At 44.6% G+C, this 124,059-nt stretch overlaps 7 protein-coding genes across 15 annotated transcripts; 5 read left to right on the forward strand and 2 right to left on the reverse strand.

Annotated features, from left to right (window-relative positions):
• Positions 1-11,836: 11,836 nt before the first annotated feature.
• Positions 11,837-19,740, reverse strand: lipg (lipase, endothelial). Its single transcript, XM_061260014.1, has 10 exons — positions 19,482-19,740; positions 17,956-18,152; positions 17,271-17,450; positions 16,802-16,913; positions 16,301-16,525; positions 15,723-15,965; positions 15,240-15,360; positions 13,555-13,776; positions 12,846-12,950; positions 11,837-12,478 (listed from the first exon to the last, which is right to left on the reverse strand). Exons 1-10 carry the CDS (start codon positions 19,564-19,566, stop codon positions 12,466-12,468), a joined length of 1,503 nt encoding a protein of 500 aa, XP_061115998.1. The 5' UTR covers positions 19,567-19,740; the 3' UTR covers positions 11,837-12,465.
• A 4,660-nt stretch (positions 19,741-24,400) lies between these two features.
• Positions 24,401-36,433, forward strand: kcmf1 (potassium channel modulatory factor 1). The gene is made up of 7 exons (XM_061260864.1): positions 24,401-24,638; positions 30,206-30,373; positions 31,028-31,167; positions 31,388-31,489; positions 32,638-32,815; positions 34,058-34,334; positions 34,842-36,433. Exons 1-7 carry the CDS (start codon positions 24,620-24,622, stop codon positions 35,098-35,100), a joined length of 1,143 nt encoding a protein of 380 aa, XP_061116848.1. The 5' UTR covers positions 24,401-24,619; the 3' UTR covers positions 35,101-36,433.
• A 3,854-nt stretch (positions 36,434-40,287) lies between these two features.
• Positions 40,288-77,671, reverse strand: slc20a2 (solute carrier family 20 member 2). Of its 9 annotated transcripts, XR_009710027.1 has the most exons (12): positions 77,211-77,670; positions 57,565-58,148; positions 55,267-55,407; positions 54,807-54,892; positions 54,493-54,589; positions 54,064-54,183; positions 50,064-50,279; positions 48,900-49,485; positions 48,388-48,573; positions 47,054-47,138; positions 46,545-46,629; positions 44,393-44,511 (listed from the first exon to the last, which is right to left on the reverse strand). XR_009710027.1 is itself a non-coding variant. In XM_061260856.1 (11 exons), exons 2-11 carry the CDS (start codon positions 57,851-57,853, stop codon positions 44,347-44,349), a joined length of 1,971 nt encoding a protein of 656 aa, XP_061116840.1. In that variant the 5' UTR covers positions 57,854-58,148; positions 77,211-77,671; the 3' UTR covers positions 40,288-44,346. The 9 variants fall into 9 exon arrangements, 8 of the variants coding, with proteins under 8 accessions (XP_061116840.1, XP_061116841.1, XP_061116839.1 ...); XM_061260856.1 differs by lacking the exon at positions 47,054-47,138 and having other exon boundaries at positions 40,288-44,511; positions 77,211-77,671; XM_061260857.1 differs by lacking the exon at positions 46,545-46,629 and having other exon boundaries at positions 40,288-44,511; positions 77,270-77,670.
• A 4,856-nt stretch (positions 77,672-82,527) lies between these two features.
• LOC133140376 (bifunctional methylenetetrahydrofolate dehydrogenase/cyclohydrolase, mitochondrial-like) lies at positions 82,528-94,082 on the forward strand. Its single transcript, XM_061260286.1, has 8 exons — positions 82,528-83,905; positions 84,390-84,574; positions 85,785-85,907; positions 86,398-86,550; positions 87,836-87,943; positions 91,585-91,677; positions 92,467-92,589; positions 93,181-94,082. The coding sequence occupies exons 1-8, from the start codon at positions 83,748-83,750 to the stop codon at positions 93,294-93,296; spliced, it is 1,059 nt and encodes a 352-aa protein (XP_061116270.1). The 5' UTR covers positions 82,528-83,747; the 3' UTR covers positions 93,297-94,082.
• A 4,215-nt stretch (positions 94,083-98,297) lies between these two features.
• Positions 98,298-101,423, forward strand: epgn (epithelial mitogen homolog (mouse)). The gene is made up of 5 exons (XM_061261399.1): positions 98,298-98,398; positions 99,312-99,428; positions 100,250-100,367; positions 100,509-100,661; positions 100,994-101,423. The coding sequence occupies exons 1-5, from the start codon at positions 98,380-98,382 to the stop codon at positions 101,043-101,045; spliced, it is 459 nt and encodes a 152-aa protein (XP_061117383.1). The 5' UTR covers positions 98,298-98,379; the 3' UTR covers positions 101,046-101,423.
• A 3,614-nt stretch (positions 101,424-105,037) lies between these two features.
• On the forward strand, positions 105,038-111,544 carry LOC133140953 (proepiregulin-like). Its single transcript, XM_061261273.1, has 5 exons — positions 105,038-105,168; positions 108,076-108,153; positions 108,246-108,381; positions 109,975-110,121; positions 110,265-111,544. Exons 1-5 carry the CDS (start codon positions 105,129-105,131, stop codon positions 110,323-110,325), a joined length of 462 nt encoding a protein of 153 aa, XP_061117257.1. The 5' UTR covers positions 105,038-105,128; the 3' UTR covers positions 110,326-111,544.
• A 7,165-nt stretch (positions 111,545-118,709) lies between these two features.
• On the forward strand, positions 118,710-123,620 carry areg (amphiregulin). Its single transcript, XM_061261605.1, has 6 exons — positions 118,710-118,767; positions 119,531-119,683; positions 120,962-121,184; positions 121,457-121,615; positions 122,370-122,475; positions 123,138-123,620. Exons 1-5 carry the CDS (start codon positions 118,731-118,733, stop codon positions 122,461-122,463), a joined length of 666 nt encoding a protein of 221 aa, XP_061117589.1. The 5' UTR covers positions 118,710-118,730; the 3' UTR covers positions 122,464-122,475; positions 123,138-123,620.
• The last annotated feature ends 439 nt before the right edge of the window (positions 123,621-124,059 follow it).

Consider the following 124,059-nt stretch of genomic DNA (forward strand, 5'->3'; position numbering starts at 1 on the left):
TCCTCGATGATGCTTCGTCCTACAGCAATACGCTGATCTGAAACATACTGCTGAAGCAACAGATTCGTTTTTCCAACCCAGAAACTGGAAAATTAGTGATGGGCCAAGTCGTTCACATATGCTGAAGAGAAATCTCAAGGCTACTATTCCCCAGAACAAGCAGGAGCTGAAGATGGCTGCAGTACAGGATATGTGACAAAGTACTAAACATTCATTTACATAACATTAATGCTGTATGTCTGTAATCTCTACGTGGTGAAACCAAAGTGAACAAAAATACCCTTTAATAAAAGCCGAGGATGCGCACTTTAACCATTAGAAATCTAAAATTGCGTACAGAACCAAATTAAGAAATAAATTTAAATTTAAACACTATGGAGCTCACAGTATGTGGCAAGAATAAATTGCAGGAACTCTTATGCTGAACATAATATCCTGTTTTCCTTGATCCCCTCACATGGCAGTATATATTTATTGAGAAATCTACACACTAACACCTTTTAGTGAGGATATGGCTAATCATATCGCCACGTGATAACTAAGTCTCAAGATCAGCATTTTCTGTAACTACTGTACTACTTTCTCACATTCCTTCTGTCTGAGTTTCCCATGAGAAAGTCTCACATTCTGAAAATGGTTTGAATTGAAAATGGTTTCCGTAGGTCAGCATGTAGACTCTGAGTGTCTGCCATTGTTCTGCTGGACGCACACACACAAGTGCTTCTCTGTGTGAAGCACATTGTCCTGTTCCATCTGGACTCAGGCAGACTGCTTTACAAAATGGCGACGGAGCTTGTACATGCCCAGACCCACACTGCTCCATATTGACCTCTTTAAAAGCATATTTCTGAAATAGCTGTGATTTAAATGCGACTGTAATCGCTGTGTGGAGTCTTATCTAGAGCTGCTTTTTTCTGACAGCTTTCGCTATAATTGACGTGGAGATTCAGCTTATGAGCCTGGTGCAATCGGCAATAGAATAAAAATCTAGGTTACATGGTTATAGTTTAGGGTTAAGGTTAGGAGTAGAGGTTATAGTTATAGTTTAGGGTTAAGGTTAGGAGCAGAGGTTATGGCTATAGTTTAGGGTTAAGGTTAGGAGTAGAGGTTATGGTTATAGTTTAGGGTTAGGAGTAGAGGTTATGGTTATAGTTCATGGTTAGGAGTAGAGGTTATGGTTATAGTTCATGGTTAGGAGTAGAGGTTATGGTTATAGTTTATGGTTGGGAGTAGAGGTTATGGTTATAGTTTATGGTTAGGAGTAGAGGTTATGGTTATAGTTTATGGTTAGGAGTAGAGGTTATGGTTATAGTTTATGGTTAGGAGTAGAGGTTATGGTTATAGTTTATGGTTAGGAGTAGAGGTTATGGTTATAGTTTATGGTTAGGAGTAGAGGTTATGGTTATAGTTTATGGTTAGGAGTAGAGGTTATGGTTATAGTTTAGGGTTAGGAGTAGAGGTTATGGTTATAGTTTAGGGTTAGGAGTAGAGGTTATGGTTATAGTTTATGGTTAGGAGTAGAGGTTATGGTTATAGTTTATGGTTAGGGGTAGAGGTTATGGTTATAGTTTAGGGTCAGAAGTTGAGGTTATGGTTATAGTTTATGGTTAGGAGTAGAGGTTATGGTTATAGTTTATGGTTAGGAGTAGAGATTATGGTTATAGTTTATGGTTAGGAGTAGAGGTTATGGTTATAGTTTAGGGTTAGGAGTAGAGGTTATGGTTATAGTTTAGGGTTAGGAGTAGAGGTTGTGGGTATAGTTTATGGTTTGGAGTAGAGGTTATGGTTATAGTTTATGGTTAGGAGTAGAGGTTATGGTTATAGTTTATGGTTAGGAGTAGAGGTTATGGTTATAGTTTATGGTTAGGAGTAGAGGTTATGGTTATAGTTTATGGTTAGGAGTAGAGGTTATGGTTATAGTTTATGGTTAGGAGTAAAGGCTATGGTTATAGTTTATGGTTAGGAGTAGAGGTTATGGTTATAGTTTAGGGTTAGGAGTAGAGGTTATGGTTATAGTTTATGGTTAGGAGTAGAGGTTATGGTTATAGTTTAGGGTTAGGAGTAGAGGTTATGGTTATAGTTCACTGTTTATCCCTCCTCCTCCTCTGCGAACGCGCTGACGTGGAAATCCCTCCTAAACCTTGGCTGTGCCAATTAGAACCAATGTAATATTGTAACAATGTTTTAACACAAAAATCTTACCAATTGTACCTTTAAGTCCCATTTGTGTGGAATAGTTCAGTGGTACGCAGTCATACCAGCAGTGCCATGGTGTGTGATACCTGCCCCTTTGGCCTGAATGGGTAGGGCTTCATACACAGGCGTCACATGCTACAGGATTAGCGTCACACCGCATTTGGGTTTTTCCACTGGATAGCAGCAGTTCCCACACTAAAGCCGCATTACTGGTAGTATTCCTTTTCTGAAATGCCAGCCGTTGTTATGGTTAGGGTTGAACTTGATGTTTGAAGCTGTATTGAGGTCATTATGCAGGCTGTCCCAAGTAAGCCGGCTCACACTACACAATGCGTGTACACAACACTGGTGCACGCGTTTAACGGTTTGGCAACAACTGGGATCTCATGCTATTTCATCAGAATACTTCCGTTAAAACGTATTCGTTAAATTCCCAGACGTCTCAACACCCACGTCAGGAAGCTCCAGATTTTATCGTTGAACAACTCACACCACTCGATCAAGCTTTCGACTAGCGATTTTCCAATCAGAAAAATGTGTTGGCGACGGCTATATCGTGGCTAGAATCATGTAGTGTGAGCTTAAGAGGGAATGCTGGGAAAGCTTAGAGCATGTCGTAGTCTGCACACTGACACCAGCCTGCACACTGACTCTGTCCTGCACACTGACACCAGCCTGCACACTTACTCCTGCACTTGCACAGGATCCAAAACATATATGCTATACATTTACCTCCTGTAAATGCCAATGAAACGAAACACAAACAAAAATTCAACCATTCAGGAGAAAATACACACAAGTGCTCTCTGATTCTCTGCGACTGTCTGGTATTTATTGTGTGTTCATCATGGCATTGCAGATTCAAATCTCATTTTGAGTCTAATTATTTAGTTGTAATAGTCATAATTAGATAGTTTAGGGCGTGCATTTAATTATGCAAATGAAATCCCCAATTTTTTATATGGCCATATTGGATCCTGTCTGTCTCAAATTTAGACTGTGGAGAGAAGGTACCAAATGTCGCCTTCGGCCAATGGTACACAACGTTCCTTCAAACTAATGTTATAATCTCAGAAGCAAAGTAAGTTATACTCCGTAGAAGCTTGGGAGGTACAGATGGGTGCTGATCACGGCAGTTTAACTGCTCGTTCATTTACGGCTGAATGCTTCTCATATGACAGCAGCCGTCTTGTATATTCCCCTAACTGCAATAACCATTTTACTGTAAGACATGTGTTGATGTGTGTTGACCATTCTTGCGCAAAATGGCTGCCGTTGCATCACCCAGGTGGGTGCTATACATTGGTGGTTGCGGCGGGTTTCCCCCTCATCACTGTAAAGCGCTATATAAATGCAATTATCTATCTATCTAAAATATACAAGGAAGGGCTCTGTGCACACTGTATGACAAACAACCTACACTAAGTGGTTATCATTGCAATTTGTCATTCACAGTCACTTATTTTTGTCACCAAAAAAATCTTAGTAAAAATACCTCTATTGATACTTTTCCAGTACAGTTAAGCTGCGTAGATGTAAATATCTACCCTGGGGAGTTTTCCATTAGCTGGTACTTCTTAGTATACCGGTACTAAAATATACATAGTTACATGGAAACTATGATTTTACATGTTATACCCAAAATAAATATTGCACACATAGTTATTCCAGAACCATTAACGGTCAGAGTGTCTGACCACTTCCCTGAAAGAAAGATTCTTGCAGGCATACATTGGGACCCTAAAATTTGTGTACCACTGGTTTAAATGTATCTTCTGAATCTGTATGTGATCCAAAGCAAACCCCAACGCTTAATGGTATATGATACCTTTCTGCGAATTTTAGAGCTAGATTGTTTTTTTAGAGATTTTTTACTGTTTATGAATTATAAAAAAGGAAAAGGGGCCTGTGCAAAACTGTGGGAACTCTTAAAAAGATGATTACTAAGCCCCAGACCCAGGTGATTCACTTGTTAGGGCTTCAGTGAGTCAGGGGAGTATAATTTCAGGGCTGAATGTTTTATTCTGAAGTAACTCCAGTCCATCTAAAGTATCCAGCTGCAGTGGCTGGTCTGTCTGGTGTTAACAATCATAGGTTCCTCTAAACAGTTGTTCAAGTATTTCAGAATAAAGATGCTTCATTTCCACCAAGAAGGAGAAGGCTACAAAAACTCTCAACGTTTCACACTACCTATTTCCACTATCAGAAACATTATTACAAAATGGAAGATAAATGGAACAGATGAAATCAAGGCAAGGTCTGGAAGACCAAGAAAGATTTCAGATAGAATGGCCCGAGACCTGGTGAGAAATGCTCAGGAGAACCCACACATCACTGCAAAAGGGCAAAAAAGAGTAGCATGCACAGGTCTAGCTGTTCATAGGACAACAATACAACCTACTTTAAACAACAAAGACCTACATGGCAGAGTTACCAGAAATAACAACCTCTACACAAAATTAAGCTTCTGAAGTATGTATTGAAAAGCTTGAAGCCTTTTGTAACAATGTGTTATGGACTGACAAAATCTAAATTGAACTTTTTGGCCACCACCAAAGTAGGTATGTATGGAAATAAAATGGTGAAGGCTTTGTATAGAATAACATCTTGCCAACTGTGGAGCATGGAGGTGGATCCATTATGCCTTGGGGTTGGGTGGCGGCTGGGGGCAGAAGAAATATTGTGTACCTCAGGGAAAGACGGATGAAGGCTTTGGAATGGCAACTACAGTCCCTAGAGTTGAATATTATTGAAAATCTGTGGAAAGATCTCAAATGTGTGATACAAGCAAGGAGGCAGAAGAATGTTTCTGAGCTAGAGGTGGTCTGTCTGGAAGAATGGGAACAAATTCCAAAAGCGAGAATTGAAAGACTCTTAGCGTTTACAAGCTGTTATAGTTGCCCGGGGAGGAATTGCAAAGTACTAACTGACAGGACTCCCATGCAGGCACATTTGCATGCACACAAATATGCAGAATATACGCAATTATCAATTCACACATTTATAAACATAAATACACACTGATGTGCACATGCATACAACAAACATACAACATTGCATGTATACACAAACGCACATGTACAAATACAGTTCATGTTTACATGCGCTCAAAGCACACGTTTGTACGACCTTTCTTTGCCCCGATGAGGGTACTGTAAGAATGTGTGTGGGTGTGTGTGTGTGTGGCTATAAAAGAAAGTAGAGGAAAGTTTGGCAGTTATTTACCGACAGTGTAAGCCATGTGAGAGATTAACTGTATTTGTTTACCATCAGCTTGCACGCTGTAACCTTTATCACCCATTTGCGTCAGGCAGGGACCAACACCCCCACTACAACACTCACTGTACATGTGCGAAATAATCCTGATTTATTACACCCTTGACATTTTACATCCTCACAGAACAGTCAGTCAAACAACTTGTGCTTTGTAGAAAAATCTCTTGGGACAGAAACTCCCAACTATTCCTACGAACCATGGATATTTCAATCATGCAGAAACAGTACTCTGTACAATAACATAAAATAAATAACAAAACATTTTGAAGGTCTCGGTAGTAGGAAAGCTGTGATCGGTAGCATGAGAACCATTTTGTTAACGCTTGTAATGTGCGTTGAGCAAGATTCTGCAGCCACCAAACTGTTGCCAGTTGACATGTCAGTATATCTTACTGGCCATACGCCTGTCATTTGTCACATGATACTAGGTTATATAGACAAGGAACAAAAGGAACGCGTACAGTTATGCTGGGCATGACGTCAGACTGTGTCACTATTTCCATGGTTACAATGAGCCTAATTTTGTGACGGATAGTTTACTCACGATAGTTCACTATTCCACTGTCCACTTTTAGCTGTTAGAGGACTTCTGCTAGCATGTGACAGCACGTGTGGTAGTGTCTTTAGGTATGGATAACCTACAGGATTCTCAACAGCAGAATCACACTTTTTCAAAGTCAAACTCTGAACACTGCTTCAGAGAGAAACCCGTTAGCCTTTAGCATGTGGCTTTGAACCCTTGGCGAATGACAGCACAGCAAACACAAGCAACCTTTTGGCCCAAAATATGAATGACAAATACATATTACATATTAATTGCTTGTAATATTAATGATTAAACATGTGTACATATTTGTAAGCACATGGCAAACAACAAAGAACTTTGAACTCAAATCACAAGATTAGGCAGGTCATTAGTTTCAGCAGAAATGGCTCCATGCTGTATGTGCACCATTTTACATTTCACATTTAGCAGACACTTTTGTCTAGTTTGATTCACACAAATTACATTTTTACATAAAATCCATTCATTTTACTGAGCTAAATTAAGTACTAACAGATTAAGTATGCTCAAGAGCACAACTATTAATTGTTCTTTGTTAATTTGTTTCCTATAAGCAATGAACGGTGTATCTCTGTGTGTGTGGCCATATAATGAGATACAGCTTTGAACAGGCTGACTGCTTTGTAGACACGAAATACAAACAGAAAAAGAATGACCAGCAATTAGCGGCTGCAGGCTAAGAATTAACTAAGCAACAGTCGTTACAGTGCACAGCCTATTACTGTACAACGCTGGAATGCCACGTACCACAAGATAAAATTGCCCGCCCCTCTCCACCACCACACACGCACACATACACAACATAACACAACATGCATGTACACACACATGCATACACACACATACACAGCATAACACAACATGCATGTACACACACATGCATACACGCACATACACAGCATAACACAACATGCATGTACACACACATGCATACACACACATACACAGCATAACACAACATGCATGTACACACACACATGCATACATACACATACACAGACACTAACACACACACACACATGCACATGCACACACACACATAGACAGTCACACACCCTTCACACCCCAATGGAACTGAAACAATTCCTTTCATCATCCCAACCTCCCCTGGACAGTATGAAGTAGAGCACAGTCTGTTCATGTAAAATGCACAATTAACTAATTCCAGACATATTTCAGTCACATTGTGCGAGTTGACAGTAGCCACTCAGAGATAAAGGTTGGCTGGAGGTGGTGGGAGTTGTCAAGGAGTCACACTTTCTGCTGTGGGATGTTGCTCAACACTCAATGCTAATAGTTATGCAAGCACTCTCTGCACACAGAACATATTTCTGTATATAGTCATATGGTGCATATTTCAGCATATAGTCATACAGTATATATTTCTTCATACAGAATAGTATGCAGTATCATTTTCTAAAGGTGTTACAGCAAGCCAGACCATTACATTACATTAATGGCATTTGGCAGACGCTGTTACCCAGAGCGACGTTCAGTCAATTAGACTAAGCAGGAGACAAACTTCCCCTGGAGCAATGGAGGGTTAAGGGTCTTGCTCAAGGGCCCAACGGCTGTGCGGATCTTATTATGGCTACACCGGGGATCGAAGCATTGACCTTGCGGGTCCCAGTCCCAGAATTTCTATAAATTCCTTACAGCAAAAAGGTATATTGAAGAGACAATTTTCAAAGACTAAAGTTATAATAAAATTATTACTTATAGTCATGCAAAAAAACATTAATTAATTCATTATCCTCACCCGCTTATCCTGAACAGGGTCGCAGGGGGGCTGGAGCCTATCCCAGCATACATTGGGCGAAAGTCCATCACAGGTCACACACACCATTCACTCACACCCACGGGCAATTTAGACTCTCCAATCAGTCTAACCTGCATGTCTTTGGACTGTGGGAGGAAAGCAGAGAACCTGGAGGAAACCCACGCAAACACAGGGAGAACTCCGCACAGAGAGGATTCGAACCCAGGACCTCCTTGCTGTGAGGCAGCAGTGCTACCCACTGCGCCATCCGTGCCACCCTATGCAAAAATAGCATTTATATATTCTATTAAATATGCAGTATATGTTTATGGAGTGAATATTGCTAAGTAAGAATAGAATATATAGAAAGCAATGGCAGGCACCATTCTAACAGTAAAATGTAGATACAATATGCTGCATCAATAAAATATGCTCCTTCAAACTCGTGGTTAATCATTTGGCTGAGAAAGTAAAGTCAGAAATCTCCTAGCATCCCTTGCTGATTAAAATCTACTCACCAAACAAAATTACTGTTAATACAGTGGATTGGATGTATGCCCACGTGATGAAAAAGACTGTCCAAAGCATGATGGGAAATGTTGTTCGCTGGCTGACTTCTTAAAGTAAATTCAGCAATTATTTCATATGTCAGGATTTCAGACATTTTATGAACAAATGAACAGCTGCTTTAAGGTTATTTTACAGTTCAGCCATGTATGATTGCCCAACAATGGGTGATGTTTCATTATCACCAACATACTATCACTGCTGATCTTCGATATTGAACACAGTAGCTTATAAAATATATAAACACATAAAGATAATAGAACACATTGCCAAAGTGAGTCATTTACACTTACTGCTGAAACAAATTACTTAACTGGAGATGAAAACATTTCATAATATTGTCATGACTAAGCCAGTGTCAAAGGTCAAAGTTAAATACAATTAATTCTGGGGGATGGGCTCAACTATGATTGCAATAATAACAATTCATTAATCACTCAATTAATCGACAATCTTATATTGATGGTATTTTTTCAATGAATATTTCAAGTTTCTCTGGTGGAAAATGTTCTCAAGTTTCCATTTCATTGAACTTTTGAAACTTTGATTTTGACTTGGACTTAGACTACCGACACTGTGACATTTCATATTTTAAAGGACATTCCTCCTTGCTACCCTGCTCCACTTTGTGTCCGTAGAACAGGCAAACCGCTTTCAACCAAATATAGACAAAAGATCGAGGTTAGGGCGGGCTCTCACGTGATGAACGCTACCGTGCCAAACTGCTCCTACACAGAGAGGCTTAGACTCAGGGGTCAGAGGTCGAGGGGGAGGGGCCACATTGCTACTGGGTGCTAATTAGCATTACAAAACTGCACATGAGAAATATGTGGCCCAACACTCCGCTGTTGAGCACAGGCACGACCCAGAAAGCCTGAGGCCATTAAAGCTCTGTTTCTGCCGTCTAGCAGAGAGAATGTTAGGGTGCACTCATACGCGCAGTTTTACGGCAAAAAGATATGCTGTATTCTGTAAATACTCTGTACACATAATGTGCTTGCATACGATTGATAATTTAGGCCTGTTAGAAAAACATGTAACAAGATGCAAAGCTGGATAATCTGTATAACTATGAAACACAGTTTGAGCTGAACTGTTGACCCCTGACCAGTTTTATCCTGCTGAAGTGTTGTTGTTTGCATCCGCACTGGTGAGGGTGTTTTAATACTTAATATTCACATCACATTCACTCACGCAGCCACACTGCAGTTCAGGCAAGGACTAGAGGGGCAGAAATTTTTTAATTAAGCGTTTGGACCTCAGTATAACTTGTTTTTTTAGGCGCAAGGCAAGTTTGCACATTGCCACAATGTTCCTTTGCTTTGGATATTTCAGTACTGTTGTGTTTATCCACACCTACAACCTAAACCTGAAGTTTTAATTCATTTTCATTTCCACGTGCATGTCACAGTAAACTTGGAATCGAAACGGCATACATTTACACTACTGTAAATATAAACTGCTACCATTTTCGGATCTGCTAAATTGTACTGCCACTGTACTTTCTTAAGTCTTAAGTGCACGCCTTGAAACAGATTCCTTTTAATTTTACCCCTACTTTCTCTAAACATGGAACTCGTAATTTGTGTGTTCTTATGGCTGAATCTCCCTTCTATGGAAAATGGGAGAGAGGGCAGCTTTTTCCATGACCTGTAAAATGAGCTGTTTGATTTTCTCACCCAGCAAGGCACAGTTGGAGGATGGTTCATGTGCAGCCTGCACAGCGGCCTGTGAGCACGGGAGTGACAGAGGGGGGTCACTGGTCTCGGATGACTGAACCCCCCCCCCCCCCCATCACATGACATGCTTGCGCCAATCGTGGCCTGAGAGCAAAAGCAGGATGTGCCTTAACAGAACGAGCCATAGGCAACCCCGAACAAGTACTAGACACAGCCCAGGGGGGACAACGATGACTGTGTGAGACACAGCCCAGGGGCTGAAGATCAGTGAGGCACAGTTTTCCCAGCGGGTTTCCCACAGAAACACAACACTCATACCCCCTCCATGTACTGGCAAGCAAAAACCATTTCCAAGCACATTCCCTGAAGCTAACACACCCATGTTAGCATCACATCTACACCCCTGCACCAAGCCACAATGTTTCTTCTGGAATTTCCAGTTCTGTGTTCATATGGCGTTTACATTTTGTCCATTTACCTGCCATTTCCATGCCTTCGTTAACCAGGCAAAGGATGTGAATCTGCTGACAGGGGGCGGGGCGTCAGGGGGGCGAAGGAATGTCATGCCATTCCTGATCGGCCCCCTTGGATCATTCTGCCGATTGGCCAAGAAACCTTTCCGTTAATCCCAGGCTTTAGGCCAGGAAAGTTTTGCAAGTCTTCATTATGAGGGTGTCTGCCGTTCTAGCCCCCAGTGCCGAATGCAGGTGTAGCATAGGGTCCAAGGGGTAATATTGAGAAATGCGCAGACGGAAGCCAACAGCACCTGTACAGGAGGGCGTAATCTTTTAAAAGGGACAGGTTCGACATCAAACATGGATTTGAATGATTGCGTGTAGTGCCCTGGGGATGACGCAGAGGACAGGAATGCGGCGTGTTGAAACAGGATGGGCTGGGAAGGTGAGCGCGTGGGAGCGGAGAGTACACACCTTTCTCCACTTTACAAAAGGAGTTCCACCGTGGGGAGAGATAAAAATGTCAACATAAAAGGAGGCAGCGCTTTTAACTTCCTCCAAAACAAACCTCCACACCGGACTTGCAGCTGAGTCAGTGGCGGCCGGTTTAGGACATGCGGGAGAAAGCCAGCGGCTCTGCCAACTCAGCGGTGTCGGGTGGTGCGACGTTGATGGACAGCTCACTGAACTAATAGAAGCCAGGGTGTGTTCAGAGCATCCAGTATGCAATATATACTAGACAGCATAGATTGTATCGATACTCAGTTTTATCGCTCACGTTTTGTAAACTTTGTCTTTTTGATATCTCTTGGAGTACTTGACCTAAGCGAACAAAAAAATTATATATAAACATTTTATTTATTACAAGGAACCATCTCTTGCTGATTATCTTGACATGTTCCTTGACAGATCCATCCATTATCTGAACCCGCTTATCCTGATCAGGGTCGCAGAACCTGGAGCCTATCCCAGCATACATTGGGCGAAAGGCAGGAATACACCATGGACAGGTCGCCAGTCTATCTCAGGGCACACACACCATTCACTCACACACTCATACCTACGGGCAATTTAGACTCTCCAATCAGCCTAACGTGCATGTCTTTGGACTGTGGGAGGAAACCGGAGTACCCGGAGGAAACCCACGCAGACACGGGGAGAACATGCAAACTCTAGCATTCTGCATTCTAGATATTGGTTTTGACATTTTATTGGCAAAGAAAATGGTTAATATTCGAGAGATCCCCCCTCCCAGAGCTCATGCCTTAAGCCCCACCTGCCTCCCCTGTAGGTATTACCCCAATCTTCAGTCCCAAAGCAAAAGGCTGGAGAGAAGCACTTACAAACAGGTGAACAATTTAATTTTCAAAAAGAGGTATTTACATTATAAACAAACATACAACCACTCGTCATGGCACACAATAAATTATAGTACACTGAAAAATAGATCAACACATGAATCCTGTAGATTTACAATACACTTAATTTGTACAGTGTTTTTCACATTGAGCGACGTTCACAATACTCCCCCCCGAAATGTCAACAGGTCAGTCATATCCCGCACACGTATGCAGCATCTGCGACAAGCACGTGTGCATTTCCACATGGGTGTGCGTGTGCGCGTCTGGCCATTGGGGCCTCGTCAGTGTTGTCTCCAATCAGATCTTGCGCGGCCAAGACGGAGTGTAACAGTTGAGATGTTTCCGTAAGGTGCCTCCAGGCAGGAAATAGAACTTGGTCGAGCAGTGCTTCCTTCATCAATTATGTGACCATCTGCCCGTGGCCTGCCCCAGGGCAAACGTGTCCCATGCTATTGGACCGTGAGGTCCGTGTCATGAAGCAGCCAATCAGACAACACACCCCCCCCCCCCCCAGACTGTGCACTCAAAGTGCTTCTCTCCTGGTGCTGGCACAGGTCCCTTTCAGTAACAGTGGCTCCTGGCTGCTGGACAAGTACATGATCTAGACTCAATAGTGCAATCTGCAAAAGAGAGAGAGAACCAAGATTACACAGGGTATACCATTTTTTTAAATTTATAATCTATTATTTCTTTTATTTATCAGGGACAGTGCACATTAAGTCAACATTTTCAGTTTCCACACCAATGTGAATGTGCTCGGGCTAATTTAATCTGTAGTCCTTGACCGGCATGTCTTTGGATACAATTTCACAATTTCCTTTCAAACATTGTACACCACCCTAGTTTTTAGGTTCTGTATTTAAATAAGAAACCAAATCTTCTTCCTTTTTTTTCGCTTAATGTTGGCTCTCCCGTGTGTTGGGACCATAGACTGTATAAAGAGTAGAGGTTGGGACTGAAAGGCGATCGGGAGTCTGGAGCTCGCACCTTTTTCTGGGCTTCACTTCCCAGCCGTCTCGGCATTTCACGAACGTCAGATGACCCCCCTGGGCGATGTCAATGGCAGCAAGGTCTTCAGCACAGAACGTGAACCTGGGTTTGAAGAGAATTCAAAATCTGGATAAACACTCAAGTTTACTCATTACGTTCCGTCCTGTCCAAAGGAACACAAATTACTGGTATTTATACAGTAGGAAGGATCATGCAGAAAATACATACAGCCCTGCGGACAGAAAAATATCCACCACTCCCTCCTCCTCAAATGTGTTTTAGACCCAATGCCATGGACAAATTACTGACAGCGAACCCCATGGGCAAATTACTTAACGATACAAAATATTACCAGCAGATGCAAGACCATGGGCAAAACTACTGATAGAGCAAACACTACAACCAAATTACTGACACTGAGCCAAAATCATGGAACAATTACTGACAGAGTCAACACCATGGGTGATTTGCTGACAATAATCACACAGTGGGTGAGTGGTTGACACAGATCTGTTTGAAAGGGCCAGACATGTTAATTGATGTTGCACATTGAGACCAGTGAGGGAAAATGCACTGGATGGTGTGCATCACCATCTCCCCAACACCCAACACCCACAACATGCCCTCCCGTCCGTTAGCCTACGCTACATGCTACACGCCATTCTGACCGCACCCCTGAGGTTCCTCCGAATGGGCGAACACTCACTTCTTCTGGGTCTCTCCACACTTGACCCGGATTCGGCGGACCTGCAGCTCCTGCTTGCCGGTGGCGCTGGACCAGGACCACGCGCTCTTCAGAGACTTCCACATCGAGCCCCAGGACTGGGACGCCCCCTCCCAGGACAGCTTGATCTTGAGCAGGTCTCCGATCTCATTCTCCGTGAAGACCAGGAAGGTGTTCGTAAAGTTCAGTCCAACTCGGTCAAGCCTGGGGGGGTCAAACACAGGACAAGGAGGGATGCTTTAATTTGGAGAGGCCTGCCTGTGTCACCCTTGGGATAAATGTGCTTTCCCCATTAATACAGTTAAGAATGAAGTTTAACTTCATTTTAATTCCACGCAAATGTGGGGAGCATAAGGCTTAAAAGCCCAAGAAGGAGAAGCAGTGTTTATAAGCCAGTCTCGGTATTCAGAAAGCATTCACATTAGATCACATTTTTCATCATATAACATCAGGCAATGCTAGCATCTCAACCAGAATTGTACACATGTTAACCCCAGTCACAATGTGGGGTGAATCCATCATCTGATTGTCAAATTCAGTCAACATCCTGAGTGACCCATTTCACCCTACTTTTATGGAGTTTGTGTCGCTGGCAATATTTGAGACCCCGAGCATGCACTTAATGGTTGAAGGGATTCAACTCAAGCACATTTCCTAGGGCAAATACAAATGCAAAACAAAAATGCTATCTATATAGCAGACATTCTGAGAAATCTATTCAAAAGTTAGAAACCTTTGCATAGCAAAAATATTTGCATAGGAATTTGTTTGCCTTATATTGAAATGAGCCCCATTTAACGGTCTGTGCAATGATACCCCACATATGGGAATTACTGTACTTAGTTTATCAATCATGTTCAATGTACATCATTTACCAATGAGCAGGTCTCCATTTCATTCTACTGCATCTCCATCGAAAAATGATATGTTCCCTTCAAACAATGTGTGAAGAATTCAGAATGAATTATAAAAATAAAATGTAAACCCTGAATATTCATGAAGTTTAAAAAATTATGTTTTCACCCAAAATTTCCATTGGCTGTAGCACCTTTGTTTAACTTAACAAGCGACAAATCGATAGTTTTACAAAGAGCGAGGTTGCATCAGACTTCAACTGGATATGCTAATTTCATAAATATAACGAAGCATCAGCGGTGGTCAAAATTCTATATATATATATATATATATATATATATATATATATATATATATATATATATATATATATATATATATATATATATATATATATTTTTTTTTTTTTTTAATCATTAAAAAAATAAATAAACAGCTCAACAGGCTTCCAGGAAAAAGAAAAATCTGATAAACATTGCGAGTACAAACCACAGCCTACAGACGGAAACCACATTGTGGCTTATTGTCACTCGCTTCACCGCAGAACCGGCCAAGTGAAGGCAGTTCAGTGAGCGTTACGGAGCTTCAAAACAGTACTTTTCCATCCTCAGCACCTTGTTCCTCAGGCAGATTACGCTACTACGCTCCGGGCATCATGTCAAAATGCACAAAATGCCCCTAAATTTATTATCACATTTCTCAAGGTGCCATGGAAAACGAAGGCACCATCGCAGCATTCTCTACACAGGAGAAACCCTGCACAAGCATCCTCATTGCAGGACATGGGCCCCACAGAATTGCTTCATACTTACACTTCCACGCTGATGTCTCCGGTGTCATTGTGGGCCCCGTACAGTTGCACAGTAAAAGAGGGGTCCGCATCTTTAGCGTGTTTCCTGTCGAACACGTGCATCTTCATCTGGTAGTGGTAGCCTGCAAAGACCAACAGCAAGGCTGTGAACCAACAGTGCCCGGACTACCATACTCCATATCAAATGTGCGTCATGGGGGCTGATGGTTGTTCATGTGTCAAAAACTCTGTTACAGCGCATAGATGGGGCCCCATGGTTTGGCACCTGTTTTGTACCCACAAGCAGAAAACAGCAGTGCAACAGGATGTGGCAGCCAATGACAGGTATACGTTCACTCAAATTGAAAATAGAGGTCACAGCGTGATGATGGGGCCTTCCAAAATAGAGAGAAAGGGAAGGGGCATAAAAAAATAAATTAAATAAATAAATTTTAAAAACCTGCTCCAGGTCCGAAACAGCAGGGAGGGCCAGGCAGGCGCTTACCTGCGAAAGGTGTGTCGGCCCGAGTCTTCAGGTACATCCTGCTGTTCCTCCTCTTGCGCATCTTCTTGGCGTTGTAGCCCATGTTGTTGCAGCGGTTCTTCCGGCAGCTGAGGCAGATGCCCTTCTTGAAGCGGTCGGGCCCCGTGCACTGGTAGGCGAAGCTCAGGTGGTCCTTGTCGAGCAGAGAGTCGACGAACAGGTGCACCGCCCTCTCGTGCTCACACTTCATTACATCTACTAAGTCTTGAGAGGGAGAGGGAGAGAGAGGTTAGACTTCATTCCAAACATCTATATCAGGGGTGTCAAACTGAATTCCCAGGGGGCCGCAGTTTCTGCAGGTTTTTGTGGTTTCAATCAGCTGCCTTGAGAACCAGGTGTGGATTATTTAGCCAATCAATGACCTCAATGAATCAGCTTCTGAGAACAACCAAAAAAACAAGCAGACACCTGTGGTCTAGATCAAGTGCAGGTAATGGAGCGGTTAGGAGCGAGTTAAGGGAGTGTAGAGGGTGAGGAGGAGGTCAGCAGAAGTAAAGGCGGGATAAAAAAAAAAAAAGTAATTAGATAAAAAAACTCACTCCCTGCAGCCGCGGTGGACAGCACGTCTCCCAGCCTACAGCCGGGCTGCACGTCGCCGCCGTTGGGGTAGATATCGATGTCCCCGATTGGCTGCTTGATGCCGATGCTGAAGCCCAGGGTCTCCCGCGTGTATGTGTGGAGCACGTCGACGAAGTCCGCGTCGTCCGGGGACAGCCGCCGGTCCGACTCCACACCCTCAAACATGGGCCCGGCGGGGTCCAGTCCTGAAAAGCGCGGGAGGAATCCTTAAGCCCTTTGAAACGCCCTCCCTTTCTCCTCAAAGCCACATAGTCCTCTCCTCTACCCCAACACTAGCGAAACTAAGAAAACTGGAAACTGGAAACCCTCATAGCGGAGTGAGCAGTGGTTTGGGGAAAGGGGGTCAGGAGCAGCAGTCAGGGAGAGGGTAACAGTGTTGGCCAAGGGGGTGGAGGAACAGTGGCATGGGGGGGGGGGGGTGGAGTATGCAATGCGCGGCCAGAAATTGCAACATTTCTTACCAGTGATCCTGCCAACAGTCCCCCGCACAAAGGTCCCTGCGTATCCAGCCACGTGTGCGCCCAGACTGTACCCGATCATGTGAACCCTCTCCAGAGGCAGCTGGACCTCGTCCTGTACAAACACAGCCAGCTGAGTACCCACACTCACACTGACGTACAGCGGCTTCTGCCGACAACGCCAGGATAGACCCATGCTGAGGTCACACATTCCACCAACACCTGGCCGCCAGGAGGCCTGATATTACATGCAGGACCGACAGGAAATGGGGCCAACCTGTTCCAATAGAGCAGAGAATGTCTAACCTGATCCCTTACAAGATTACAGTCCCGAGCTGGACATACTACTCCTTAAAAAAGTTAAAACGCAATGTCGAAAAGGAGCGTAAAGTTCCAAAAACACCATGACTAGTGTGAAGAGACAAAAGCTCCTGGGTGTGAATGAGACTTGCGGATGGACGCGGTGACACACCTGGAGCCAGTCCAGGAGGAGCGCGATGTCGCGCCCCACCATCTGGGTGTTGTTCACGGCGTCGGGGTAGAGCTGGTGCGCCAGGAGGATCCAGTCCACCACCACCACGTTGGCCTCGGTCTCCCTCTGCTGCACAGCCGAAACCAGCTGGTGCATCCACCTCTCGAACATGCCGCTCATCTGGGAGTGGAGCGGAGACGGTCAATGGGCCTTTCAGCACCAGAGGCAGCGGCATACTGGCAATAACGTGACAAATTCCTCAACCCGCCGGCCACAGACGAGCCAGCTATATCGGCTTAAACCGCATTAGGCATCAAATTGGATCTTATGGGAATTTTGTAAGTATGGGAAAATACTACATTATGGGCCAGCTTCACAGACACAAAGCTAAACCTAGTCCTAGACCAAATTTAATTTTGAGCAGAGATTCTCTGTACAAAACTCATCTTAGTCCAGGACTAGGCTTAATCCGTGCCTACATTAACACCCCCCTCCACAACACAGAAGGCACCACACACACGATCATAACCACACCTTTTGTACATACGCAGAGAGGGCTTAGTTCATCCACACAAAAATGAAACATCCTTATCAAATATTGATGAATCTTACATTTCACTCCACCCTAAGGTCCAAAATTGCTAAGGAGACCGAGCGACCTTTCTTTCAGAGTTCAACCTCTCACCGTCCAGCCGTGGATGACCAGGATAGTCTTCGCTGTGGCGTTAAAGCCACACTCCTGCAGACACTCCCGTCGACCCGGCTGCAGGTAGCAGCCGTCCTCGTCCAGGTCCAGAGACTTCCGCATGTTGAACTTAACCAGGGAGAGTGAGCCGTCCGCCTCACTGGGCTCCGTCGTAGGAGGTTTTTCAGTGAAGTCATCTGTAACAGTGATGGGACACATTTAGATTTACAATTACAAATCAACATCAATAACATGTCTGGATAAAAATGAACTCAGTGGATTGTTCACCAACTAAGAAATTGAGAGTTTCTATGTCCGTTTTCATAAGTATAATTTACTGAGCAAAGCCACAGCACCCAGGCATACTATAAGGAAAGGTGCCCGACTGGTTCCACGTCCAGCAGAGGTGATAGGAAAGGTCAAGCTCGCGCCGACCTGTGCCGTTCCCGCGAGTTCACCTAGGGAGACGCGCTCCCGCGATCAGCCTCCGATATAATTGCAGCAGGGTGGCACACTCGAGCGGACCGCCTGCCAAGTGATGCGCTACCCTGAACCATAGAACTAACCAGCAAGGCACATGCACAGAAAAATATGATCAAGCTTACGGTGACGTGTTCCCAGACTGCATCAACGCTATGCATATAGAAAACCGGACCAGCAAATTATAGAGTACAACAACCGCGTAGGCTACGGTTTTGTCATTTGAATAAGGGAATACGGTGAGCAGAATCGATACGTAAAAGTCAAACAGAGAACAGTTATCCTGTTTTAGGCGTAGTACAGACCTCCCCGGAAGCCCATCTCCAATATTTTAAGAAAGTTTAGCCTTGATCACTTCCAAATGAGATCATTTTATAACTTTATTCCGCTTACAAGGTCACGGCCCGTAGATGGTAGCCTACTTAAACGAACATTTCCACATCTGCAACGTGGCTTTTCAAAAGGAACTGTGCCGGTTTAAGTTACTTGTGCACTCAGGGGGGAAGTTTCAAGCATGCTTTTAAAACGCCAATGCGTAGTCCAGTCTCCTTCGTGAAGATATTTGCCATCTCAAAAATGTTTTTTTCGCATAAGCCTTGTGTAAAAATCTAAAAGTATAATTTGCCGAAACTCAAAACTAAAGAAAATAATGAGTGCACATGGTAACTAGATTAGGAAGGAGAAGCGATCACGGTTCCTGAAATAGCAGACATGCTAGGTGGGAACTTCCAGCATTTAAATTCAATCTCAATTGCCCGTTCTCCAAACTCTCATAAATTAATGTGGACCACGAATGAAATTCGTACAATAAACTACTGACAACTTATTTTCATTCCACTGCAATACATTTCATTCATTCAAGGTCAATTGAGGCAGTAGAAATCGCATAAGCAATCATTAGACTGTGCATAAGTGGATCGTCTTAGTTGTGTAGTATATTGCGCGATCACTGGGTCACATCACGGTGTATGACAAGCGCTCTCTAAGAACCGGTAATACGTCTTAATCATACGCGTTCATGGTGAGCGTACATGGCAAAATCTTACCTTCAAGGATTCCGCTTCCTCCAACTCTAGAAGTTAAAATGACAAAGGACAAAATGACAGGAATCCACAATGTATTGTATTTCATTTCTTTCCTTACAGCACAGATGCGAACCCCCAGTCTCGTAATTAAAGTGCACTGCAATATTTAAAACAATCCAGAAAATGCAGGGAGGGCGTTCGTGCGTCGTTTGAGTGGAGCCGGTCTTCTCCTTTATGCGTTGCACGAAAGTAGTGCGTGGCCTGGGGCGCGCTGCTCATTAGAGTTTTAAATAGTTTTCTTTTGGTCATCTGATCATCGGCAGATCTTAACGACGGAATTCAACGTTTCCAATTGGCCAAGCCCCCGAATTTACGTTTAAAGGCGTGGCATAAGAACATTTGAATGAAATTTGTAGCTTAGTACTCATGTTCCCTCTTAACCCTTTAGGGGTTTGTTGAAAACAAACACTTTGCTGTCTCCGTGTTCCATTGCGCTATATGGACTAGTGCAATTTAACACGGAGCTGTAGTAAGGACACAGGTGACGTATAAACAAACGATTCAACTAATCAATGGGATGAAGAATACGTACTGTTTTCATAATGAAAGATAAGCTCAAATGTAGCTACTGATAAATTAACATCGGTTCAGTGATGTAGACAGACCAAAAATTATCTTGCGCCGTATATACAACATATATTTACAGTTTCGTGGATGCACTCCAAATATAACTTATCAGAAAAATGTTTCTCATCGTGTTCTGTTAACTACGATTTCCTGTTTTGCTTCATTCTCTATTTGGAAAATGACAATTCGTTCAATATGATAAGTACACAAAGCCGTGAGATCCCTTTTTGTTTGACTAATACTATTCTTACATGAGTGCAATAACTGCTGAGAACATGCAGTATAATTTGGTTGCTGTCATTTACTAATCTGCGTGTCCGTTAATTTCCACACATTCATATACAAGTCCTAATCAGTTTTTGAATTGTTCATTTATTGTATTCGTGTTATCTTTGTTTTAGCTGCTGTAGAATGTCATGACCTTCGCAGTGTATAGCTGGGGGGAAACATCAAAGACTGACGCCATGGGAAACTATGTCGGCTGTGTGCATGGGGGGTATTACCTCACTTTAACTCGGGATCTGGAAGCTAAAAGTTCCGAGCCAAGTTTGGCTCTGTGCCAGATTATTGGATCAGGCCATCGACTGTGAAAAGTGAACTCACGCAACAGCATCTTACAATGGATCCCCTGTTAGTTTACTGGGAATAAATTCTGTAAATGTCACTGCAAAAGCTACACCTTCAAGGTCATTCATTGGTGTTCAGAATCACCCCATCACGTGATATCCAAACAATAATCCCTCAAGGAATGCACAACACGAAAATGTCTGGTGTGTATATAATTACAATATCTTTCTCACAACAGAAGACACCTTGAACTCAAGTGAAAGCGTTGCCAAGTGCTTAAATGTATATTTACATACAGGTAATGAATGCATACCCAAATATCACCTTGCATAAATTAATTCAAATGATTAATTGTTTTAGAAATAAATTATTTTATTTTATTTTTCTTTGAGAGTTCATTGTTAATTCCATGAATGTCTAGCGTATTACACCAATTGCCTGCCCCCTGGTGGTCATATTATAGCAGCTTACAGCCTAAAAACTGTAAGTACTTGGACGTACCATTTGGATCCTTGCAAGATCCTGCACATTCATGGGCTTGAGCTTATTAACTGCCCTCTTTAGTTCAGCCCACAGGTTTTCGATTGGATTGAGGTCCATGGCCTGAGATGGCCACTGCAGAACATAGATTTTGTTCTGTGTGGATTTCTATGTGGATTTGGAGGTATTTGGGCCATTGTCTTGCTTGAAAGTCTACCTACAGCCAAGTCTCAGCCTTGTGGTAGAGGCAACCAGATTGTCAGGCAAAATTGCCTGATACTTTATATCCATTATATGGAATCCATTATACCATTGATTTTAACCAGTGCCCCTGAACCTCTGGAATTAAAACAGCCCCAAAACATGACTGACCAACCATCATATTTCACTCTGGGTATGAGGCACATGCGTTATGCATCTCTGTTTCAATGGTAAACATGCCAATGCTGTATCTGACATTCAATTTTGTCTCAGACACAAGTATAAGTACGTTCTCTGATTGATACCATGTGAAGTCATCTCTCATTGGCCAAAAGAATCTGTTGGGATCAATGAAGCTCATTTTCTTGATGACAGCACCATGCTCTGCATCAATATTATATATAATACCAGGGCCATCGTCATATTCAACAACCCACCACTTTCCAATAACTGGTGAGATAATTACCACCACACCCTCACATTACCATTGCAGCCAAATCAGTGTTGGGAATGACTGTTGTGGGAGTGACAATAGTACAATTCTTGGCTATTAATGGCAAGGTATTTAGCATGCTGAGGCATTTAATTCCAAAATTAAATCTTTTGGAAAATGAATATTTGGAAATCTCAAATGTGTTCTTTTATACTAACACACACAAGAAAATAAACATATATATAATAAAGTCTAGGGTGCCTAAGACTTCTGTATATTTTGTATAAAAGTATATATATATATATATATATATATATATATATATATATATATATACTTATCATACTTATATTATCATACTTACATTACTTGTATTTTGGAGTAAATTTAAGTATTAGATATTTTTTTAGTTAAATAGATTTGTTTGTTTTTTAATTATTTATGTTTTTCTTAAATTACATAGTGAAAGATCAACTCTGATCAACAACAAAAATATTAGATTAAGGGGCAAATTTTATTTTAAAAGGATGGAACATTCAAAATGGAATAAAAACCGGTCCACCATGGCATTGAGTTTGTGACTGCTGCTGGCGAATATTTTACACTGAGTTCAACGATCTTAGAGGGAAAAAGAGTGTGCGATCTTCCGTCACAATCCCAGTAGCAGGTCTTTGGCGCCCTCCAATGGCTACATTTATTAATGCAGGTTCTGCCGTATATCGCACAGGACAAATTCATGGTGGTCTCTCTCACAAGTATCGTTGAGAAAAAGCTAACTGACACACGTAGTAAAATCCATCCATCCATCATCTTAACCTGCTTATCCTGAACAGGGTCGCAGGGGGGGGTGGAGACCATCCCAGCATACATTGGCGAAAGGCAGGAATGCAGCCTGGACAGGTTGCCAGTCCATCACAGGGCACACATGGGCAATTTAGACTCTCTAATCAGCCTAACCTGCATGTCTTTGGTCTGAGGGAGGAAACCGGATTACCCAGAGGAAACCCACATGCACACGGGGAAACTCCACACTGAGAGGCCCCGGCCGACCAGGATTCAAACCCAGAACCTCCTTGCTTGCCGCCGCACGGAGTAAAATAACTAGACGATAATTTAGCTACATGGCAAAATAGAACTATTTCTAGTAGAGCATCTAGAATCAACTTTAGATTATTAATATTAATATGGATATTAAACTGTCATTCAACAGGAATGTAATATGTATTGTGGATGTAAGGAATTACATAACTTTTATACATAGTCCCCCATTTTAGGGGGACAAAAAACATTAGGACAAATTTGCACAAATAGTGTGCGTCATAGTTATACAGCAAGGTGAAGTGCCCTCAAATTGGGTTTTGAGGGATTTGTTTTCATTTGAGTAGAAATACCTCATGAATTCAGAATTTCAGAAATTCATCATAGTGTTTCTGTTTCTGTTCATCACAGCTGTCACATCATCAGTGAAGACAAATGAGCCAGTTCCAGTGTCCATCATACATGCCTAAATCATAACACCTCCACCATGTATCATAGACGAGGTGGTATGCTTTGGATCATGAGCAGTTACCTTCTTTTCCATCACTTTTGTACAGGTTAATACCAATCTCTTCTGTCCATAATACTTTGTTCCAGAACTCTATAGTTTTACTTACTTTGTTTTAGCAAACCTGGACATTCTGCTCTTGAGGCTTACCAGTTGCTTGCATCTTGAGGTGAACCCTAAGAGGTTATGTTGGTGCAGTCTCCTGGAAAGTATAGCTTCCTAACAATACACTAACCAGTTTTGACACACATAATGTTCTGATTATGTCTCTGATTGATTTCCTCTGATTTGTCAGCCTCACCATGGCCTACTTTACTGGCATTGACACTTCTTTGGTCCTCATATTGAGAAACTACAGCAAAAGACTCAAAATGCCAAACATATAATCAACTCTAGACTTTTTGTTAGATTTCTTGTGGATGAACTACTGATGCAACAACATAGAGCTGGGCAGGAAACAGCTATGCAGCCAATTGTCCAATTACTTTTGGTCCTGTGTATGTATTGTGTATAAAAATGACTAAAGTTCCTACATGGATCACCCAATATGGATATAAATACCCTCAAATTAATGTCTACACAGTCTACACTTTCCAATCATATTCATTTCAAATCTATCATGCCGGAGAACAGAGCCAACACAACAAAAATGTTGGCCAAATACTTATGGACCGCATCGTAGTTATATATCATGAATAATTATTTATTAGTAGTATACTGTTAAGTGTAATCTGTGCAAAAGAAGAAAAATAACATTCCTGGTCATAATTTTAAATGACTCGTCATTTATAATTAAATAACTTCCCAAGAGTATCAAGGGGATTCTGTCGGTTTGGCGAGTAGTCTGGTGTTCGGGTGGGTGTAGAAATAACCTCCCATTGGAGTGGATGGTGAGTAAACTGGTGTTGGTGTGGCTAGCGAGCAGTGAGGTTATTGAAGAATCCTTTGGAAAATCCTGCTTTATTAATGCTTGGTAGCTTCATTCAAAACACTTTTTGGAGTTTATTCCTAATTTTGAAAAATTACTTTATTATTCTTATTCTTGTTCTTTACACACAGTCAAGATAGCAGAGAACCGTTAAGCATGTTGCAAGCTACTCCCCCTGGTGGTTGGGTAGCGGTGCTGCAGCGCTCCATCTGTACAGCGGTGACAGACGGCGAGGGGGAGGTAAAGAGCTGGAAGCTCCGATCCTTCATGAGAAAAGAAGAAAAAGAGACCGAGTCACGGCTTCAGTTCTCAAAAGCGGTATCTTCTTGTGTGATCCGTGCCCGGGAGCCCGAGGAGGGGGCTGTGTCAGCGTCTGTATGATGTCCCGACATGAAGGTAGGAGAAGAAAACACAACTCGCTAACGTTACTGTGCCGGAGAAGCGGCCAGCGAGCTGTTAGCATGCTAGCTGCTAGTCAAGGGTTGCCATGTTTGTACTGAGATGCGCTGGATGAAGCTCATGATGGCCGCCGCCATGCAGTTTCCCTCAGGCCGCAGTTTCCCCCTTTGCCCAGGGTCCTTTACCGAGCGAGCTGCAGCTACCGAGCTGAGGTCTGCATGCGACGAATGAGCGCAGAGACGAGGCACAAACATAATGCTAACGTTTCGCGGAGAAACCGTGGCAGCTATCGCCCCAGTTATGGAGAGAGGACTCGGTTTGTATTCTCCGTGATCTCGACACAGGCCACTTTGGCTTGGTTGCTTGTTATTACCGGGTTGAAATCGTGGATCTGCTGCGGCCGTTCAGACCCTGGCCGCGGAGGTGGTGAATGCACTGTCATTAGGGGTGAGGCCTGACGGCGGCCTTCTCACGTAAGAGGCGAGTTAAGCTAGCCAGCTAACGTTAGGGAACTAGTTTAGATGCTAGGTAGTGTTAGGGAACTGGTTTAGCTGCTAGTTGAGGGTTGGAAACTGGTTTAGCTGCTAATTAACGGCAGGGAACTGGTTTAGTTGTTGGCTAACCTTAGGAAATCTGTTTAGCTCGCTAGTTTAACCGGCCATTTGGCGATTGGCTGCTTTACAGTCAGTAACTTAGTTTATTTTTTTTAAACAGAATATGTAATACATCGCGAACTGAAGTTAAATGGTTGTCGTCCGACAGTTTTTATGGCTAACCAGCTGTTTATGTTCGGCTTTATAATGTATTAATGATTCAGATCACCTGTTTCCGCCAGATGAATATCTTACTGGCTGTATAGCAGGCTAACTTACCAATGGCAACGGTGGTTATGTCGTAGCTAACGTTAGCTAGTCTACCAACTGAATGTAATTAGGCGAAGTTACCTGCCTAAATTAATGTGTAATCTGGGGAGACAGTCAAGTTAATCTGTGTGATTGTTCAATGGCTGGTGAAATCGATTATTATTTTTTAAACAATGAGTTCTTTCGGTTAGGCCTCGCCGGTTGCGCTAGCTAACAGTTAGCTCAGCAAACTGCACATAATCTAGTGCTTAGCAATATGCTTCTATAGCGCGTACCTTGCCAAATTAGTCCTGAATGGTTTAGACAGTTTTAACCAGTACTGCTACCTCAGTTAATTAATTGCTTACCCATGGCTGTAGTTTGTCATTTTAACATTTAAAAAAATATACAACCACATTTCTAGGTTGTCTCAACTTGTATATAAGTCCATGTGCTCTGTAGATGAGTGACAATGACTCAGTTGGACAAGCTAATCTGATGGAATCTTGTTTCTATCATTCTTGCACCTACTAGACGATGGGCACATGCAGACAAGGCTACTGGACATTTGAGGTGATGAACTAGCTACACAAGTTTTCAGATGGAGTATTGTGTAGTTCATGCCACCCCAGAACAATGTTTTTTTTTTTCATAACTAGACCTATCCAGTAGCGGAAAAACCCCACCCACAAATAAAGGTTGTAATGTAAAGAGTGTGCAAACTATTCCTTGTTGTGTTTTAATTTAAAATTTTAGTTCCTCTACTTACTTTCAAATGCTCATTTATGAGTCTGGCAGATCATGTGAAAGTGACATTAATGATTCTTTCCCATACTTTTCCAAACAATTTTTTCAAATAAGAGAAAAGTATTGGGCCAAAGTATAAAGTTGTCTTATTGTATGGACATTTGTCCACGCTATTCAAAGTGAGGTCTGTGTATCTGAAAAGGAGAGTAAACCTCATTAAAGATATGATTTTAAAAATGTTAGATACACAATAACAATGGCACAGTAAGTCAAAAGTACATACCAAAATAATCTACAGGAGCCAGAGGCAGACGCTCAATCCCTAGTGTCTGGGTGTAGCGAGTGGTGGGTGTTAAGGTACAGTTAGAGGCAGATGTTTTTACTTACAGGTAGGTGTTCAGGTACAGTGAAAGGTGGAGGCTCAGGCCCAGGGATTGTGGGACAGTTGGAGGCAGGTGTTTAAGCCCAGGTGTTGAGGTACAGATGGAGGTGGATGTTTTAGCCCAGGTGTTGAGGTAGAGATGGAGGTGTATAAGCCCAGGTGTTGAGGTAGAGATGGAGGTGTATAAACCCAGGTGTTGAGGTAGAGATGGAGGTGTTTAAGCCCAGGTGTTGAGGTAGAGATGGAGGTGTTTTAGCCCAGGGGTTGAGGTACAGATGGAGGTGTTTTAGCCCAGGTGTTGAGGTACAGATGGAGGTGGATGTTTTAGCCCAGGTGTTGAGGTAGAGTTGGAGGTGGATGTTTAGGCCTCCAAGTTGTAGCTCCTAGGATCCACTCCAATGAAAGCTAAATTGAGGGTTTTGTGAAAACTGGTTATTTTAGATATGAAAGCTCCATTGGCTCTTCCGGATAGAGTTTTCCTTTTCATTCTGAGTGTCTTGGTCATGGTCCTCACCTGGGTCTCACCCTGGTCACCTAATTAGTTGCATTAGTTAAATGATTTGCAAGCTCTACAGTAGGTGGTTAGTTGGCTCGTTAGAATTGGTATGCAATTGCTGTTTGAGCCATTCAGCATCATAATATGCCCTGAGGGTTTTTCGACACCAGCTTTGACCAGCAAGTGATTGACACCTGGAACAGCAGGAGATTCAGGTCCCCATCCAGATAGAGGCTTCAGTTAAGCCGTAATTAAGAAGGGATTAATTGCTTTGAGTATGAAAATCCTTTATTGGACGAATACAGTTGAACATAGATTGTTTTTCAGTGCACTAAGAAGGCGCAGGACTGCGGATATGCCCTAGGGAAATGTCTGTGAATAAGCCATACACTCAAAGAGGCTGTCATCTTCTGAACTTCCTGCAGTTGGCTAGTTTACAGACAACGTTTTTTGTCTTTGTTTAGTATATTTATTTATCCCTGGTCTGCCTCTATCGGAAAGTTCTCCCAGAAGGAAGATTGTCTGCAGCTCCTTCAGGGTAGACTGCGGATGGTGGGGAAGTTCACTAAACTAGTGGTTCTGAACTGGGGGGGGCACAAAAGGAGATCTCAGGGAGCTGCCAGGGTGGTCTTGAGCCTCAGTCAAAAAACATCAAGACATAGGTTAAGTAATTATTTGGCGAACTAAATGACAGAAATTAAGCGATTCAGCATATATAAAATGTAATTACATTTTAGTTTCTGTAGATATCACTTTCATTTTCTGTTTGCTGTGAAAATGGTAAGGGAAATCTTTTAAAATAACTTTTTATCGGGTTGAATTGATTAAGCTTGACTGTATTGGACTGTGTGCTGATGGAGTCGTGACGATGACACAAGACCGTGTGAAAACAATCATGTGTCCAAAATCACGTGTGAGGAGTACATATGTGAACACTCAATATGTGAACTATTCAAATTATTTCGCTTATAAGATGAGGGCATGAAAAGGTAATCTATGCAATGTTTTATTTTCATATGAAAATGGTAGTTCACATTTGGAAAAAGTCAAATTGTGATATGAAAGCGGGGGCACTGGTATATTTCCGTGCAAAACCACTCGCTGGAGACTCGCTGTGCTAAACCACTCGCTGTGCTAAACCGCTCGCTGTGCTAAACCGCTCGCTGTGCTAAACCACTCGCTGTGCTAAACCGCTCGCTGTGCTAAACCGCTCGCTGTGCTAAACCACTCGCTGTGCTAAACCGCTCGCTGTGCTAAACCTCTCGCTGTGCTAAACCACTCGCTGTGCTAAACCACTCGCTGTGCTAAACCACTCGCTGTGCTAAACCACTCGCTGTGCTAAACCACTCGCTGGAGACTCGCTGTGCTAAACCACTCGCTGTGCTAAACCGCTCGCTGTGCTAAACCACTCGCTGGAGACTCGCTGTGCTAAACCGCTCGCTGTGCTAAACCACTCGCTGTGCTAAACCTCTCGCTGTGCTAAACCACTCGCTGGTGACTCGCTGTGCTAAACCAATTGTGCCAGCAATGTTGGTGTCTCAGGATGGAGTATGCACGGAGCACACATTCAGTTTGTAAATTAATAACCATAATAAACTGCTTGGGCTGTGCTTACCCGTGACTCCATGTAAAACATGTTGTTGTTTTTTTAATAACATTATCTACAAAACGACAGCAGTTTTGCTCAGTATTATTTAAGTGTGAGCCTATGGTATTACTGTGTGATTAACTAGCGGTGATAATGTAAGTTTGCGGTGTTAGTGCGAGTTTACCGTGTTAATGTGAGTTTACATTGTTGAGGCTACTTTACAGTGCCAGTGTGAATTTACAGTATTTGTGTGAGCTTAGTGTCGGTGTGAGTTTACTGTGCTAATGTGAGTTTACAGTCTTAGTGTGAATTTACAGTGTTAATGAGTGAGTGTGAGAGGCCTACAGTTAGAGCTGAGATGTACCTTAAGCCGTAAGTCATACAGCAAAGCCCTTCTTAGAGTTAGGGTGACAGTAGTCCTCCAAAAGCTTCTAGTTCCACTATTTCCATGTTATAAAATGAGTGCTAGCTACCTAAAACAGGCATCACCTGTGCAAGGAAATGGGCTCAAAAAAATAATAATTTGCTCCATTTTTTCCCCAATTTGACGGACGTATACTTGCTGTTATAAAGCTTGTGTTAGAAAGGGGAGGCCCCTCTACTGCTGAGCAGTGCATAATTTAGGCTATTCCTGGTCACTCCGGAGTACAGCTATGGTTATATAGGAACATCCCCTTTAATCTGCAATACACAGTATAGACGGGGGACAGAATGTTCATTGTTCTGTTAAAGTAGCACGTTTAATAATAGTGTTGCCCCTAACAAGTTTTACAGTGCTGCAGGGTTGGCATTTGAATTGTAAATTAAGTTTGTTTGTAAAATTTCAGTGGGACTACAGTTCAGCATGTTGCATTATGGCCATCCATGTGTATGGTGCCAAACCTCATTGGAATTATGACTGGAAGAGAGTGCTATGGTCAGATGAGACCAAAATTGAATGTTTTGGCCATACACACCATGGACATGTTTGGCGGCAAATTGTAGGGGAAGCCCCTCATACGTACTGTCTAATATGGGTGGGTCAAAAATCCCTCCAAATGTCTTCTCTAACCTAATCACAAATTATATGAAGATTTGTGGCTGTCATTTTTTCCGGGGGTGTTTGCACAAAGTATTAAACCAGGGGTGCCAATAATTGTGGAACCTTTTTTCTGGGAAGTAATTCCTTAATTCATTAATAAACTGTTCTATTTTACGCATGTTGTAAAATAAAGTCAATAATTGTATTTTTTATTGTTATTATTATTATTATTATTATTATTTTATTTATAGCACTTTTTGTGAAGATTCATCAGGGGGACCAATAATTCTGGAGCCCAAAGTATATTTGTGTGTTATCTGCAGTTCTATTCTTGTTTGTGTTATCTGTGGGTGTGCGTGCGCGTGTGCGTCATTTGTCATCTTATGTTATTTGTGTATGTGTGTGCGCAACTATGCGTGTGTCTGTCTGTCTGTATATGTACGTGAATGGTGGGTTTCAGAAGCTGAATGGTATTCTCTGTCTTCCAGGTGTCAGCTGTGATGCATGTTTAAAAGGAAACTTCAGAGGGCGCAGATACAAGTGTTTAATTTGCTACGACTACGACCTGTGTGCTTCGTGCTACGAGAGTGGGGCCACCACAACCAGACACACAACAGAGCATCCCATGCAGTGTATATTAACCAGGGTAGATTTCGGTAAGTACCTGATGCACCTGTTCCATGGGGAGCAGTGGCTCATGGGTCGTTCCCGGGGTAAATGGACCCTTTTTAACGTAGACCTCTCAGAACTTTCTGATATTTGATGCTCGTAATGTAACCCTGAAGGAATGACCATTGGTATGCTTTTGTGTGGGGGGGAACACAAACCATCATTAAGAAAATTAGGGACACAGTGTCCATTTTGACAGATTGGATATTTTTTTTTACGTTGAAGGTATACCTATGGTCATTGCTCCAAGGTTACATATGGGTGTCAAATTGTTTAACACACATTAATGTGGTAAATTCACAGACACTGTAAACGTACATTAACACGGTAAACTCGCACTGACACTGTAAACTTACACTAATGCCTTAAACTTGCACTGCCGCCCTAAACTCACATTATCACCGTGAACTCGCATTAATAGCGTAAACTCAGACTTAAATTATCACTGCAACACTGCTATTGTTTTGTGGATGATGTTATTTGCGGAAAAAAGAACATCCATGCACCCCTGGAATGATCTTCATGGAAGAATTATACTGGGCTGCCCGGGTTACCCTCCGCCTTATGAAAGGAGGGCATACTGTCCAAAAACATGGAATGCGATTGGCTGTTTGATGGCACATGGTTTTCTGTTGCCGCAGACTTGTATTACGGCGGGGAGGCCTTCTCAGTGGAGCAACCTCAGTCCTTCACCTGCCCTTACTGCGGGAGAATGGGCTACACAGAAACATCTCTACAGGAACACGTCTCTTCAGAGCACGCCGAGACCTCCACGGAAGTGGTGAGTCCCCATCGGGCTTACGGAACCGCCCGGAACCGCACCCCCACCCCCCCCCCATGATGGTTTCCTCGTCGCTGTCTGGGCATCCGTGTTGGGATAAAACTGATAAATACACCGTGACTTATAGTGCTTGTCATAAATGATTTGTGGTGGTTTGCAGAAATGTAAGATGCGGTGTTCAGAGCTGGGTCACTGTTTAGACTACATGTCTCTGTTTCAGATCTGTCCCATCTGTGCAGCACTACCAGGAGGTGACCCCAATCATGTAACAGATGACTTTGCTGCACATCTCACACTCGAACACAGAGCACCTAGAGATTTAATATCCTTTTAATTCATTTGCGGTTTGCTTGGGTTCTGCTCTCGCAGCTGTGTTTGGAAGTCCACTGGGGTGTTTGTGTGAGTCTAGTTTGTGTGTGGCATATGCAGTGTGTGTGTGCGTGCAGTGTATGCCTTACATGTATAATGTGTGCAGTGTGTGTGGTCTATGCAGTGTGTATGCAGTGTGTGTAGTGTATTCGGTTGTATACAGTGCATGTGTCGTCTATGCAGTGTGTTTGCAGTTTAGCAGTGTGTAGTGTATATCATGCAGTGTATGTGGGCACTGTAGTAGAGAGTATGAAGTGTGTGAATGTGTACGTGTATGCATGTACAGTGAATTCCATAAGTATTAGGACAGTGGTACTATTTCTGTTGTTTTGGCTCTGTACTCCAGCATGTTGGATTTGAAATGAAACCATGAAAATTAGGTTACAGTGCAGACTGTCACCTTTACTGTGAGGGTATTTACAGCCATATTTGGTGATCTGTGTAGGAATTGCACACTTTTTTTATACATTGTCCCCTAATTTTTGGGAAACAGAAGTAATTGGGCAGCTGGCTTCTCAGCTGTTTCTAATTAGTCAGGTAGGCTACATTCCGAAGAAAGTTTTCAGTATCTTGCCTTGATTGGGACTGTAGTTGTGCCAATGAAAGTCAAGGAAGCCATTATGAGACTGAGAAATGGAGGGGGGGCTGTCAGAGACATTGGCAAACAATAGGCCTACTGCAACAGACTGCACTGTATGTAGCTTACTGCAGTGGGTATTGTGTACAGCAGTGGGTATAGTGTACAGCAATAGGTATTGTACTGCAGTGGGTATAGTGTACAGCAATGGGTATTGTGTACTGCAGTGGGTATTGTGTACTGCAGTGGGTATTGTGTACTGCAGTGGGTATTGTGTACTGCAGTGGGTATAGTGTACAGCAATGGGTATAGTGTACAGCAATGGGTATAGTGTACTGCAGTGGGTATAGTGTACAGCAGTGGGTATTGTGTACTGCAGTGGGTATTGGGTATTGTGTACTGCAGTGGGTATTGGGTATTGTGTACTGCAGTGGGTATAGTGTACAGCAGTGGGTATTGTGTACTGCAGTGGGTATTGGGTATTGTGTACTGCAGTGGGTATTGTCCTTGACCTGGCTGCTCAGGATGAATCGAGCGGAGTTCGGCATGTGCGCAGGATGTTTCACCCTGGCCGGGGCCTGGGGGGGCCGCGGGCACGCCGATCCAACATGCACTTTACCAGCAGCTCCACCGGGGGGCTGTCCACCTCCCAGAGCTCGTCCTACTCCCCCAGCAACAGGGAAGCCATGGACCCCATCGCAGGTAAGCAAGGAGGACGCCCTCCCGTGCGAAGTACGCATACCCGCGGCCGCACAAACACACCCTCGCCGTCGTAGGTCCGTCACGACCTCTCTCAGCTCTTTCGCTGCCATGTTGAAATGGCCTGCGGAGCTCATTCTTAGGCCCAGTTAAGCACAATGTGTGCAGTGTTCCAGTCTCTCATTCCCAAAGTGTGTGTGTGCTTTACTGCCATTCTGGAATGTCATCCTTTTAGTTTACTGCCAGGGCCCAGGTCTGACAGTATTTCTCCAGCAGAACCAGATTTTCCTCCCACAGCCATTGTGCTGTGAGCGACAGCAGAACCAGGTCATCTGCAAGCAGATTTCATTTTGTTCCTCCTTCTCATGGTTGAAGCCAGAGGATGCAGATTGCTCCTACGTGATCATAGTGATTTATGTTGATGTTGAACAATGTTGGACACAAGCTGTGGGAAACGCGTTCTTTTGGGTAACTAACTGTACAGGTGGGCTGGTGTGCCAGGACCGTTGGGACAGCGGGTTTGGGTTCCTCCCAGGCTGCATCTGGGCAGCAGAATGGAGATGAGTCTTCGGGCTCAATCGCTTATTTTCGACAAGGTCCGACATCTGTAAGGGCATTCCAACCCATTAAATGTTCCTTCCAGGAGCTAGAAGTAGAAGCTAGGAACTTCCAATCCTTCCTTAGAGCAAGAAAACATCAGCGCAGAAGTATTTTTCTGGAAAGCCTGATGTATAAGTGATCAACCTGTGGATCCGCCTCTCTCCATCTGCCACGTCTATAACTGATGTGCCTTTGAGCTGACTTTTGAAGGAGCCTAATTTGCCTGATTCACGTTTTTCTTGATTTCCCCATCTTTGTTTCTTTTTCTTGCCACTTCTCGTAGCCTGTCCCGATGGGTGGAGCTGGGAGTAGATAAAAGAGAAATGAGAGATTGGAATGATGCCTTCTAGGCATCAGGGTCATTCTTTCCTGGGCGAGGCGATTAATGCTGCATAATTTTCCCTGTCTCTCTTTCCCTCTCTCTCTCTCCCCTCTCTCTCTCTCTCTCCGCCCCCCCTCTCCCCATCCCTCTTTCCCCCTCTCCCTCTCTCTCTCTCTCTCCGCCCCACCTCTCCCCATCCCTCTTTCCCTCTCTCTCCCTCTCTCTCTCCCTCTCTCTCTCCCTCCCTCCCTCCCTCTCTCCCTCCCTCTCTCTCCCTCTCTCCCTCCCTCCCTCTCTCTCACTCCCTCTCTCTCTCTGTGCAGAGCTGTTGTCTCAGCTGTCGGGCGTGCGGCGCTCTGCGCAGCTGAACTCGGCCGGTCCGTCTGCGTCTCAGCTGCAGCAGTTGCAGATGCAGCTGCAGCTGGAGCGGCAGCAGGCCCAGGCAGCGCGGCAGCAGCTGGAGACGGCCCGGAACGCCACGCGCCGCGGTAACCCCGGCAACATCAGCACCAGCGTCACGCAGACCAGCACCAGCGCCAACCCCGCCCCCTCCGACAGCACCCCGCCCTCCTCCCACAACTCCCAGTTCCTCCTCACCAGGTGAGTCCCGCAGCGGTCGTCCGGTCCGATCCCCCCGCGCTGGGTGTGTCGCAGTGAGGTAAGGCTAGTCGTCTGGTAGTCAGAGGGTCGCCGGTTCGATCCCTCCGCCCTGGGTGTGTCGAAGTGTCCTTGAGCAAGACGCCTAACCCCCAATTGCTCCCGATGAGCTGTTTGGTACCTAGCATGGCAGGCTTTTTCCATCGGTGTGTGAGCGTGAGTGAACGGGTGAATGAGAAGCATCAATTGTAATAAGATAAGAGCGGTTGTCCGGCGGTCGGAAGCTTGCAGGTTCGTTCCCCCCCTGCCCTCCCTGGGTGTGTCAAGACAGCGCCCAGGGCAACCAAGACGCCCAGTTCCTCCCCACGAGCCGATCGGCAGCCCATCGCCCTCAGTGCGCGCGCATGCGCCAACGAGAGGCATCGATCGAAAAGCGTTTCGGATAAACGGTCCGTTTACCATCGACCGTTTGCCCTGACCCCTCCTCCCCTCTCCCCCCGCCCCTCGCAGGCTGAACGAGCCCAAGATGACGGAGGCGGAGAGGCAGGCGGTGGAGAGCGAGCGGGCCGACCGCAGCCTGTTCGTGCAGGAGCTGCTGCTCTCCACACTGGTGCGCGAGGAGAGCTCTTCGGACGAGGACGAGCGCCGAGACTTCGCCGACTTCGGGGCCATGGGATGCGTAGATATCATGCCTTTAGACGTGGCCCTAGAAAACCTAAACCTAACGGAGAGTAGCAGAGGCAAGGAGCCCCCCGCCCCTCCTCTTTGATGACATCACACCTCGCAGACAGTGTCCCGTGCTGTAACTGCCAGTGAGAGTGGACAGAAGTTTTTTTTTTTTCTTTTTTTTTCTTTTTTTTTCTTTTTTCTTTTGTTTGTTTGGGTTTGTTTTTTGGTGATTGTAATTTCAGGTGTCACCCTTAATACATTGTGTACATTCATAAGAGGCTGAGTGTGTGTGTGAGAGAGAGAAAAACATATATATATGACTATATAAAAATTGATAATCAATTCCACATAACTAATTTTTTTTTACTTTAGCAGGTAAATGTAGGTAACAGTGGCAGAAGTTGCTCCTGATTTAAAAAAAACAAAACAAAAAAAAACTCCACATTCAGAAGAGGAAACTCCCCATCTCTAATGAAGCTGCTGTCTGTATTTATCAATATTAATAAATAAAAAGTGCTTGGATGGTTTACCATAACTACTGCATGAGGTTGTCGCAGCTCGCATGAGTTTTAATGGCTTTGTCATTAAAAACCCCAAAGCTTTCTTTAACTGTTTTTAAGGGTTACCTGAAAAGGATTTTGAATCAGATATAGTAAAAACAATTGAGGAATATTTTTATTTTAAAGACTATTCTGCACCTACAGTAGCTTCTTAATGCAATGTGTTCATCTCGCGGCAGAAATCCCCCCCCCCCCCCCCCCGTGATGACATCACTGGTCAGGTGACCCCAGTCTTCTGTTTGTCTATGGTCCTCCCAGTCCTGTGCTACCAGGAGGTGGCGCTGTTACCGAACTTGTGAACTGCCACAAAAAAACATACAAACCCAATTTGGAGGCCCCGGTGGAACTCTTGACACAAAAAATATATATATATCAAAAAGAATGGAAAACACATTGCTTCTGACTTCATATATTGTGCTGTTTTAGTGATAAGCTGTTTGAACACCAAATGTAGTTTTACTCATGCACTGGCCCTGCCATTCTCCCCTTCTTGTCCCTTTTTGTTTTTCTTTTCTTTTTGTTTGTTTTGGTTTTTTTTCCCTCTCATTGGTTAGACTCTCTGTGCGAGAGGCACCCCAGGTCCAGGTGTAAGGGGAGGGATGCAGGTGTTTAAAAGAAAGACGTGGTCTGTCGCTCTCTGCTAACAAAGGCACCTTCTATTTATTCTGAATTTTGTCTGACATGATTGTTTTGAACGCCTTGTGATTGAATCATGCCTCCATGCCTATACTCCTGTGTAAAATACGATGAGATGTACATTGAATTTGTGCGTTAACTTTCATAATGGTTGAAGGACATGGGCGGACTTTCTTTTTTTAAATGTAAATTTAGAATACAACAATAAAACCTGCACACAGCTTTTGATGAAACGGAGCACACCTTTCCTGAGCTGCTGTTTGTGTGTCAGCGTGCACGCATTTGTGTTTGTGTGTGTGTGTGTGTTTTTAACTATTCCAGTAGCTCTGCATCTCTGCCTACTAATCAGGGCTTCGTTTGACTGTCGCTTCCTCACGGTTCCGTGTTTGGAGTGTGTGGTAGCGTTTTGTTTGTTTGGTAAAAGATCCACTGTTTGAGAAGAGCAGGTGCTAGTGGAATTATAGTAAGGCCTAAAGCTGACGTGTGCTTGATCAGGTCCTTGCCCTGAATAAGACCAGACATCACAGCGCAAATACTTAAAAGCAGTGTAACGTTTCTGACAGCAGTTTCGTATATCTTCTTAATTTTCAATAATATTACGTCCTACACTGCCAATTTCAATGATGCATGAAAGCACCCCTTTGCATTGCAATATCAGAAGTTGAATGAATGTTTCTTGCCAGCATTATACACCTTTGTAGACTTGTATTTCTGTCACTTTTAGGCCAGGAAAGTTCTCGCTGAATCTTTTGTGTATTTAAGTTGATGAACCTACCTGCCTCGATTGCAATAGCTGTGTGTGGTACTGAAGGACATGTTTGATTAGTGAAAGCAGCAGACATACAGTAGAGCAGGGCTGACCAGGACTATTCCTGAAGATCTTCTGTCCTGTCCGTGTTAATGTCAACCGTAATTTGGCAGACCCGTTTCTACTAATTAGCTGTTGAATGAGTTGCGCTTCGTTACTGTTGGAGTGTAAACCTACAAGATGTTAGATCTCTAGGAACAGGACTGGGCAGCCCTGTCGGAGAGTGTTGTTGGCCAGTACTGTGACACCTGCAGGCTCCACTGCTACCATAGTTCCAGTGGTAGTAAAACGGGTAATAGGTGAGCCGACCGGTAAAACCGCTATTGTGGAGGTGGCACGTGAACTGGAAGGGTGTGTGTAATGCACGTGCGCTCTCAGATAGCAGCCAGGCACACTGACAATGGGGAGTGGTATCTACCCATTTGCGATGAATACTTGAATGATTTAATCGGGCGGACCTTTCCATCCATCGTCTTGTAAGAATTGGCTTTCGCAGGGTCCATAACAGCTGCGGCTATGACAGGCAGTGAAAAAGCCTTGGAGTCTGAAGAGAAGGTATGAAGGTGTAAGTAATTTTAATAAGAGAATACAGCATATTCCACTGCAAATTGGTCCCACAGGATTCTGCATTGAATGCTTTACTCCACTAGAGGGTGCCAGTGAGTTTTTTTCTTAACTGGGCTGTTCTCTGACCAAGTGGTATAGAAGTAGCCCATTAGTAAACCAAATATTTTTTCCAATAATAAAAATATTTCTAAATTACTACATTGGATCATTTCAAAAGTTGCATATCCTTCCACGTTAGTAATTAAATCTATTAAACCAGTGAGCTGGATTGAATCACATATGTTAATCAATTAAAATATAAACCATATTCAAATCCAAATCATACATTCTATGTCAATTGGCTCTTCGAAGCAATTTTTTTCACTGTCAAGTTTCTTAAAATTACATTTTCTGCCAATTAGTTTTATGTCTGGACATGGTGGTGTGGAATAGAATAGCTGTACCAAGCTACTTGTGTTCAGTAGTTAGAAATTAAAAGTTACATGCTCTCAGACTGTTTTTATAGAAATACAGACAACCCCCCTGTCCATACAAACGTGTGGTTAATCTGTTCAAAAATATCAGATTTATTTATAGAAAATATATCGCCGTTTTATCAGGTCCTTTTATGTCCAGAGAACCCCAGTTTTGTCCCTTGAGGAGACAATCATAACCATAAGAGCTTAACCCTAACTCCCAGTACAGTAGATCTAATGTCACGGCCAGAACCATCCGCATTCTGCCCGTACGGCTCTTGCTGTGACATGCCCACACTTGGTTATAAGCGTAGCCCTGCAGCACGCTGACCTCCCCTCTCGGTGCTTTAGGAGGGGACAGGGGGCAGGGGACAGGTTCTCACTGGCTCTTTGTTTGCCGACGTTGGCCTCCAGCTTCTCTGCTATTTATTTTAGTCCAATCGTCTTAAAATTCCACTCTCCCTCCCCTTTGGAACAGAGAGAAGTTCAGCCGTAGAGCTACATAATCTCACAAAACCACAGCCCTCATCCTCCACAGAACTCCGGCTCCATAAATAAACTGTGGCGGACACTGGCTTCTACTGACGCATTGTCTCTCTGGGACGCTGGCGCACCCTGTGGCAGAGGTGGAAAGTCCAGTGGTCAGAAAGTAGGAGTCTCGTGGTGTGCTTCTTCCACTGCTGAACTCAACCAGCTAATTTTCACACAGCCTCCTGACTGAAGGACTATGCTTATTAGCAAATGTGTGTAAACTTTCATCATGTTAACTGGACTGTACGGCCTTTCAAACAACACCTAGCTGTGGTCTTACAGAGAATTAAACCTCAAGACATACTACCATCATATATTTACACTTCAGAATAAAAAAAATTAAAAATCACATTGCACCAGTAAAGAAAATCCTTTTTATTATTTTTAAAAAAGTTTATATTCTGGAACTCGCTCAGACCCATGCTACAGCAATCTGGCAGGTCAATGTGGCGGATTAGAAATACTTAGGATAACCACAAATCGTCTTGAATCAGAGATTTTACAAATGCCGGTGGAGTTCATTTGATTTTCCGCCAGGATATCCGGCACATTCAAGAGTCTTTGTCATGAACTACTTACTGGAAATTGTATGATAAATGCATCAATAATGGCCCACTCCCTACTCACACAGGATGCGTTTTATCGGAAGAGCTCCTGTAATGTAATTTTAGTCATTGCGTGGGTAACTGCAGCAGAGCATTCTTACAGGATGAAGGAATCCTCGCTTTTTCACCCCCAGTCGCTGACCTTGTCCCTGGATATGAATGGGGCGCATTGTCAGGAATGGGGTTTGTCCTGCTTTATCAGGAATTCCTTCCTTTCAGACACATTAATTTCAAATGGAGAGTCCTACACAGTGTGCAAGCAATCTTAACAAATATGGCTACACGTGAAAGTCAGCTCATGCATTCGTTCGATTTGCGTCTTCAGAGAGCTTTTTATTCTTTGGGTAAATTGAACTCCACGCAGGGGTGGTTGAGTATATGGAATAAAAAATAAAAATAAAACTATCAAATCACTTTCTGTACAAGAATAACTTTTTATGTCTATTTATAGGGCATTACTATGATCTAAGGACATCTCTATTGGACTGAAAAACCACTGGCAATTCAGCTTAAATTCAGATCTGTAAAAATGATGAATGCTGAGGATTTATACGGGATTAAAACCACAGGAGTAGTAAGAAAGCATTACAGTTACAGACCATATTGGGGTAAAACTAGGCCTGTGCGACTGTGGATGTAATAAGAACACATCTGTGGTGAGGACCCCCCACTGTGGGACCCTGGAGAGGCAACAAAAGATAAAAATTCTGATAAATTAACTAATTTCCTAACACCAAATGCAAGCTACTCTACTTGGACAGCCAGTCAAGAGTCAGAACAAAACAGTGTCAAAACACGTCTAGAAACTATTGGATATTAGAGAAAATTTCTATTGCTAGAATTTCTTAAATATTGATGGTAATGACGAACAGTGTGCCCAAACAATGGTCAGGTTTAAAAACGCCAGTTAAATGTGTGCAGCCAGTAAAATGCACCGTTGTAGTCTGAAATATAAATATGGAGTCTAGAAGGTAAGAAGCTGCTCACATCATTGTTGGGTTCAGGACTGGCTGCGACAGCTTTTACTGCAGTCACTATGAACCAGTTTAAAAAAATCTACGGGTGCACATAAAAATACAGACAATTAAAATAAACACAACACAAAGCAACAGACGAGACATCACGGAGTTTTGGCATTCTTTGTAATTTTAATTCCCATAATTTAATTATTTTAAATGCTGACAATTTTCACCAAAATTAAAGCCAAAAAAAAAACAAAAAAACAAATACAGTACATTATATATGCAAATCATAAGAGTTTTGTAAGTATACAGCCCGGAATTCTCACAGACGTTAAAAAATAAAGCAACAACACGGAGCTGCGTTAGGGCAGAACGGCACAGACTACAGAGCTGTGAGCTCGGCATCACCTCTACTAGACAACTCAGACTGAGCACCACGATACCCATCAGGGAACAACTGGACAACGCTGTAGAGCGGTGGCTCCCGACCCTGTTCCTGGAGAGCTGCAGTCCTGTAGGTACCCGTTTCAAGGCCAACGAAGCACATCTCGCTCAGCGGTTAGCTACGAGATCTCGCTGAGCTGCTAATTAGTCGAATCAGGCGTGCCAAATTAGGCTTGAAACGAGAACCTACAGGGCGGTGGATCTCCAGGAACAGCGTCGGAAAACGCTGCTGGAGAGTCACGATTCAACGTCACTGAACCCTGACTTCACAACACCAAAACCTGGAGATGAATTGGCTGCTAGTTGCTGAACGACTGAATGAAATGGTTTAGAACTGAGGTGAACAGTTCCTCCATGCCTGTGAGGGACGTCTCTACATCACAGGCGGTTGGCATAGATTATCATCAAGTGACTATATTAATACTCCATCCTTCTCTGTCAGCGCAACATCCGTTTGAGACTGGGGGTGCGTTAGCGAGCCAGAGACGATTCGCTGCACCCCTAAGTGACATACACAGCGCCCCTTGTGGACGACACCCCACACTGCGCCAGGACCTGCTCATTGCTATAGAAACCAACACTCAATACAAAATAAAAAGTCCGTTAGGACAATTCAGGATTAAGTGTTCTGTTTTTGTTTCGTTTTTTTTCCATCTTCGAGCAGAACGCTGAAAAGGCGCAATGGGAGGCGTCTCCTCTCCTGAGCTCCTGGTTTAAAAGCGCACTGCAGCGACTGGGAAACAAAATTACAAAGTGCTTCGTATTGAATTCAAAAAATAAAGACTGGTCTATCGGCAAGCACACACAGGCTCCACACAACTAAAGACGGCCTAGTATCAATCACTCAGGTTCAGTTCAGATATGGTAGAAAAATATAGTCAGATGGAAATGTATCTATTTAATATTTACTGAAATGCACCCATACTCATCAACTTTAGTATTAGACGCCAATAGTGAAATGGTTAGTTGTTACTACAAAAGAAAACAAAAAAAGTAAAAATGAAACGCGTTTTATTCTTGCACTTGTCAATCGTTTTCTCTCATTGGCATCTTTAGGCAACGGTTTGAGCTACACTACTACACAGTTACTACATAGTTACTACACAGTTGCATTGATAACACCACTGCCTACTGTACACAACACAAAGTATAAACACAGCTTTACAAGGCCATGGGAAAGATATGTCCAAACAGGAGAGAGAATGAACATGAAGCCACGATATCAGAAAGGCCTGGGCTAGTGTTTTATCAGAAACGCTCCGTTTGTAGTCCGAATTAGCACTCTTGAGGATCAGGAGACTTCACTCCTGTAACTGGGGGGGTGATTCTGCTGGCCATTCCAGGCTGTGCCTGCTGATATCACACAGGACAGTGGGGATATGCTGATATCACACAGGACAGTGGGGATATGCTGATATCACACAGGACAGTGTCTCACTAAGGGGATAATGCTGGTATCACAAAGTACAGCTGCTCACTGTGAGGATATGCTCATATCGGACAGGACAGTGTCTCACTATGGGGATGGGAATAACACTCAGGACAACATCCCGCTGTGGGGATATGCCGACATCACAGCAACTCACTGTAGGGATATGGTGATATCAGAGCAATTCACTGAGGGAATATGTTGATATGAGAGCAATTCACTGTGGGGATATGCCGACATCACACCACACAGTAGCTCAGTGTGGGGATATGCTGACATCACAGCAACTCACTGTGGGGATATGCGGATATCACAACTAACTGTGGGGATATTTCTGATATCACAACTCACTGTGGGGATATGCTGTTATCACACAGCACAGTAACTCACTATGGGTATATGCAGTTATCACACAGCACAGTAACTCACTATGGGGATATGCAGTTATCACACAGCACAGTAACTCACTGTGGGGATATGCTGATATCACAGTAACTCATATGCTGATATCACACAGCAGAGTAACTCACTGTGCGGATATGTTGGCCCTCCAGGTAAATGTCACTCCTCATGCAACTCCTCTGCCACTACATGGCCATATTACCAGTCTCGGTCACATAGCTAGTGCCACCTGGGGGTTATGAAAAATGACGTAAAAGTGCCTTTTCAGTCTGACGTCCCAAATGAAGGAACCCGTTTTCAAAGCCTGTTTTTAGCCTACGATAGATGCTACAGTGGAAGACCGAGCAGAAATATCAGGCAGCAGGAAACCTCAGACAAAATGTCCGTAACGGAGGAAACCAGAGCCACAATGGGCCCCTAGGGAGACACGCACGCACACCTTCCTGTCCACACGAATACAGGCCAACCGGCCTCACCAGGCCTCTCTGTTCCATCAACACGATTCTCACTGGAGTCAGCAGCTGGGTCCTGACAAACAGAAACCCTGGGGAGAAACACACCTGCACACACATTCCACTTGTGGGGTAACACACCCAGAAACACATTCCACCTGTGGGGTGACACTTACAAGAACACTTGCACACATCCACACAGGCCTGACCACACACATACACACACACACACACACACACTCTGTATCTCCTAGATTTGGGAAGCCAGTGTTCATAGGTACTTTTCCAGGAGCGCAGATGGAGAAAGATTCGTCTAGGTCTTTGGTAAAATGATTTAAAGGGCAGAAATGCGTTTTGTAGGGTCCACCTTGCACCAGCTGTCTGATGCTAACCCGCCATCTCCGCCCACACCACCCCTGTGGAAACTGCACAGCATAACATGAAAGAACTGGCTTGCACTTGATGAAAAGGCTCAATTCAAATATCAATTCAATAAAATGTGAGCGTGTGCGAGTAATTGGTGTCAGTGTGCGAATATCAATGTGTGTGAGAGACCGTCTGCAAGGCAGATGTTCTGGGTCAATGTTGCCCCCCCCCAGCTTACATGCGTGACTGCAGAACTGCATCATGCGACACACCATGTGGAGGCCCTCCCTTAAATGAAAAAACTGAGCCAAACAAAAGGGAAAAAACACGGAGGAAAGTATTTACAGTAGAAATTACAGTATAATACAGTATTAAAATATGAAATCCATCTTAAAACACACATACCCCTTGCATACCTCTTTTACGGTTTGTGGTAACATTGCTGGAAAAACTACAATTACAGTACTGCATCACACCCAATTACTCCCTCTAACCCAAAGGTGTGGAGTCGTACCATTACCATGGCAACTGGCATGGAGGGCGGGGCCATCACACAGGAGATGATGTAATATTTACAGCTGCTTCAGGGCTACTACACTGTTCAGTACAACAGCAAGAAAACTGATTAAATAAGTATATGCATATATTATCTATATATAGCTGCAGTATGTGCCATGTCTGTACGTCTATGAATGTGTGCACACGTGTGTGTATAAACGCACAACCTTGTTAACTGTATTACTTTAATTGAACCCTTTCATTTTAGTCTACACACACACTCTCTCAGACACTCAGACACTCAGACACACACACACACACACACACACACACACACACTCTCTCTCTCTCTCTCTCTCGCGCTCTCTCAAACACACACACCCATTCTAAATGCTGAATCACAACTCGCACACTTAATGTTGTCTGTACAGCAGAGAGATCTGGAAGATTAAACTCATTTGGTGTGCACCGCGTTTCTTATGCAGAGACCAAGAGAATAAATAACAGCTGAAATTAAAAACAAAATAAAAAATACAGAAACCGAATATTCTGGAGGTTTTTCCAGGTAGCGTGTGATCCCACTCTCTCATTCTCTCTCCTCCCTCGCTCCCTCCCTCCGCAGGCGAGGGGCTCAGACGAAGGGCAGGATGCCGTACACGAACAGCGCCATGACCGCGGCGCTGAACAGCCCGGCCACTGGCACCGTGACGAACCAGGCCAGGAAGATGTTCCGGAACAGCCGCCAGTCCACCGCCTTCTTGGACCGGATCCAGCCTACCGCCACCACTGAGCCCACCTGGTCACCGTGGCAACAGGAAGGCAGACCATCAGCCGCAAGAACTGGCACGCGACACACACGCATATGTGCACGCACGCAAACACGCATACGCGTCCACACACACACACACACAAACACTCACGCGCACGCACGCACACACGCACAAACAGACGCAAACACGCACGTATGTAGGCACACACACATACGCACGGACACATGCGCGTATGCAGGCACGCGCAGGTTAGTGAGGCAGCAGATTAATATACTGCAGTATGAGTTACTAAAGGGAGGTGGATTACCATCATTATCAGCACAACTGCGCATTTTGCTGTGCTGCAGTTCACAGCTGCACCCCTAAGGCACAAAATGGCTGCATCTGTGCACACTGGTGCACACTGTTATTGCATAACTTCAGTGGCTCTAATGCGTAACAGTAATGGAAACAGACACATGTGCGGTGATATTTCCCAGGATGCTCTACGCTCTCCAGAGGTAGAGCAGCAGGTGGGGTGAAACGGGAGACTGAGCGACGTGGGGGGGGGGGGGGGGGGGGGAAGGGGGGCATCTAATTCTGGAGGAGGGGTCAAGATGTGGGTCTGGCACAGAATGTGAAGTGCGTTCCAGGACTGGGGACCTGCTGATAATGTTGCTACAGCGTTGCTGATACGTTGTGGGAGCACTGGATTAGCACTGACAGCTGCTGGATGAGCAAATCACTGCTGACAATGTTGCTACAATGTTACTGATATGTTGTGGCAGAGTTGGATTAGCGCTGACAGCGTCTGGATGAGGATAAACAGGCTCAAGTGCCAAGACTGCCATTTTACTAACTGTACTGTGGATAAGTCAATCCCCTCCCAGCTCTGTCTTTGGAAACCACACTGTGTGTGGAGATGAACAACCTGGGCACTGAGTTGCTTACCCTTAACCACACACACCTTACGCCTGCTGTCAGCCACACTACAGGGTTAAACACAACATAACTAAGCCACACACACCTCACACCTCACACCAGCTCGCATTCACCCCTAGCGTTAAACCAAGCGGCCAAGACCAAACTTTGTTTTTGAAGCATTAAAATAAAACAGTTACTATAATATTGTTAAAAGAAATTATATTGGATGACATGATCCCCATGTGCCGATTTAAGTTGATTTGTCATTTGGACAACATTTTAATATTTTGTGGACTAATAAGGAATGCTTCAAAATGGTTTTCAAAAGCCCAAAGTCAATGGGTGACCCTATTTTTTCCCCAGTCTATGCATTAAACACCACCAGCTTTTAACCACATGCCTTAAACCGGCCGTCAGCACAGCATTACTGAACCAAACACACCTCACACCAGCCGGCAGCTGTCACTAGAGGGTTAAACACAACACAACTCCCAACACAAAATTATCAAAACAATCAATGTTAGTTCATCAGGTTTAAGAAATGGAGATAAATGGTTTGATTATGAATTGTATTTTTCTATTTTTTTCTATCAGTGATGTCACTTGGGCATTTTTCCCCTCGAATTTTGTCACGAGTACCAAGTATCAACATGATCACATTTGCAGCACCTGCTTTAACTTAGTAACGATAGAAGATCCCAAATATAAGAGCACTTGAATTTGGGCCTCCATAACTTTTCATTACACAGGCATGCGAGTGCAAGTAAGCACAGCCGTGCTGTGTGTGTGTGGTTGTGTGTGAGTGTGACTGACTGTCGACACCGGTGTCCCCACAAGGGTACAAATACAAGTGTGTGTGTGAGTGTGACTGACTGTCAACACTGGTGTCCCCACAATGGTACAAAAACAAGTATGTGTGAGTGTGACTGACTGTCAACACTGGTGTCCCCACAATGGTACAAAAACAAGTATGTGTGTGAGTGTGACTGACTGTCAACACTGGTGTCCCCACAATGGTACAAAAACAAGTGTATGTGTGTGTGTGTGTCTGAGACAGAGGAAAAGTGCACAACTGATTCACCGTATGGGAGTGACTCTAGAGAAGCAGTGGCACTGAGCGCTGATCAATGCTCAGCTGTGCTGCACACACCAGTACCTTGCAGTGAGTCGAACTTATTGGGATGCCCACATTTGAGGCAACAAGCACAGTTAGAGCACTCATTACTTCAATGCAAAACCCACTGTGAAGAAATGGAAACAGACAGAACAAACAGGACCAATGAGAGGGAGTAGAGGGGAACCACATGCAACACAGGGGCGGAGCCGCAGGCGGCCAACGGGAGGCCGGCGCCCAGCTCCGCCTTCTTCTCACAGATGACCAGGAAGACACCAATCCTGTCAGGGCAAGGGGGGTGAGAGCACAGACCCCCCTGAGGTTTCTGGGAGGGGGAACTTACGGCCAGGGGGGTTAATGGGATGGCAACTGACTGTCTTGCCACTGGTTTACCCAGCCTCATATCATACAGGGCAGTTAGGGGAAAGAAATGGCCTGTTCGCCCCCCACCCCACAGGGCAACGTGGTCTCACCCCCCAGTAGCGCGAGCCGGGAGCGCGGGCGGCTCAGTCACGTGACTCAGTCGGCCGGGTCAGGTGACTCGGGCATACCTTGCAGTGTGTAGTACTGATTGGGAGTCCAATATTGGAGGCGAACACAACAGTGAGCGCCGATGCCAGTTCAATAGTGAATCCACTGCAGGGAGCAACAAGAAATAAACCTTCACAGTCACTCCTAACACTCATCATTGCTGGTCACATGCAACACCAGCTTACCACCGGGGAGAGAGAGAGAGAGAGGAGACAGAGAGAGAGAGATGAGAAGAGAGATGAGTGATGAGAGAGAGCGGAGGAGAAATACAAAGAGGGATCAAGTAGAAGAGAGAAAGAAGGGAGAGAAGAAAAGAGAGAATAGGGTTAGCAGGCAGAGCAGGAGAGAGGAAGAGTGAGAGAGAGGCAAATGAAAGTGAACAGAAAGAGGAGAGCATGTCTGGTCTTTGTCACCAATAAATGTGGAGTGTGTATGGACAGTTGTTCACGTCATTCTTTCAAATAGGTGTGCGCACGTGTTTGTATTACACGTGTGTGCGTACAGGCCTGTGCCTCTGCATTAGAATAAGGGTATGTGTGTGTGCTTTCCTCTCGGGGCATGTTGACACGGTGAGATGTGGCTGAGTTATCAGGCCTGACCCCTCGGTGACCCCGTAGTCAGTTCCCATCAGGGATGTTGGCTGGCTCCTCGGGGGGGGTGGGGGGGGGGGTGGTGCAACTGAACTGACCTCTTCCTGGATACAACACGCTATCGGGCTTGGAAGCAGCAGAGATCTCCCCTTGGTTGAAAGTGGGGAGTGCTGGAAGGAGAAGACCCTGGCTGGCCTTCTCCACTTCCCCCCTCCTGAACCCGTGAAAACAAGTTTTGTGCGCTATTGGAGAGGACTCCCGCTGCCGCATTCAATCTCCCAGAATGCCGAGGGAATGCGCACTTCCTGTGGCCGTGTGAAGTCTCCGCCAGGCCGCGGCGTCGGGGCACGGACCCTAAATAAACACTGCTGGCTCCCACAGTCCAGCTCCCTCCCAACGCCTGACCGAGAGGGAGCAGACCCCGTGTGTGTGTGTGTGTGTGTGTGTGTGAGTGTAAGAGAGAGTGTGCACGTGTGTGTAAGAGAGAGAGTGTGCCTGACCTGTGTGTGTGTGTGTGTGTGTATGTGTGAGTGTGTGAGTGTGAGAGAGAGAGAGAGAGACCTGTGACCTGTGACCTGCCTGACCTGTGTAGGCATGCATGTGTGAGTACTGTACGTGTGTGTGTGTGTGTGTGAGAGAGAGAGTGAATGTGCCTGACCTGTGTAGGCATGCATGTGTGAGTGTGTACATGGGTGGTGATGTCCTGCATGCATTTCCCAGAATGCCGAGGGGCGGCCAGAACGTGGCGTGCAGGTGGACCTTACCTCGAGGGTGTGATGGGGGTCAGGTCCTTCCCCATGGTCTGAATCACCCTGCGCCCCCAGACCCACAGACCAGCACAGATCCCCAACCCCCCGTACAGCAGCAGCCAGATGGGCGTGGTAGCATTCTGCATCACCCCGCCCTGTTCATAGATCATCCACAACGCCACCAGGGGGCCAATAGCGTTACTGCAGTGTGGGAAGAAGAGAAAGAGACATTTAACATCACAACAGATCATCGCGGGCACTTACGCTAACAAACACAAACCTACAACAACACAGACACCAATACACACACATACAGCAATAAAGCAACACACAGACACACCTAGAGCTTGCCCCAGACTGGGTTGAATGTTACAGGTGTGTATAAAGGTGGCTTCAGGTGCCTGTAATGGGCCTCAGGTGCGTGTAATGGGCCTCAGGTGTGTGTCATGGGCCTCAGGCGCGTGTAGCTGGCTTCACGCATGTTTAAGAGGCTCCACGTGTGAGTGGCAGGGTCCCGGGCGGCGCACCTGACGTCGTTGCCTCCGTGGGCGAAGGAGCCGAAGCAGGCGGTGAGGATCTGCAGGAAGTGGAAGAGCAGGAAGACCTGCGGCTTGTCCTTCTCCTCCTTGTCCTCGTCGGCGGGGTCGTCGGCGGGGTCGGGGCCCTGCATGGGGCCGGCGGCCAGCTTCATCTCCACGCCGCCCTCCTCGGCCTCGATCTCGGCCTCGGCCACCGCGTTGCAGTAGCTGGAGTAGCTGTCGTAGCGCACGCGCTTCTTGGAGTACGACACGCTGTCGCCCACCAGCTTCTCGCTGTCCTCCGCCGCGGTCTCGCTGCGCAGCAGCGGCTGCACGGGCATGCCGCAGATGGCCGCCGTGTAGCAGGTGTAGCTGTTGTTGCGGCGCAGCGCGCGGTAGTTCTCCACGGCCGGCCGCTGGCCCTCGGCGTCCAGGCGGCCCAGGTGGATCTTGTGCAGCAGGTCTTTGTAGAGGCCGGAGTCCTTGTGCACGGTGTGGTACACCTGCCCGTCGCTGCGCACGTGCCCGTCGAACGAGAAGCTGCCGTTGGACACCGGGGACTTCAGGCAGCCGTTGGTCATGGAGTGGGTTCTCCCTGGTGGGGTGGGGAGGGGAGGGGAGAAAGCGCGTTTGAGCGGAGGAGGAGAGGGGGAGAGAGTGGTGGAGAGAAAGAGAGAGGGAGAGAGAGTGGGAGAGAAAGAGGGAGAAGGAGAAAGACAGACAGACAGGGAGGGAAAGAGAATGTGCGGTTCAGCAGAGGAGAGAGTGAGAGCAGGAGAGAAAGAGTGTGAGAGAGAGGGGAAAGAGACAGAAGCAGGGGAGAAAGCGAGGCAAGAGTGGGAGAGAGAGAGAGAGAGAGAGAGAGAGAGAGAGGGGGAGAGAGAGTGGGAGAGAAGGAGACAGAGGGGGAGAGAAAGCGAGAGAGAGAGAGAGAGAGGGGGAGAGCGAGTGGGAGAGAAAGAGACAGAGGGAGAGGTCAAGAGAGAGAAAAGAAGGGGGGGGAGAGACAGCAGGGGAGAAAGAGGGCAGAGAACAAGAGAGAAAGAGAGGGAGAGCGAGAGGGAGAGCAGAGGGCGGAGAGTGTGAATGGCAGAGGGGAGAGACCAAGAGACAGAGGGCAAGAGAAATGGGGACAGAGAGAGTGGGGAGAGAAAGTTTCCCCTGCAGTCCTACCATAGACCCGCCCATTCGGCAGCACTGTGCCTCCATTGGCCAATCCGCTGAGCTCCGCCGAGGCTTCGGCGGCTCGGCCAGTCAGAGGGACCGCAGCATCGTCCCCGCCCTTCGCCCCCGGCAACTCCTTAAACACCGGCACCTCCTCCTCCTCCGGGATCTTATCCAGGCTCTCGTCCGAAATCCGGGACAAGGCCTGCTCCTTCTTCAGCCGACCTGGACACCACATCCCAAAGTACACCAATAAAAACCCAGGTACGGCACCCCTGAACCAGAGCCCTTAAACGCAGGTACTGAACCCCCACCCGTAGACATGGATGCTATCTCACTACCTGCACACGTAGAGGAATATAGAGATCAGAGAGTCAACAGATCAACACTTTACCTGCTTCTTCATAAAAAAATATACAGTACCTGGAGGAACAGGCTGATGGTAAAATTTGCCTTGAGTGACATTGAGATGATAAAACATGCCTGACAGGGATCTACAGTAAGCTTTTTGCCAGACAGCATGCTGCCCCTGGTCTGGAAAATTTAGCAGCACATTGCCAAATGGAGCACAAACTACATGATATGCAATTTCTGTTTTTTTTTTTTTAAATGACACATTCAAAATTGCTAAGGTGAGTTATTTATAAGATAAGTTAGAATGTTTTATTCAACATTTCGCCCTTTTTACAATACTATACGCAGTACTCAAGTTCAGTGCACGGCACGGGAAAGGCTGCAGTCCGGGCGGGAAAGACGTTTCGGTCTGCCACGCACAAGTTAGACCACACCATCGCCATCATCCATGACAGGTTGTGAGGAGGTATGATTATCTTTACATTAATATGGAATTTAAAAAGTTAAATCTGTGTTTCCCTTAACGCCAAATAGTGGTTAGTATCTGAAGAAACGTGCACGAGTCGGTAATGGGGGCTAATGTTTATATGCAGTTAGAGCAAGTGGCCAAAACCGGGCTCCATTTAAGGCTCATTTCCTGGTCTTGTTGAGATACGCTGCTCACTAGTGCCACCGTGGTTGGCTCCAGAATACAGCAGGCATTTCAGTCACCCCTTTCAAGGCAAGTCAATGGCAACAATACGGTAAAAATACACAAAAATGTGCACAAAAATCTGTTTTTTCTTCATGTAATGCCTCCCCATGTGCCAAAGTTATTGTGTAATTAGGACAATACAGGAACACTTTGAGGATGAATCAGGGACAGTCCGCAGCACCGCGGAGTCACTCTCTCACGCACTTAGTGAAAGAGCCATGCCCATATAAGGGCTTCCAGTTTCTCTCCTGTGCTCCAGACATTGCAACATGGTGCCGCCCATAAACTTTACTTCTATGGTTTCAAAACATTCTTCACAAGGCCATGGACTGGCTTTTCCAAGTAGTTTTATTCACCTTTGTTTTGCTAGTTTTCTGACAGATGTTTTCATGATTTATTAATGGTGTCAAATGTTTGTGTTGCCGTATAAGTTTATACATTTTTTTTTTCTTGCTTTGACTCATGTACAATTACATGTTGCTCATCATATCTGTTATGCGTGGGAACTAATAACATTCAATTTCATTCAATTGTATTTGTATAGCACTTTTAACAATGCAAGATTGTCACAAAGCAGCTTTACAAAGAGCCCACACCTGAGACCCTCTCAGAGCAAGCCTCGGGTGACAGTGGCAAGGAAAAAAAACTCCCTGACTAACAGGAGGAAACCTTGAGCAGAACCAAGCTCAGAGGGGGAGCCCATCTGCTTCTGGCTGGCACTGGGCAAACAGTGAGTTAAACAGCAGTATTAAATATAGCAGGTTATCTGGAACAGGGGTCAGGTTGTTAAGCTACAGCTCCAGGCCAGAGCTCTATCCTCTGTTATCCACAACCGAATACCATCGATAAACTATCATGTTATTCATGTTGTAACAATATGTGTGTGGAACATCACCTGATAAGCATCCATTTCCATTGGTCTGTTTACGTTTTGCTCCATTATTCATGTGAACCGTGTTGAAACGTGTCCCGTCTGACAATGGACATTAAATAAACATCAACCTAACGAAAGGGAGCAGCACCTTACTTTGGCAGCAGTGTACTCGTTTCGGTGTAGACTACACAACATGTAAAGAGCAACGGTCTATAGGCGATTAATCCACAACAGAGACTCCACCCAATTTCTAAAAGTGAAAATGCAGTTAGCTTGCCTAACTCCGTTGGTGCGGTGAAGGACTGTGAGATTTTTACATTCAGTCTCATATTTTTACCTAAAAAACAGACTGAGGAACATTTCAGATATTTGTCCCTGGAGTTTCTAAAACAGTATTTGCCAACGTGCATGTTTCCTCGGAAGAATGTAAAAAGGTGAGACATTTGCATTTTACTGCATTAACAACTCCAGGAGCACATATACCTACAGTATATGTAAAAGTTGGTCTGAACACTGTTGTCACAATATATTATTCTGTTTTAGCTCAAGTATCCTCACTACTGTCAGATGATCTTCATTACAGACCAAATAAAAGTGGCCCAAGTGTATCCTTGATATTCCTTTGGCATGGTCTATTGCTTCTATTGATTTCTCTTACTCTAGGAAACAGTGGAATTGGCTGCATCTGGGTGACTGCAGAATACTGTACACTGCACTAACATTTTATGGTTTAACATATTTATTTGGGCAGCGAGTCGTCAAATTTCACACAGCGAGTGGTCAATGTGTGGAATAGCTTGCCAGTGCATGTAGTGGAGGCAGAAATACTGGGGGTTTTCAAGACCAGGCTTGATATGGTGTTAGATACCATTTTGCTTTTAGGCAAACTAGGCAGCAGAAAAAGGCAAGCATTGCTGGGCTGAATGGCCTGTTCTCACCATTACCGTATGTTAACAATGTTATATAGATATATGTATTTGACATTCAGAAGATTATTTTATGTTGGCAATTAAAAAGTTAAATGTGTGAGTGGATGCCCTATTTGCGGATGAACCATAATTTCCCAACTTAGATTTCCATAACTGGCTATGAAACAAGTTTCAGAATAATTACTTTAACCGTTTTTTGAATCAATCCATGGATTTGCTCCGCAGTATTTAAATTACACTATACTCAGGCATATACTTGCTGAGTCCTCCTTTGTCTTTGCTGTCACTGCTACAGAAACAAAATATTATGGCGAAGCTGCCTTCAGTGCATATAGACCAAGACTCTGGAATTCCCTTCCAGTGGATTTCTGGGCAGCTGAATTTGTACAAGTTTTCAAACAAATACTAAGACTTACTGTATGTAAAAGCGACATTAAAAAGGTAACCATTTCTTTTTAATGCCGGTCTGTCCATTTTATCTTGTGCTCCAGGTAATTATTTTTACGGATAGATTTTTATTTCACATTTTGAACATGCCTTTTTGCCTTTACTCCTATTTTCATAGCTGTATTTGCATTTTACCTTGAATTCCATCCTTTTGTAAAGCACACTGAACTGCGTTTTATTGGATGAACTTTGCTACACAAATAACGTTTTGTTTGTTATCGAGTGTGAAATCATGCAGTAATTACGGCGTTTGTGAAAGTTTATATTTGCCCAGCAAAAACATCTTGGGGACGCATTTTCATTTTGAGTGTGAAACGGTGTGGCAATGGCAGCGTTTTTGCTAAAGTAAATGTAGTTTCCACCCAGACAACAGCTTCGGCCAGCCAGAGGCTGCAGCTGGATACTGCAGGAACTCTGCCTGGAGCAACAGGCTGGTTACCGGTGACAAAACTGGTTTTATTAGCAGCCACTGACCTGCAGTACTAACACACACTCAGTACACAGCCTGGCCAGGGGGCGGGACTTCCACTGATTGGTTAAAACTTCTGATTGACAGAAGAGCTGTTGTGTAGTGAGCCGTTGGCCCAATGTACTGTAGCACTGTAGTGAACACAGGGGAAAAGACTGTGTCTGTGTCTGTGTCTGTGTCTGTGTCTGTGTCTGTGTCTGTGTCTGTGTCTGTGTCTGTGTCTGTGTGCGCGTCACACCCACTTGCTATTTTCCTTCTCATCCACGGACACACGCAGAACCAGACGAGCAGCGCGCACACCACGGCCCCTGCCAGCGTGATCAGGGCTATCGACCAGACTGGCAGCATCTCCAAACCCAACACTGCCACACAGGGAGAGACAGAGGCCAGGGTTAAGAGCCAAATCACTCATGGATGAAATGCACAGATTAGTCTCCTAGAACACAGTATCTATCTATTGGTACAGCATACAACTGTGTGTGTGTGTGTGTGCGCGTGTGTGTGCGTGTGCGTGACACAAATACTTGTACAGTGTGTGGTTGTGTGCACACTAATGCATAATAAAAGGACAGAAATCTTTCAGATATAATCTGGACCGTTCCCACAGTAGCCCAGCTGAAAGTGGCTCTAGAGTGCGCTAACGCAGGTGAGGCTAGCACAGGTTTGCTTACTGGGGGCGCCAGTGTACATGATGGAGAAGGTGTTGATGCCGATGGTGGTGGCGTAGAACAGAGGTAGGGCACGCAGACCGTTGGGAACAGGGTCATCCTGCACAGGGAGAAAAGGTCTCAGACCTACACCTCCACTCCCAAAACCCCCACACACGGCAGGACTGCCCTGCATCCAACAACCTTTCCTGTCTGCTGCTCCCGAGAACCACACAGCAGTCGCTCACTCTCCTGCAGTATACAGTATAACTGGCCCTCCCCCACCTCACACAGGCTGCACTGTAAGCTGGACCGCCGTCCGACCCGTTTCCACTCACCCGGCTCAGGATGAAGTATCTGATGAGGAGGAACAGGAAGCCAGACATCAGGCCCGAGAGGAGAGGAGAGATGAACCAGGACGCGACTAATAGACAGGGAAATACAGCGAGAGAGCGTTACACACATACACACATATAATACCCCTCCCCCACACACACACACACACGCACAATACCCCTCCCCACACACACACACACACACACACACACACACACACACACAATACCCCCCCCCCCCCACACACACACACACACACACACAAAATACCCCCCATACACACCACACACACACACACACACACAATACCCCCCCCCACACACACACACACACACACACACACACAAAATCCCCCCCCCCCACACACACACACACACACAAAATACCCCCCATACACACACACAAAAAAAAAAAAACACACAAGCAAAAAATGCCTCCCCCACACGAGGTAGTGCCCCTCACCTATCTTCACCAGCTGCATCCACTGCACACCCTTAGTACCAATGGCCACCATAGAGAATCCGATGGTAGATCCCACAATGCAATGCGTCCCAGAAATCGGCAACTTCAGAAAAGACGCAATGAGCTGCCAGACTGCTGACCCTGAGAAGAGAAATCAACACAGCTTACTACAAAACTACAGCTGCAACATCCAATCAGTGGCTTCACTTAACCCTTACATTTTCACACAATACGGTGAACGCATAAAACACTCTCCAAAGCTGCATAGGTCACACATACACAACTACGCGTTTATGGGGCCCCTTTCATGTTTATACAGAAATGTGCAATTATTTGAAAAGGATTTGCTCACTTTCTGTGGTTTTAAAGGCGTACTTTCAGGGCTTTTAAAGGGATAGCTCAGTTTCTGGGACTTTTAAATAACAGCTAACTTTCTCTGGTTTTAAAGGGATAGCTTCACTTCATATCACCTCAAACTTGAACCAACTCCTATGCCTGCATTGTCAAAATGCAGCACAATTTATTTTCTGTGCTTTTAAAAAATATTTTCTGTGTTACCAAGGCAGAATCCTACATTAATACGACCATTGCAGACTAAAAATAGTTTTTGGGATTGTGATGAGATTGTACAGAATGACAAAGGGGTCTTCATATCACATTCACCAAATGCCCTTAGACAACCCAGACTGAAAACGTGGGCAGCTCAAATGAGAAACCTCAGTTAGAATCAGGGAACCAGGGATTGGTATTCTCCATGAAGCTTGCAAACTCCACTGCTTACCTGAGGTAGTTTTAGGAAGCCTCTAGTGCCAAAAAGGAAATGTCCCCATTGAAGTCCGTTCATCCAGCCCAAAATATACCATTTTGGACAGTACTATTAAATTCTAAAATTGGTCTTAACAGCAACCAAATTTCTCTTCAAGGACCGATTTTCTTCTGAGCTCCACATAAAATAGGAATTTTAAAAAATAGTCTTATCGGTGTAATTCTACTTAACAGTGTGCACACATGCTTGCACGGGCACCAGTGCATTAACCAGCATGATGCAGTGACAACTACGGGGACAGGAATGTCTTTTCTCAACCCTGGCATTTCACTGCACAAAACTGATGCTTCAAAATGTGTTGAACAGTCTATCCAGGAGACCTAGGACACATCCACTCTCATTGCATTACTGCACATTGTATATATAGCCAAAATATAAAGTGCATTTTAGGCTTTCATCTAAATAAAGTTAATATTGATTAAATATGTTGCGTTCTTTCATGCACCACACAAGCTTTCAAGACAAAGCAAGTACATGAATCCAAGTGGATTATATTAGCTGTTCCTGTCTGCAACCATCACTTTTCAAAGATGAACTTGATGCTTTTTGCTTGTGATCAGGGTAAGGTTGGCCAAATGACTTCACGGGCTAAGAATAGCTAGGAGCCATAGCAAAGTCATTTACAGCTTCAGAAAGCACCTGTTCACAATAGACTACAATTGAATTATGAGGTTACCGACAACATTTATTTTGAAAGTCAGTCGTCCATCCACTTAAAAACCATAGCTAGCACAAAAAGAAAGGCTGATCAAGCACACAACAGTTCTTGACTGGACACCGACTCAGTAACTCATGGCAAAGCTAGCCGGTAAGCCTGCAAGCAAAACTTTGAGTGTCGAAGTTGTAGCTAGGCAGCCTTACTCATTACGCTGCAGTCATGTGCCCCTGAATGTTTGTATTGATTGAAAAAGCTAGTTAGCTAGCTAGCTACACCTAGTACTGAGCACAGGGCCCTGATCCAGTTAGTCGGCGAGTTGTAGCTAGTTAGTTCAAGAGCTAGGTTGTCAAGCATAATAGTCATTGAGTTAGTTCGCTAACCACAACCTGTGACTGGAATTCGGAAGTCTTGCAAGCTAACTTTTCATCAGTATCTTGTTAGCTAATGTAATGTTATACTGAAGTGCAGCTGAACGGCTGAATAAAATATTGACTGCCTTATTTAACTTGTAGAAACATTAGAAACCACAATCTCCACAGTCATGAATCATGTAGCTAGCTAGCTGCTAGAGCAACAAGAGGCCCCTGATCATTCCATGCCATCTTTGCCAAATAACAATTGTTCTTGCTACCTATAGGCTATAACCAATCAAAACCTTACTGCCTTTGGATGTATAAATGTCACATTTTATGTAAAAACAAAAAGGTTAAGAAGAAGATGAACTTCTTGTGAAAACGTCAATCCTGTATAAGAACATATTTACCATTAACACACATTTTGTGTGGAAAAACATTCCCAAAAGGGCCTTACGTACCGACCATGGCGCTGACCTCCCCCGCCATCAGCACGGGCACCGTGTCGTTGTACAGGCTGACGTCGATGATGCCCTTCCGGATGGTCTCCCCCACCTTGGCCCCCAGCAGCATGGACCCCAGCGTCTCAAAGATGGAAGCCAGGATGCAGGCCTGCTTGAGCGTCACCACGCCCGAGCCCACCGCCGTGCCGAAGGAGTTGGCCACGTCGTTGGCCCCCACGGAAAACGCCAGAACAAAAGCGATAATGAACCCCACCACCACCATCCACAGGTACGAATCCAACTCCATCTTCTCGTCTTCGCTCGATCCAACGCCTACGCCGAGATTTGGGATGAGGCTATGCGCTCTCAGAAAGGGCTTCCGCGAACAAAACTGAGCAAGAGAGCTCTGTGCCGCCCTCGCTGCGAGGCAGGTGCTCTGCGCTCCCCGGACTGTGCCGGATTGCTGGGGGGGAGGGTGAGGAAGGGGGACGGTGGCCGAGTGCTAACTGGGCGTTTGGGGTTCAGTCAGAAGACAGTTTCTCTGGGCCTGCAGGGGAACACATTCCATATTTCAGCTCTGAGAACGGCCAGCGGATCTCCACCTGCCAGGGACACAGACAACAGGCACGTTAGAACCTCCGCGGAAAGGGGCGACAGCCACTTTACATTGCAAAAAGGGAAATGGCCAACGCGCCTCAAGCCGGTGAGATAAGAGGACTAAATGTGCTCAACAGTGAAGATGATAAAGTCATAAGAACTCCTTATCCAGACAACTTCACAAGGACTAGTCTGAAATAAGGGCTGAAGGAGCACACAGGGCAACGTCAGTCTTCTCCCCAGTCTCATTAAGAAGAGCGTTTTGCTCCGAGCTCCCCCTGTGCTCCAGTGCACCATATTTCAGGCCAGTCTCCGCAAAGTCAACAGGATAAGGAGACATTATAACAGGTGCTTTACATCCCTACGGAAGCCCAGCGGGTAGAGGGATTGGCAAAGGAGCGCAAAAAACCCCGCTAACCAGATGCTAACATCGCTAACCAGACACGCTGCTATGCGCTGACCACAAAACTGACCATCTGGAGTGGAGTGGAGAATTAATGCATGCAGTGCGGCAGCGTAGCTGGGAGCAGGAGAGGGGGAGCAGAGAGAGAGGGAGGGAGGGAGAGAGTGAGGACAGAACAGCAGAGGGGGAGGGGGGAGGGAGGGAGGGAAGGAGTGAAGGACGGAACAGCGGGGGGGGGGCAATAAGAATGGCAGCGGAAGGTGGAAAGGGTCTCTTTGCCGAACAGCACAGCAGCCCGATGTTACCAGGCCTCTATAAAAAGCTACTCTTCTGAGAACAAGATGTGAGCAATGCAGTCCTGCAGAGGCACAGTCACGCCTCCCCTCCCCCCCCCCAGCTCCCCCCTCCCTCTCTCCCTCCGCATGACAGCAAACCCACCTCCCCCCTCCTCCTCCTCCTCACAGGGCCCCATGGCCCCGATGTCTGTGGTACACATAATGCCTTTAAATGCCATAAGTACCCATCAGTAGTAAGTCTATTCAAGGAAAAACATGTTTATAAATTCAGCTCCGATCTGTAGGTGGAGCCAGACAGACGTACAGCCCAAGCCGAGACCACGTAATTAAAATGAGGCCTACAAAAATATAAAAGGGATCAGCATGTTATCCCGGGAATGAGGAGCAAAGGATTGTGGGAATGGAAAACAGAGAGCCGGTGCTGTCTGTTGGGCTGAAGGTTCCAGAATGTGCTTATTTGCTGCATGACAGGCCAGACCACAGACCAGCCAAAATGAAACATTCCGATGACAGTTCACCCCGTTGCATTCTGGGAAGGTTTTGCCAAGCCTGCCCCAGGGTTAGCAAGCACAGGGCATATGTAGGCCTCTCTGTCAGATTCAATGGAGAATAAACAAACACATCACTACACACACACACACACACACACACACACACACACACACACACACACACACACACACACACACACACACACACACACACACACACACACACACACACTATGCTGGGTCTCTGAATGATGGTGTGAATATCATGTGAGGTTTTATAGGCAGTCATCAGACTTAACTTTTAAAAATGCGGATTTCAGCTTTAGACAGCTTAAGTAAATACCAGTGTTCAAATTTAATTTAGAAAATAATTACACGTACTTTTCTTCAACCATGGCTTCGTATTTTCCTCGGTGTGTTCAAACGGTGAAAGGATTAAAACGGCCCAAGCATTCGGGACAAATCACACATCCAGGTGCTAAATTAATTATGGTTTAGGGAACAGATCCACAGCAACAAGGCCATAATGTTCTTTCTTTCAGTGATCAGAACCATACTATCTGTTCATATGCAACACACAATCCATGGTAAAAGTGGCCGTAACAATTCAACAGGCTGTACGATTACATTTAAAATCGTCAGACTAGAGACAAAACACTGCAAAGAGCTTAAACATTGCAGGAAACACTCTAGTCACAATACTGCAGACTGCAGCTACAGAAAGACTACAGCTACGGAAACACTGCAGACTGTAGCTACGGAAACACTGTAGACTGCAGCTACGGAAAGTCTGCAGACTGTAGCTACGGAAAGACTGCAGACGGTAGCTAAGGAAACACTGCAGACGGTAGCTACAGAAACACTGCAGACGGTAGCTACAGAAACACTGCAGACGGTAGCTAAGGAAACACTGTAGACGGTAGCTACAGAAACACTGCAGACGGTAGCTAAGAAAACACTCCAACCTGCAGCTACTGAAAGACTGCAGACTGTAGCTACAGAAACACTGCAGACGGTAGCTAAGGAAACACTGCAAACTGCAGCTACAGAAAGACTGCAGACTGTAGCTACAGAAACACTGCAGACAGTAGCTAAGGAAACACTGCAAACTGCAGCTACAGAAAGATTGCAAACTGCAGCTACAGAAACACTGCAAACAGTCTAGCTCCAGAAAGATTGCTGACGGTAGCTACAGAAACACTGCAGACTGCAGCTACAGAAAGACTGCAAATGAACCAAAGCACTGCATGTGCACACAGGCTGTACCATGATGGCTGAAAGTTAGGGTTACCACCATAGTAATACAGCCCACCGTCCACAGTACACTGTGCAACAAACACGCACACTAACGCGCACTGATGTATACACACACAAACACCTGTACACGAGAGCATCATACTGTGGAGCAACTGAGAGTAAAATCATTCCAGAAGTACATCATAGGACACAATATCTTACACACTAGAGTGTATATAATCTGAGGAGTGCAAAAGAGGCAGGCAGAATGAGAGACAGATGGAGAGATGGAGAGAGAGAGAGAGAGAGAGAGAGAGAGAGACTCTGCCATCAGATACACTCACCTTCAGACCATGCAGTAATCTGCACCTCTTTACATCAGAGAATGAATGAGCGTGTGAGAAACAGAGAGGAGAGCAAGAGAGCTTAGGAAAAAGATGAGAGCGTGTGTGAGAGACGGGGAGTAAAAAAAGACTGAGAAAGCGGTTGAGAGAGAGAGATGGAGGGAAAGGGACTGAAAGAGGGAGAGAATGATTGAGAGAGAGAGAGAGAGAGAGAGAGATTGAGAGAGGGAGAGAGGAGCCACAGGCAGGGCGCAGGAGGCTGTCTGGAGCCACGCAGATTACAGCAGCTCCTCACAGCAGCAGAGCTGTTCCCTCGCCTCTTAAAGCAAGGCATCTGCATCACGGCCCACTTAGCCAATCGCAGAGCAGGAGCCCAGGGAGGACGGACGGGCCGGCAAATCGGCCGTGAAGAACGCGGGAAGGGGGCGGAGCTTGCAGTCGGGAACAGGTCTGCAGTCAGACCAAGGACACGGGAGCGTGTTTATTCGAAGAGAACAGAGTAAAGCAGAGCTAGAACCTTCATTATGAGTCACGGAGTCAGTCTCTGAAAACAACATTGTCCTCTGTCCCACACCCCACTCAACATTCTGCCTTTCAATGTGATACAAAGCAGCAGAACTATAATACACAACACACGCATACACAGAATACACACACACAATGACCACATACTCTGGGTGGAGAGCAAGACAATTACTGCTTTCATCCGCCCTAGCCCCTCAACAAACCATAACATCCCACCATCCCATAATATAAGCCTTCACAATGCAGCAGTGGGGATGACATGCCTTAACACACCTGCAGCTGACCTCACTCACCAACACACCTGCAGCTGATCTCGCTCTAACTCATTAACATACCTGCAGCTGATCTCACTTACCAACACACCTGCAGCTGATCCCTCTCACACAAATACACTTGTCCTGTCATCTCACTCCACCAAAAGCATTACTTATGGGGGAAAATAGGGGGTTACAACCCCCCTATATTACAAAACAGGCCAAATCCCCCCTCCCCCCCAATAATATAGCATGAGACAAAGAATTTACAATAAATGTCATGATGCGATTGGGATATACTGGTCAGTAAGGGGATATAGTAATGGCTCAGGCAGTAAGAGCAGTCGTCTGGCAGTCGGAGGGTTGCCGGTTCGATCCCCCGCCCGGGCTGTGTCGAAGTGTCCCAGAGCAAGACACCTAACCCCCAAATGCTCCTGACAAGCTGGTTGGCACCTTGCATGGCAGCCAATCGCCGTCGGTGTGTGAGTGTGTGTATGAATGGGTGAATGAGAAGCATCAATTGTACAGCGCTTTGGATAAAGGCGCTATATAAATGCCAACCATTTACCATTTATATATACTGGCCAGTAAGGGGATATACTGGTCAGTAAGGCTGGGGGTTTCATACAGAAGTCACAGATGCCATGTACGGATTCTGTGACCTTCCCATTTTCGCGATTTGCTAGGTTTAGGGCTGTCCGTGATTTTATATGGCAGTTTTGAACAGTAACAGCCAACCTTACTATAGTGTGCGCTGTTATGTGTATAAGCCTACGCATTTTGACAACAGCCTACTGCCAAATTCTGGGAGAAACAAAGTGTGACGTCACATGTACAGATTTTGGAATGCACGGGGATCAAGATTCTTGTCCAGTTGCAATCAGATGTTGATACCCAGCACTCCCTTGGCCCTTTACGGTAACGTCAGTGACAACAGGCACCCATTAAAAGCCTCAAACCTTGAGTCGCAAAGTACAACATATTATACCAAAACAAACTTTAAAGGAATACAAATGGCACATGCTAACAAGGTTTTATTGGAATAATGTAATATGGCCATGCTCCATTACAAATATTTAATATAATTTGGGCCATTTGCCTTTAGTTTAAGTGAGAAAGTACACCCATCAATGCATTTCATTCATAGGCTGTTCCTAGCAGTCCATTGATTTTTGAAAACTTATTTACTGTTGCTAAGTTACTTCAATCATTTTGCCACTGCTGCGCATGAGATTCATTAATTTAATAAGTGTATGTTAAAAAAAAAAAAGTAATTTCTTAAAAGTTAGTATGAACTGAAAAGAACTTATGATATAAAAATATATATAATAACACATTTACAAAAAAGACTTCTGGGGAGACATGCCCCGAGACCGCCCAAAAGAGTTGCAGTTCTCAGCATCTATGCACCTCAACCCCCCAATATTCAAATGAAGTTACGCCCATGACTCACACTAGCACACCATGCAAATTACAAAAAAAAGCTCAACGAAAAGCCATTAGCTTCCTTACAACCAAGCAGTCTGGTGATGCCCTCAAAGCAACAAAGATTAAAACCACCAAGCTGAAACAATGTCGCCTAATTATGGGGCAAAATGATAGTTGCTTGAGTGTGTGGCAGAGCGGTAGCTGCTTGAGTGTGTGGCAGAGCGGTAGCTGCTTGAGTGTGTGGCAGAGTGGTAGCTGCTTGAGTGTGTGGCAGAGCGGTAGCTGCTTGAGTGTGTGGTAGAGCGGTAGCTGCTTGAGTGTGTGGTAGAGCGGTAGCTGCTTGAGTGTGGGGGGCAGAGCGGTAGCTGCTCGAGTGTGTGGCAGAGCGGTAGCTGCTCGAGAGTGTGGGGTAGAGCGGTAGCTGCTTGAGTGTGTGGCAGAGCGGTAGCTGCTTGAGTGTGGGGGGTAGAGCGGTAGCTGCTTGAGTGTGGGGGGCAGAGCGGTAGCTGCTTGAGTGTGGGGGGTAGAGCGGTAGCTGCTTGAGTGTGTGGCAGAGCGGTAGCTGCTCGAGAGTGGGGGGTAGAGCGGTAGCTGCTTGAGTGTGTGGCAGAGCGGTAGCTGCCGGAGTGTGGGGTAGAGCGGTAGCTGCTCGAGTGTGTGGGGTAGAGCGGTAGCTGCTCGAGTGTGTGGGGTAGAGCGGTAGCTGCTCGAGTGTGTGGGGTAGAGCGGTAGCTGCTTGAGTGTGTGGTAGAGCGGTAGCTGCTTGAGTGTGTGGCAGAGCGGTAGCTGCTTGAGTGTGTGGCAGAGTGGTAGCTGCTTGAGTGTGTGGCAGAGCGGTAGCTGCTTGAGTGTGTGGCAGAGCGGTAGCTGCTTGAGTGTGTGGCAGAGTGGTAGCTGCTTGAGTGTGTGGCAGAGCGGTAGCTGCTTGAGTGTGTGGTAGAGCGGTAGCTGCTTGAGTGTGTGGTAGAGCGGTAGCTGCTTGAGTGTGGGGGGCAGAGCGGTAGCTGCTCGAGTGTGTGGCAGAGCGGTAGCTGCTCGAGAGTGTGGGGTAGAGCGGTAGCTGCTTGAGTGTGTGGCAGAGCGGTAGCTGCTTGAGTGTGGGGGGTAGAGCGGTAGCTGCTTGAGTGTGGGGGGCAGAGCGGTAGCTGCTTGAGTGTGGGGGGTAGAGCGGTAGCTGCTTGAGTGTGTGGCAGAGCGGTAGCTGCTCGAGAGTGGGGGGTAGAGCGGTAGCTGCTTGAGTGTGTGGCAGAGCGGTAGCTGCCGGAGTGTGGGGTAGAGCGGTAGCTGCTCGAGTGTGTGGGGTAGAGCGGTAGCTGCTCGAGTGTGTGGGGTAGAGCGGTAGCTGCTTGAGTGTGTGGTAGAGCGGTAGCTGCTTGAGTGTGTGGTAGAGCGGTAGCTGCTCGAGTGTGGGGGGTAGAGCGGTAGCTGCTTGAGTGTGTGGTAGAGCGGTAGCTGCTCGAGTGTGGGGGGTAGAGCGGTAGCTGCTTGAGTGTGGGGTAGAGCGGGAGCTGCTGGAGTGTGTGGCAGAGCGGTAGGGACCGTGTTAGTTAGTTAGTTGATGTCACACACTGGGACTCCCCTGTTATCAGGCTGGGTGTGTCAATAGGACCCCACCCGCTAGTCTCAAATAAACAGTGATTAGGCTCATCCCAGTACCTCCCTCTCCCTCACCACCCCTCCATCCCTTTCTTAACCCACCCTCCCTACCTCTCCCTCTCTCCACCTCTCCCACTCCTTCCCTCTACCCCCCTCCTCCCTGGCTGCGTCCCATTATCTTTCACCCCAGCGCCCTTAACTCCACTCCCCCACTACCACTCCTTCACTCCTGCGGAAGAAGAGCCCACACAGATTGTGCACGTGGTCAGCCCATTTAAAGCTACAAAATCGCTTTTAAGTGTCAAGCCCAAATTGCATAGTAGGATACAGTAGCCTGTAAAAACATGAACGTGACATTGTGGTTCGCCTCGAGACACTAATTATTAAAATGTAACCAGCAACACTGGATCATAGTAATCTATACAAGCATAACCATTTGCTGTAATCCCAGAATCCCGATGTGTCCGATCTGAACACCTTGTACTGTGACAGTTTATGTTATTGGCTTTTGTCAGTTGCATCTCACATACACTAATTCAGAAACATTTTTGTACATTTGTGAAATGTAGGCTAGCCTATTTGGCGCTTTATATGCTTCATATTCAGTGTTCATATTGAAAAACAAATTTTTCCCACTGTAAGATCTGTAACAAATTTATTGGTAATAATTACGTTTTGTGGAAACGGTTGGTTGAATAAATTCATCTGCGCATGTTAACGCAGGCTGCTGAAATAATGCTAGCTGCCAGGCTCATCCAGGCTGATTTTATGTACAAACAAATATATAAGAATATAAGGCGGTCTGTAGCGTAGTGGTTAAGGTAAATGACTGGGACACGCAAGGTCGGTGGTTCGATCTCCACCACAATAAGATCTGCACAGCCGTTGGGCCCTTAACCCTGCATTGCTCCAGGGGAGGAATGTCTCCTGCTTAGTCTAATCAACTGTATGTCGCTCTGGATAAAAGCATCTGCCAAATGCCATTAAAAAACTTGGGGAAGTGGGTTTATGTTGGAGGAGGAGGGTGGTAGTGGAGTGGGGTGGTAGTGGAGTGGGGTGGTAGTGGAGGAGGGTGGTAGTGGAGGAGGGTGGTAGTGGAGGAGGGTGGTAGGGGAGTGGGGTGGTAGTGGAGGAGGGTGGTAGGGGAGTGGGGTGGTAGGAGAGGAGGGTGGTAGGAGAGGAGGGGTGGTAGGGGAGGGGGGTGGTAGTGGAGGAGAGGAGGGTGGTAGTGGAGTGGAGGAGTATGCGCTTTCCGGCTGACGGGACACACCCCCTCCTTCACACACCCAATGTTCTTCTCCCTCTTTCCCTCCCTGCCTCCCTGCCCATCCAGTTTTTCCCCCCTCCCTCCCTCCCTCTCTCTCTCTATACCTCCTCCCTTCCCAGGAACCATAAATCTTGTTGTTTCACCCCGCAGCCGATCCAGAACACACTCATATCTCCTGTTCACTTCAGTTTGAGCTGTTCAAGTAGTACTTTTAAATAACTTCTTAAAAAGGGTACAGTCCATGTCAAAAACTGCACTGATGCTATAAAATGTTTCAAGTACCATCTCCTTCAGTTAAAGCATGGCTTTGACCGTAGCTTATTTTGCACACACTTTTTAATCAGACATAACAAAACTAGCTTTGCGCAATGCAAGTTAAACCGAACAGGTCTGTAGGCATCTGCACCAGTCTGATCCCCATTTTTATATACTGGTATAACACTGCCTTGTTTGCAGTCATCAGGTATTTACCCAGTTTCCACAGACTGTAGGAGGTTTAGAAATAATCCCTCGTTCTGTGAGTACTCTTGGATAAGCGCCATGAGGAATTTGTACTTTTTCTTGTACTTCGTTCGTTCCTTATCCGAGCGCGCTCAGTGCGCAGGGCATTAAATCACAGGCATGTTTATTGCCCTGTCCCTGGTCAACCCTACACAAAGCAGCCGCAGTGCTTCTGCATGTCTTCATCGGTGCAAGGCACAGGCACCCCTGCACTTTTTAAATGTTCCCGTCTTCAACTTTGCCTTCTCTTCTACAACACTATCTTGGAGGGGTAGTGGGGGCGGGGTCATGAGGAAAAAGGGGGTGGGGGCAGTCCCGTAACATTCCCTTCGGATACGTGACCCTCTGTATTTATATAATCGCCTGCAGACCCCCACGTGTAACCGTACCCCTGCACCCTGACACCACCAGCCCCCCCGCCACCCCAACCACCTCGGCCAGCGCTGGCCGGTTGCTTCCAGATACGCGGTCTGACCACAGGCCGGAGGACACGCCCCCTCCTGAACGCCGCCACAACCCCCCCCAGCCCCCAGTCCTTCCAAGCAGCAACCTAGCGTCCGTAAAAAGGGCAGCCTACATTTAGCAGCAGCTCGTAAGGAGTAGACGTTTACTGTTTGGGGGGCCTGAACGGGTTTGCGCTTCCTGTGAGAGGAGCCTAAATTCATGGCAGGTACCGGCCGGCGGCCGACCCGTATTGCTATATTCAGCCCTTTTCATCTGGGTCTCCTCGCTAAACCTGCCACACACTCTACATTCTACACGGGAACGCTAAATGTCACAAGCAAGGCTCTGTGAACTCTCTCCAACAACAGCCCCCCCACACCCCCCCTCTCGCTCTCCCTCTCCCTCTCTCCCTCGCATTCGAACCCTCTTGTTCTCTCTGTCTCTCCACCCACCCCCCTGTCCCTCTTACTGACCTGGGGTCTAATTTCTGTGTAACGTCTTTGCTCTGAGGTCTGACACACGCACACCCCCCCCCTACTCAAGTCTATGGTCTACAACCTACCATCGCCCCCCCACCCAACGCGAACACGTGCACATTTCAGTCTTCTTTAAAGTCGCTGACCAGATTCACGACAGACAGTGATTGACAGTAGTCGAAACGAGTCTAAAATCGGTCTCACCTGTGGTCCCGATAGTGGTGTTTATGTGGGCACAGTTTGAGTCAGCCTGCGGAGGGCAACGTGACCGTTAGCTCGGTTCCCCGGCGTGCACGCCAACCCTGCCTAATCCGGTCCGCTCTCTCTCACACACACATTCAGCACAGCCTGCGCATGACCCGGCTAACGGCATTATGGGATGCCTCCGATTAGGGCACTGCCGCTGCCATGGCGATGGGGAGGAGGGACATGTCTGTGTATGTCTGTATCTGTCTGTGTGTGGGCTGCAATAGGACCTCCTGGCATTCCTCCAGTGGTAGTGACACAAACAAACATGCACACACACACACACACACACACACAGTCACATACATACATACACACACACAGCTACAGAGGGAGAGCTGTTAGAGTGATAGTTACAGAGAAACTATTCTAAAAACTACAGAGAGAGGGGGCTGTAGAAACGACTATAGAGAGAGGGGTGTTACAGCTGCAAAAAGAACTGAAACAGTTGGTTCTGGTGTAGAAAATGGTTCCTACACTAAACACAGCACTACAGACCATAATATAACAGCAGCTACTGCAGTCTAACTCCTGGCGACAGAGGCCAACAATTCGGTCTGCTGTTATACAACAGTCTGTCCCACACATCAAATAGTGGTGACAGCTACCCATCATTGCTTGAGGCAAACAATGTCTGGTACAAAGAGTGACTTTCTATTGGCTGGATCACAAGCATGACAGTTGACAAGTTCATCTTCGGCTCAAACTTCTCTCTCGGGAGTATAAAATCAGTACGGACGGCTTTAAAAGTTCTGGAAACTGCAGTGAAGGAATGCTTTTGCCTTTGAAACCTGCTGGATTTAGACTTCCTGTTTTAGTAAAAACAAAAAGCTGCCTTTGGGAGAAAGTGGTGTAAGGAAGATCTGTGGTAGTGACAAATGAAGACACCACAACCGTAGCCTGACCTGTGGCAGTCTTGTCAATCTGTCTAGCTGCGCCTCGTGTGTCTACACTTACATGAATGATCGCCCCGGTTACATAACACAAGTTCACTCAAGCTTCTGCTTCAATAAACATTGAATAGCAGTTCAAACAAAGATAAATCTTTAATTACGCATTTAAATCTCGTAACAACGAGGGGAAGAAAACAAAAGATATCCTTGTGCGATACCTAAAAAAACATTTAATCCCCAAGTTGGAAGGCAGACATCGGCCTACATAATAACCTTGCTCATCAGCTACTCCAGAAAAACATTAGGCAAGAACATTTATTTAAGCTTGAATAAATCGAGACAGAAAAAGGTTTCTTGCGCTTGGCGTTTGGCACTGCCCCTGCCACCCGCCCCCTACGCCTCCAGTCTGACACTGCTCCCCCGAAATGTCTGCCCCTAACAACAGCTGTGCCTGCTGCCAAACGGGGTGTCAGAAGCAGGGGGGGAGCTGGAAATAGTCATGTCACATGAGGCCTCCAGGTGTCAGAAAAGGCTAGAGCAGGCCTCCCTCACACTCCCAACACTACCCTACATCTCCCTCACTCTCCCAACACTACCCTACATCTCCCTCACTCTCCCAACACTACCCTACATCTCCCTCACTCTCTCAACACTACCCTACATCTCCCTCACACTCCCAACACTACCCTACATCTCCCTCACACTCCCAACACTACCCTACATCTCCCTCACTCTCCCAACACTACCCTATATCTCCCTCACTCTCCCAACACTACCCTACATCTCCCTCACTCTCCCAACACTACCCTATATCTCCCTCACTCTCCCAACACTACCCTACATCTCCCTCACACTCCCAACACTACCCTACATCTCCCTCACTCTCCCAACACTACCCTACATCTCCCTCACACTCCAAACACTACCCTACATCTCCCTCACTCTCCCAACACTACCCTACATCTCCCTCACTCTCCCAACACTACCCTACATCTCCCTCACTCTCTCAACACTACCCTACATCTCCCTCACACTCCCAACACTACCCTACATCTCCCTCACACCCCAACACTACCCTGCACCTCCCTCACACACCCAACACTACCCTACACCTCCCTCACACCCCAACACTACCCTACACCTCCCTCACACCCCAACACTACCCTACACATCCCTCACACCCCTACACTTCCCTACACCTCCCTCACACACCCAACACTACACTTCCCACACACCCAACACTACACTTCCCTCACACCCCAACACTACACTTCCCTCACACCCCAACACTACCCTACACCTCCCTCACACACCCAACACTACCCTACACATCCCTCACACATCCAACACTAGCCAACACTTCCCTCACACTCAACACTACCCTACACCATCCTCACATTTGCAACACTACCAAACACCTCCCTCACTCTCTCAACACTACCCCACACCTTCCTCACCCCCCCAACACTACCCTGCACTTCCCTCACACTCCCAACACTACCCTGTGCCACCCCAACACTACCATGCACCGCCCCAACACTACCCTGTGCCATCCTCACATTTGCAACACTATCAAACACCTCCATCACAGTCCCAACACTACCCAACATCTCCCTCATTCTCCAAACACTAACCTACACCTCCCTCAATCCCCAACACTACACTCCAACAACACTGCCCCAGACATCCCTCTCACCGCTGGACACTGGACCAGACACACGTGTGGGCGCTCCATTGGTATGGAGCAGGCATCGTTCTCCCTTTCCTAGAGGCACTCTGGGCCGCTGCCAGACCTCCAGGGCTCCAGTGGAAAGAATTCTCTGGCAGAGTCACAGTGTGCCATAGAGACAGGGTCAGCGTCTATAACCCGAAATCTACTCAGCCCCACAGATCAGACACGGCGTTCCCCCGCCATTAAAGACCAGTACACAGCTCGACGATGTAGAATTCCCTGGGTACCGATGTCACCAACATTCCCTCATTGCTCGCCTTTGATATTTAAGGCGGTTGCCAAAAATATCAATTATATAGCACATCGATGGATACTTTCCTTTACTGAACCCCATGGGGTAAGGAGTTACTTAGGAGCAGTGGGCAGCCACAGTGCGGCACCTGGGGAGCAATGCAGGGTTAAGGGCCTTGCTCAAGGGCCCAACAGCTGTGCGGATCTCATCGTGGCTACACCGGGGCTGGAAGCACCAACCTTCCGGGTCCCAGTCATGCACCTCAGCCACTACGCTACAGGCTGCCCAATGTCACTGGAGTCATTTGCACTTAAAAGCAATTCACAGTTCAGCGATTATCCCATTTGATGTTCGGTCGCTATGACTTCTTTATACTAGAGCGATGGGCCATTTGATCGCTGAGGCTTGAAAGGTGTATTGAACGGTGACCCCGTCACTGGCTCAGATGTCATGACATTATAGAACATTTTCAATCTCTAGTAAATCAACCATCAAAGGCAAATGACTCCACTTCAGCGATGCGTTCTATTATTTTTTATGGGTTGATGCATTTTACGAGTGTCAGCGTTCACAAACAAAGATAAGCAATGATAGAATGCTGCTGATAATGTAACGATATCCATCTGGCAATCATACATAGCCGAGCTGTAAACTGCCATTTAACGCTGGAGTTAACCAATTTACGCGCTAAAGATACTACCCTACACCCCGTCTCACGCCCTAAAAATGCCCTAACCTAGTTTGGTTCCTCGGTTTTTCTTCATTAATTCCTCTTCTTCTCAGCGTCAGCACAATGGTTACAGTGGCATAAGGCTCAATATGTGACAGCACCATCTCCACCATGAGAATCCACCACAACTCATTATCGGCTGGTTTTCGGAGCCAAGTGTACACTATATCGAACAGGCTTAGAGCCTGACCTAACACTTGGAACACAGCTTTAAACTGTCTTAGGGGTACATTCATGTCAGAGCACCATGGGTTTCACAATGGGGCTGATGGGAAACGGAGTTCAGACTCAATACACTACACCGCACTCAGGACACCACCTGGCATCATGCTCTCGGTTTGCTCAGGTTTTCGCCTTCCAAATGCACTGAGGCCCTACACAACTTTGAATATAAACAAAACTGCCTCGCTGTAAAAGAACGTCCTCGTTCACCGCTCATTACCAAAGTGTCGTGTTGTAGGACAGCAGCAATCCGACAGGTTGTGAGGGGCCAGCATGTGGATTCCCTGCTTCCCTGCTATTTATATCACCAGCCAACCCACCACAGCCAAAAAAAGTCTGCCCGGTTCAGTCTTCAGATGTCCTGATAACAGCACAAACGCTCCTCGACGCGCCCACTCAAGAATCGTCCGAGCAGTCACACTGTCCTATCAAGGTAAACACAAGGTTACGCACTCACCTCGCTCCCAGAAGCCTCTGCAACCGTAAACTGAAACGCGCTACACGCAAGTCTCAGGGTTGGCCTCAGCTGCTCTGCTGTGCCCGATGCTTACTCTGGCTTCCATCATTTTTCCAGTCATGTGCTGTTGTTCTGGTGAAGACAAAGGGGTCTAATGCCGGGAATAACAGGCCGATTGTATTTCTCAAGGCTGGGCCATCATGCTTAGGGGAGGCTGTAAGAGCTTCACTGTTCTCTGTGGCACTGCCAACTTCCCAGCATGTGCAGCTAACAAAACCAACAATCACTAGCCGGGCACATAACACTAACAATCATTAGCACAGCACACGCAGCTAACAATCCCAACAATCACTAGCAGTGTGTGAGGCTAACAAACCCAACAATAACTAGCACAGTGCATATAGCCAACAATCACTAGCCTGGTGCATACCACTAACAAACCTAACAACCATTAACACAACACATGCAGCCAACAATCGCTAGCACGGTGCGTACACCTAACAATCCCAACAATCACAAGTGCAGCATGTACAGCAAACAATCGCATACTACAGTTGCATAGAACGCAAGGCTAACAATCTTAACAATCACTAGCACATCACGTGCAGCAAACAAAGCCAAAAAGTACTAGCATAGCAGCAAGTGTCAGGTACCACCGCAGCTTACAGTGCAATTTCACAGCGTCTCTGTTTATATCCTGCCACATGCAGGCATAAGTTCACACCTGTGTGTTTGGAGGAGTTGCACATATTCTTGGAAATAGGGAGCCTCGGGTGGGGGGAAAAAATAAAGCTATATACCTCACAGAAGCTCTAGCCCAGGACTGCCCAATCCTGTTCCTGGAGATCTACTGCCCTGCAAGTTCACTCCAGGGCTAACAAAACACACCTCAGTCAACAGCTAGAGATCTTGTTGAGCTGCCAATTAATAGAATCAGGTATGCCTCTCAACTAGGGTTGAAATGAAAACCTACAGATCTCGAAGGATGAAGATCTCGTGGAACACGGTTTGGCAGGCGTGCTCCAACCCCACAAAGCAACCAATGAGATTTGAGACGCAGAAACCCATATGCAGACCAAGGGCCTCATAAGCTCCATTACAACACGCACGCACGCACGCACGCACGCACGCACGCACGTACGCACGCACACACACGTACGCACGCACACACGTACGCACGCACACACGTACGCACGCACACACGTACGCACGCACACACGTACGCACGCACACACGTACGCACGCACACACGCACACAAGCTCCTGGCCAAAGCTGCTAAATCCAACCAGACACCACCGCCCCACCATCCAAGCGGAGCACCTCCTCCTGTTCCCCTCCTCCAGTCATGTGCAGCCCTTAGGACCACTTACCCCTAATTCATTTAGCACAAACCCCAGGGTTTACAGCGGCACAGGATAATCCCCGCGGGGCTCAGGGTCTGGGTGTGACTGACAACAGGAGGCTTTGGGTGGCTGAGTGCTGCCTGAGGGAGGGGCCTGTGTTGTGACTGACGTGTTTGCCCGCTAAAGTTCCCCCACCAAAGGGAGCCCGCCTAGAGCACAGAAAGATGGTCCAACGCCCAGTCACCTGCATTAATCATGGCTTTCCACCCATCCCACTGGACACGTGCACAATAACAGCTTTATCTCAGGCAATAAACCCTTTATATGACAATGTTCTTTGTGGGAACAAAAGACGAACCACACAAGTACAATCCCAGACGTGATTGTTCAGAGGATTCTTTGTGTTCCTGAGAACTGGGGCTGAGGACACACCACTGAAGATCCTGGTGACCTCCCAAAATCTACTTTTTTAAATATATACATTTCGAAATTCAATTCTATGAATGTATTATTTTACAACATACTGCATGTTATCACAACGCAAACAGAAACCAGTGAACACCCATTGTATATTCTACATAACCAGGGCAAACAGTCATTTGAGGCACACTATAATCACCATGTTTCACTAGTTGGCCATTTCCTTATTGAGGACTGCTGTTTGCTCTGTATATCAGCATTCAGACTACTACACCCGCAACAGAGCAATTAACTAACCCTTTAGAAAAATAAATCTCCCAACACCGTGTTCAGCACTGGTTCTAGGAAGGTTTTGCTGCACACCTCTCCTGCAACCTCCTGGTGTGCAGTAATGGAACACCTGGAACACAAATGCTACCTGTTACAGCATCTGCTTACTACTAGATAGCTATGGAAAGACATCACATCATTTTTTTAAAAGCAATACAAAAAAACACTTTAATATCTTAAGAACAAACTTAATTTCAATCATTGTGAAATTGAATTATCAATGTTGAGTTTCATTAACAAATTACTGGTTGAATCAGATACTGGTAAGACCGACAGTGCAATTTAAAGATTCAATCCCAAATCTGGCATCGACCTTCAGTAACATCCCCCCAAAAAAAACACACCTGATCACAACCCTCCCTTAGAGAAACAACAGAATAACGTCTCAAAATAGGGATCTTGAGAAAGGGAAGAGAGCAGCATAATGACAGACTGATAACAACAAGGGCTGTGATCATGTCTGCCGGAGGAGACAAAAACATGGCGTTTTGCCGTTCTGCTGTGGCACATAAACAACGGATCATCTCTGTGAGCCAGCTTTTCGATGACCAACGGACTGCGCCTGTGTGCCATCTAGGCTGATAGGCAGGTATCGGTTATAGGAGCGGGGAACATTCCTACACCAAATAACAACAGCACACCGCACTCAATGATGGGGAGACGCCCCCTGGCGGTACACCCTGGCAGCTGCATTACAAGGGTTCTGCCTCAAGATTTAACCTGGCCGAACACAAAAATAACCACAATACTTTATCCCTCAGTGCCGTACTACCACAGTACTTAAAAGTACCCCATTACCCAATTTCAGAGAAATCTAAAGAAAACTACAACCATTACCAGACAATGTGCAAAGGTTTTATGAGAATGCTCCACTGCAGACAATCATTTTCAGGTTTTCTTTTGATACACAAATCGAATGGAAATTAGTTTATGAGGCCTAGACCAAGATCACATTACAATGACACAGTAATCCTCATCCAGAGCGACTCCGATAACACACATTATAATGACAGTAAAAAGGGAGTTGAAAATTGGGGCGTGTAGATTCCAATTTGATAAACGACACAATGTATTATTTCAACTAAACAACAGTCTGTAGCCAGGGAATGTCTGACCGCCCAGGCTGGTTAAAGGTTAATCCACATGTACCCCCCTAGTAAGCTACAGTGCGTCTCCCAAAACAAGTATTGCTAAACACTCCGTCCATTACAACTTTTTTTTGCTCAACCATGTGTGGCAAAGTTCTATTTTTAATCAACGATGAATACTACGATGGTCATTTCCTCTTATAACTGATACATTTACATATATATAGCGACTCATCAGCCCTGGTGTTAAATCCAGCTATCACCCGCATGAAATAGCCTACCAACTACCAGCAGTTTCAAAACAGCTTGAGCTGGTGAAATCATGTTGAGTATGCATCTGGTCTAACAACTACCAGCCGTTTGAAAACCTATCTTGAGCTGTTTGTCAGCAGGGAGGCAACATCAGTCCCCGAGAATTGTCGGGGTTTTTTTAAAGAAACAGTTCTCACAATACATTGTTTGCAGTGTTTGGGTTCCCTTGGGAAACAGTGTCGGAACAGAAAGGAGTACGAGCTGTTCGATAATTGTGAGCTGCGTGCTGGGGAGATCATTAAAATGGGTTTTGTAAATATTGCAAGATACCCACTTACAGTAAAATTGTACTTAACACCACATGGCAAACTGAAGGAGTAGACTGATCAGACCATGGGACCCAATCATATACTTTAAAGCGGCTAGAGTATGCTTGCATATTAAATAACTGCACAAAACTCAAGTTACGAGTTCGATTAGCAATCTAGCTGGGCCGTAGCAGTTATAACGTTGAGGAAGGTAGTTACTTTTTAAAAATCCAGCTGTGTAAATTGACTGCATGTATAAAAAATGTAATCCGTGTAATCCGGACGTGTTAAACCGGTCTGTAACTAGCCTAATGCTCAAATGTGAATGGCATGCATGTGTTAAAAAAAAAAAAGAGGGAAAAAAAAAGCACAATCCAGCTCAATAATTAATGTTGACCGACCTGAAGGACAAAAATTATTAATTAATTAATTAGAACGAATTCTATTAAAATGTGTCCTGACACCGCGACCAGCGTTTGCTGCTATGGGCTAGTGTAGCTAACACACGCTACAGTGCTAACGCTCCGGGAATTGTTAACATCTGAGCCCTAGGAGCGCCCATCTCGGTCGGAGGTTCAACTTGATCCAGGGCCTTAAATCGCGTGACACGACTGTTGGGTTGTCCTTTAGCATACATAGTAATAACATTCAGTCGAGCGCATCTCCAGAAATTTAACGCTAGCAATAATCGGCGCCGCGAGCTGGACATTCATGCACTGAGGAAAGCGGAAAGTGCTTGCGAATGCTAATTCGTAAACCGTTCAAGACACCACCATACATTCAAAACAATTAGATTTTCAAGAACATTAACGTTTGAATTTTTAATATGTCAGTTTATGGAGCCATCAATGGCGAGATCGCAGCGTAGGAGCCTATTCAGTTAAGATTACGGCAGCCCCATGTTTAGTTTGACCTCTCGCCGTTAGCTAGACTACCTACTTGGATTCAAACCGATCAATGCAATGGACAACCGCGGTCAAGTCAGTCTGCATGTAGTCACCTTTAGAAACTGATTTAAACGCGGCACTGGCCAAAATACCACCACTTAAAAATGAAATGGACACGTGTGGCCAGTCTACAGTCAGCATGTTAGCTTGCTAAAGTTAGCCTGGTATGTGTTAGTGAGCATCGACAGTTTAACGTTAATTCAATTCGTCGAGTGATCTATCAAGAACAACAAAATCAGCATATGGATAAAAAACAATGACACTTGCTGGCTAACGTTGGCCATATACAATCGAGGTTTCATATCTTGAGTATGTCAAACATATGGAATTCAACAGAGCAAGGAACAAAGTTGCTCATACTAGACGTCTCTATATTGGGCGGGCTTAGTTGGTTCCCTGTTAAATACGGGTTGGGACGGTGTTAAAATAGCCAGCGACATACCAATCTTTGAAACCTTGTATTTATTTATTTTTTTAGTTTAAAGCAACGGACGCGACTGTCCGTTGTCCTCTGTGACTGCCTATAACTGGCTACATACATATGATCTGATACATAGACGACTGAGAACAGAAAGCGTTTTAAATGAACCATTATTTCCACTTACCAACGCAAAAAGCACACACGGTCGGACACCCGAGATATTCCTGTTCCACGGAATCTCACCTCGCGTATGTGAGTGAGGCCGCCCAAAATGTCTGATTTCTGTGTGCTCCGAAACGCTGCTTTTTAATCTCACAAATCGTGTTGTCCTGACGCCGTTTCAATCTGAGCGATAGGAGGGTCCCAAGACAGGAACGCGTCGTTTTCCAGAATGACAGCTTGGGAAAAAAAGAAGGAAGTGCGTGTACGCAGTGGTCACTTCGGGAGGTTGTTCGGTGAATCCAGACCCAGACGTTGACCAAATTCGTCCACCCGTCGGGATGGAACCAGTGGCCTGTTGCAGTATTTCGAAAGCACACCAAAAATGTAATAATATGGAGACCGATCCCACGCGATGAATTGTAATGGGCTGGTGAGGAGGGGAGAGATGCACGTATAATTAGCACTGGTGCTCGAAATGGAAAACAGTGAAAACACAGCATGTGGGTAATTTTATATGAACCGACAACGATCCTGTTTTAACCAGATTTTCTGTTCGATATAACAATGAACGAATGCTTATGCTGTGCATGGCTTGTCTTGACATTCTAATTCAGGAAACGTATTGGCTTGCTGCAGTTCCGTAAACCGCGCGATTGTCGTGTTTTGTTGAGGGGATTGTGTCATAAATGCACTGAGTAGAATTATTACAACAACATAATACGTAAATATATATCGTTTTGCTGAATGAAAATTCAAGGACTTTTAAGGATTTGCCTAGACCCATTCCCCGGCCACGTGCGCCAATGTGGACACAAAAGAAGTTACGTAATTTAACAGAGTCAACAGCAGGGGAGGGTCGTGGCGGGCAGGCAGGGCGTGAGTTCAGGCATTTAATCCCCTTCCTCTGGTCAACTTAATTTCTATGATGTAGGCTTGCCGTGTTAGTTAGGGTTATAGTTTTCGCATAAACAGAAATATATCCGGAAATAAGTAATCAGAGCGATTAACATTATTTTGTATGCTGAAAATTAAACCCTTTACGCTGTGATAAAGGTCTCATGAAAGGTATTGTGAAATAGTTTGCTATTTAACGAAATCTGGCACAGATCGAGCAAAAAAGAACATCCTGAGTATTTGCTTTAATGTTTATTAGTTGGCCAAAAAATATATTTGTCAGAAAGATCTGCTGATTAGCGACATACTTTTCTTTTTTGTATAGCTGCTTGGCAAACAGGTGTGTATAAACAAGTTTAAGTTTTAGTGAAGCACATTCCTTTCCATTAAGAGATGTATACGAGTTATCTATTTTTCAGAAATAATAATAATAATAGTAATAATAGAATAGTAGTAGTAGTAGGAATATTTATTACTAGTAGATATTACTAGATGCTTTTTACCACATTACTAATCATCTATAAATCCAAATTGGTTAATATAGACTTGTGGAGTGATATCATTTTAGCTGGTTATGATAAATGTCTCAAGATTGCATGCTTTTGCAACTAAGGTGAACATTTGACTTTTGACATGGAAAAACATTGCTCCTGTCTTGCATTAGAAGAGTGAAACATACTGTGTGTACCTCCCCTTGACAGATTTCATAATGTACCTCGCAGGGACACGTGGATTGGAATCCAGGTTCAATTTTTGGGAAAATTATAAAAACTATTCATTCCGGGCTATTGAGCCTACTGATATGACACTTTCCTGATATGTTCTTTGGCCTGCTGAAGATGTCTTATGTATACCTATACATAAAACTAATATTGTGAAATATTGGCCAGTCTGGAAGCTTGATGTTGTTCTGAAGAAGCTTTCAGAGGATTATGGGAGATGTGTCTGAGACTCATGTCTGCACTGCTGCAGAATTTGGTTGTATTTGATTACTTAACATGACATAACATAAACCTAACATATGAAATTGTTTTTTTACAACAAAAAAAATAGTTTTACCCAAGTATTTCATGAAGAAAAAAGATTTCCTAGTATAAATTCAACCTAAAATGTAACAGCAACCTTTTTAGTACTAAGGTGCTATAAGCCCCAGGGCAAAAAGATTGTATATGTATGTGGATTCTAGGAATTTAGCTTCCTCTTCTAGCAAATTCCATTACCACGGTTGTGTTGGAATGGCACTTACTTAACCTGTCACACAACTTGCTTGTGTATATTTTGCTCTTTTAGAGAACATTGAGAAAACTGGTACCCTCCAGATCTAGCCACACCCTTGATACAGATGAACAAGAAAATAATATAGTGATACATACATTTTAGAGATGTAGCAGACACTTATCCAGACTAACTTACACAGATAACATTCATACACACCAGTCCATTCACATCTGGACCAGAAACTGCTGCAGCAACACAAGTCAAGGCCTGAGTCAAATTAAACCAAAAACTTTAACACACCACAGTTTCTGTCATTTTGTATTACATTTTTAATGAAATTGGCAATGCAATCACTTTTGCTTTCAATACTTCAGATATAGCAGAATATATGATGAGAAATAAAGTTAATTTCAGCACCAGTGGGTGATTTATTGACATTAATAGGAAACAGTTTGCTGCAGTAAACATGAGGCAGATTCCATATTTACTGTGTCCCTTCCCCTCACCTTACTGTCAGTGGTTCTCCTCTCAATGTTTTCACCTTTATGGTCTGACTGAGTTTATCTAAAATGGCTGCCAGCAGAAACACTGTTCTTGTGTTGGAATTGTGCATTACCCAAACCGGCATTCAGCTAAAACTGCTGCAACATACAAATAGCAATTAATTTGCTGGTTCAGCTTCTCATCCTCACCTGATTTAAATGAAGTGTCTCAGAAGCACATCAGTCTCACCACAAAGCAGGATGTATTTAATTAGCACAACTGCCACCAAGTATAATTTACACCAGGGGTGCACAACAAGGGACGATCCGTTTCAGGATTTTGTGCCAACTTTTGGTCTTAATTATTTAATTGTCTCAATCGTATCTTGTCTGATGTGTATGAGTACTGGCTACAGCTGCAGACAGCAAGTGTATCCTAATGATTTTACTGTGCTCAAGTACAGGCTTGAACCAGGGTAATTTATAGAGCTGTCAGCAAATTAAAAACAAGGCAATTGGTTGGAACAAAAATCAGTATGCAGTTCTGCACCCCTGATTTACACTATTAGCACAACACCCCTAACCTCAGTACCAGCTCAAGTAATGTGCGGGTTCCTGTTTCTTTGGACCCATGCGCACAGGTGCCAAAAAATCTACCCAAGAAGTTTAGTTAATTCTGCTGATTAATAACTGATTAATCCAATCTGATTCATGATTCATTTTTCATCAGATAATCACACACAACTAAACACATGTAAATGCTCTCTCTGCAGTTCCTAATGAGCACATATTTTTAGATAGTGTATTTCAGTTTTATAAATAATGAATATATGACATTCATTCCCTGTCATTCTGCCCTCAGCATGCAGTCTGATATCGCTGGATCAGACTGTTTTAGCTGCACTCACTGAAGTCAGTACCCATGTGTTGTATTTCAACAGGATTATATTTGAATTGTTTACATTTGAAACAGTATTATGATGTAATGTACAGTGTAAGAATATTTTGTTTGTGTGCGTGTGTGTGTGGGTGTGCTTATGAGCATTAGTATGGTCAATATAGAGTCATAAAAAAATGAAAAAGAATGAAAAGATATTTGAAATCTGATGCTGCAATTGTCTGTTGATACCACAACTGTGCAGTGCTTTTCAATAATGCAGTTTGGCTTAGTGTACGGCCTGAGTTACCAGCCTGCTAAAATGCTAAAACTCCTTGCAAACATCACATGCTGTAACAAATGAGAAGTGGGGGTTTTGTTTTTCTGATTTCCTAAAGACAGGAAAAGCCATACACATATTGTGACACTATTTAAGATAGCCAACTTCCTCACTGTAAACAAACCAAACCTCAGAATCCAGTGAGGCTTGTCCCTTTTCCTGCTGCCCAGTGTCTAACTCCTGTCTAACTAGTATGCTGTGACAGTGTATTATAGGTCCCTAGTTTTACTTTCAAACCCAACACAAATTCAAGGATACAGTTAATGTTTCCATTTCCATTCCAGCAGCAAACCACTTGTCTGCTGCTAAAGAAATCTCATGTGTGTGTCTGCTTGTGTCACATGTCCTGTAATCCAATCCTTGTGTTCGATGGAGACTTCACCTTACATGGGCTGTGAAGGAAGTAGCCGTTAAAAGTGAATGGGGCTTCCAGTATGAGGGCACTCTCTTTAAATCTTTGGCTGTGTTCGAAACTGCATACTAAGTATACTACTCGTACTACATTTAAATGAAAATCAGCTTGAAGTAGTAGTAGTAGCTATGAGTAGTGTGCAAGTATGCGGTTTCGAACACAGCCTGTGTCTCTGCTTCAATATAGCACACTGCCATGCTACCCAAGCTTGTGAGTGTCAGTTGAAGGTTGCCGATTCGAAAGCTAGACACGAGTTCCACTCTTGCACTCACTTGATGCAAGCTAAGCAAACGAGCCCCGCTGCTTCTGCGGACACACGCGGAGCGAGCCGGACATTTCTTTCCATAGCAGATCGGCAGATGGCTGACTTGAATGTTTATAATAGAATGAGGAATCCTGTTATGAAAAACGAGAAGCTGTTCCTGTGGAGAAGTAAGGATGATTCTTGTTTATGCAGTCGGTATGTTTAGGGTTATTCCAATGAAAGTTGTTTAAGATGTGGGAATGTGGTGTATGTGTTCTGTATGCATTGCCATCATCCAATCAGAACACTGAGTGTCCATGCAAGCTGTGAAGTGTAAATAAAAAATGGAACAGTACCCGCGGTACTGCTAAAAACTTCACAGCTGATAATGACTCATGAATATTCATGAGAGATGGGTGATGTCAGAGCACTGCTTCTCTTTTAGGCTGATCTGTGGACATGAAGGACTGTTTGGCCATGGGCCCAGAACAGACCCCAGGGGAGAGGTAATCAGGTGTGACAGTGACCAGCGCTGTTTCATAACACTGGCCGTGTGCTCCAGATGGCTGCACCCTAGAGACTGTTTACTGCCCTGAATCCTGTGCACCCTGTCTCACACCCTGTTATATGTGCACTCTGTCTCACACCCTGGTGTATGTGCACCTGTCTCACACCCTGTTATATGTGCACTCTGTCTCACACCCTGTTATATGTGCACTCTGTCTCACACCCTGTTATATGTGCACCTGTCTCACACCCTGTTATATGTGCACCTGTCTCACACCCTGGTATATGTGCACCTGTCTCACACCCTGTTATATGTGCACCTGTCTCACACCCTGTTATATGTGCACCTGTCTCACACCCTGTTATATGTGCACCTGTCTCACACCCTGTTATATGTGCACCTGTCTCACACCCTGTTATATGTGCACCTGTCTCACACCCTGTTGTACGTGCACTCTGTTCTCTATGCACAGTCTCACATTCTCTGTCCACATTAGCCACTAGACTACAGGCTGAATTTGGGTCAGTGCTTTCTGCCCGGCAACAGAGGTCCATCTTAGTTTCTCTAGTAAATGAAAACAGTCTCTTTGTGTTAAATCTACTCCATTTAAATGGAATACTAATAGAAATACTACATATTTAAGGTGCACTCCTCTAATTTTGTCTATTGGTTTATAGGCTTATATCAGTCCCTGTCTTTATTATTTAATTGGCTGATTTAACTCGGTGGGGAAATACATGTGGACTGAAAGTATTTAGTGTAACAATTAGGGTAGCAGTAATTTAGAATGAAAATCTAATACTTAATTCACTCAAGGGACCAAGAAGCAGGCAAGATTAGTTTCCTAAAATGAGTAGTACTTATTTTGGGCCAGAAGAGGGCAGTGTAGGCATTCCAGACAGTCTAAAAGCACAATTTCCCTTACACTTTCCTTAAGAATCAGGGGACGAGGGATTGACTTCCCCTGAAGCTCGCAAACTCAAGCGATTACCGGAGATAAATGTTTTTTTAATGGAATAGTTTTGAATGAACTTCAATGGAGGAGTTGGCTTTTTGGCACCAGGGGCTTACTAAACTGCCATACCTCCGATAACCACTGGAGTTCGCAAGCTTGTGGGAGCATGTCAATCCCTGGTCCTTTTTGCAGTGGGGCCCCCTTTTTCCCAAAGTGCCAAATCTGCCACTTTGATTAATAAAAAAAGAAATTCCCGATTTAACATCGGGTATTCAGTCAGAATTAATACAAACTCTGGTGTGGCCTCCTGGGGACTTATTAGGCTTATTTATGTACAGGAACGGTGTATCACACACGGTCAGCCAAAAGGTTGAACCCAGGTTGATTTCGGTATCATTAAGAAAAACTCATAACCCTACAGTATAATCTAGAAGCAACAACACAGTATATACCTCTTTACAGTCTTTACAGTGTTTGTGCAATATCTGAACTGCGTCAACTGGGTGAAAACATAATGAGATTGAGTGGTCACCTGCCGCATCATAGTCGTAAACTGACTGAGCTAGATTATCGCAAACGGATATCTATGGTGTGCCCTGCCCACACCATCCTCCTCCTCCACAGCAGCAATGCGTCCACTGCGGCTGCTCAACATGGCGGCCTCTATCGCACCGATACGCTCATCCACATTATACAGCCGTGTCTTCCAACCATGTTGTCGAACAAAATTCAGGGCTTACAGGAAGAGTGGGATCCAGCGGAGGCATTTCCATTTAACAGACGCCAGGTGTGAGGATATTTACACTTTAATAATCAGGACGTGCATTTATGAGATGCTCGGGTATTTGCCACTGATGTCCGTAAGGTGTCACTAGTTTTTGGTTCAATTTGCTGAGCAGGTGCATCGGGGTTCGCATAAAGGGGTTCAGACACATAACTTAATATGTAACGTTAATACATAATGTAAGCTCACGTTTCTAGTAGGCTATAATTGTGACGGACGCACTGATTTGGCTATTTTAAAATAACTGTCCCGCATGAACGTTAGGCTACCTGTCAAAAACAGCCGGGCAGACTAAAACTGTGTACTCTCCGGGTAGGTACAGTACTGATCAAAAGCCTTATCTAAGGAGAATAACCTACAACTATCATAGCTACATTACGGGATATGTTAGCTATGTTGTTGTTAGAAACCAGGTTTTATGTCATGAACGAATCATTCAGCGATTTGTTGTATCATAATTTATTTAATGCGTTTTGGTTTTGTGAAGTTACGCTGCTACAGTAATCTCAGGAACAGAGCTGGCCCGGCAGATTCACAGAGAAATACAACGTGACGTGGAAGAGTTGGTATCTCAAGGTAATAAGCGACCGCATCTGAGTGTCATCAGAGTGGGAAACGACCCTGCCAGCCGCTCCTACGTCCGAAACAAAACCAAAGCGGCTACAGCGCTGGGTGAGTGGGATCTGACTAAAGTGAGAATGTGTGCATCTACTGATGTGGTTGGAATGTTTTTGTTTGGGCAGGGGGGTGGAATGTGATTGTTTGGGATGTGTTTGTTATGTTTTTGTTGGGGACTTGGCTGCTGGATATGTCGTAGCCATGTGATCATTTGTGTGTATTTGGTGTGGTTGTTATGTGAATGCTTGAGATGTTTGGGATGTGTTTGTTAAGTTTTTGTTGGGGATTTGGCTGCTTGGGATGTCGTTGCCATGTGATTATTTGTGTGTATTTGGTGTGGTTGTTATGTGAATGCTTGAGATGTTTGGGATGTGTTTGTTATGTTTTTGTTGGGGATTTGGCTGCTTGGGATGTCGTTGCCATGTGATTATTTGTGTGTATTTGGTGTGGTTGTTATGTGAATGCTTGAGATGTTTGGGATGTGTTTGTTATGTTTTTGTTGGGGATTTGGCTGCTTGGGATGTCGTTGCCATGTGATTATTTGTGTGTATTTGGTGTGGTTGTTATGTGAATGCTTGAGATGTTTGGGATGTGGTTGTTTGGAATTAGATTTTTTGGGGACATGTCTGGGTTGTGATTATTGGATGTGGTTGTGTGGGATGTGGTTGTTTGGCATGTGGTTGTTTATCTGGCTGTTTGGGATGTGGTTGTTGGATGTGGGTGTTGGATGTGGTTGTTTATGCAGTTGTGTGGGATGTGGTTGTTGGATGCGATTGTTGGATGTGGTTGTTTAGGATGTGGTTGTTGGATGTGGTTGTTTTGGATGTGATTGTTGGACGTGTTTGTTTTGCATGTGGTTGTTGGATGTGGTTGTTTTGGATGTGGTTGTTGGATGTGGTTGTTTTGGATGTGGTGGATGTGGTTGTTTATGCGGTTGTGTGGGATGTGGTTGGAATATGATGTGGTTGTTGGATGTGGTTGTTTTGGATGTGGTGGATGTGTTGGATGTGGTTGTTTATGCGGTTGTGTGGGATGTGGTTGTTTATGCGGTTGTGTGGGATGTGGTTGGGATATGATGTGGTTGTTGGATGTGGTTGTTTGGGATGTTTTTTTTTTGGATGTGGTTGTTTATGTGGTTGTGTGGGATTTGGTTGGAATATGAAGTGGTTGTTGGATGTGGTTGTTTTGGATGTGGTGGATGTGGTTGTTTATGTGGTTGTGTGGGATGTGGTTGGAATATGATGTGGTGGACGCTGGTCTCCAGGGATCTGCAGTGAGATGCTGGTAAGGCCCGCCTCCGTGTCACAGGAGGAGCTGCTGGAGATGATTGACACCCTGAACCGTGACTGGAGAGTGAGCGGCCTGTTAGTACAACTTCCTCTTCCAGGTAACCTCTACCCCTTTACCCTGACTTCCTCTTCCAGGTCACTCCCACTGATCTCAACTACAGGGAAACTTTCCAATCACTTATTTTTACCTCCTTGTGTCCTTTCCTGGCATCCTGTTCTGATGGAGGACACAGGGGCAGGAATGTGAGGACAGAGGAATCAGAGATGTAACGTCCTTGCTCTTTCTAGTGTCAGTTTAAAGGCACAGCATGAATGAATTTATTTAGATTTAAATAAATGTAAATTTACAGACGTGGCACACAGCTCCTGTTCTGTTCTCTGATTGGAAGCCCTTAGCACACAGCTCCTGTTCTGCTCTCTGACTGGACACCCTTGGCACACAGCTCCTGTTCTGCTCTCTGATTGGAAGCCCTGAGTTCACAGCTCCTGTTCTGCTCTCTGATTGGAAGCCCTTTGCACACAGCTCCTGTTCTGCTCGCTGATTGGAAGCCGTTAACACACAGCTCCTGTTTTGGTCGTCCTTTGCAGAGCACATTAACGAACGGGCGGTGTGTAACGCCATTGCTCCAGAGAAGGATGTGGACGGGTTCCATATCGTCAACATCGGGAAGCTGTGCCTTGACCAAAGATCCATGGTGCCTGCCACACCTGCAGCCGTGTGGGAAATCATCAGGAGAACAGGTGAGAGACCGCCTGGGTGCCCCCAGCTCACTTAAAATGTTCTCACAATGTTGCTGGAATGTTCTGTCAATGTTATAACATTGCCGCTACATGACAGCAACAGTGTGAGAACATTTTAGTTTCAGCTGGATAGGAGCTGCTGCTTTGAGCCTGATCAGCTCAGTGGTCAGCTCTTGTTCTTCTCTTTAGAATGAGATTCAGTGTAAGCAGTGGACTACCAACATTTCTGTTGGTCACCACAAGAGGGCACTACACTCATAGTTCAAGACATCTGTAAAACCCAGTGTAGTAGTAACGTCTGCATTCATTTTTGGTCAAATGTTTGGAGGATAGACGGTGTATTATACTGTATCTTGTCTCCTGAAAATGCAATCTGAATTGATGGCTTATGGAAGTTCAGGTGGACTCAGCATTCAAAAGAGACTACAGTCAGTGTCTGAGGTCTGCTCTCATCTTGTGTGCACGTACAGCTAAGCACTTAGCCATCTTTTATGTTTATTACAAGAGGAAAAATATATTTTGGATTCATTCTGAAACTGTGGGAGTGGGACTGGGAATGGGAAACACTGGAATGTTGTTTTATTTATTATTATTATTATTTATTTTTATTCATTTGAACTTTTTTCCCCACCTGTTTTGAAACATTGTATTATAGCAGTATTTTACAAGTAAATGGTTGGTTAGTGTATTGTAGTAGAATTATAGCAGGTACGGTTTGTGAGTGTATTATCGCAGTATTTTACAAGTAAAGGGTGGGTAAGTGTATTGTAGTAGAATTATAGCAGGTACGGGTTGGTGAGTGTATTATAGCAGTATTTTACAAGTAAAGGGTGGGTAAGTGTATTGTAGTAGAATTATAGCAGGTACGGGTTGGTGAGTGTATTGTAGTAGAATTACACACAGGTATGGGTTGGTGAGTGTATTGTAGTAGAATTACACACAGGTATGGGTGGGTAAGTGTATTGTAGTAGAATTATAGCAGGTACGGTTTGGTGAGTGTATTGTAGAATTATAGCAAGTACGGGTTGGTGAGTGTATTATAGCAGTATTTTACAAGTAAAGGGTTGGTGAGTGTATTATAGCAGTATTTTACAAGTAAAGGGTTGGTGAGTGTATTATAGCAGTATTTTACAAGTAAAGGGTTGGTGAGTGTCGAAAAGAAGTGTAGCGGGTAAAGGGCTGGTGCGTGTATTACAATAGTGCCATAGCAAGTGAATTGATGGTGCATCATAGCAGTATTATAGCAGTTCTATAGCAGTGTTACAGTGAATATTTTGTTTCTCAGGCATCCAGACAGTGGGGAGGAACGTGCTTGTTGCAGGGCGCTCGAAGAACGTTGGGATGCCCATTGCTATGCTGCTGCACACGGACAGGAGACACGAACGCCCAGGGGGTGAGAGAGAGAGAGAGTGTGTGAGAGAGTGTGTGAGGGAGAGTGAGTGAGTGAGAGTGTGTGAGAGTGAGAGAGAGTGAGCGAGTGAGTGAATTAGTGAGGGAGAGAGTGCGAGAGAGGGGGTGAGAGTGAGGGAGAGAGAGAGGGAGTGGGTGAGAGTGAGAGAGGGGTGAGAGAGGGAGAGAGACTGAGAGAGAGAGAGAGAGTGTGAGAGTGAGAGAGCGGGAGAGAGAGAGTGAGTGAGGGAGAGAGTGAGAGATTGAGAGAGTGGGCGAGAGTAAGAGGGGGAGAGAGAGAGAGGGAGAGGGAGTGAGAGTGAAAGAGAGAGCGAGAGATGTTTTACAGTTATCATAAATGTTTTACAGTTATCATTGTTCAGTTATGTTTGTTACATGTTAGATGTTGTTCATATATGGTTCATGACTTGTGTAGGCCTAATATTGTGCATAATTTGTATATATTATTGTTTAATTTTATTATTGAATATGCTTTGGCAATACAAATGCCTATTCTGTCATGCCAATAAAGCACCATTGAATTGAGTGAGAGAGTGAGTGAGAGAAAGAGAGAGGGAGATGTAACGTGCAGGTCACATCCGTCTGTTAAGGGAGATGTAACGCACAGGTCACATCCGCCTGTTAAGGGAGATGTAACACAGGTCACATCCGTCTTGTTACGGGAGATGTAACGTGCAGGTCGCATCCGTCTGTTAAGGGAGATGTAACACAGATTACATCCGTCTGTTAAGGGAGATTGAATACGCAGGTCGCATCCGTCTGTTAAGAGAGCTGTAACGCATCTGCCCGTAAGGGGTTAAAAGAAGGCTGTTTGGTTGCTGTGCATCTCAATTGCAGGTGTGTGTACAAGGTGTGTGTTTGCGCAGCAGATTTAAGGTTGAAACGTGAGAGCAGCCGAAACACGTAATAATGCAATTTGTCAGCGGAGAGACTACGGCGACCTGCGTGTGTGCCACGCATTAGTATCTGTAATAACCGCCGCAATATCGGAAATCAAGTCTCTTGCAAAACGGCCCCGGTGATGAAATGAAGCTTAGAACGAGGGCGGAACAGGATCTGACCTGTTGCCGCGGCGAAGCCCCATCATTGCTTTACGTGTCTGCCTATATATGGGCGTGCAGGAAGTCGCCCTTCTTCTCAGAAGGAAAAATATTTATCCCACCGGCAGCTCCCTCAGGAAGCGGAGAGGGCAGGGTTATTATTATTAAGTGACGTAACGATTCGGACGGTGACGCTTGGGATTTCGAGGCACGGGTCGGCGACGTTTTGAAATCGTACCTACAGTTAGACCTGTTAGACTTCCTTTGTGTGGTTTAGGGGGAAGTTAGAGAATAGAACATATTAACACAAAAGAAGAAAGTCGGGGATGTGTGTTGCAATCTCCCACTGAGCGCTTCCTGAACGCGGGGGCCAGGGACGTCAGAATCATTTCTGAAGTACAGGGGAGTCAATTGTTGGGTACAGCAATATAGCGTCAAAAAAGCCAATGTCTAAAAGGTAACTAACACAGGGGGGAACACTAGCTCAGTGAAGTGACATAGCCGTGGCGTTAATTTAGCACCGGAAGTCATTCGGTCGCCTCACATAACAGAGAAAGTATGGCTATAAGATAAAGTGACTCTTTATTGTTGAAAGTGGATATTTGTCTGGCTAGTAGCCTACACAAATGGGCTGCCAAGCAATACAATCAAGCTAAATATAAAGAAATTAAATTTAGACTTGTGAGATTCCTAATTCCTCTAGCCCTGTCCTCCTATCTTGCGGCTTGTCTATCGCCTACTTGTAGCCTGCTGTTTTCAGTTGCCGAGGGTAGCCTAGTTACAGCCGTGAGTCTGTCTTGAGACATGGTGCTTTCTCAGGAAGGCTTTAGCCTAGCATTTCAGTAGTTTCTGCTTTGAAAACGATCCCTCTGCAGAAGCCACAGCTACAGGCTAGTTAAAAAGATAAAGATCTTTTTATCTTCATCAAGGTAACTGGGCAGAAGGAAGTGGTGGTTTAAATCCAGTAGTTCAGCAAGGTCTTTAATTCATCCCTATTTCTCCTGAATTCCCAAACTCGGTGTGTTAAGGGTAAGCCCCTTAGGCTACTGCTCAGAATAATTACTTTATTTATGATATATTAGCTTCTTTTTTTTACCACCACTTAAAGACTTTTTGCTCGTCATCTTGAGTGCTCACTCTCCGACCTGATTGAGCGATATATTTGGCAGCTTTGTTTTATTGCTTTATTCATATTTTTCTAATCTGGTTCTTTTTATATTTCTGCAGAAGGGTCTATAGCTTTTGATAGCTAGCTCATGTCCAGCGAAACAATGTAAACACATCATTGCTGTGCACATTTGTTTGACAATGGACTGAATTGTGTCTACTCTTCCTTTTCATGTTTGTGTATTGGGACATGCCATTATAAGTATACAACAGCATTTACTCACTCTCCCAAGCCTTTGGAACAGGGTTTGGGCCAGTTAATTCAAATTGACAGGGCTTTGAACCACAGAAACAGTTCCATGTCAGTTCCAGTTTGGTAGAACTTGCCTGAATGTAGTTCTGTCCCTTTGCTGTTTTTAAAGTAAGTAAGATTTGGTACATATTAGTTGCACACTGGCTATAACTGACCCTGTGCCTTGATAGGGAAACAGTGTGTGTTTGTGCTTGTAAAGTGGTGCTGGTGTTGATGAGACCACGTGATGTTGGGGAGACAATCTGTGCCCATTTTGGTCACATCTAATTTATACCAGCACAATGTCAGGTAGGTCACTCTATCAAGAATGCTCAGGCTTGGATGTATTTAGGGCAGTGGTTCTCAACCCGACCCCAAGTATGCTGAGTATGCTATGCCGAGTTTCACCCACCAACCAGATGTTACCCAGGTAGTGTTAAGTGTGGCAGCAGTAAGCTGACGAGTCTTTAGTGTCAGCGTGTAAATGACGTGTGGAGAATACTGGGTTCAGAAAGCGGGTCTCGGGGCAATCTCAGCTTCTGGAATCCCAGCCTGTTCACACTTGCCTGCTGCATAGCACTGCCCCCATGGTGGTGCGCACTCAGACAAGCTCAGGCAGCAGCACCATTGGCAGCCGGGAAGTACATACCAACCCTTCCTCAGAACAAAAGCACTCAAACACCACCCACCACAAGCCCCACCGCTGAACCCATACTGCAGGCCACACACTGTACACCACCGACCACACACCCCACCACCGACCCCATACTACAGACCACACACTGTACACCACCGACCACAAACCCCACCGCCGACCCCATACTACAGACCACACACTATATACCACCGACCACAAACCCCACTGCTGAACCCATACTACAGACCACACACTATATACCACCGACCACAAACCCCACTGCTGAACCCATACTACAGACCACACACTATAGACCACACACTACAGACCGCACATTGCAGATAGACCCCAGTACGCACTGCACAGTACAGACCCCCCGCTACAGATTGTACAGTCTTATGGGAAATCTTATTTGAGAAACTAACCCTTTACCGACCTGTGTTCTGGACAGTGTATTGGGACCACGTGTTCAGCCAATCAAAATGGTGAGAATGATCACATGGCAGGAAGGGGGCACCAGGCCTCACATTCCCCCCTGTCCTCCACAGGTGACGCCACGGTAACCATCGCTCACAGATGTACTCCCAAGGAGCAACTGAAGGAGCTCACCTGCCTCGCCGATATCGTCATTGCCGCTGCCGGTAATTCACTATTAGCATTAGCTCAGTGTAACAGCCTATCAGCATGCAGATTACAGTAGCATTAGTTCACTGTAACAGCCTATCAGCATGCAGATTACAGTAGCATTAGCTCAGTGTAACAGCCTATCAGCATGCAGATTACAGTAGCATTAGTTCACTGTAACAGCCTAACAGCATGCAGATTACAGTAGCATTAGTTCACTGTAACAGCCTAACAGCATGCCGATTACAGTAGCATTAGTTCACTGTAACAGCCTATCAGCATGCAGATTACAGTAGCATTAGCTCAGTGTAACAGCCTATCAGCATGCACATTACAGTAGCATTAGCTCAGTGTAACAGCCTATCAGCATGCAGATTACAGTAGCATTAGTTCACTGTAACAGCCTATCAGCATGCAGATTACAGTAGCATTAGTTCACTGTAACAGCCTATCAGCATGCAGATTACAGTAGCATTAGCTCAGTGTAACAGCCTATTAGCATGCACATTACAGTAGCACATCCTGTCAACGCGGTTCATAAAGCATGTTGCCTCTATCAATGCAGCAGAATGTGATTTTGATGTAGACCAGTGTTTCTTAAAACTGTGGGTGAGGACCCAAAATGGTTCCCAGGAGTGTATGAGATGGGTCCTGGAATGAGTTTGTAGTCCACTAAGGCTATGCTAGGATGTGTATTTCATGAGTTCCTGAAAGGTACTAAATTTCTAATTTGGGTCTCGATATTAAAACATTTAAGAGCCACTAATGTGCAGTAAAATAAACTGTCTGTGCCCTTTTCCACCCAGGGGTCCCTAACCTGATCACCGCAGACATGGTGAAGCCTGGGGCCGCGGTCATCGATGTGGGAATCAGCCGCATTCAGGACCAGACCGGGACCGTTCGGCTCATTGGGGACGTCGACTTTGAGGGTAAATTCATATTTCTTTAAATAAAATGTGTAAGATTATATGATTAGTCTAAAGTAACAATCATCCCTATATTACAGACCTGAACTTGTATTTTAATTCATACATTATTTCACATCAACCACTGCTGTGACCACTGACACAATGAAATTACACAAATCAGGTCATACAGTGCTAGATGCTGAAAGCTTTCTCCAACCTGCACTGAGGACATGATGGTATTCTCCAGATTAATCTGAAACATCTGAGAAGCCAACAGCTGAGAAGCTTTTGGTTCACTGAAATGGAGGGACTTTGTATAAAAAGGGATGTAATTCCTACGTGGATTTCCCAATATGGATGTAAATAGCCTTGAACTAAAGGTGACAGTCTGCACTTTAACCTCATATCCATTGCTTCACTTCAAACCCAATGTGCTGGAGTACAGAGCCAAAAGAACAGAAATTGTACCAAATGTCCAAATATTTACGGACTGTACAGTATTTCCTGTTGTTGTTTGGAGAGGAACTGTAGGATTAGGAGAGTGTTTTTCTGTGGGGTTGGCCTGTGCTGGCGTATGTTCTGAACCGTCATGGCCACTCTCTTCCCCTGCAGGGGTGAAAACTAAGGCCGGATTCATCACTCCGGTTCCAGGAGGGGTGGGGCCTATGACTGTCGCCATGGTAATGAGGAACACAGTGACAGCTGCCAGAAATGCACTGACACACTGAGTACACACGCACAACAACCACAAACGCAGGAAGGCACACGTACAAACAAACATCGGTACAAACACTCGCACGTGTACACTGTGCATACTTCCAACGCTGGTGCAGCACCTGTCAGTCATATTTCGAAGCCACACCCGCATTGAACAGTATCAGCCGTCGTGGCTGCAAATGTCACAGTTTCCTTAAAGGTTAGCTGACCCGTTTTATTAAGCAAATATGTTCTCAACTGTTTTTTACAGATAGTTCATGTCATTAAACCAATTACAAAAAGCTAGATAGAGCTGTGCAGTCAGACACCAGTATTAAAGGGTTTTGAGGTGGTTCTTCACACTGGTTTAGACCTTAAAAGTGTTTTGAGCCTTGCAGCTGCAGTAAGTAAATGTTTAAAATGGCCGCTCATAACTCCTACAGTGTTTGTGCTGACACAAACACAGCTGGGGCACGGGCCCTATTTGACCCTGAATGCATCTGTATTCGGCCTTGTCCAATCAGACCACAGGTACACACACACACACACACACACACACACACACACATGCAATCGTGTCAGCCCGCACACACACTAAAATTTGTGTTCGTTTATTTATTTATTTATGTATGTATGTCTGTATTTATTTTTATTTATTAATTTATTGGTATGTAATTTATTTTTTTAGATTTGCATTTTTCTAATGTTATATGGTTTGGTTGTGGTTCTAAGTTCTGCTGTCATGCCCGGCCAGCCACTGTGGACGTGAGCAAAACCATCATTCTGTAAGAAATGAAATAAAGCATCTTGAGTATGAAGCAGTTTGTGTGTGTGTATGTGTATGTATGTACACTGCTCAAAAATTAAGGGAACACTTAAGGGACACATCAGATCTTGAACGATTTATTCAAGTTGAAAATCTTTACTGATGTCCATTATATAATTTGTTGAGAACAAAACGACTTAACAACGGTCAAAGGGAACCAAAATCATCAACCCATTGAGGGCTTGATTCAAAATTAAAGTAAAAAAAAGTGAAATCACAGGCTGATCCAACTTGTGTGAATTTTATCATGGCAACTCATAATGTGACGCAGTAGTGTGTATGGCCCCCGCGTGCCTGTACGCACTCCCGGCAACGTCTGGGCATGCTCCTGCTGAGTCGGCGGATGGTGTCCTGGGGGATCTCCTCCCAGACCTGGATCAGGGCATCATTGAGCTCCTGAACAGTCTGTGGCAGTGCTAGGCGGTGTCCGATGCACCGATACATAAAGTCCCATAGGTGCTCAATTGGATTTTGGTCAGGGGAACGTGAGGGCCAGTCAATGGCATCAATGCCTTCTTCATCCAGGAAGTGCCTACACACTCTGGCCACATGTGGCCGGGCATTGTCCTGCACCAGGAGGAACCCAGGGCCCACTGCACCAGCGTAAGTTCTGACAATCGGTCTGAGGATTTCATCCCAGTACCTAACTGCAGCCAGGGTACTGTTGGCTATGACATGGAGGTCTGTGCGACCCTCCAAGGATATGCCTCCCCAGACCCTCATTGACCCACCTCCAAACCGGTCATGCTGGATGATGTTACAGGCAGCATAACGTTCACCACCGCATCTCCAGACTCATTCACGCCTGTTACATGCTCAGTGTGAACCTGCTCTCATCTGTGAAAAGAACAGGACGCCAATGGCGGACCTGCCAATTCAGGAAAGTCTCTTGCAAATGCCAATTGAGCTGCACGATGCTGGGCTGTGAGCACAGGTCCCACTAGAGGACGTTGGGCCCTCATGCCTCCCTCATGGAGTCTGTTTCTGAAATTTTGGACAGAAACATGCTCATCAGTAGCCTGCTGGAGGTCATTTTGTAGGGCTCTGGCAGCGCTCCTCCTGTTCCTTCTCGCACAAAGGAGCAGATACCGGTCCTGCTGCTGGGTTGGCTCTCCTTGTGTAACAGCCGGTCTCCTAGTATCTCCTCCATGCTCTTGAGACTGTGCAGGGAGACACAGCAGACCTTCTTGTGACGCATGTGCCATCCTGGAGGAGCTGGACTACCTGTGCAACCTGATTGGGCTGCAGGTACCGCCTCATGCCACTAGGGGGTTACCTTCTTGGGGGTTGTCTTGCTTTTGCATCTCCATTGCACCTGTTGTTACTTTTATTTGCACCAAAGCAGGTGAAATTGATTCACAATCACTTGTGCTCCCTAAATGGACAGATTGATATCCCTGAAATTTAACTGACTTGGTGTTACACTGTGATGATTAAGTGTTCCCTTAATTTTTTTGAGCAGTATGTGTGTGTGTGTGTGTGTGTGTGTGTGTGTGTGTGTGTGTGTGTGTGTGCGTGTGCGTGTGGTGCATCCTTCACTGATGTGCCCCACAGAGTCCCCCCCCAACAGAGTGCTTTAGCTCCTTTAGCAAAGAGCACTGCCCCCTACTGGCTCAGCCCAGAACAGCTTCCTCTGTCATTGACAACAGCACAGCTGCATGGAACAGTAAATTGGGGGTGGCCAGTTCCATTCCTGCAGGGCCCAGGAGAAAGATGGCAGCCTTATGAGAGGCCCAGGAAGTGCCATGTGCACGCACAGTTACGCAAGTCTACTGTTCCTCTCTGAGAAAAGCCAGAGGAAACGTTCAATTTCAAGACACTGCGCATGTGCGAGAGAAATTGCCCTTTTCTCTGTGCTAACGATATATTTTAGCCAAATAAATCTGCCATTTGAGGTATGGATCAACAGCTCATCATGAGAAACTTTGGCCCACCATTGGCCTGAATACACATATCACATTCATACTCCAAATCAGTACATTGATACGTCATTACAGCTACGCGCTTGTCAATGTCAATAAATGGCAGGCATTTTATATAGCAACTTTATCCAAAGCGCTGTACAATTGATGCTTCTCATTCACCCATTCATACACACACTCACACACCGACGGCGATTGGCTGCCATGCAAGGCCCCAACCAGCTCGTCAGGAGCATTTGGGGGTTAGGTGTCTTGCTCAGGGACACTTTGACACAGCCCAGGCGGGGGATTGAACCGGCAACCCTCCGACTGCCAGATGACTGCTCTTACTGCCTGAGCCATGTCGCCCAATATCAGTACATTTACATTTTAATCCTTTCAAAGATGCTCTTAACCCGAGTAACTTGAATTACTTTCTTATACGGCTTTTGGGACTATGCTAAATGTATTTGGAATGTATGCTAAGCCCTTAGCAGTCTGCAGGGAGGAGTGTATTTAATACAGGTGTCTCTATCTGTGTGTGTGTGTGTGTGTGTGTGTGTGTGTGTGTGTGTGTGAGTGTGTGTGTGTGCGTGTGTGTGTATGAGTAATGGAGGTCTGTGTGTAATACCGGTGTGGAATGTAATGCGTGTGAGTGCGTAATGCAGGAGTGTGTGTGTGTGTGTGTGTGAGTGCGTAATGCAGGTGTGTGTGTGTGTGATACAGGTGGATGTCTGTGATGCAAGTGTGTGATGCATACAGTGGCTTCAGAAAGCATTTAGACCCCTTCACTTTTTGCACACTTTATTGTATTGTAGATTTAATTTTAAATAGATAAAATTTTTGCCCATCAATCTACACTCAATTATCCATAATGACAAAGTGAAAACCGAAATCTCTCATTTACATAAGTATTCAGACTCTTTGATGTGGCACTCCAAATTGTGGTCAGGTGCATCCCGTCTACCTGAGGAAAGTCGAATTGATTGGACATAGTTTAGAAAGGCACACACCTTTGAATGTTATGTACCTTGATTCACACAGCATGTCAGGGCAAAAACCAAGCAAAAAAGTCCAAGGAGCTCTCTATAGACCTCTGTGATAAAATTGTGGATCAGAGCAAGGATATAAAACCATTTCTGAAGCTTTGAGTGATTCCAGGAGCACAGTGGCCTCAATAATTAGTAAATGAAAGAAGTTTGGAACCACCAACTCTTCCTAGAGTTGGCCGTCCAGCCAAACTAAGTAACCGGGCAAGAAGGGCCTTGGACCAGGAACCTAACGGGCATTCTAACAGAACTTCAGAACTACCTCTACAGAGATAGGAGAACCTGCCGGAAGGGCAACCATCTCAGCAGCACTCCATCAATCAGGCCAAAACATTTACCTCCAAGCATTATGTCTGGTGAACATCAGGCACTGCTCATCCACCTGGCTAATACCATCCCTACAGTGAAGCATGGTGGTGGCAGCATCATGCTATGGGGGTGCTTCTCAGTGGCTGGGACAGGGAGACTGGTCAGGAAAGAATGAATGCAGCCAAATGCAGAGCGGTCCTTGAAGAAAACCTGCTCCAGAGAACGCAACCTCAAACTGGGATTACGGTTGACCTTTCAGCATGACATTGACCTGAAGCATACAGCCAAGACAATGCTGGAGTGGCTTCGGGACAAGTCTCTGACTGTCCATGAGTGGCCCAGCCAAAACTCAGGCTTAAACCCCATGGATCATCTGTGGAGAGACCTGATGATGGCAATTCACATACACTTCCTATCCAATCTGAGAGAACATGTTTTCACTTTGTCATTGAGTGTCGGGGTATGAATACTTTCTGAAGCCACTGTATGTAATGGTAAAAGAAGTGCATTTGTATGGGGCTTATATCCAAAGCTGTTTACGATTGATGCCTCTCATTCACCCATTGTCACACACTCAAACACCAACAGGCTGCCATGCAAGGCGCCAACCAGCTTGTCAGGAGAAATTGGGGGTTAGGTGTCTTATTCAGGGACACCTTGACACACCCAGGGTGGGGGTATTGAACCGGCAACAACTGCCAGACGGCTGCTCTTACCTCCTGACCTAATGTGTGTATGATACTGATGTCATGTATATCAGGCTCGAGATTGGGGGTGCATATTTGCATTCTGGGCTGTGTGGATGTATGTGCATACTAGACCGGGGTTTTCAGACTCAGGGTGCCAGAGGGAACAGGAAGTGAAAGGAAGCGAAAGCGAGAAAATATTCCAGTAAGATCTCTCATTTTTCATTGGCTGGCGGAAACATAAGTCAGCGTTGTGCTGCTATAAATGCCAAGCTGAGACACGCCACAGCACAGAACATTCACTCGACGGGGAGACATCAGAGAAAACTCCACCCAACGCCGACATGCATCCACAGCACTCAGGTGAGAGACCGTCACCTTCAAAGGGTTTTAACGCCGACACCAGCTCATAGCACACACCTGAAAGCTGGTGTGTTTAGCTCTATCTGGAGGGGATTATTTTAGGACTCAGGCATGTAGCAGTGCCCCCCCCAGGCAGAATACATAGGAGACAATGACACGGTGACAATTCTGTCAATTCATTTTGGTGTAAAAGTTCTAAGGTGCAGCTGGAAGGAACTGTAGATACTCTATGGACAGATGTTTCCATGCACTGAAATGACAGCTGAATCAAAATAAACTGTTAGTGGAGAAATGTAACATAATGATTCAGCAGTTCCAACAAGTTCCAGGAAGTTGACTGCGTTTCAGCAATTTTGCTAAATTTAAGCATTTTGTCTGTGTTTCATCAATTTGAGTGTTCCATATAGTTAAAAGCCACATGAAACCTCAGGGAACAACTTATTTACATGAAATATATCATCAAATTCAGTTCATGTAATTGTGTTATCATTGTACAGTGAACAAGGAAAAGTCTCACCATATTATTTAACATAAACCATCTTTCTTTTCTGATGAAAATATAGTGTTCACCTAAAGAATACCTGTATAAATTAGTGAGGTATTGAAACAGGTCTAAGAACAACGAGGAGAAATATGCAAAAAATGTTGGTGCCAATATTTACTGAATATTCTATGTACATCAAATATGGAATAGAGTATCACTCCAATTATTCGTGAAAATGTGGTTGTATTCACAAGAAATCAGAAAAGCTGCCAAAGTCATGCTGTAACATATACAGTCCATGCAGTCAGCATTATAAAACATCACTGATGTCACCCGTGGCCAGGTATGTGCCAGGCTGATTGACCTACTGCTTCCACTGAGTCTATTTTAAGGAGCTTGTTTGTTAACAAGGGATGTTGTCTCCCACAGCCATCTTTGCACTGACCTTGGTAACCATCATGTGCTCAACACCAGCAAAGTCTACAGAATCCACACAGGACCTGTTCCCTTCTGCAGAGCCCACACAGGACCAATTCCGTTCTGCAGGTGGGTTCCTCTGTGTTTATTGCACACAGGTGTATGTGTCTGTGATCTTACTTCAGTCCCAGCATGTTCCCACAGAGACGCCTCTCTCAAAACCTCTAAAAGCTGACATTTTTGTGTTCAGTGTAACTGCTCATGTCGTAGCTACTGTTGTGACAAACTGGATGTCCTCTGTGGACAATGGACTATAACTGTGCTCTATAGATTCATAAATAGATCTCATTTAATTTACCATAAAAAATGTGTGGAACATCACTGTAGTTTGGGGGGGGAAGGGGGGGGGGGGGGGGGGGGGATGATGTCACAATGAGCTTGACCACCAAACGTGCAAGTGCTTCATCTCCTCTGCCACATAGATTAGCCTCATGGAGTGACACACCAGCAACTATAAACCGCATCTACACATTGATACTGCCTCTGGATGACGAATGTTGTTATTGTTGATACACTTGTTTTTTTTTAGCTGACACATGCTGCAACAGCACACCTACATTAACTGTTTTCCACTCATACTGCATATGTATGTCTGATAGGCTATATTTAGCCAGAGTGTATTATGGGTGATGCTGTGCCAGCCTGTTTTTCTGCCAATTTCCAGTTTGTCTGCCATGTATTATTTATTCATGTGATTTTATTTTTGCTTTCATGAATGATTCAACCGTTTTTAGTGTTTATGTTTATGGTTGTGTGTATAGGGAGTATGTAACTGTGTTTATGGTTAAGTGTGTAACTGTGTTTATGGTTGTGTGTATAGGGAGTATGTAACTGTGTTTATGGTTGTGTGTATAGGGAGTATGTAACTGTGTTTATGGTTGTGTGTATAGGGAGCGTGCAGACTCCTCGGGTCCTGATGTTGCTGGGTCCTTGTTCTGGAACAGATAAGGATTTCTGTCTGAATGGTCAGTGTGGCTTCCATCCTGACCTGAAAAAGCCAACTTGCACGTGAGTATCTACATACAATGCCACTGTAACCTGGCACCCATACCTTATCAGATATGGAATATTCAGTAATATAATGTAATATTCAGTCACAGTCATTTGTTAAGCCTAATATGAGAATGGTGTGGTGGGTGTGGTTGCCAGGTGTCCGCCGAATTACAGAGGGGAGCGGTGTGAACACATGCTGCTGGACTCGCACAGTGATGGCAACCGTGAAAAATATATCGCCATCGGTGGAGGTGTGGCCCTGCTGCTCTGCTCTATTGCTGCTGCCGTCTACTGCTGTCTGAAGAAGAGGTACTATACCAAATCACAACATGTTTAATACTATACCAAATCACAACATGTTTAATACTATACCAAATCACAACATGTTTAATACTATACCAAATCACAGCACATTTATTGCTATACCAAATCACAACACATTTAATACCATACCAAATCACTACACATTTAATACCGTACCAAATCACAACACATTTATAGAATTAGTTCTCAATTACCTTTTTTTCTTAAAGTTTAAGACTCTGTTGGAGTAAACAGTCTCACCCCTAATGTTACCAGTGGTGCATAGTGTGTTATGTGTGTGCTCTGCTAACAGAGGTGTTTGGTATATTACATTTCAGGTGTGAGAGAGAAAAGCCTTATCAGATCTACAACCCAGCTCTTGCAATCTGAGCCCACCATGTTGGAGAAGCATTCCTGCTGAGAAGACACGTTTCGGCCTGTCATCAGTCTCTATCGCATTTGAACAAACCTCCCCTTTCCCCTGCTCCTGTTCCTCATTACACATGGACCAAGAGAAGCAACACTACTCCATATCACATATCACAGTGCACATATTACAAACCACACACACAACACACTGCACACCCCACATACAAACCACATACACTACACCCCACATGCTACACACCACAGTAAAGGCACTGAATAATATTACGTTTGCAATATCTTGTTGAAGACAGCATTGTGTATAAGGCTATTTATTAAAAAATAAATTATTTGTGTATTTATTTAATACTTTTTTAATAAATATTTTAAATATGCACTAAACTGTCTTTGCCTCTTTCATTATTCATTTTATCTGGAAATTATTTGCCTTCCATCGTTCTTTACCTTTGCAATAAGTGTGTAAAGCTGCTCACTGCTACAGTAAAGCTGCATGTTGATTAGACTGTTAGCGTAATCCACAGCCCTCCACTGCATAATACTGAGCTTCCCGAGCACTTCCTGCTCAAAGACCTGCCGATCTGTCTGAATTAAAGCAGTTCTGCCAAGGAGAGTGGGATAAAAGTCCTCCACAGAGATATGAAATTCTGATCTCAAATTATGAAAGCGTTTGGTTGCAATTATTTCAGTGAATGTTGGTGCAACCAGTTATTGAGTTTAAGGGGGTATTTACTTTGTCACAGTGGTGATGTGGGTGCTTGTAGATACTGGTCAGGAGCTTCAGTTAAGGTTCACCTCAACCATCAGAATGGGGAAAAATGTGATCTAAGTGACTTTGACTGTGGAATGATCATTGGTGCCAGAGAGTGTGGTTTGAGTATCTCAGAAACTGCTGATCTCCTGGGATTTTCACACACACTAGTCTCTAGTTTGCAAAGAATGGTGAAAAAACCCAAAAGAAAATCCAGTGAGCAGCAGTTCTGCAGAAAGAATCGCCTTGTTAATGAGCGACGTCAGAGGAGAATGGTCAGACTGGCCAAAGCTTACAGGAAGCTGACAGTAACCACACATTACAACAGTGGTATGCAGAAGAGCATCTCTGAACACACAACGCATCATAACTCTAAGTGGATAGGCTACAGCAGTAGAAGTCTAAAAAATAAGTCTAATAAATACCTAATAAAGTGCTTGGTGAGTGTATATAGTGCAGTCCGTAAGTATTTGGACAGTGGTACCATGTCTGTTCTTTTGGTTCTGTATCGGATGATCCATATAGGAATTATATCTGTTTTTATACATGGCCCCCATTTTAGGGGACCAAAGATAATTGGACAGATGGTTTCTCAGCTGTTTTGGATTTGTCAGGGGTATTGATGGCTTATTTAGTACAGGTATATAAAGGCTTTGAGTATCTAGTCTTGACTGAGCCTGCCTTTGGAGCCTGTTATTTGTCAACATGCCATTTGTCAACATGATGACAGTAGTTGTACAAATGAAAGTCAACAACATAGGCCAAACAATAAGCTTACAGAAACAAACTTTTTTGAGCATCAAGAAAGACAGCACTGGTGAGCTCAGTAATTGCAAAGGGATTAGTAAGGAAGGCCTCTACAGTTGATGACCTAAGCATTCTCACCATAATGAAAAAAAGCCTCCAAAATACCTGTGTGACAGACCAGAGACACTCAGTAGGCAGGCGTGGATGTGTCAGTGACTTGTCCCCAGAACACTTCACAAACAGATCAACAGTGGCTACACTACAAGTTGCAAACCACAGCTTAGCTGCAAAAACAGGATGGCCAGGTTACAGTTTCATAAGTAGTACCTAAAGGAGCCTAGCAGAGTTCTGGAAAAATGTCTTATGGACAGATGAGACCAAGACTGACTTCTGTTACAGTGATGACAAGAAGAAAGTATCGAGGCTAAAAGGAACTGTCCAAGAACCAAAACACACCCTCATTCTTTATCTGTGAAACATAGTGGTGGGGTTGTTATAGTTTGGACATGTATGGTTGCCACAGGTGTTGGCTCACTTATCTTCATTGATAATGTAACTGATTCAAGAGCCAAGATACTCAAAGCTTTCTAATGCAGGCAATAAGGAGCGATTGAATACACCTGTGTAATCAGAAACAGCTGGGAACTGTCTTACTTTTGGTCCCCTAAAATGGTAGGACTATGTATAAAAATGTAATTCCTACATGGATCACCCACAGTCCACAGTCCAAGCCCAGACATTTGACTAGTTTCTGCTTTGTTTTCGTAAAAGAAAACCCCAAGCCCAGCCCTGTTTAGCTTCAGTGCTAACCAACCTTAGCCCTGCTTAGCTTCCATACTAATCAGACTGATCCCACTTAACTTCAATTCTACCTTTTCCCACTTTTGTTAACTGACATTATTTAAAATGAGGTAAAACATAGTGAATCAATAAAATACAAGGTAGATTTGCTATAAAAATTCAAATGGTAAAATTATAGACAGAAGCATTTTGGAAGATTTCTTCCTAAAGAAGCTGGACTATGGCCGATATACAATTTGTTTTTTTCTCCATTATTTAGACTAGTAAGAAAGGAATGAGCCCTGCCATTACTAATTTCAAGTTACCTGAATTTAGAGCAGCAGGTCCTATTTTATGATGGTAAAATAACATAAAATTATAGGTGGGACTGACTAACTTCCTTCACCTTCAGGCCAGAGACAAGTTGAGTCACCTGCAGATGTCACTGTTTACCTTTTTTTTTTTTTCTTTTTTTTTTTTTTTTTTTGTTCTTGCTTTAAAGTCATAGGTCCCTTCATGCAGTTTTAAAAGGATAAGTCATTTTCTTGGTTTTTCTCCAAACAATATCAGTGTTGGTGTATGTTTTCGATTGGCCCAGATAGTGTTTGTGTGCAGGGAGGATATACAGACATTTAGAGACGTTTCTCACGACCTGGGCTTTTTTTTTGAGAGTTCATGGTCAAAAGTAAGAAAACGCACTTGTCAGTTTCGCAAACAAGGATTAAGCCTAGTCTTGGACTGAAAACATATCCCCAATGGTGATATCCACTGAAATAGAAAACTCACGTTTTTTCTATTTTAGAAATAAAAAAGCTTTTATAGGATGGTATGCCCCCAAAGGCTGTATATCTTGAGAAAATACATTGAATCATATTTTTGGTTTAAAAGTGGAGAGAAAGGTGGTAGTAATTATATAGGCCAAACACCACATTATTTCCTATTTGCTTTGTGCCCACTGGAGCCCAGATCATATTGTTTCAGTGGGCACAGAATTCCTGACTACTCCCCTCCCTATGGGGCATGCAATCTGAGACTGCAACACTCAAGCAAAGTACCAGTACGATATGAATACTTGTATTTATGTTTACTGTTGTGTATACGCACTATAAAATTAGTTTCGACACTTTACAGCCTCTGGAACCATAACTTTGCTGTAGAACCATACATAGCCTAAACTGTTTGACAAGAACTGAAATTATATGAACAAACGCCAGTAACTGAATTATCCCTTTCAAATCCCAGCCAGTTCATCTTTAGCTACCAGTGTAGCTAGTGGGGTGGGGGAACCCATGGTTTTGTGTCTTTTCACACAGCTCTCACAAAAGGATAATCAATAATATATCACTGAGGCCAGTTACCATATTCAGTTCAGTAAAAGGTTTTTTAAAATATCACGGGCAGATCCGCGCCTGTCATCCCATGTCTGTAATTTCCCCTGCTTTACCTTGTACTGTATAAAGCGAAAAAAATACAAAAGGAGGACATTTCAGTTTATCTGGTAATGCTGATGTAAAGCGGTTTGATTTTATTTTGCAACACAAAGGCTCTCTAAAAGATGAATGAGCTTACAGTTGCCTCACCCATTACCAAAGTTGGGTGTAGCGTCTCCAACAGTGATTTTTTTTTTATTTACACGAGAAACGGAGGAAATCACAACACGTCACTTTTCTTTTGGTTCACCGCGGATTCTATTGGACAGGTCGGAAATAAGTTCAGCCCAATCGTCGCATACCTACCTGCCCACATTCTGTGCGTCCTTTCATGCTGGCACTGACCGCCTGTCAGACACAACGTACATAACCCACGCGACAATGAAAGGATTAACAGCGACTTTTCTCTTGCCGTTCTATGGTGAGTCCGCAATTTACACTTTTTTAAATTCATTTTAATTTCAATACAGAATGTGAACGATCTCTAGTGATTTTTCGACTCCTTGTTCTTCCTTGGCTCGCTGGCGCCTGGTTATTGATTACTTCTGATTTCTTTATTGCACTCAGCTAGCGTGTTTGTAATCTTTGAAATTCCGACCTAAACTGGAATTTGACCGTGAACAAGGGAATAAACCTGTTTTAACTTTATGTAACCTTTATATCCTATGGCTACGTGTAATTGCCTATCAATTGTTTAGTGTTCTCTGCCAATCATGAACCGCTCCAGAAATGTCCACTGTATACTGTCGTTTGATACCTAAGCGCGTCTGCTCCATACTAGAAAACGGAAAAGTAGCTCAAGGTGGTTCAAGCTGCGTTTGTGCTCAGGTTGGAATGCAGGTGATCTTAGACGTCAGACCATAAACAGTTGCTGATACAGTATATGGCACCAGGTTGGATACAAATGCATTTACATTACATTACATTACATTACAAGGCATTTAGCAGACGCTCTTATCCAGAGCGACATACAACAAAGTGCATTTATTTTGACATTATTTCAAACTTTTGTCCCAAATTGAATCCCCCAAAATGGCATGTGGTGGTGGTGTTCCGGTATACAGGCACCATCCTTGCCACACAGTTTTGTAAGGCTGTGGCCATGTCCAAACTGCTTACTGTGTATTATTGCATACTGTATGTAAATTGAGTACACTGGATAAGAAAGTTCTTAAGTAGGTGAAAAGTAGTTGGCAGGCTGTGTTTGATGCAGCAAGCTTAAAACATAAAAGTAGCACTTAACCAGTAAAGTCACTTTAGGTGGCTTTGATAAGCCTCTGCCACTGGCACCTGCTTGTGACCTGGTACCAGGTAGAGACCTTGTGAACACCTGTCAATGCAGCCATCAGCATCTCTGATTGGGGCAGGGGTCTGTACATAATAACATAATCGCCCTCAGGATGTGATCTTACTGAATCAACAAGGGAAGGACTTGAGCCCATTCATCTGTAGTGCAATATGAGTGGCCTGGGAAGGTATTTCTCACTGTAACACATTCCAGGGACTGAGCACGTGTGCAGTGTGTTTGGTCCAGTGTGAGCAGTGCAGTGTGTTTGGCCCAGTGTGAGCAGCGCAGTGGATTTGACCAGTGTGAGCAGTGCAGTGGACTTGGCCAGTGTGAGCAGTGCAGTGGATTTGGCCAGTGTGAGCAGTGTGTTTGGCCCAGTGTGAGTAGCGCAGTGGATTTGGCCCAGTGTGTGGAACTGCTGTGTGCAGTCAACCCCTTCAGGTGACTGCCTCATCAGGGTTCCACACTTTGTCATTACTGCACTCAAGACTTCGGCTTCTCTTTAGAATATTTAGGTATTAGTTGACGGAAGTAGCCAGCTATGTGGTCAAACTGGTTTTACTGTAGAAAGTGCACTGGCCATTGGATGGGTGGGGGGGGGGCTTTGGTCTTCGTAAAAAGGCTTAATCTGAGCTTCAATCTGTTTTCTTTGTTGCTTTGTGTCATCGGATTTCAGGCGATGTGATTTCAGACTTTAATTTTAGCACTGCTCCTGTGATTGGCCAACTTTATGCACTGCTCCTATGAGTGGCTAACTTACGCACTGCCCGTGTGATTGGCTGACCTTACACACTGCCCCTGTGATTGGCTGACCTTACACACTGCTCCTGCAACCCAGCTGACCTCACGCACTGCTCCTGTGATTGGCTGACCTTACACACTGCCCCTGTGATTGGCTGACCTAACACACTGCTCCTGCAACCCGGCTGACCTCACGCACTGCTCCTGTGATTGGCTGACCTTACACACCGTTTTTGTTACCAGAGGGACATCTGAATTTGGGAATTATTATTATTAGTATTCGTATTTGTATGAGTTCTTTTTCACAATAATTTCACATGGTGTTTAATGGAAAATAAGACCCAGTAATCTTAATCTGTTTGCTTGCTGGAGTTGTGGCCAGGGGCAGGGTGTGTGTGCCCCATGTTTGAGCACGCCACAGGAATGCGCTGTGGTTTGTGGCGTGTGCTGGTGCTGCGGACACGCTGCCCAGATCCCCGCCCACACATGTACACCTGACTCCAGGTGCACACCACACCCTGCCAAGGAATGTTCTGTGTCGCCATGACAATGCCTGGAAGAGGCTGGAGGCAGGAAGTTGGGGGTGGGGGAGTGACGGCAATACTGTCAGGATCTGTAGCTTACAGAACAGAACTGTGTTCAGGGCTGTACATTGATGTAGTGTACAGGGCTGTAGTGTACTGGGGTATACAGGACTGTAGTGTGCAGGGCTATACTGTATTTTCACTGCTTTAGTGCCAAATGAAGCGACTTTGAAATCATGGACATCCATCTGTCAAAGTCACAGAATGGTCTGTGGTCGAAATTCATGCTCCTTTACCAAACCATTTTTGTTTCCTGTGCTTGGTACCACAAACATTGTCACTTCTGTTTTTTCCGTTTTTTCCTGGTCAGAACATTGCTCCCCAATGGCTTTTTTTTCAATGTGGTGCCGTGTTGGGCACCATGTTTGCTGAGGAAACTAGAGGGAGGGGAGAGGGAAAAGTTGTTGGACCAAGGGGATGAGCACACAGCCTGCTCATGGGAGTAATTTCACCCTGAACTGACTTTATTAATTCAGATGCCTTTTGTAAACTACAGTCTCATTCTTCGTAGAAAATACTACCAGAATCTCACCCGCCAAAGTGATTAGTAAAAGTGAACTAGTTGCATGCCACTGCTGAATTGGCAGGTCCCAAGTCCTGTGACTCATGATTAAGAGTGATTCAGTAATAGGAGCATGTCCCACCCTACTGAGGCCAATGAAGAATGAGAGATATAATTGACATGACATCCCTAACCCTAAACCCTCTCCTTCAGGTCTACTGCTATTATGGGGCAACAAGGCCGAATCCACAAATCCCTCTCCTTCCTGCGGCCCCAACTGCTCGACATCAGGTACATCTCCTTCTCCTTCCCTTCTCTCCTTCTCTGTCTCTGTCTCGCTTCCTCTCTCATGATCCTTTTCCCATGAACCCCTGTGTCTGCAGGTGTCACTGCCGTCCCTGTAGGTTCCACTACACGAAAGGGCCATGTGATGATCCAGAAGTGTAACTCCAGCATGGAGGACTACTGCTTCCATGGAGAGTGCATGTTCCTGGTGGACTTAAATGAGCACAACTGCAAGTAAGATATATACACACACAACCCTGCTCACTGCAATTAAGCTACATACACACACAGCCCTACTCACTGCAATTAAGACACACACATACACACACACACACACACATAACCCTGCTCACTTCAAGTAAGCTACATACACACACACACACACACACACACACCCCTATTCACTGCAATTAAGATACACACACACACGCATCCCTGCTCACTGCAAGTAAGCTACACACACACACACACACACACACACACACGCACGCAGCCCCACTCACTGCAAGTAAGATATACACACACAACCCTACTCACTGCAAGTAAGACACACTCATATACACACACACACACATATAACCCTGCTCACTTCAAGTTAGACACACACACAACCCTGCTCACTGTTAGTAACACACACGCAACTCTGCTCACTGCAAAATTGTAATTCAAGGTAAAATATGTGTTTTTGTGCGAGTGTGTGTGGATCCTTACTTGCAAATCTGTATGTATACCCCTATGATATCTAGCGGGTGAGTGCAAGAATGTGTGTTTGCTTGCACATGTGTATGTGTGTATAACTCACTATTATGTGTGTCAGGTGAGTGTGAATGCTTGTGTGCTTTAAAGGTACAATAGGTAAGATTTTTGTGCTAAAACATTGTTAGATGTTGAAATGTTGACTCACCCTCTGCCTGTGTTTATAGTCATTAAATTCGGGTTTCAAAGTGTACATTTGCAGGCCGTCACTCTGGATCAAAACATTTTACAGCTGTACAACAATTCAAGCTCATTGGTTGAAAATTGGTTCTAATATATTCTAATATGATATTTGTAAATTCGGGAGGCTAACTTATACTAGCTAATTTGCTTGTTGATACTGATAGCGAACTGGTTTTGTTTTCTAGCTGCATAAGCAATAGTATACAGAGTTTCAGAGATCGCTTGTCTGAAGTGCAATTTGGGCAGCTGCGTGTTCGTTTTATCTCTTCATGTGTTCAACCATCCGTGTTTAGCGAAACCTTTATTTCTCTCAAACTGTAAGTCAGAGTTTGTCGTGGACTATCATATCTTATTTATATAGCCAGCCAGTCACGGCCATAGTTAGGTAGCCAAATAACTTGGTTGCTCACAATATAATTGGTTAGCTAAAGTGAAAAATTCAAAAAGACAAAAAATATAAATAGCGTTGTGTAGCACACCAAAGTCAAAATTTCATAGTCACCTGTCACGGCGAACATTTTCTTACGAGAACACTACGAAAAGACGGCAGGCTCTGTTGCGTTTGTCACTGTCAGCTTTCCAAAACAGAGCACGAGAGGACTGAACTGTATAATAACGCTTTATATTACGCGTTATTTTCATAGACTGGAAAGCTTAAACAGTTGTGGTCTGAGGTTGTTTTTTGTTGCAATCCCTCTCTTTACCATTAGGAGTTCGCCTAGTGTACCTTTAACATGTGTATGTGTGTATAACTCTCACCCTATGATCTAGCGGGTGAGTGCGTGAATGTGTGTGTGCTTGCACATGCGTATGTGCTTGTATACTTCTAAATATATGATATGTAGCAGGTGAGTCGGTGTATAACAGTCACTCTATGATATGTGGCAGGTGTGAGCGAGGCTATTCAGGTCACAGGTGTGCTCTGCTGTCTCCAGTGATTCTGCCCTTGAGTGAAGAGAGTCTGATCCTCACGGTGGTGTGTGTGTCCTTAACCATCATTGGCATCACAGGAGGCGCCTACTTCCTCTACAGATGGTGAGTGTGTGTGTGTGTGTGTGTGTGTGTCTTTAACCAACATGGGCATCGCTGGAGGCATCTACTTCCTCTACAGATGCTGAGTGTCTGTGTGCTGTGTGTATGTGTGTGTCTCTGTGTTGTAACACTTTGTTATGTTACAGGCATAAGAAGAATACTGGCCCACCCAGACAGAAGGAGTATCAGGAAGTGCAGATGGCATGATTAGCGCAGTGGACTGCAGCCCACTTGGATACTATTGCAACTTCGCTGCCTGATTGGCTAGATGGACAATATTATGACTGATCCCTGTCGGGTAAATTTTACCAACACTCCCCTTATTGGGAAGAATATTGTAAAAAGTGTGTTCGTAGAGATGAGCGGTATTTATAATTGGTATTTAAAACTGTTGCATTCGAGCAAGGTAGCTGGAATCACTTGCTAGTACGCTGTCAATTGTGTGTGTGTGTATGTGTGTGGTGTGTGTTCTTGAAGCAATTTTATCTCTTCCACATTTTGTGTTTAAAATGATTACTATTTTGTAATATACAGTAGATATTTATAACAGGATCAGTGTTAAATTTGGTGTTGAGAGAAGAGAGGTTTTTGAGGATTTTAAGTTATAATTCCGGAATATCAATGAAATACGCATTTTTGTGATTGTACGCCCTGTCTTAGTGGATTTTGTGAGGAGTATGCAAAAATGCAAGAAATTGTTTTGAGGTTTTTTTTTAAACAAAAAAAAAAATTCTAAAAAAAAAAAAAAAAAAAGGTTTATTTGCACTGAGACACTGATCTTTACAGCCTCAGTCAGGGAAGGGTAACTTATTTGTGAGTTTAATAGTGTGTGTAAAAGGCCAAACCCTGCAGAATGTACAATGTGAAGAAAAAGGGACTGAGCCATATCTCAGAGAAAACGCTTACTCGGATGCATGTCAATTTATTGAATGTCTTTTTTTGTTAATTGCACAAAATGAATGACTGACATGGACTGATTTTATATGGGTGACTAGACCTTTCGCTGCCCATCCCAGAATTGTTTGAGCCAATCAAAAGCCAGCCCTTGCCCCTTCCCCCATAAGCCATATGCAAATTCAACACACAGGCCTGCCTCCTCTGACTGCAGCCAGAAGGTGGAGCCATTTTGTAAAACATTTGAATCAATCCTTGGGTCCATTTGACCTGTGAATCTTATTATTGGTACATTTATATTTACCCCCTTATTGGGGGGAAAAAACGGTACACTGAAAATAATGGATTAGCTGTATGACTCTAATGGTTCTGGTTCTCAGTGATATTTGTGTAGTTCTTAAGCGGAATGTGTCATTTTCTCTCTTGAAGATTCAACAATATTTTTATTTATATAATATAAAAATATACCAAAAAAATATATACTCTAGCCTTTTTGTATTTGTATGAAAATTCCATTAAAATGCTTCCTGTATGCGTGTGTCATTTTCCTTCATTCAACTCAACTCAGCTCAACTCATGAAGCCCTTGTAACTGGAAAGCTTACTTATGACTTATTCATTTAAAATAGCCAATCTTATTTTTCTGACCGTTCATCGCCATGCCCTTCACTGTGGATGTGGAAGAGCGCAGACACGCATGTGCTTTCTTCCCGGGACCACATCTTACCGCAGCGCAGGTAACAAGTCAGGGACTCCTGACAAACAGGACATGCAAGCTAATATCTCAGAGTTTAATTTCATGAACGTTCTTTGGAAAGCTTGTGCTTGGAACTTTGAAATTTTTATAGTTTCAACTAAATAAGTTGGCTGAAATTCGAAACCTGGAAGGCTGTAGTGTTTCCTGTTCCTAAACTTCTGTGTTTCATTTAAGTTATTGACTAAAGCCTGCACACATTGACTGTTTTACATTTACTCTCAGTCTTAAACCGCCTTCTTAACTACTGCATCCTCAAAATGTGTACTGTATATAAAATATACTGCCTACTTATGTCACTATGTGATGTGCTCCCAAATGCAGACTGTGAGTACACTGGGTGAGAGTTAAGTAGGAAAATTTTTCTCTAAAATCTACTCCATTTAGAGAAACTTTTGCTTAAGAACTTTCTCATCCAATATACCATTAATGGCATTTACATTACCCAATTTTCTATGCTGGATAAAAGCCAGCCAAGCTGTTTCAGACATGGCCCTCGTTTCTAAGGCCTAAATTGTCTTCTGATTGAGAGAAAATTGCAAGAACCAGGAGACCACCCCCCCCCCACCCCCCCGGAGTTTCCCACCCCTCATTCTCAATAATCACGATCATCCATATAAACTCCGACTTTAAATAAAATACCATGGTATTTGTTCATTATGTGGTGTGATGAGGTGCTATTGGTAAAAGCGGTAAATAATCGTTGTAATAATCTAAATGCAATTGATAATTAAAGCAAGTTGCAATGCGCAGCATGGCAGGATTGCAGGTGCCATATTGACCAGCAGGGGCTGCAGCTGTGGGATGAAACCAGCTCAAATCCTCATGCTAGAGCCAGTTGTGTCTGGCCCTATTGAGCTACTGGCCACAGTGAGCACTGGTACATCTGGATTCAATACCACATTGTGGGCCCATCCCCACACCTTATCAGACACTAGACCATGGGGCCCATCCATACACTATGACAGTGCTTTAACAGACACTAGACTGTGGGTCCATCCACAAACTATGACTGTGCTTTAACAGATACTAGACCATGGGTCCTATCCACGCACTGACAGTGCTTTAACAGATACTAGACCATGGGTCCTATCCATAGACTATGACTGTGCCTTAACAGACTCTAAACCGCGGGGCCCATCCACACACTATGAAAGGGCTTTAACAGATACTAGACCGAGGAGCCCATCCACATATTATAACTATGCTTTAACAGATCGAGCCACAATCTGGCTTTGGTAAAGTAAAAGACAGCAGCCAGCGGGCATGTGGGACGTGGAGGGGATTTGGAGATGTTAAGAGGGGTAGACACGGTTGGGTTAATGAAGGCATTTATAAATAGCCACAGGACAACCGCAGCGTGCGTGTTGAACGGAAACAGGCCGGCTGGACGTGGTGGAAACAGACTCTGCCCACACGCGCGTGCTTTCATCAGCATTCACCCTGCCGTTGCCCTCACCTGCTCCACACGCCTCACTGCGTCTGGAACACCCAACGAAGGCTTGCATTAATAAGGCAAATATTACTGCGAATTAAACTTTTCCTATGATGGGTCAGTTAAACTGCCACCGATCACTCACAGCCTTCAGGGGATGCCGTAACTGTACATTAATTGTATATCGGAGAGATGATATCATAATCTAAGGTAGGATGGTCTAATATAACCCCTGAGGCCAATGGTAATTTGAGTTTTTGTTACTGCCCTGAAATCAGGGACAGAATTCATTAACACTTAGGTAGAACAGGCAGGGCCAGAAGAGTATCCCTGTTGAACCTGGACATACGACTGTAACAAACTATAATGAGATGGACATACGACTGTAACAAACTGTAACGAGTGCTGAAATTTACAGAAATGAGATAGCTATACTGCTGCAATTTACAGTAATGAGATAGCTATACTGCTGCAATTTACAGTAATGAGATGGACAAACTGTTGTAATTTACAGTAATGAAATCGCTATACTGCTGTAATTTATAGTAATGAGATAACTATACCGCTGTAATTAACAGTAATGAGATAGCTATACTGCTATAATTTACAGTAATGAGATAGCTATACTGCTGTAATTAACAGTATTGATATAACTATACCGCTGTAATTAACAGTAATTAGATGGACATACTGCTGTAATTTACAGTAATGTACAGATAGCTATACTGCGGTAATGGACAGTGAATCACGCACACAGACACCTCACCTTTATGGGATACACACCTAGGAAGGTGTGTTTGTACTTTGAGGTCACTCGAAGCGGCAGCTGGCAGATGCACTGCTGCATGAATCCCTTGGGCCACAGGGAGGAGTCAGGTAGAAATGTAGCGCACAGCAGCGCCTTTGCTCTATCATCATACACTTCGCCTGAAGACATCCTGTGAGTGCCTCACATTCTCAATAGATGAGGTCACCTTTGAACCTTGTATGTCTGGGCCCAGCTATTCTGTGTGATAAGCTTTAATAAATTGTGTAATGAGCTGTACCTGGCATACGTGCGGATGTTGAGCCTGCAGTTGAACGAGGGGCACTAGGACGGGAATCCAGACCAAAACCCACAGTGCAGTGTCCCCCCACAAACACTGTAGGGATCAGTCCTTCAGAATAGACGCAGTCCAGACGCAGGCCAGTCCCAATAATTAAACAGAGTCTAATTTAAATGGAGTTAGATATAAACTCTCGATGCGTCAATCAGACAAGTATGCGGGTTATTTCGGGGATGTGTCATCCGCCGGATTATTTGCGCCCTCACACCTCCTGTAAACAGTGCACGGCACAAACATTTCAAGCATTTACACATTCCCTGAGTTCCTTCAGCTCCTCGTTTGGCCTTCCTGAGCAGGGCTGAGCTCCAGGCCCCAGTCCTACCCTCACAAGTGTCCTTCCTCTCAAGGGAAGAGAAACTAACCAGGCTGCTGATTGTACACTGCATTGTGGTACTACTCTACCCGACTCTTCTGCTCCTCTCTACTGCCAGGGGGTTCCCCAAGTTGTTTAGTTGCCAGCTAGGTGAGAAAAGTAGCCCGCTAGGGGTGTTTGTGGCAGGGAGACAAATTGTTCTAATGACATCATTTTTACAAATTAACAAACCTCCAGAAATACAGTGGGCTCCAGAATTTTTGGCACCCATAATAATGAAGAAAAAGGGCTGCATATAATACAAAACACAGATAATAATCTATAGGTTATGTTCAAACATATGGGAAAACTATGTACATGTATTTGAATACATTTACTCTCAGGTTTCACTTATTTTTATTAAGTAGTCTCGCCTTTTATGAAAATTATTGGTACCCTTAACAATTATTGTAAATAAAATCAAAGTGAAATTGGCAATAAAATGTTACTTAATTTAGTTAATCCTAATCTATGGGATTATGGAAGGAACTAAAGAATTATATTATATTATTCTACCATTTCCTGTCACAGTAGAGAGATGAGGTAACAAGCCTGCAAAATCTTTTTGTCATCCATCAGCATGGGAAAAGTCTGTCAATTCAGAAGAGACAGGTTGTAATTGACCTGTAATGTCTGGTAATGGGTAATTATAAAGACATGTAAAACATATGCAATGTTTGAAAAAATGTCAGGAAAAGGACACAAGTGCACATTTTCCCCACGGATGGTGTGAAAGATAATGAGAGAGGTCATAAAGATCCCAAGGAATCGGAGTTTAAGCATTTCAGAGATTGGTTGCTTCTTAGTTGCAATATAAAATGGCACCACCATACCAACAAACTGTTTGGAAGGGTGGCACAAGCCCTGCTGTAAAATCCAGCTATCATCAATTTCATCAATTTCATCAACTAGCTTGTGCTATTTCTATTTCAGCAGGGCGGCCCTGACTGAGCACAATAAACAAAACCAAGCATCTGGAGTTTGCCAAAACTCCTGGGAATTATGACTGGAAGAGAGTGATATGGTCAGATGAGACCAAAATGGAATGTTTTGGCCATACACACCATTTTGGCGGCAAAAGAGGAATGCATACAGAGAGAAGCATCTCATACCTACTTTCAAATACTGCGGTGGTCATTGATGTTTTGGAGATGTTTTGTTGCCAGTGGCACCGTGAATTCAACGTAGTTCCAGGAAATATTGGCAGAAAATATGGTTGTTTCAGCCAGGAAGCTAAGACTTGATCGTAAGCAGATTGTCTAGCAGGACAGTGACCCCAAACATACAGTCAGCTCCAGAATTATTGTCACCCTTGATAAAAATGCATAAAAAGTGCTGTAAATTAAAAAGGTTATTGACATAAGCTTTATTTTCTTACATGCAGAAAGTAGTGCACTTTATTAATGATTCAATGGAATCAACTAAAGTCAAAACATTGGTCTTAAATAGTGCCCCTGGACCACTGGCAGCAAAACATCAATAACTCACAGCCGTATTTGACAGTAGGTATGAAGTACTTCTCCTTGAATGCATTCCATTTTGCTGGCAAACATGTCGATGGTCTGTATGGCCCAAACATTCAATTTAGGTCTCATCTGACGAGAGTCATAATTCAAATTAGGTATGGCAAACTCAAGATGCTTGGTTTGTTTATTGTGCTCTGTAAGGGCTGCCTTTGTGCTACTCTTCCAAAGAGTTTACTGATATATTTTTTTTACTTGGTGACCGCAAGACACCACTAATCTCTGCAATTCTAGAACTGTGATTCTTGGGTTACTTATGGCCTCCCTCACCATCTTCCTTACCATCCATAGGGATAATATGCACTTTCAACCATTCCATATGTTTTACTTCTTTATTATTGCTCTTACAGTGTTAAGTGGTATGTATAGCCATTTATGTATTTCGTTTGGACCCAGTTCCCAACTTGTGATGGACAATTTCCATCCATGTCTTCTGAATTGACAGTTATTTGACTTTCCCCATGCTGATGGTTGACGAAGGGATTTGTAATGTCAATTTCACTTTAATTTTATTTATTGGCACAATTCGGTGTGCCAATAATTTTGGCACCTGTGGATTTCAGAAAATAAAAATAGATTACTAAATAAAAAATATTGAGGCATGAGAGTAAATGTATTGCAATAGAAGTATGTAGTTACCCTGTATTTTTGAACATAAAATATTATATTATCCATGTTATTTTGCATATGCAGCCTTTCTATTCTATTTTCATTAAGGTTGCCAATAATTCTGGAGACTCCTGTATAATCCACACCAAAATGCTTGAGTGAGAACAAGATCCATGTTCAGTAATGGCCATCTCAGTCTCCAGACTTAAAACCCATCACAATTCTGTGGTCTGAACTGGGGGTCCATAAGCACAAATCCAATGATACAAATGATTCCGGAAAGTTCTGCATGGAGAAATGGTCAAAAATCCAATCCAAAATGTATTCTTTAACCTTATCATAAATGATAGGAAAATTCTCCTGGCTGTCATTTCTGCCACGCAGTGCAAAAAGCTGCGAAACTTGTTTTTTGGGGAAATACCTTTTGAAGACTTTTGGAGATGCAAGGCTCCTCCATTCTTCTGCTCCACATGGTTATGTATTTTGTGGCTGAGAGGAAGGTGAGGACAACTGTTTGCTGTGCCCACACACACACACACATTCATACAAATGTACACTTACAGACTAACACACACACACACACACACACTCATACAAATGTACACTTACAGACTAACATACACACTCATACAAATGTACACTTACAGACTAACACACACACACACACACACTCATACAAATGCACACTTACAGACTAACTCACACACACACACACACACTCATACAAATGTAGACTTACAGACTAACACACACACACTCATACAAATACACACTTACAGACAAACACAGATACACACACACACACACACGCACATACACACACACACACACACACTTACAGACAAACACAGATACACACACACACACACACACTTACAGACAAACACAGATACACACACACACGCACACACACACACACACACACGCACACACACACACACACACGCACACACACACACACACACACGCACACACACACACGCACACACACACACACACGCACACGCACACACACACACGCACACACACACACACACACGCACATACACACACGCACACACACACACACACATGCACACACGCACACACGCACATACACACACGCACACACACACACGCACACACACACACGCACACTTACAGACAAACACAGATACACACACACGCACACACACACACGCACACGCGCACGCGCACACGCACGCGCACACGCACACACGCACACACACACTTGCCTACATACGCACTCATGTCCCACAGACAGGCTTTGTTTGAGTAAATAAAAAAAACATTTAAAAAGACATAAATGTTTTTATATCTACCCAATGTCAATGTAAATGTACACATATTTTTCCACAAAGAATTTTCATTAATCAGTACCATTCTGGATTCCAAAAGCAATATCTTCTCAGATAAAATACCAGTAATTCCTACTGGCAGCAGTTTTAGGTGTTTATGTTAATTGTTATTAAATGTTATCCATGACCCTTTGTAGCCCAGGGACTACAAATAAAAAAGACCCTTACTGGCTAACTGCCACATTTACAGAAACATCACTAGTGTGCATCACCCCCATCAAATAAATGAATAAATTCAACAAAATTGGTGGCTATTTTGAACTATACTTCCAAGATTCTATTTCACTTTCCTATTTTAATTGAACCATTTTCTATCTTTGTGTGGAGTTTAGCTTCTTGAACTTTGTTTCGGGGAAGTCCTCTGTTTACTCTCGTTGTCTCATACACTGAGCAGTCCTGTAGGAGACACTGGTTTTGATACGTGTTGAAATGAGCTTGAGTTTTGTACATGTTAAGTATGAGCAGTCGGGCTTCACACTGCCCCCCTTCTCTCCCTCACAGGCCACACCCTGTGTGGTATAAAGGTGAAGAATCACAGCAGACACGCAAACACACTCCTCCTTCTCCCTCTCTGTGCGCGTCATGAACTCTGTGCTCCTGCTTTGGGTCCTGTCCCTAGGTGAGTCTGGGGATTTCTGCTTCTGGGGTCGGGTTCCTGGGATTAGTTTTTTGATCTCCTCTGTTTGGGAACGAGCTGTTTCGGGGAGGGGGGGGGGGGGGCGAGGGAAGGGAGAGTACAGCAGCTCGACGTCTGATTCTGGGACAGGAGACTGCCTGATCGTCTTTGTAAATTTCACAGGAAGTGAAGCTTGAACGGAATATTCAGAAAATAAAAATGCGCAAGAATGGTCATATTTTCTTAATGATTGCCATTTTCCTCAGCAGATTTATTATCCTTAACAAACCAGTTTGTTTAGGAGCTGCTTGAGTAATAGCAATGTAAGAATCAAGGAAGGTTCCAGAGGAAATGTGGAAAGAGCTGTGTATAATTACAGTCAGCTCTCAGACAAGAGCTTTAACACCTTCACACAGGAGTGTTTCATCAGTTTGATCATGGTTCACTGTTTGTGAGTGTGTGGCTGTGTGGCTGTGTGTGTGTGTGTGTGAGTGTGTATGTGTGCTAACTTGTGTAGTTATGCATTGTATGCATCTGTAGTTCTGTTCTTGTTTGCGCTATCTGTGCATGTGTGTGCATGTGTGTTTGTCAATGTGCATGGGGGGCATGCTATGTGCAGTTTTGCTATTGTGCGGTATCTGCCAGTCTACTCTTGTTTGTGTTACTTGTACATGTGTGCCGTGTACAGTTGTGCTGTTGATTGTTGTCTGCGGTTGTGTTGTTGTGTATCGTGCAGCTGTCTGACAGTGTTCCATGGTTTTTCCAGCATGCTGCTTCTCAGTAACTGTTGGAGGTGAGGTCACCCGTGCCTCAAAATCAGAGGAGGCGGGCAGCGTGACATCATCAGGGACTGAAATTCAGAGCTCAGCTGATGAAGACAATGAGCTGGAACAGAACGAAATTGCAGAATTACCGCTGGGTATGAATACGGATGACAATACACATACACTACATACAGTATACGACCAGAGTATGGACACATGAGAGAAGCGCTCATGTCTTTGCTAGTGTAGGAGACACCGGTATTATTCTTACATGGAACAGTCAGATGAATCCACCAGGATATCAAACTGGCTCACCAAGGTGATGCAAATCAAATGATACTGAGAGTGCACTCAGCATTAGAGAATACTCACTCTTGGAAGACACTAGTATACAGTACTAGTCCTACAGTAGATTGATCATTGTTCTTTGGGTGTACGTTAAGGCAACATCCTTATATATTATTCCAGTGTAGCTTTTAGAAAATGTGATCTTTTACATGCAGTTTAGAGACAAAAAGTAAATCCAGGAAATTCCAGATTCAGATTCTGACTGAAAGGAGATGGAATTTTCTGATTACCTTCACCGAGATTATGTAATGGCGTCCGGCCGTCCGTATCTGGAAAAGTAATGGCTGGATTTCCATTGAATTTGCTGTGCACATTCATGTTCCCAAAGGGAAGACACCTACTGATGTTGGTGACCCAATGACCTTTGCCCTTGTGCCACTATCAGGTCAAACTTTCAATTTCTGATCAACATATCTCAAAAAGTAACGGTTGGCTTGTGTGAAATTTGCTGTGCACATTACTGTTTCCATGAGGAAGAAGCCTATTGATATTGACCCCATGACCTGTCCACTAGCTCCACCATCACATCAAACATATCATCATAAAGTAATGATGGGATTGCTGAAGGCATTTGCCATACACGCTCATGTGAGGGGAGATTGTGTGCCTTGGCACTCTGAAAGCAATCTTTCCTGACCTGGGTCAAATACGTAATTGTTTTGGATTGAAATACTCTTCTACACTTTAGTGAGCTTGTCTGGTGCCATCTAGTCCTCTTGGTTGGCTCTGTTGCACCAGGCAAGATCAATCGAACGCAGAAAAGTATTTGAACAATTATGTATTTGACCCAGATCTGATTCTTTCAAGTATTACTCTGCATTGAGCAGCGGCACAGTGAATATAATGTCAGGGAAATCTGGCAGCATGCTGAAAGGGATGCACTCGATATTGTTCAGCAATTGGTGCACTAGCGGTACATTCTCGCTCCTTCACCTTTGCTACATTGACCATATAGTCAGTATAGAGTATTTCAGTAAAATATGATGTCATTATGCAGTATTCATTCATAATTAAAAATAGCTTTATATAAACACACGTTTAATATCTCTCCTCTCTCTCTGTCTCTCTCTGTTGTCTTCCTACAGTTCCGCATCCTGTTAAAAAGCCCGGAAAAAAACAGAAAAATAGGAAAAGAAAGAATAAGCACAAGGGGGCCTCCCACAGCACACATAAGTCCGCACCCACCCCAACACCCAACTTCACCTCCACCCAGGTGGAGAGAGAGGACCCCTGCCTCACCACGCATCAGCACTACTGCATCAACGGCCGCTGCAAGTATGTGGCCAACCTGCGCGAGACTACATGCGTGTGAGTACAACACCGTCTGTCCGTCTATCTGTCTGTCTTAATGATTAATGAGTCCCACTCAAGACATCCTGTCTGTCTGTCTGTCTGTCTGAGTCTCAATCATGAAGTTATGTCTGTCTGTCTGTCTGAGTCTCACTCATGAAGTTTTGTCTGTCTGTCTGTCTGTGTGTCTGATTCTTACTCAAGACATTGTCTGTCTGAGTGTCACTCGTGACATTTTCTCTGTGAGTCGGTCTGTCTGTACGTTACTCACGGTCAGTGCTGTGTGGCAGGTGCATGATGGGGTACGATGGCGAACGCTGTGCGGTCCAGGTGTTGAAGACGGGGCATAAGCAGCCGGATGAGGAGGTGGTGCAGACGGTACTGGTGGTGATCGCGGTGGTCCTGTCTCTCATCAGCTGCTGCGCTATCCTGCTCATGATCTGTGCACAGTGAGTTCACCTGTACACGCCTACACTCACACCTGTACACAGCTTACCCCTATACACACCTACACTCACACCGGTATACTTCTACACCCTCAACCGTACACAGCTTACCCCTATACACACCTACACTCACACCTGTATACAGCTCACACCTGTACACTCCTCTGACTAGGAGTCAATTTCATTTCAATTCAGTCAATCCACATATTTTGACATTCAATGTATTAATTGCAAAGAAACTGATATAATATTAGGGCCATTCAGCAGTTCGTGAATTCAGTTTAATGACCGGAAAAGAAATTGAATTGCTCGAAACACAGAATTTCATCAGAATGTGGCTACACATACCTGTAAAAGAAGCAGCAAAGCACTCGCACATTACTACTTACTTATCAGCATTTCAGGACCTGCACATACCATCACTGAGCAAACATACCTGATAATAAGTCATGACCAAGCCACAGGCATTTCCTGTCAGCTTGCCACACCTGTACCACATGTAGGCCAAAGGCCAAAGCAGGGACAGAGTCAAATATGATCCTTTCCAACGAGACTCTTGACAGTCAGCAACAGAACGGGTTACAACGTTGAATGTTTGAACCATTAGTGCAGTTTGATGAGTAAAGACGGGGTATTGTAGGAGTAAAGACCGAGTATTAGAAGAGTGAAGAGTGAAGAGTGAGTATTTGAGGAGGAAATACCGAATATTTGTGGAATACCAGTGAATATTCCCTGACCTCCTGCTTTCTCTCTGCAGCTATAGAAGTCACAAGAACTTCTTGGCAGCGTATCTGGGACCCAGCAGTGAGAAGGAGAAACTGCAGACGAACAGCAGCGACATTGTGGTCTGAACTCAACTGCAGGTATGGCCTCACTGCGTCTGGGTCTGTGTGGAAGTATTAGTCATAGCCTTACTGGGAATTTGTCCAGGTGAGCAGCAGGTAAAGATTCAGACCGGATATTTCTGAATTGTCAATCATCCTGAAATGCCTCATTGTTCACATTCTGCCTCACCCAATTCCACAACATCCTTCTGAAACCTTAAGCCTGAACAAGTAGGCAGTGTGTGCGATAGGTCAGTGTACTGTAGGAGTCAGAATGCTGTAGCAGATAGAGTGTGCTATAGTAGTCAGTGTACTGTTGGAGCCAGAGTGTGCTATAGGAGTCAGTGTACAGTAGGAGCCAGAGTGTGCTATAGGAGTCAGTGTACAGTAGGAGCCAGAGTGTGCTATAGGAGTCAGTGTACAGTAGGAGCCAGAGTGTGCTATAGGAGTCAGTGTACAGTAGGAGCCAGAGTGTGCTATAGGAGTCAGTGTACTGTAGGATTCAGTGTGTGCTATAGCAGTCAGTATACTGTAGAAGTCAGAATGCTGTAGAAGATAGAGGGTGCAAAAGGAGTCAGTGTGCTATAGGAGTCGGTGTACTATAAGAGTCAAAGTGGGGTGTAGGACTCAGTGTCCTATGGGAGAGGCTCAGGTTAGTGACTCGGGTTATTGACTCACTGCTGTTCCTTTTCTCTCTTCAGGTCTTCAGAGCTCCAGAGGTCTAGAGCTTGGCCACATTCACCTTTTTTAGAAGTACTGTGTTTTTTATTTATTTATTTTGAACTATTTATTGAATATTGTCGTGTTTGACTTTTTCAGGAAGTCTTAGTTTTTGCCTTTTATTAAAGATATTTATTGTTGCTGTACATTTCTTTAGAATTGAAATTTACTTATGAATGTAGTTCTCCAGTTCTCTCAATGTTCCAGTTCAAATGTAACAGGCGTCAATCCAAGCAATACAAAACCATAAAAGAGCTCCTCTTGTCTAATCTGGGTCTCTGTTATTGTGAGTGTGTGTGTGTGTGTGTGCCTGTGTGTGTATGTGTGTGTGAACTGCATGTGTGCATGAGCATGTGTGTGGTTGACTACCAATGTCCCTCCATCTCTACCCCATATGCAAAGTCTCTAGAGATTCAAGAAAGGCACTGTATTACTGCTGCACTCTGACCATGAAGCCCATGAAGGGCCAAACATTGCAAATTAGTTTGTACCATAAATGTTATGATGTACATGGCATCAGGCTATTTGTCAAATACTCAGTGTTTATGTATCTGTCCCTATTCAAATAAATATTAAATGAAGTATTTTCCTCTTCCTCTCCGTATAAATAAGTTATAAACAAGCCTTACACAAACCACGAGGGACATATTTTTATGTCCTCACGTGAAGGCCAGTTACCATTTCAGAGCTCAGCCAGACATAATTACTGAAAAATACCAAACAGGCAATCTCGTTGTAAAGGTAATTTAGCCTAAAGATATCTGAGAAATGTCAAGGAAAGTGGAGATGGAATTATACTCACATTCCAGCTGTTAATTAAAGCTTCTCTGATAAAGAGTTAAGGTATGCCGACACCGGCATAATCTTTTCAGAGAAAGATTCTGCCAACCTTCAGATCAGGCT

The sequence above is a fragment of the Conger conger genome, chromosome 11 (genome assembly GCF_963514075.1).
Source record: "Conger conger chromosome 11, fConCon1.1, whole genome shotgun sequence".
NCBI classification, from domain to species: Eukaryota; Metazoa; Chordata; class Actinopteri; order Anguilliformes; family Congridae; genus Conger; species Conger conger.

Excerpts from the sequence above, each read along its gene's own strand:
- lipg (XM_061260014.1), bottom strand. The coding sequence starts at position 19,566 with ATGAAATACAATACATTGTGGATTCCTGTCATTTTGTCCTTTGTCATT. Across the intron at positions 16,914-17,270 it reads TCCTCCTGGACTGGCTCCAG|GACGAGGTCCAGCTGCCTCT; the intron begins GTGTGTCACCGC and ends GTGTTTGTACAG. Across the intron at positions 12,951-13,554 it reads TGTGGAGAGACCCAGAAGAA|GTTCACGTTCTGTGCTGAAG; the intron begins GTGAGTGTTCGC and ends CTTCAAACCCAG.
- kcmf1 (XM_061260864.1), top strand. Across the intron at positions 31,490-32,637 it reads ACAGAGCACCTAGAGATTTA|GATGAATCGAGCGGAGTTCG; the intron begins ATATCCTTTTAA and ends CTGGCTGCTCAG. Across the intron at positions 32,816-34,057 it reads AGCCATGGACCCCATCGCAG|AGCTGTTGTCTCAGCTGTCG; the intron begins GTAAGCAAGGAG and ends CTCTCTGTGCAG.
- slc20a2 (XM_061260856.1), bottom strand. The coding sequence starts at position 57,853 with ATGGAGTTGGATTCGTACCTGTGGATGGTGGTGGTGGGGTTCATTATC. Across the intron at positions 54,184-54,492 it reads CATGTACACTGGCGCCCCCA|TGTTGGGTTTGGAGATGCTG; the intron begins GTAAGCAAACCT and ends CCTGTGTGGCAG. Across the intron at positions 49,486-50,063 it reads GCCGAATGGGCGGGTCTATG|GGAGAACCCACTCCATGACC; the intron begins GTAGGACTGCAG and ends CCACCCCACCAG.
- LOC133140376 (XM_061260286.1), top strand. The coding sequence starts at position 83,748 with ATGCGTCCACTGCGGCTGCTCAACATGGCGGCCTCTATCGCACCGATA. Across the intron at positions 86,551-87,835 it reads GGAAATCATCAGGAGAACAG|GCATCCAGACAGTGGGGAGG; the intron begins GTGAGAGACCGC and ends TTTGTTTCTCAG. Across the intron at positions 92,590-93,180 it reads TGGGGACGTCGACTTTGAGG|GGGTGAAAACTAAGGCCGGA; the intron begins GTAAATTCATAT and ends CTTCCCCTGCAG.
- epgn (XM_061261399.1), top strand. Across the intron at positions 99,429-100,249 it reads GGACCAATTCCGTTCTGCAG|GGAGCGTGCAGACTCCTCGG; the intron begins GTGGGTTCCTCT and ends TTGTGTGTATAG. Across the intron at positions 100,368-100,508 it reads CTGAAAAAGCCAACTTGCAC|GTGTCCGCCGAATTACAGAG; the intron begins GTGAGTATCTAC and ends TGTGGTTGCCAG.
- LOC133140953 (XM_061261273.1), top strand. The coding sequence starts at position 105,129 with ATGAAAGGATTAACAGCGACTTTTCTCTTGCCGTTCTATG. Across the intron at positions 105,169-108,075 it reads TTTTCTCTTGCCGTTCTATG|GTCTACTGCTATTATGGGGC; the intron begins GTGAGTCCGCAA and ends CCTCTCCTTCAG. Across the intron at positions 108,154-108,245 it reads CCCCAACTGCTCGACATCAG|GTGTCACTGCCGTCCCTGTA; the intron begins GTACATCTCCTT and ends CTGTGTCTGCAG.
- areg (XM_061261605.1), top strand. The coding sequence starts at position 118,731 with ATGAACTCTGTGCTCCTGCTTTGGGTCCTGTCCCTAG. Across the intron at positions 118,768-119,530 it reads GCTTTGGGTCCTGTCCCTAG|CATGCTGCTTCTCAGTAACT; the intron begins GTGAGTCTGGGG and ends TGGTTTTTCCAG. Across the intron at positions 121,616-122,369 it reads CTGCTCATGATCTGTGCACA|CTATAGAAGTCACAAGAACT; the intron begins GTGAGTTCACCT and ends TTCTCTCTGCAG.